A 144,179-nucleotide genomic window follows, 5' to 3' on the forward strand; every position below is an offset into this window, starting at 1 on the left:
GTGTCTTTGGTTGGGCCTTTTTCTGCCCAACCAGGTGGTTAGGCAGACTGTTTCTCACGCCTGAACCCCTGTTTCACTTTGACCAAGGTCTGCAGAATAGCAGAGAGAGCTTACAACATGGTGCAGTTTGGACTAACACCGAGAGACCAGACTTCAGTGTACAATGAAGGTGTGTTCAGAGAACAAAGAGAGGAGTCGGGCTTTATAGCAAAATTTGCTGCCCAGGCTCCCCATCAGGTTCATTTGCATATGAACCCAGGTTCCTTTGCATTGGCTTTCTTCGGATGCAGCTGAGCCCTGATTAACCCAGCAGATGAGCTCCGATTGATTGGTTTCCAAGCCCTAAACTGGGAGTCTCTGTCAGACTGTTGCTAGCTGGTGGTGGGAGGGGCCCAGCAGCAGTTTGTCCCGGGAACAACAGCAGGCGCCGGTTTGGCTTGATTGCGAAAAGAGGGGTCCTGTGATGCTCTTCCATCTTTCTGAGAACAGAGTACGTGACCGCTCCCACACCTGGCTGTAGCCACTGGGTTTCTGTTTTAAATGTGAGTACCTCAGTGAGTCATAGGGAGTCCATTTGGTCTATGGGCTGTGGATATACTTTAATATTCCCAATCCTGTTCTCTCTTGACAAACCACTTTATCTCTGCCCAAATACAGATACTGGAGTGTGTGTCTTTCCTCCCCTCAAAGACAGGACCTCTTGGGCTTACTTTTATTAGCCCCACCTAGGAGAGAGCCCGGCACATGTTAGGTCTTAATCAGCACTGAGCAAATGAATGACTGCGTTCTACGAGACATTTCATTTACCCTTCCCGGCTCCATGCCTGGGAAGAATGAGCTACCTCTGAAGATGGGTAACGTCTTGAGATTTTCACAAAAGAATATAAAGCTAGCAAGTTGAAGACAGTGTGATACTCCTCTGTTTTTAGTTTTTTTTTTTTTCCTGAAAGGAACACAGCACATTAGGAGTTGAGATGATGGTATTGACTGTCCTTGTGGTTTGTGTGCAATTTTTAACCAGGATTCACGGCTGGGGAAACAAAAGCATTTCTTTGCCTGTATAACTTTGTTCCCGTCCTTTATTACTTCCAATAGGCAAGATGTGGTTTGCATTCATTTCACTGCTAATGTTGTTCAGATATTGCTCTCAGAGATCACTAAAGATCTCCTCTCCCCTTACACATTCCACTCATTTGTAACCCAGATCCTCAGTGCGGCTAATGGAGGGCCCCTCAGTCCCGTAACTTCTGTGCATAAAGCAGTAGGTAGTGGGTCCAGTTATGTTAAACAGTAGGTAATATCGGTATCTTTTAACCTTACTATGAGAATCTTCAAGACAGAAGCATTATCCTCTGCTTATGATTGCTGTAGACAAGAATGTGCACCAACGCTCTCAAGAGTATAGAGATCATCACCATCACCACTGTAAGGTGACAGCTCTTTACAGTTCTCATACCTTTTTCCTGGTTATTCTCCCTCTTAATCACTGCAAAAGTCTTAGGAGATAGGTGTGAATCTTTCTAGGGCACAGCTGAAAAAGTTAAATGTCTCCTCCTAGAGCACACAGCTCAGCAGCACCAAGGATGAAATGTTAAATCTGGTATTTTTCCCTCTATGCTGTAGTGAAGCTCCACTAGAGATTTACCAAAGTCCTTGATATTTTCACCTAGCTATCAACTTCGGCCCAGAGAAAATCTTCCAAAAGTAGATTCCAAAAGTATATTCATCCATCAACCATAACCTTAAATCTGAAGCCAGGAACTGAAAAGAAATTCTCAAGTTAACGCAATTGTCATGAAGGCTCACTTCCAGGACCAATTATAATCTGGATTTTTTGTCTTCATCCTCCCAGATGTCTCCGATCCCACTGTAACCAAACCCTGAATCCTAGGGCATTTCTTCTGCTTATTTCGCTCTTTCTGTACACATTTTCCAGGCACTTCCACCACTCATCACCCTCCCAAAGGAGCTGATCCCTAAGCTTGTGCAGTGATTCATGATTTTCATGTCTTTTTCATATGCCTGCAGTTATGCTACAACATCTCTCGGCAAAGGACTAGCCAAGTATGCCTAATATCCACATTTGTGTGATTTAACAAACTGGTTTCTACCACTTTCGGCCTGAAGTGACAGTGCTTTTTTTTTTTTTTTTTTTTTTGAGACGGAGTCTCACTCTGTCGCCCAAGCTGGAGTGCAGTGGCCGGATCTCAGCTCACTGCAAGCTCCGCCTCCCGGGTTCACGCCATTCTCCTGCCTCAGCCTCCCGAGTAGCTGGGACTACAGGCGCCCGCCACCTCGCCCGGCTAGTTTTTTGTACTTTTTAGTAGAGACGGGGTTTCACTGTGTTAGCCAGGATGGTCTCCATCTCCTGACCTTGTGATCCGCCGCCTCGGCCTCCCAAAGTGCTGGGATTACAGGCTTGAGCCACCGCGCCCGGCCGACAGTGCTTTTTAATGTTGGTTGCAGGCAGGGGGCTGTTGCCCCCTCCCAAGCGCTTCGGTTTCCTTGCATGGCCTCTCCTTGGCTTCTGTCTGTCCCTGCCAGCAGCTCTTCATGGGACCCATCCTGATCCTCAAAGAAAGCAGAAAAGGGGGTTCCTGATGCAAAAAGTAAGGAGCTTTCATCTGAGGAAGGTGAGTCCTTTTTAAACTATGAGGCCTAAAGAGACGTTAAAATGAGATCACACCTTACTGCCCGCTTTGAGTTATCTATGCATCTCTTAAAACTGCTTGCTATTGCCACAAGTAGCTATCAGTTACTTTTAATTTAGGGTAATTATTATAGTGTCTCACCAGAAGTATAAGCCACATCCTATAACTTAACAATAACCAATTGCTCATCAATTTTATTTCTGTAATCCAAAGAGAGTTTCTGATCAACAGTTTTGTACCGGCCCACTCTCTCGGTCCCAGTCTTTTGTCTTGAAAAACCTGCTGGTAACAAAGGCACTAGGAAGCTCACAGCCAAGAGTACTTGGGTCTGAGTCTTCCAGGCAGCTGTCCTCACTTTGGCTCAAGTAAACTCTTTAGATTCTAATCTGTGTCTCAGCCTCTTCCTTTTGGGTCAACACTGAGGGGAGTAAATGAAGGCCCCTGCTCCTTCTCTGTCTGAAGCTTGGACTTCTCCTGAGAGGACTTCTTATTCCAAGATCAGAGGGAGTCTCACTCAGGAGAAGAAGGAGCTCCTGCTTCCGAGGACACAGTTCAATTCAATGAGGTCAGCAGGGCTGTTGGCAGCTTCTGTTAATTCTGTTGGGGCAGGCACGTGGCAAGTGGCAGTTATTTGAGCTGAGGATGCTGGGATGGATTTTTACATGAGCAGTTGGCCCTTAGATCATGAGACCAGCCTAAGTGTCCAAGGAAATGGAACAGCAGGGAGGGGGACATCACACCCACCACCAAAACTTTTGTTAGTCTCTGGCTTCCACATCCTTCCCCAAAACTTCAGCCCGATTCACAGCCTCATTTTTCCATCTCTTCTCCATTCCTCCATGGGAGAGCTTTCTGTTGGTACAGGAATAGCTGCAAAGTGGGAAAGTCAAGGGTAGTAAGAGCTGCCCCAGATAATCTACAGAAAGCTTTGCTGGAATTGGGTTGTGCATCTTTGAACCTGAGCTAGATCTGTTGGGTCAGGGACCATATTTATTTACTGACCCAAGAATTAAAAGAGGAGGTGTCTAAGAAATGCTTGTTGGATGAATAAATAAACAGCTCAGTGAGTGTTTATATGGGCCTGAAAACTGTCTGCACCAGCACAAAAGTAAAGCTCTGACATCCTCAGGTCACATCTACTAGAAAAATATATGTCAACCCCAGAAAAATGTGGGTGACATGAAGCAAGTCTGGAGCAACACAGGAAACTGCCCTCCTCTTCTGTCCTCTCTTCCGCTGTGATGCTAAAAATCTCATTCAGGCTGGTCATCTAACCAGGATGTAAGAGGGTCATTCTCTGTGGCCATTCCAGTTTCCTGGAAACTTGGCTTTCTCATGACCATTGCCCCATGAGTGTGGTGCTGACAAGCTTAAGCTCTGACATCAGAAAGTCCCCAGTTTGAAACCTCTAGCTTCTTACTCGCTAGCTATGAGACTCTGGGCAAATTAATCTCTCTCAACCTCAATTTCTCAATCTGTAAAATGTTCGAGGTCAAGCAACTCACTTTTCCACATTGTAATTGATGAAACTAAAATTCAGACTCAGATCTGCTTCACTCCACAGTATATGCTTTTTCCTTCCCACTCATCTTTTTCTCTTTCTATTAAAAATTTCGTAACACGTTTGAGATTCTGTCTCAACTCATATCACTAAGATCATCTGTCACGTCTGATGATCAAATAGAAGCCAGACTAAGATTCAGTCACAAATGTTATGCCTAAACCTTTCTGAGGCAGGAGAATGGCGTAAACCCGGGAGGCGGAGCGTGCAGTGAGCTGAGATCCGGCCACTGCACTCCAGCCCGGGCAACAGAGCGAGACTCCGTCTCAAAAAAAAAAAAAAAAATGCCTAAACCTTTCTTATTATTTCTTCTTAATGTTTTTCATTTATACAATAAAACTTGCATCTATATATTATATAATAAAAGAATAACTAAATTTCATGTGGTCACATAAAGATATGTTTATACAGCAGAAAACTGGTATTTATGAAAAGATTGGCATAATATAGAGATAAGTTTTCTTAATTATCATGAACAGAAAAGTATGATGGCCGTCATGAAAAATATTCATTAAAAATTAGAGGAAAATAAATTATCTCTCTGTGTGTCTATCTATCTTTCTATCTATATTCTGAGATTCTATTTTATAACTGAAGTTTGGACTCTGTGACCCTCCCCTAAAAGTCTGTTCATCTCTTTTTTAGTCAAGACTGTTGACCACTTTTTCACAACAGCCAGTAGACATCAGTGACCATTAACCACTTTTCTCATACATTCTATTTTCCGTATTTCCAAAATACTTTCCCTTAAGCTGAATACAACTTCTCCCTCTGCATCTGTTTTCCATGAGCATATCTGGATTTACTGGTATATCTATGACTTCCATGTCCTTTTCAGGATTGGTGAACCGGGTCATCATTTCCTGCTCCTTGCAGAAGCTTGTTCTCAGTCCCTGGTTTTGGGCCTGTGTATCTGTCTCTCTCTTCTGTTTTTATTTTAGGTTCAGGGGCACAAGTGTATGTTTGTTAGACAGGTAAACTCATGTCACAGGGGTTTCTTGTACCTATTATTTTGTCTTCCAGGCTCTAAACCTACTACCCAATAGTTATTTTTTCTGGTCTCCTCTCTCCTTCGACCTTCTACTCTCAAGTGGCCCCCAGTGTCTGTTGTTCCCCTTATTGTCTCCGTGTGTTCTCATCATTTAGCTCCCACTTATAAATTAGAACATTTGGTATTTGGTTTTCTGTTCCTTTGTAAGTTTGCTAAGGATAATGGCTTCTAACTCCATCCATGTCCCTGCAAAAGACATGATCTAGTTCTTTTTTGTGACTGCAGAGTAGTCCATGGTGCATAGGTACCACATTTTTTTTCTTAAATCTGGTCTGCCATGGATAAACATTTAGGTTGATTCCATGTCTTTGCTGTTGTGAATGGTGCTGCAGTGAACATGTGTGTATGTATATCTTTATGGTAGAACAATAAATCACAATGTTAATGGCAGTTGGTAGAATTAATTTTAGGTAATTTCTTAGGCTTTTCTTTATATTTTTCAAATATTCTACAATGACAATACACTGCTTCTCTAGTAATATGAATGTAAGCATATAAACAATTAAAGTTACCTGGTTAATCTCACTTGTTGTCTCTGAACTTTGTGTCTCCCTGCAAAGGCAAATCTCCCAAACAAATGCTTACTCAGCACGTGCATCCACTTGGAATCGAACATCTGAAATAGTTACTGTTTGTGGTGCACTGACCGTAACTTCAAACTTGGGCAGAACTGGAAGCAAAGAAATATACTTCAGTCCCCATAAACACTGGTGAGCAAAACTTATTGCAATCATATAGCTTAAGGTGCTTCCTGGCACCAGCTTTCACTGTATGTCCATCTGGGCAAATCATGTTCTGTTGCCCCAGATTCCGTGTGGCACCAGTCTGCATGATGGTGTCTCACTAGTCATTAACTCTTTCTCTTTCTTTTCTCTGTCTTCAGAATTTCAAGTTTTTTCCATTGTAATCTCTTAGATCTCAGCTGGCAGATTGGGCTCTAGAAAATGTATATTTTCTAGGGGAAAAAAAAAGGCAGAAATTAGAATAAGGATACTGGGGGAGGAGTGAGGAGCAGGAAAATGCTGATGATGAAGCCAACCAGGCCAAGGAAGGGAGATGAGAAAAACCAGATCAAGCTTCACGTACTTCTGCCTACGTCTAACATCCAAGGTGTTTTGTTCCATCCTTTGAATCCTTTATCTACATAGGAAAACTACAAATAGCAATTGGTTACCCTACCCCTTGACAGTAAATTGGTGTGTCAGTGTCTTTCCTGATTTTCTTTTCACAACAATTGAGTAACCTCCAAACACTGTTTCTGAAATGAACGGGAATGAGAGGAATCGTACAGTATGGACTGTTTCGTGACTGGCTTCCTTCTTTCCACATTATGTCTGTGAAATTCATCCATCTTGTGGCAGACAGGAGGAACTCACTGCCTTTCACTGTCTTGTAATCTTCCATGGTCTGAGCACCCCACACTGTACCCATTCTATTCCTTCCACTTTTTGGTGATGATGAATGAAGCTCCTCTGAATATTTTTGTGTATGACTTTTGGTGAACATAAATGCTCACTTCAGTTGGTAGATACCTAAGAAATTGAATTGCTAGGTCATAGTTTTTTCTTACATGTAGCTTTAGTAGATACTGAAAATTTCTTGTGGTTCAAGTTACATGACCACCAAGTGCAGACAAAAGCACTAGTAGCTCCACACTCTTGCCAACACGTGGTATTGTCAGTCCTTTTCATTCTAGTGCATCTGGGGAATGCAGTGCTATATAACCTGCATTTTCTTTTCTTTTCTTTTTTCTTCTTCTTTTTCTTTTTTTTTTTTTTTTTTTTGTGGTTGAGACATGGTCTTACTCTGTTGCTAAGGCTGGAGAACAATGGTGTGATCATAGCTCACTACAGCCTCCACCTCTTGGGCTCAAGGAATTGTCCCTCCTTAGCCTCTGGAGTAGCTGGGACCACAGGCATGCACAGAATGCTCAGCTTAATTTGTATTTTCTTGATGGTTAATGAAGTTGAACAGTTTTTCCATACACTTAATGGCTGTGTGAATGGCCTCTTTTGTGAAATACTTGTTTAAACATTTGGCCCTTTTAAAAAGATTTTTATTGTCTGTCATTTGTTATTAATCTGTGGGATTTCTTGATATATTCTGGATAAGATTTGCTTTGAAAGACATATTATGATAATCTTCTGCTCTGTGGCGTGTCTTTTCACTCACATAATGATATTTTTTGATGAACCATATGTTTTTTATTTTAATGAAGTTCAATGTATTAATCTGTTTTTACTATATTTTATTTTTAACAACCTTGTCAATATATTATTATTTTTTTGTTTATTATTTTTGTAGTTAGTGATTTTTTGTATAAAAAATATTTGCCTATCCCTTTGTTATAAAAATAATCTTATTTTTTTAAAAAAAATTCTAGACCCTTTTTTCTTCAACATACCATGCTTAACACAGATTGACTTTTTTTACCCTTTATGGTTTGGTCTAGGATCCATCTCAGATTTGTTTACATCAAGACTGAGGTGGAGAGTCATGGTTTCTATTTTTCTATATGGATGTGTGGTTAGCCCAAGGTCATTTATTGAAAGATCACCCTCTCCCCACTTAACTGTGCTGTCTCTCCTGTGTCATCTATCAGGTGTTACTGCATTTTCACCTCTGTGCACTCTTGTTTGCGCCATTGGTCTTAGAAATATATCCTTGTGCCAGCACTTCAGCATCTTAGCTACTGCAGCTTTAAAAGAAGTGTTGTTGTCTAGCAGTTAAATCCTCCCGCTTTGTTCTTCTTTTTCAGGGCTGCCTTGGCTGTTCTTGATTCTTTGATTTTCCACGTATACTGCAGAATCATCTTCAATGTATACCAAAAAAAATGCTGAGATTAATTGGCATTCCACTGAATCCGTACATCAAATTAGAAAGATTTGGCATCTGAAAATATTGAGTCTTCCAATCCATGAACATGATATAATCCTCCATTAATTAGATATTTCTTTAATTTTTTTCTCAGCAATGTTTTGTGTTTCATAGTTTTCAGTGTAAAGGTCTTGCCTGCCTTAGTTTGATTCCTAGGAAATTTTTGGTTTTGGTGCTATTGTAAATGCTCCTTTCAAAAGTGTATTTTCCAATTGTTTATTGCCAGTATATGGAATGCAATTGATTTGGGGGGTTATTTATTTTAATTGTGATATGATATATGTAACATAAAATTTACCATTTTAACCATTTTTAATTGTACAGTACAGTGGCATTAAGAATACTCACATTGTTGTACAACAGTTCAATTGATTTTTAATATCAGCTTTGTTGAGGTGTGGTTGACATATGTTAAAATTTGCCAGCTTTAGGTGTGCAGCTCAGTGAGTTCTGATAAATGCATGCAGCCACGTGGTCGTCACAATGAAGACACAGACCATTTCCAGCATCCTTCAGGGTTCCCATGTGCCTGTTAGGGCTCCTCCCCAGCAGCCTCTCTCCTCGCCCTCATATCCACAGATCTGCTTTCTCACACTGTCATTTTGCCTTTTCTAGAATTTCACGTAAAAGAATCCTACAGCAGGTATCTTTTGTGTCTGGCTCTTTTCACTTCATGTAAAACTCTTGAGAGGTATCCATGTTAGATGTGTATGAGTAAGTTGCCCCGCTTTATTACTGAATATATTCCACTGTATGGGCATACCACAGTTATTTTTATCCATTTATCAGCTGAAAGCCCCTTGAGCTACTCTCAGTTTCTGGGGAGCAGGAGGAAGCTGCTGGAACATTCTTGTGCAGATTGTTGTGTGGAAATCTGCATTCATTTGTCTTGGATAAACACTTAGAGGAAGGATCGCTGGGTCCTATGTTTGACTTTATAAGGAACCGCTAAACTGTTTTCCAGAGCAGCTGTGCCGTCTTGCATGTCCGTCAGCACCGTGTGAGTTCCCCTGTGCTGCAGCCTTGCCAACATGGATGTGTCTTTCGATTTCACCTATTCTAGTGCGGATGCCATTGTGGTTTCAGGCTGCATTTCCCTAATGAATCATGACGTTCTGAATCTTTTCAGGCATTTTTTTTTTTTTTTTTTTTTTGCCATTTTGTATACTTCTCTGGTGAAGTGCCTGGTCAAGACTTTTACCCATTTAAAAAAATTAAACTGTTTTCTTATTGATTTATAAGATATAAGCCAGGCATAGTTGCATTTGCCTGTAGTCTTAACTACTTGGAAGCCCAAAGCAGGATGATCACTTGAACCCAGGTGTCTGAGGTCAGCCTGGGCAACATGGTGAGACCCTGTCACTAAAAAATAAACAAAAATTAAAGATATATGTATATCTCACCATGCTAGGCTGAATGATGGCCTCCCAAAGATGTTCACAACCTAATCTGTAAAAACTGTGAGTTTCTTACCTTACCTGGCGAAAGGGACTTTGCAGATATGATTCAACTAAGGACGCTGAGATGGGGAGATCCTCCTGGATTACCTGGCAGTGTCTGATGTAATCACAGGAGTCCTCATGAGAGGGAAGCAGAAAGGCCAAAGTCAGAGATGGAGAAGTGGCCATAGAAGCCGAGGTCCATGTGCTGTGGGACCATGAGCCAAGAAACCCATGCCGCCTCTGGGAGCTGGGAAAGGCAAGGGAGCAACATCTCCCTGGAGCTCCAGAGTGAGCCAGCCCTGATGACACCGTGACTTCAGCCCTCAGAGACTGACTGTGGACATCGGATCTCTGGGACTGTAAGATCCTAAGTTGATGTTTATTTGTGGGATTATGAACTCTCTCTTCAGTGGAGGACTTGAAGCTAGCTCTTCTGTCTTTAAGGCCGTGTTGATTTGTTCCTACCATTGTTTGGGGTGGAAGGGAGCAGGATATCTCAGGTGGTGGGAACAGTGCGAGGAAGCCCCCAGGCAACCATAAGCGCTGCTGCCTGGGGAGCAGGCACCTCTCAGATAAAGCAGCATGTGCTGGGACAGTGGGAGGTGAGGTCCATCCGGTGGATCCACTAGGCTTTGGAAGCAGAGAGTCTGGACTGGAGATGGTGAGAAGCCATATAGTGGTTGAAGTGCTTGGGGGTTTGTCAGAAGGGTCAGGGCTGCTGGCCCAGGCAGGAGCAGGTGCTGGGGAGATAGCACTTGCCTGCCTCCCTCCCTGGGCTCTGAGGAGGCATTCCGTGTGTGCTGTTCATTATTATTCCAGAACAGCGCTGCCCAGTTCCGTGCACCAAGCTGCTTCTGTGAGTGAATGGTAGGGAATCCAGGAGAGTAAGGCCATCTCATTTCTCAGGGACCCTCTGGCTCACTGGATGGCCTCATCCCTTAATCTTCTTCAAACGGGTGCTGGCCTCGCTGAAGACATTCTGAGCTGGCACCGTCAGCCTGAGCAGCACTTCACTCCAGTCCACCCGCACTTCACTCTGGAGTGCACCCTGAAAAGACATGGATTTTGTTTGAGGGTGAAGTCATGTATGCCTCTGTCTGGGAGCTGGAATGTATGCAGTGGTCATCTTTGCTGCTTCTGCCCTGGTGCCACGCTCTGAAGAGTGAGAACATAGACAGAGTGGTCGATGGCTTCACACTCCTGTCTCCCCACCAGGATCTCTGGCTGAGACTCAGGGTCGGAGAACCCAGGGTGCCTCCAGACCACAGAACAATGAATTTTCTGTTCTCTTTTAAACTTCTTCCCAGCCTAGGGCAGTTCCAAGTCAGCTTCTTTCAGGAAGCCTGCCCTGAGAGTGCCACCTAACTACAAACACTTATTTTCTGTGCTGCGTATTTTCAGTGCTAAGTGATCGTGCGTTCAACCTTTCATGACACGTGGTCTCCTGTGGTTCCCTAGTCCTTCTGGAGAAGCAAGTGCAAGATGGATGCGTCATCCGGTGAGGTTACAGACCTTCTGAGGACGGGGAGCAATCTTTCTTCATTTGTACCGTGTCTCACCAAATAGATGATAAACCACTGGAGGACAGGTACTGTTTGACATGGAAATAAAGTTTATGGTGCCCTCCTGATCATTGTTCAGTAAACTCTTCAGGGAAAGAAGTGGAGAGATCATTAGTTAATTCGAAAAGATATTTCTTGTCTAGTGGGGTGGATTCCTAAATTTAGGGCAAAATGTGTCATGCAGCTCTAATTTTCTACACCATGAGAAGGTGGTTCCTTTTACTTCTTTCATGTACAATCCATGCATTTGTTCCACAGACATCTGATGTTTACTGCATGCCCTGTGCAATAGAGATTGAGGATTCAAACGTGAACAACAGGTGATCTTTCTCTGCAGGTGGCTATCTCTATGCACATCACTCACAAATGCCCATCTACGGTCCCAAGCTCCTTCCCCTAATCCACGTCTTCTGTTAGGTGTTGGGCAAACTTTCCAGATGTCAAGATGCAGACAATTAGACCTGCAGCCCCAAGAGGAGCTGAGATAATGCTACTCCTTTCGGAGTCAAGAGACCGCTTCCTGAATCCCGGTCCTAAGCCTGCTAGCCTTTGCTTGGCACCAAAAGCGGCTCTGTTGATACCGAATGAGATTCAGATGCCTGAATCTGACCTTCTACACACGTGGCCCTGCCACGTGGATCATTCCAGCCTCAGTTTCCACCTCTCCCCACATGCCTACTAAATGTGTCAGCCAAACCAGACTCCTTCCCATTCTGCACACATACTTTCTCCACCTTGGTGGCTGAATCCTTTGGAGCCTGCCTCTCACATTCAGCTCCCTGTTCTTGGTTATTTGGGCTCCTGTCTCATGTGCTCTATCAGGTTCTAGGCTTTGTAGCAGTGAGTTCTATGTCTCCACTCATTTCTATGTGCCTCGTAGGGCTGACTCTTGGGAAGGTCTTCATGGTGACTGAGGCATGGATCCTTAGCCCTGTAGCTTGAATTCACTTGGCACTCAAATACTCATCCTGAAATGATGCTTCCAGTCAATGAAGGGTCCACTGTATGATGGATTCCCAGCACCCAATGCTGGCACATAAGAAATGAATGAAACATAGTGAATGAATGAGTCAATGATCTCCAGTATGCCTACAAGGCGAGAGGAAAGTGATCCTACTTACTAGGCATGCTAGGGAGGCATTTGGGACTGCTGGCTCTGCTGTTGCACAATAGGCCTGGGACTCTGAAGGCTGGCATTTCCTCTTCCTAAACCTCAAATTTCAATAAATTACCTCCAAGTGGACAAAGGTCCATGGGCCAGGGTTCTTGGTATAAATAAGCCACCTCTTTTGGGTGTGGTTAATGGACAGGGACTAAACGAAATTAAAAACAATGTTTGAGTGCTGACTACCTGTCAGCCATGGTGATGAAGCACTGTATACATGCCCTTATTCAATGCTCACTACAAACCCATGAAGCAGATTTTTAGAAAAACTTTGTATCTGGAGTACTTTGTACAAGAGGATAGTGTAATGAGCTTTCACCTCCTCATCAGCAGATTTAAATATTTGTTAACTCATGGCCAATCTTGTTTCCTGTATACTCCCACCCACTTCTCCTCCTCTTTTGTTATTTTAAAGCAAATCCCGGACATCATATAATTTCATCCATGGATATCTTAGTATGTATCTGTAAAAGAAAAGGACTAAATTTGTTGTTGTTGTTGTTGTTTTTGAAACAGGGTCTCTGTTGTCCAGGTTGGAGTGCTATGGCACTCCAACATTCATCACATTGATGAATTCCTTCCTGTTTCTAGTTTGTTGAGAATTTTTTTTTCCATGCATGGGTAGATAATTTTACTCTCATTTACAGAAAAGGAAATGGTTATTTAAGCACCCTGCTTCCAGACAAAGCCCTGGATTATGGTGCTCTCTACAGCACTCTCTTCCATTTAATTTTTCCTCTGTGCCTCCTCTAAAATTGTCTTTCAGCTCACTGGGGAATGTTGGTGTTCTCCAGGATTCTCAGCACTTTGCTTGGGTGCTTCTCTGCTGAAGTGGGAGAATGGATTCAGCCATCTCCTGCAAGCCGATGACTGCACATTCCCTATCTTCTGCCCTGAGCTCGGTGAATCCTCATGCTCCCAAGCCTTTTCCACTTGGATACATCAGGAAATCTCAAACCCATCCTGTCTTAGAATGCCCCGTTATCCCTCTCCACTCAAGTGGGCTTCTCTGCCTCTATGTTCAACATTGTATGCTGCTGCCATTTGCCCTGTTCGAGCCTGAAACCTGGGCGTGATCCAGCACTTTTTCCTCTCCTTGACCCCTCCTCTCACCTTTTCTAATCAGTGGCCAAGTTTGACGTATTTTTACTCCTCACCTCCACTGCTACTGAAACAGGAGGTAGAAAGACATTATTTAGGCAGATAGTGAGAGGAACAGAGTCCTTGGCAGCGCTTCCCTTCCAACAAAAAGCAGCCCAACAAATTATCTTTTTCTAACAAAGAGCAGCCTGAAAAATCAAGCTGCAAATGTAGTTAAGCAAGCTGGAAGCTTGCACGGGGGAATGCTGGCAGTTGTGCCAATAGAAAAGGGCTACCTGGGGGCCGGGCATGTCCAACATGGTGGGTCCATTTTCCCTTTTCTGTCACCACGTGTGCAGTAATAGAGAAATGGGTAACATGGCACAGCTCAGGCAGAGAACCCGCCTGCATAATACAAGATTCGGGAGGGGCGACCAGGATTTTGCACCCTATGCAAACGGCATACCGGGTCTAAGCAGTTTTTCATGCCCTATGCAAATGGCATGCCTGGTCTGACTAGTCTTTCACGTCCTTTGTAAATCAGACACCACCTCCTCACCAGCTCATCTATAAAACCCTCTGCGTTTTGCCATGGACCGGCGATCCATGTCTCTGTGACCCCTCGCTGCAGCAGAAAGCTTTTCTTTTTCTTTCGCCTATTAAACTTCCGCTCTTAACCTCACACTTTGTGAGTCCACATCCTTGTTCTCCATGGCTGTGAGATCACAAACCTCAGGTGATACTCCAGACAATGAGGCCGTTTCATTCCTGCCTTGCTCCTGCCTCCAGTCTCATTCCCCTCAAATTCACCCTCCACGTTACCCACAGAGCAATTTCTCTGAATTACAGATCCTCTCACACTTAGCCTTTTAACGGTTCCCTATTCCCACAGCACAGCAATTAAGGCCTGTCCTCATCTGTTCATCTCATGCACTAGGAACTTGCACTAAAGACTGAAGTCACTACATGCACTTTCTGATGTCAATTTTAATAGCCTCCTCCTGCTTTCATCATTTGATGTTAGAAATAACGTTACCCATTTGACTCTGCTTTCTTCTGCATGCTGTGTTTTCTCTGCCTTAATGCTTCTTGTGTACTCTGTCGTCTTTTTAAAATATTAATAGAGACAGGGGTCTCACTATGTTGCCCAGGCTGGTCTCGAACTCCTGGGCTCAAGTGATCCCCTGAGCTCGACCTCCCAAAGTGGTGAGCTTACAGGCACGAGCCACCACTACTGGTCCTGTTGTCTTTTTTTGAAAAGTTCTTTCTCCTCCCATGCCATTCCCTCTATTCCTTTATATCCGGAAAAGCCCTCTTCTTTGACCCTTCTCCTAGCTGGTGCGTGGTTCATTATGCCCCTCTGTATTATTTCAGAACACTGTGTATGCCTATAATATCACATATGTTATCCTATAAGTATTTGTCTTGTTTTCACTCTAGATTTATACTAGATTTATCTTAAATACTCTTATAATTGCCTGCATATTGAAAGTGCTTAAAGAATATTTGTTGAATTCACCTGAATTAGGATTTGCCTATAAGCCTCCTTGCTTTTATTTTTATTTTTTATTTTTTTATTTTTATTTTTATTTTTTTGAGATGGAGTCTCGCTCTGTCACCCAGGCTGGAGTGCAGTGGCCGGATCTCAGCTCACTGCAAGCTCCACCTCCCGGGTTTAAGCCATTCTCCTGCCTCAGCCTCCCGAGTAGCTGGGACTACAGGCGCCCGTCACCTCGCCCGGCTAGTTTTTTGTATTTTTTAGTAGAGACGGGGTTTCACCGTGTTAGCCAGGATGGTCTTGATCTCCTGACCTCGTGATCCGCCCGTCTCGGCCTCCCAAAGTGCAGGGATTACAGGCTTGAGCCACCGCGCCCGGCCCCCTCCTTGCTTTTAATAAACAATTTTCTAATTTGTCAAACAGTTTAAATGCGTTTTGAAGAGAACATACTTTAAAAATAACATTTTAAATGTGACAAAGTAACATGTTTATTTTAGACTATACAGAACATATTGAAAAGACCTACCAAGAAAAGAAAAATGATTTTTAAATCTACGATCTGGATACTGTTAGTCCAGACTGCACCATTTCGTAAGCCCCCTGCCATTTCACAGACCTTGGTCAGAGTAAAACATTCCGTGGGGGTTCCACTGTGAGAAACGTCCTGCCCCACCACCTGACCACAAGGCACAGGAACGTCCCTATCATACCCTGCTGGGAGCAGGCCCAACCGAAGGAACATCTTTGTCAAGCAGCAAGCCATGCCACCCAGACCCTTCCCGCCCATACCTGTAAGTACCCCAGCCTGTAAGCGGTGGTGGGCTCTGGTGTTAAGCTGGTCCCCCACCTCAGCAGGTTGCTCTGGCAATGAACTTGTGTTGCTGTCGAGCTATCAGCTCTCCCTCTGTCTTTTTTTAACCCTTGCCTTCCCTTCAAAAACTAACAGATATGTTACCATTTTGATATACGTCCTTTCAGTTTTATCTGTGCACTCATATGTGCATTCATATATGAGGATTAACCTGGCATTTATTATATAAAAATCACTTGGCTGCTTTTCTTTAAAATTCTTATTTTGAAATGACTAGATTCACAGGGAGTCGCAAAAGTAGTAGAGAGTCCCTTGGATGCTTTTCCTGGCTTCCCCTAACAGTGCTATCTTACAGAATAGCAGGGCACCGTCAAAACCAGGGCATGGGCATGGGTTGGCTATTGTTAGACTACAGACCTGATGCAGTTTTCGCAGTGTTTGCATGTACTCCTTTGTCTGTGTGTGTGCTATGCAAGATGGTCTCATATGTATGTCTTGTAAATACTTGCACCAGTGTCCTTGCCAAAGAACTGTTTCATCACTGAGAGGAACTCACTTGTGCTACCTCTTTTTAGTCATATCCTCGTACCTTGTCCCTGTCTCCTGGCAACCACCAATCTGTTCTCCATCTCTATAGTTTTGTTACTTGGAGTGGAACAGGAATGAAAAGAAATTAAAGAATGTGTAAGCAAAAACTCATCTGTATGTAAGAAAACCCAGTTCCCCCTGAGGAAGAGAAACAGCTGGAGTCTTTAACAATTAACTGCCTGTTTTTCTGTGACTAGTGAGACATATCTCTCCCTTTCCCAGGCATTACGAAGACCCGTTTCTCTAGCTGTGCAGTTGCAAGGTCACTAGACAGATAAACTCAAGCCGCAAAACATGTTTTTCCTTGAAAAGTAAGAAATAATGTAATGCAAGTCTCAATTGAATAACTGTCTTTGTTTCTTGATTCTGTAATATGCTTCCCCCTGCACAGAACTCCCCCCGTCCCACAAAATGCTTAAAAGGTAACTTGACTCTTCGTTCGGGGCTCCGACTGGACTGGTGCACCTAAATAATAAATATCCTCCTCAACCCCTCAGTCTCTCTGATTCCTAAATTATCCTGCAATAGGAGAATGTTTTATACATGGAATCTTATAAATGTAAAACCTTTTAGAAGATTGGCTTTTTTCACAAGGGAAAGTTTTTTTCTTTCTTCAACAAAAGCCAAAACCCAATCTTCAACAAAAGATTGGCTTTTTTCACCAAGTTTCATGCTCTAACAAAACTTCCAAGTTGTTGCCTGTATCAATAATTTCTTGCTTTTTATTCCTGGGTAGTATTCTCTTATATGGATATAATAGAATTTGTTGAGTCTTTCACCATTGAAAGATATTTGGGTGGTTTCCAGTTTGAGGCTATTTTGAATAAAACTTTTAAGAACATTCATGTACAGGTTTTTGTGAACCTGTTTTCATTCTTCTGGTTAAATCCTGAAGAGTGAAATTGCTGAGTCACATAGGACATGTACCTTTGGTTTTATAAGAAACTGCCAAACTCTTTTCCAGCGTGTCTATATCTTGTTCAAGTGATGCCAGTGATGTGTGGGTTATCTGGTTTCTAAGCAATCTTGCCGGCATTTGGTGTCATCATTGACCTTATCCATTCTAACAGAGATAGTGATACCTCATTGTTTTAGTTTGCATTTCTCTAATGGTTACTGATGCTGATCATATTCACTTGTGCTTCTTTGCCGTTCGTGTTCTTTCTTTGACAAAATGTCTTTTCATGTCTTTTGCCCACTTTTTCATAGGATTTTTTTTTCTTTTAAGTGATGAATTTTTAAGTGATGAAGTGAAGAATTTCACAGATTCTACATACAAGTCCTTTGTCCGCTATATGGTTTGTGCTATGTTTTCACTCAGTCTGTAGCATGTCTTTTTGTCCTCTTAATAAGATCCTTCACAGAGCAAATGTCCTAAATATTGAGGAAGTTCATTTTATCAGTATTTTCTTCTATGAATTGTTAGTTGGTGTCATGTCTGACAACTTAGTCTTGAATATTTCTCCTACGGTTTCTTCTAAAAGTTTCATAGTGTTAAATATTTTTTATTTAAATCTGCGCTCCATTTGAATTAATGTTTATATCAAGTAGGAGCTTTAGGTTGAGGTTCAATTTTTTGCATATGAAAGTTGAGTTGTTTCAGTAGCATTTGTTGAAAGATTGTCCTTTCTCTATTGAGTTGTCTTTGCAGCTTTGTTAGAAATCAATTTTCCATGTCTGTGTAGATCTATTCCTGGACACAGTCTGTCCCATTGATCTCTGTGTCTATCCCTTTGCTGGATTCACACTGTCTTGACTACTTTAGAATTGGAGCAGAACTTTAAAATTGTGTAGCATCACTTTTCCAATGTCATTCTTTTTTCTACCTTTTAATCTTTGCATGTTTTTTTAAATCAGATCACCTGATACACAACATATCCTTTGGTAGGATTTTGATGGAGCTGTATTAAAAGTATAGATCAATTTGGGAAGAATTGAAATCTTTACTATATTGAGTATTGCAATCCATGAATCCATATATTTCTTCATTGATTTAGGTCTTCTGTGATTTCATTTACAGGATTTTGTACATTTTCAGCATACAGATCTTATAGAGACTTAATCATTTCATTTTTTTTCAGAGATAGTACAAATGCAATTATTTTAAAATGTCGATTTTCTGTTGGTTATTGTTAGTATATGCAAATTAAATTGAGTTTTGTATTTTGAACTTGTGTTACTTCTGGAGTGTGTGTATGTGTGTCTGTGTTTGTGTGTGTGTTTATGTAGTCCTTGGAATACACCAGAACTAAGTGGGTTTTTCCTGGGAATGCAAGCCTGCTTCAATACTTGAAGATCAATCAATGTAATCTGCCATAGTAATAATCTAACAAGAAAATCAACATGATCACACCAATTGATATAGAAAAAAATTTTACAGAATTCAACATATTTTCCTATTATAGATTTTCTGCAAACTAAGAATAGAAGCAAGCTTCTTAACCTGATGTATGGCACCTTCAAAAAGCCTACAGCAAACATCTTACTTAGTGATGAAAAACTTACTGCCTTCTCCATAAGATTGAGAATGAGGCAAGGATGTTTACTCTCATCGCTCCTATTCAACATGGTATTGGAAGTCCTAGCCAATACAATAAGGCATGAAAATAACATAAAATAAAAGTAGTAAGATTAGAAAGAAAGAAATTGTATTCACAAACAAGGTGATTTCTTTTTCTTTTTTTTTTTTTAGACAGGTTCTTTGTCACCCAGGCTTAAGTGCGATCATGGCCCATTGTATCCTCAAACTCCTGGGCACACACAAACAATCCTCCTGCCTCAGCCTCCCAAGTAGCTAGGGCTACAGGTGCATGCTGCCAAGCCCAGATAATTTTTTTTTTTTTTTTTTTGGAAAGACAGGTAGTCTCATTCTGGTTTCAGCTCTGGAAGGGGTGAAGAACAACTCCCCAGAGCCTGTCCTGTCTGTTGTGGATGACATACTGAGGGCTCAGGAAGATGCTCCCTCTCAACCCGTCCTGGTTTCCAGGCTGAGCCACCTGAGCAGCTGCTTCGGAAAGCCTCTTGTGCCACAGCCATGCTTAGGAAAAGGCATATCTTCCATTCTGTCCACCAAGAAACAACTGGATACAAAGAATAAAAAAACCCCGCCACACTGGCAGGGCAGGTGGGTGAAAATTGTGCCCCTTCCAAAGGTAATGTCTATAAAAGGACAACCGGGGCCAGCACCAAAGTCCACCTACAGAAGGCGGGTCTGTCTCAATCCCAGCTGCCAGTCACTGTGAACCTTTAGAACTGGGGCTGACGCTTCTTCCAGTCGCTTGCCCGGATGTCAGTGAGACCACTCCACAGCAGATAAGGGGAGCTGTGTGTCAGGAAAGTCCCAGCCACTGGGACAAACTGGACCCCAGGCAGATGTTTCTGCTCTTGGGCAAAGAACAGAGCAATCCATTCAAGTTCACAGGGGCAGGTGACACTTGAAAATGTCAGGGTCAACTCGCAGGGCAGAAGTTAGCAGGGATGTCTTCCTGGGGTAGTGGGAGAGCCCGGCAGAATTTAGGAGGAGGGAGGGGCGATATTGGGGCAATCCTCTGAGTCCCTCTTTCCTCTTCAGGCAACGTTCAGGAAGACCCTGCAATCTCTCTGCAGGCTCATGGGAGCTCCCAGAACTGAGACAACACACAGATCCAGGCCTGCTTTGAAGTCAGTGGGATGAGGCCCTTGAAAGTCAGTATTGGGTTCCTAGGGCTCACATAAAAACATGCCACACCTGGCTGGTTTTAAACAACAAGAGTTTATTCCATCAGTTCCAAAGGCTAGAAATGCAAAGTCAAGGTAGTGGCAGGACGAGTTCCTACTAGAGGCTGTGAGGCAGATCAACTCCATGGCTCTCTCTTGGCTTCTGCTGGTTTCTGGCAACTGTCCATGTCCCGTGCCTTGTAGACACATCACTCTAAGCTCTGCCTCCATTTTCACAGGCACATTCTTGTGTATGTGTGTGTGTGTGTGTGTGTGTGTGTTCTCTTAAGGACAGGAATCATTAGACTAGGTGGGGCCCACTCTAATCCACTGTGAGCTCCTCTTACTTTGGTAACATCTGCAAAGACCCTATTTCCAAACAAGGTCACATTCCATGTTCTAGGACTGTCTTCTGAGAGATGTCTCCCCAAGGATTTGTCCAAGTGGAAGGATGCCCTTTGATCTGCAAAGCCAGCCAGAAAACCAGGATCAGGGCAGCACAAGGGGATGCTAGTCTGTGATGGCTCCCACCCAGGTGGGGGTGTGAGGAGCGGTGCCTGTGGGCTGGGACACGCCAACTTGCTCCCATCACCTCATCTGAGATGGATTGTACAGTGTATGTCCAGGGCCCATCCTGGCATACTCTGCCTTTGCAATGCTGTCTCTGCACTTTGGAAATTTGCCGAGCCCACTGCGTGGGGTGGTCTGAGGCAGGCCACAATCATTTCTCAACCATCCCTGAGTACCTGACCAGTATCCCTCGGGGGTGACGACTGGCCACATCTGGAGTGTGAGGGGTGTGTTTACCTAGTGAGTAAGGATGCAAGCAAAGGATGTGCTGGCCTATCCTCTGCATAAGCAATGCCTTTGCTCCAACGGGATGGGCAACGTTGGATTAGGCCTAAGGAGGCAGATTTGATCTTGGAAGATACATTCGAGTCTATGTTGTGTGTGTTTATTTTTGTTTCCTTGAATTAACATGGAGTCCATTTCAACTTTCACTTAGTCTGCTTCTTTCTCTTCCCCTACTTCTTTCTCTCTCTCTCTCTTTGGATATGGAAGAATTCTAACTCTGTATTCCATAATGTCTAAACATTTGAATTTAGAGTTGACAGCAATACGGCAAATTATTCAAGTTGCTGTCAAAAAACCCCTGCGTTTTCTAGGATTAAAACTGTGAATAAAGTACTGGAAGGAAAAAAAAAGTCATAGACTCAGTTGCAAAATGACAACATTTAATGGGATGACAAGGAAATAAAACCTGATAAGAAGCCAGAGCAGATTGTGGACTGTTCAGGATGCCAGATGGTTCATGAAATTTTTCCAGGTTTGATACAGAAGAATCAGTTTGTTAAAAGAAATGCTTTTCCACCTGGTATTTAAAACATTGTTTAAACAATAAACACATGTTTGTATGTATATATAAATATTTAGATATAAAAACATGCATATATAGGCACATAGACATGTCTCATACGTATACATGCATATGTACAAATACATGTGCCTAAATTTTTACTGACCTGTCAACTTACAAAACAAAAATGAGAGATTTATAAAAGGTACGTATATAGCTGTGAATTCTGTAAAGCTATTTTTAAAGAAATTAATACAATCTTAACGAATATTCATGTAGTACACAGTTACACAACTCTAATGAAGTACCAAACACTTGTCTTTCTTCAACCATTGTTCTATCTTATTTAGGTTTTCATTTTCTTCTTAGATGTGTTTTCAATGGTTTATGATGTAATAAAATTTCTTTACCTCTTCCAGTAATTGCTTTGTCTCACTCGGAAACTGAACTACTGTCGATGTTGTAAAAAGCAAGGGCATATTCTTCTGAAAAAATAAAGGGAACATGTATTTTTATTAAGTAGATGATATAAGCACATTCGATCTAATCTTTCCAATAATTTTGAAATAGAGACAATTACTTTCCCATTTTATACATCCAGAAATATGCTAATAATATTTAAGACACTTGATGAAATACATTCTATTAGTAAGTAACAGAGACAGAATTCAAATACTCGACAAACTTCACACAGCATTCGACAAGAAACAAATAGCACCAACCTTCCAGGGAACAGTTATATGATCTCTACGACATCTTAGTAATCGTTTTACAAATTAATCAATCAAATTTTTAAAATAGCATTTCAGAATATTCCCCACTCCCCTTTTTAAGTCAAAGTCCTTAGAGGTAGCTTGGAATGGTCAGTCTTAGCATGAACAACAATGACAACAACAAAAAGACCTGGAAGCTTCATGTGTCTTGTATTTCAAGTTCAAGTGGAGCCCTGTCAGATTATATTAAAAGGATTCTGCTGTTGAAAAACTCTGGTAACTGGAAAATGGGTTCAGTTAGAAGACGCATCATGGAAGAAAGAAACCAGTATACAAAGTAATGCCGTCTATTGCTTACTCTGTGAAGACAGAGGTTGATTTTGGAAAGTTTAGTAGCTCGGGAATGTTAGATATAAATACCACGTTCAATAGCCTTAGGGCATGGCTGTTGCTTGCCTACCTTTTTCATAATAATCGTAGACCATGACCGGGGCTGGCTGAATGTTGAACACAAGGTTGCTCTGCTCAACAGAAAAAGTGAAACTGTAGGCTGTACCAAAAACCTGTAATGACACAAATTATAATTACATTGTAGCAAGTCTGAGAAAAGATAATCACTGAGAAAATTATCCCCAGAAGTTTATGATCTACATAATTAAATAGATCTAGGGTATGATTAACTTACATATTGGCAAAATAATGAGTTGCTAACCTTAAATCATATACAATTTTCAGTTCCTTTGCTTACATTGAGGTGAGAGGAATTTAGCTGGAAGTCTTAGAGGAATGTAGGCATTTATGTGAGTGGTAACGATACACATAGAAAAGATGTCTCTAAACTGCAAGCCACAGTTTGGCTTTTCCTGGGAAAAATAAAAATAGAACTATCCTATGATCCAGCAATCCCATTTCTGGGTGTGCATCCAAAGAAAATGAGATTAATATCTTGAAGAGACAGCTGCAATCCCACGCTCATTCTTTCATTATGATAGCCAACATAAGGAACCAACCTAAATGTTCAAAACAGATGAATGAATAATGAAACTGAGGCATATATACACACACATATATATATACATACATACATATATATACACATATATATATACATACATACATATATATACACACATATATATATATACACACACACAAATTATTCAGCCTTAAATAAAAAGAATTTCTGCCATTTGCAACAACATTGACAAACTTGGAGGAAACTATTTGGAGTGAAATAAACCAGACACACACAGAAAACACTGCAGGATCTCACCTGTAAGTTAAATCTAAAGTTGAATTCATAGATGCAGAGAGAATGGTAGTTATCAGGAAAGGGAAAATGGGGAGATGCTGGTCAAAGGATAGAAAGCTTTACCTGTGCAGAATGAATACATTCTACAAATCTCAGATACTGCAGTAGCCTACAGTTGACAATGCTATACTGTATATATAATATTCCCTAAGGGAGTAGATCTTAAGTGCTTCATCATGAAAAAAGAAGAGGTAACTGTGTGAAGAGAGGGATGTTTTAGTCAGCTGTTTCACAATTAATCACACTAGATGATAACAATCAGCTCACTACATCAAAACATCACACCACACACCTTCAATATACAATTGTAATTAAAAAAATTATGGCAAACTTTGTGAGAGTTTAATCAAATTGTAAAATAATTACACATGTACTCTGTGACCAGACTGTGTTTGATAGGGAGAGGAAAGCTATCTAGTCACATAGCCAGGGCATATATGAAATAGCCTTAGAACTAGCAAGGAGAAGATAGACGATCAGTGGGATAGAACACTGGTCATCCTTAATGTTACTTATTTTTTTCCTTTTACAATCCTATCATATCTATAAGAAATGGAAGCATCCAATTGCCCTTAGAAGGAAAAAAGAAAACCTTTAAAGAAAAAAATTATTGCTAAACTTACATTTTCCAAATAGAAAAGAACATGGCCATTCTTGACTTCAGTCTTCATCACTTGGCCCTTGTTTTCAAGCTTTGAAGAAATTGTTAGGGAAGGATAGAGAATAGATATTAGAACAAATGACAGCACCACTGCAGAACTGAATGTCCATGCTTTTCCATGTCAGGTTCTGTTTTATGGAACATTCCTTGGTGCCATGATGTTTTCATAAGCACGGATAGCAACTAAAGAAAAATATATGACGAACCATGGGAAATATTGACTGCTAATTTGTACGAATTAAATATACCAGCTCTCCAGTGTTAGCGTAAAAATATAAAGGTGAATGTTGAAGAATTCTATAGTTTTGTTTTGCTAAACAACTGCTAAACAAGTATTTATTTTATTTTTATACTCTATGGAGCTGTCTTTGTGCTGACAGATTAGGCTTCTATTACTTACCTCTTCAATGGAAGACATGGCTGGAGTAAATCCTGATAGCATTTTTACATCTGTAACCACAATACTGGATTTATTGTGAATTCCAGTATATCTGAAAAGTTTAAGAAAACACTAGTTTAGATATCAATTTTAAAAAGTGACTTATCTCATAATGAGAGTGCCAGGTGGATAAATACTAATTGGCTAGAAGTCTGGAGGACAGGTAAAAGCCGAAGAGAAAATTTGAAGAAAGTCATTTTCAAGCATCTGTGAATAGGCATGATCAGAATGATAATGAAAGAGATGATACATAGCAACAGACATTGGAGCAAATAATGAATTATCTGACATGAAATCTCCCCCACATCCTGGTCTTAAGCTTACCTTCAGTCTCAAAGTTTGAACTGATAAACAAAGCTTCTAAATCTATATTACATATACTTAGGTTAGTGTTAGATTTGCATGACACTTAGAGGACATCTTTGCTTACAAGGTGGTATATTAGCAGAATTATGGAGTAGACATGTCTCCAAGAGCTCTTCTAGCTCAGTTTCCTGCTTCTGGATAAGACTATTGGGGTGTGAAGTTAAGAGTTCCATAGTTCATCAGGGCGCGGTTGCTCACACCTGTAATCCCAGCACTTTTGGAGGCCAAGGTGGGTGGATCACTTGAGGGTCAGAGTTCAAGATCAGCCTGGGCAACATGGCAAAACCCTGACCCTACTAAAAAGAGAAAAATTAGCCAGATGCGGTGATGTACGCCGGTAATCCCAGCTACTCGGGAGGCTGAGCCATAAGAATCCCTTGAACCCAGGAGGTGGAAGTTGCAGTGAGCTGAGATTGTGCCCCTGTGCCACTGCACTGCAGCCTGGGTGACAAAGTGAGATTCTGTCTCAAAAAAAAAAAAAAAAAGAGTTCCCCAGTTCATTGAGTTCTTAGCCCTGGAGCTCAAGAGATTTTTATTTAGAAATTCTAAAGAATATCTGCCAAAGTAATTTTACTCAATGCTTTCCACATATTAACTAAGGCTAACATCCTTTAGCATCTATAAATCATGCTTGAAATCAAGAGGATCATTTTGTTTTTCTATTCTGAAAAGCAAAAATCTAAAATTTTACTCTTTACAGTTATAAAATAAACATTTGTGGGCTTGCTACTATATGACCATGCATGCTTGTCTTGAGAAAGAAATATAGAATCTGTTTTTCAAAACTAGGAGTACTTCCATACAACAGAATAGAAAGTGTCATTGGAATATCAGTGCAGTGAAAGCTTTCAAATCATGCTCACGTAGACTGCATGTTATACTTGCCTCATTTTAGCTCTGATTTAGCTGAAGATGTACTAAATTGTGGTGTCTGGACAGAGGGCTAAAAAGTGACTGTGCTGTAGAATTGTCACCACCAACATGAGAACTCATCATATTACCCATGATTTATATTTTGTGATTTCACTACTGCTCAAACTTTTTAAATATTTTACCATCTTGCTCACATGGGAGTTACTATCAGAATATGACACTTACTTGAGGGTCACTGTGAGGTCAAAAATAGTCTGGAAGATATCCGAAGAGTTCTTTACTATTTCCAAGGAAAGAGAAAATCCAGATGCCTTCTTAGGTAGGAGAACATTGTACTTAAGCGTGGCCTGGAAAGGATAGCAAATTATAAGAAAACCCATCCTGTATTAAGAATTATACAGGCTGACTATAGTCAGTAGTAATTTTACATTTTAAAATAACTAAGAGTATATTTCCATCATTTCTAACACAAAGGATAAATGCTTGAAGTGATGCATACCCCACTTGCCCCGACGTGATTCTTACACATTGTATGCCTGTATCATGCTCCCTGTAAATATTTACACCTACTATACACCCATAAAAATTAAAAATAAAACATTTTTTAAAAGAAAGAACCTATTGCTTATTTCTATTATTAATGCAGTTTACATCTTTATCATCAGGGAATCGGGTTAAATTCTTTAGCTTTCAGAATAATGTAATTTAATGAAGATAGAATACTTTCTAATAGCAATATTCCTCAAGAAACTTCGACAACTGAGTATCTTTTCATAAAATAACTTGCATTTTCGGCTATTGATAGTGTAAATACACAAAACGGTCAGATAACACTTCACGTAGAACTGAACAGTCTGACTCTTTTACTGGCAAACACTCATCACCCTCTCAGGCAGATTTCTGTTACCTGGATAAATGTACAACCGTGTCCTTCCACATCTACTGTGTATTCTCCAGGTGCCTTTGTTAGTTCTGAATGTTGGACCAGTAGGCGGTTATCACTGTTAACCTGGAAAGTCTTACTGGATCCTTCACTGCTAAACGTAACGGTGTTTTGATTCTTAGAGAAGGTTAACTTCATGTAACAGGTTATGGCAAGAAGACAAACTGGAGTTGCCTGCACAGAAGAGCACAAGCAATGATCCAAGCTCAGTTATGACACAATATTGGTCATCATTTGACCACGGACTTCGTATCAATCCTTAGAAATGTTCCTAAAACAGGTCAGCAAAATACCAAGAAGCAATATCCTGAATGATAGGAAAATATACTTGCTTGTGCAAATTGTTTCCACTTAAATTCGTTTTCTTCAACAAATCTTGTGTTTTTACTTCCTAAAAATTTTTCATAAAATATAGTCTCTTTGGTTAAAAATGGTGTCAAAGCTTTTCTAAAAGTTAAGGCATTACATAATTCAGCGGCCCCTGTGGCTGCCATGGATAATTCTTTTTTTTCTGCTTATCTTGAAAGAAGGGAAGTCAGAATCAGGAAAAGATCTTTGGAAATTTATTAGTATATGGTTTTACTCAGAAACTAAGACCAAACACAAAGAGAAATGCAGATTTTTCTCATGGAAATAAAACTTTTTTTTTTTTTTTTTTTTTTTTTGCATTTTCAATTTGTTTCCAAGTAAGGAAAAACATGTCCTTGTTTCTCATAGCCCCCATTTCTCCTGTTTTCTTTCTTTTCATTTGCTTTTCCCAGTGTATAGCCCACAGAACTAGAGAGAAAACTTTCTTTTTGGTCCATATATAATTTGAACATAGTATCATCAGGTGTCTAATGTACCACCAAGAGTGGTGCTTATGACAAAAATATCCTCTAGACTTATTCTGTGTTTGCTGTGTGAATGAAGATACAAATGGTGATAAATTCCTGGAACAGGGGGCCTCATTTCATTCACTTCTACTTAGAGGCTTCCTAGTAGAGTGCCCGATACACAATAACTGGCCAACAAATAATTGTTGAGGAAATAAAATGGGATTAATAATATCCACGATTCTTCTTCTCAGAAAGGATTTGTTGTGATATCTTTACTATTAATATCTCACTCGTCATAGAGTTACAGCTTCTGCATTCAACAAGCTGCTATTAATATCAGGCCTACATTAATCACCTGGGTGGAAGAAAAGCCTCCATGGGAATTCATCTGTTGGGCAAGCCACTGCACGATCTTAGTGGCATAAGTGAGGTCAGGAATTTTCCGGGAAATGACAGCCAACAGCACATAGCAAGTCTTCTCAGTCTCAGCAGAAGGTGCCCAGGGAGTAAAGGATGGAAATTCTTCTGTCTGGGGTTTCCTTTCTCTTTCCCAGTAGATGACATTATCTGAGAAAAAGGAAGAATTTTCACATAGTCTGTATAAAAGTCATGGGTTACACATAAAGAAGGATGCAAATTCCATTCCCGACCTCTGTTTGTGCTGAATTGTTCCCCTCAAATTTATATGTTGAAACCCCAACTCCAAGTACCTCAAAATGTGGCTGTATTTGGAGATAAGACCTTTTTTTTTTTTTTTTTTTTTTTTTGAGATGGAGTCTTGCTCTGTCACCCAGGTTGGAGTGCAGTGGCCAGATCTCAGCTCACTGCAAGCTCCGCCTCCTGGGTTCAGGCCATTCTCCTGCCTCAGCCTCACGAGTAGCTGGGACTACAGGCGCCCGCCACCTCGCCCAGCTAGTTTTTTGTATTTTTTAGTAGAGACGGGGTTTCACCGTGTTCGCCATGATGGTCTTGATCTGCTGACCTCGTGATCCGCCCGTCTCGGCCTCCCAAAGTGCTGGGATTACAGGCTTGAGCCACCGCACCTGGCCGAGATAAGACTTTTTAAAGAGGTGACTAAGTTAAAATGAAGCTTACGGGCCACAGTCCAATCTGACTGGTGCCCTTATGAGAAGAAAAATTTTGGACACACAAAAGGGAGAGCAGGGCTGTGCACACACAAAAGACCTTGTGAAGATGAAGGGAGAATGTGGTCACCTGCAGGTGAAGAAACCACACTTCCAATACCTTGAACTTAGACTTCTAGCCTCCAGAAGGGTGAGAAAATAAACTTTTGTTGCTTAAGTCATCCAGTATGTGGTATTTGATGACAGCTATAGCAAATTACTACAGCCTTAAATAGCAACTTTCTAAGTAGCAGGTGATTAAGCTTCCCCAGTAGTTATAATAGTCTATGGCTTGGTCACCAGGCTTGACTCCCCTCACATCACTCATTTGAGAGGAAGCTAGCATAAAGCAAAAGAGGCAAGTCTAGAATATGCAGTGTTCTTGAAAGGTATAAAGGCCACTGATAAATTCCATAAGAGAAATAGAAACACACTGGTGAAGAGGGAGCTCCTATGTGACTGCTTAGAACGCTTCCTCACCCCCACTAGCAACAGTGAATAACAACGCTTACTTATTTTTGTGGCAGATTGATCCAGGGTCTGGAGTAAAGATTCCACTTTCTGCTCTTCTCCAGCTAAGGCAAAAGTGTAAGCTAGAATTGCATGATTGTAGCCATTAGTGACACCACTGTCCAATGCCTCTTCAAGGCAAAAGAGTGCGCTTCGTAAAGCAGGGAACTGTTGGTCAGGAAGAAGAATTATACATTGTAAACTGATAACTGAGCATTCCATGAGCTTGCTGAACATTTAAACTAATCATTGTTTATAATATATATATATAATATATCCTCAAAGTATATTTTACATACAAATCCATTTATATATACACATATATTTTATCCTTCAAAAATAACATTAAAATAAATTCATAATGTCATTATTAGTACCTAAGCAATAATTTTTGTTTTTTAGATAGAGTCTCGCTCTGTTACCCAGGCTGGAGTGCAGTGGCATGATCTCAGCTCACTGCAACCTCCACCTCCCAAGTTCAAGCGATTCTCCTGCCTCCGTCCCCCAAGTAGCTGGGATCACAGGCATGCACCACCAAGCCCAGCTAATTTTTGTATTTTTAGTAGAGACAGGGTTTCACCATGTTGGCCAGGCTGGTCTTGAACTTCTGACCTCAGGTCATCCACCTGCCTCAGCCTCCCAAAGTGCTTGGATTATAGACATGAACCACCATGCTCAGCCCAATAAAATTTAGTAAGAAAATGGTAGTTTTTATATCTGATCAGTGATATTTTAGTTATGAATGTCTTCTATGTGGCAAAGCCTCCAAATTTATCATAGGCCCAAGAGGCTTACATTTCTGAAGATAATTTTCAAGGTATACGAATGACCCTGACAATTCCTAGCATCTTAGTTCAGGAATAGATTTTGGAAATCTAACCTATGGATTGGGAGGTGGCGAGGGTGAGCCACACTTGAGTTGAAAATGTTTACTCACTGTTGAGAGAGAAACAGAATACTAGGCTATGGCTTTACTTAGAGCAGGGGTTCTCAATCTGAAATTCATGGCTGAACTTCAGGAGAGATGTGAATGCCTGCAGCTGTGTGAATAAGTCGTTTTTGTGTGCATATGCGTATTCTCCCTAGGGAGAAACTCAATCCTGTTTTTCAAAGTTGTCTATGAATGAAAAACAGTTTGAACAGCATGAATTTAAAGGGTGGTAGTAAACTAAATGTTATCTCGGGGTTTCATCCAGTCTTAGAATCTCAAGTGACTCTGACTCTACAGTCTATTTAATATGCATTCAGCTGACTGAAATCAGAAGATGATGGGGATCCATACAGTGAAATTGAGCCCAGCTTCAAAGAACATCCCAACAACATATGCAGTGAGTGAAATGTCCTCTTCATCTCCACCCTGAAAACAAAGGAACAATGAGTCATTTGGGACAGCAGAGCACAAAATAACAAGTATTCTTTTGAAGTAAAACTAGGTAAGAAAAAAATACTAGAACAAATACCATTATTCATAAAAACACCCAAACATGTGTAGTTTTTAAATTAGATGGTTAATAATCATACTATCTGAGCAAGAATCATTCAGACTCTATGCAATAATTAAATCATAATTATTAAGTTGTTATTACTATAACAGTTAATTTCAAAAATAGTAAATAACATATGTAATCGTATTTATGCTGCCTGATGTTAAACTTGCATTTTAAGGAATTCAGAGGACTCTATTTGTCTCCACTTGGTATAAATCTGAAAAAAGCCAAAAAAGAATCTCTAATGAGGTGAAGCAGAAAGTTGCTGTGAAGATTCCTGGAAATTCCTGGAAAAGCACACTAGAAGGTCACCAGAGTCAAGTCTCAGATTCTTACAGTGTAAAATGAGAAACTCATTTATAAATCATGTGGTTTGCAAACTGACTGTGCATAAAAGTCCTCTGGGGTACTTAAATCAACCAGCATCTATACAGAGATTCTCATTCAAAAAACTCAGGAATAAGACAGTGAAATGCATTTTAACGGGCACTCTAGTGATTCTGATGGAAATGGTATTCAGAATGGCATTTGGGATCTACTGATCTTGTACAAGCTTTCCGTTTTATCTATTTAAGCAAAGGACAATCCCTCCTTTCTTCGGAAAAGAAATATTTCTGATAAACCAAGTGTTTAAGACGCAAATAACAGCATATGGTAGGCAATAACATGAGGTACGAGGACTCACAGTACATCTAAATTACAGCAAGTGGTATCGCCATTCCTCTGCAGTGTAAGCTTTTACTTTTCCCTTGCATTTTTATTTCTCTCAACTCATAACACACACAGACACCCACCCACTCACCCCCTCAACAGATATTTAATTATAGAGAAAATACTGGGGAAGATCAGACAAACTGAAGCAGTAATCAGCAATGATTCGCCAGTAATGAATCCAATAAGAAGAAAGACGGGATGTGAAGATGTTTTAGAAGAGAACGTGGGAAAGTTTTTGATTTTTCTCCCAAGGAGCAAGAGCTCTTCTCCATCATGGCCCCCCTGTTGTAAGGAATAAGTTTGGAATAAATTAAAAATACCACAAAACAATTTGAATACAACTTGCATGCAAATTAAATATCATAGAGTGTCTGTTCTCATTCATATTTTGATGTGGATTAGATATGTATTCTGTGTTTCAAGAATAGGAGTGATGATTAAGAGGAAGGATGCTGAAGAAAAGCTCAGGGTATTTCAGGGGCCATCGGAGCACGCTAAAACGCCATGATAGGAGATTTTGAGCATCCAGAGGGAAAAATAGGATGGGAAAAGAGACAGAAGATGGGCTGGAGGTGGACAGCTATCTGCAAAGAAAGGAAGTTGGAAGGGAGGGATTTACCTAAATACGGACAGGAAAAGGGTTGGACTCTGCCAAGGATATACTTCACCTCATTTGTACTTTGGCCCCAGGGCAAGCTTGGCCTTTGAATTTTTCCTTGAGAGGGTCTTAGAAAAACTTGCTTCACTGAAACAATGTGAACTACTAGATATTCTCCCCAGAACTTTCTTGCCATCTATGGACAGGAATAAACTTTCCTTCCTCATATACTCACAGTCCCCTCCCTTTATACATTGACTGTCTCCAAATTTATGAAAGTTTCTTTTCTAGGTTCGCTTTCTCTCTCCTTCCTTCTATTTCTAGTTTACTTTCTGAAGAGGACTGATACTCAGGAAGGACTAGAGGCTGAGTAAGGCAGAAGAGAGACTCAGAAGGAGTCACATCCAGGCTGTGGTTAAACATGCATGCAGCGGGAATGGTGCTGCTGACCAACCCACCACAGGCCCAGGACTGCAGTGGCTCAGAAGGCTTCATATTCACAGGAAGAATATTCATATTCCAGATCAGGAAAGCCAGAGGCAGGGCAAGGCAGGCAACGCCCAGGAGCAAGGAAAGCCTGGTGCTGCTCCTCTCTCACCTCCCAGGCATGGTTGAAAAGCTGGCCATCATTCTTAAAGCAGCCGTTCATTTTCTGCTGGCTTGAAAGCCAGATTAAGGTCTGTTTCTGAACATTTTCATCAATGAATACATAATTTTTCATTCTCTCCAATGTCTTAAAAGTAAGAGCACTGAGCCTGTAGTACAAATCACCAAAGCAAAAGTTAGACAAAGAGGAAATGGCGTTGTTAGCAATTCCACGTGTTCATCGCCATCGTTCTCTTTGGGTAAGGGACGCATTCAACTCATCTGCTGTAAACCATCTTTATTGATAGTGGCTCTTTCCTTTGGGTCAGGAAAATATGACTAGCAATAAGTGGAAATTAGAGTAGGTAATTTTCAGCATGTTTGCACCCAAAGGTCTTGCTGTGTAGCCCATTAGATTACCTATACATGGAGAGAGAACTGATGTATTTAGGCATTTTGGGTTCTTCTAATTTCACTTTCCTGAATCTATAGGGGACTCTGAGAAACACAGAGTAAGACGTGCCCTCTTCAGTGGAGTTAGCCAGTTGTGCCTGTAAATGGGCTGTCATGAGAGGATCAGACTGCTGAGCAAATCATCATGAGACTGAAGGTATATTGTTGTATTAGAATTGGAATCACTAAATCTTTAGTTTTATCTATTTCACCTCTGTAAATTGACTTTGAAACCCACTTTGCTTCTAAATCCCCACTGAACTCTATCCTCCTTCACCTCCTTGCAAGCCCTCCTCAGGTAATTTCTATATGATATACAATAAAATTTTTATGTCTCACCATATGCTTCCTTTTTGATTCTGCTGCCAAAACACACTATATGAACCATCAGAGTTCTTGAAAGATAACTGCCTTTGATAACCTAAAATGGAACATTGTAGGAAATTATTTTTTAACCTAAGAAAGTCAGAAGAGAAAGAATGGTGCAGTGCAAGCCCGAGGTTTTGGTGTTAGACAGACACAAATCACTAGGATGATCATTTCCATTTGAACTTCTGAAACTCAGTTTCTATATTCATAAGGGAGAAAACATAACTCTTACTTTATAGGATTTTGATGACAAGATAATACAGATGGATATGTCTGGTTCAGTAATTGCCTCATCATTGGTACCTACTAATTATTCAGTGTATTTCCCCTAAGGTCCTTTTACTTCAGTGTTACCTTTCTGAGAAGAAAAACCAAAGAAGATTATTTTATGCTCTTGGACTTTTCCTTAACCTCACATTTTACAACATTAGCCCTCTTTCTGTATACAAAGCCAAGGTCACTTCATTGCAACAGACCACAGCTGAGCAAACACAGACGTTGATAGATGAACCACTGACAACAACTCTTAACAAAAACAACAGCGATCATAACAACAAACAAGGTAGCTTGCAAAATACCAGGCATTAAAAAAAATTAAGTGCATAGCTTGAAAACTCTGCAGTTGCAAATGATGAAGCTAGCTGACCACACAGATTTTGAAGTCAAACAGAAAACAGAGCTAGGACTGAGAGTTCCTAGGTTCAGGTTCACTTTTCTTTCACCAGACTACTGCAAAAAACCAGCTTATGACATCTTTGTATGAGTAACAATTGATTTCAACCATTATGGGCAGAAATTACTTAAATCTTCTCACCGTTAGACAAGAGAAAGAAAGCCTTAGATTGAACTTCCTCTGTCAGTTGCTCAGTAGATTTCAGATAGTCAAGAACGTAAGTATCAGATGCCAGCAGGGCAGCATTCTGCTCTCCACTTCCATAGGGCATTTGCAGAACAACCAGATTCTGCATGGCAAGTCCTAAAATATCCCCTAAAAACAGGAAAAGCGGAAAGCTGTGTTGTTTATAGTTGCCATCACAGCATTAATAACTATAGACAAAAGAGGCCTAGTGGAATAGGTAACATTTAAAATTGAGTCTAAATGGTGGAAACAAAGTTTTATGAAGCAATTTGAAAGAGGAGATAGCCATGAAGGGTGAAGTTAAAGTGCTATGGAAAATATTTCTGAAAATCTCATTACCAGAGAGAGGAGGAAGTTAGGAGAACGTGTTTGCTTGTTTGCTAGTTTTTTTTTTCTTTTTTAAATAAACCAATCCTATGAATTACAAAGTGTAATCCATCCCTTCCAAGAGATGTACATGTTAATAACAGACAAAGAAGCTTGCCTTTTGTAGCAACAACAAAAAATTCTCCTTGTACTGAGAAAACTCCCAACATCATTAACAGGCAAAGTTAATTCTGATTCTCCAAGAGGTGAATTTCATATTTCAGATTAATGATTATAAAGAACCTCTTGCTTTCTGAATGCTAGTTACTATCTACACAAGCTAGGGTTTCCTGAGAACATAGGTCTGGAAACGGTACTGTAATCCCTTCAGATCCCACCAGGAAACATAGAGGGTGATCTGAACAATAATTCCCTCCAATTGATAGCTTAGGAAAACCTCTCTATTCTGTTATTTTAAGGATTGTTTGAAGACCACCTCAACCAAGATTTTCAAACCATTGTGAAACAAAACATTTAATCAACTTACCCACAACAGTGAAAAAGCCTCTGGCTGAACCTTCTACTACATCGTTTGGCAAGTCCAAAACTCCCTGCTTGGAGGCTTTGGCACCTGGAATGAAAATATTGATTTAAAAAATGTGATGGCTTCTTTATATCAGCAGATTTGGGGGATAAACGTATTGGAGGTAAGATTCCATTACTTATTTTTATTTCACAAGTTGTTTATTAGAGGAGATGAAATTGGAGTTCTGACCTAGTTTAGGATAACAGTACATTCAGAAAATGGCATATAAATCTGTGCATTAGATCATGGCCCCCATTCTTCACTGGTTTAGTGCCTGAACTATTTATGTATGAAAAACAATGTAAAAACTACACTGACTGTAACACACAAAACAACACACGCAAAAGGTAAAGCTTGAAGGCTCTGATGAGGGAGTATAATCAGATCACCATCAACTGGGTAAAATAATACCCCTCATGGCCATGAAACCAGAGACTGAGGGGCAGGGGCAGTGACGTATCTACGGGTTATTTTATCCTAAGAGTACAAAAGCAAAGATTATATTATGTGCTACTGGGCCTCAATCCTGATGTCCCATTGTCCAATGTTGTGTGACAATCATAGCATAAGAGGAGCTAAGAACACATATAATGAAAAAAATAATAGGTCGGGGTAGACCAACATCAAAAAGTGAACTAAAAACCACCTTCTGAATATGCTTCTCAATGGCTAAAATTATATCATGAAGATAAAGCATGAAACACAAGAATCCTCCATGAGATATTTAAAGTGAAATCACAGGGCACATGGACTCATGTGGAAGGAGAGGACATAAACTGATTCTTCTGGTGAATTTTATTTAGGACTAATTTGACTTCCTAAAAGATCCTCTTACCTTCTGTACAGATAAGGAAACTCTGGGTCCTTTCCTTTTCAATACCTTCAGGCTGTCAAAGAGTAACACAAACAAGCACAGAAGAATGAGTCTAAGTCCTCTGTCCATGAAGGAAAAGTGATTAAGCACCAGCTCACTTAAGAATGGCTGGTGCAAGCTTATCCCTGAGAGAAGATCCAACTCATGGTCCCCTTCTGTTCATATCTGGAAGGCATGGGACGTCACCAGCACCCATTTTAGCCTCTGAGTTCTGTAGCTTGGACAGGCATAACCTTGATGTCATTGTGGGACACTCTCAGCTCCTCTGATCCTATATAGCATCTCCAGTAAACAACTAAAAGTGCTTTGTGGAGCAGGGATGTGCCGAGAGGCAAATCAAGAGTGTTCCTCTGACAAGTGCTGATTCTTGTTGAGGATGACGGGAACTGCACAGGAGTGTAGGACAAGTAGATTTGTCTCTTGAATATGAGAATCGGAAAAATAGAAGGAAGAGAAATAGGTGTACAAGAAACATCTTGACTCAGAAACAAACAAAAACTTGTCAAGTCTGTTTCAAGTGTTAAGCTTTACTATCCTGGGTGAGGTATTGATTAGAGAAAGGATGAACTTTATGCTGTTTTCATTCATTTAAAATGGCATGTCTTGTGTCAAAAGTAAATGTTGTCAACTAAGTGTCTTCAAGGAGAATGTCTTTTAATACAGAGCCTCTTAGATGTCTGTTTCTTTTCAGGAAAAGCTTGACAGTTTGCATATCCATACCTCTACCAAGAAGCTTTTGACCACAGTGTCTTTCCAGTTTAGCTTTTGCCGCTCCATTCCTTCATTTGGGCAAGCATTGCTTTGTTTGGACTCAGCAACTACAGTGATATTCACTTTACCTGCAAGAGATTCCAAAATATAAATTAAATTGATCATTGGTCCCTTCTATAATGAGAAATGGCTAGAGTCTGTGAACCATGTCTTGAATTGGATGAACCAAATTCTATCGTTAATTTGATGCTTAGAACAAAATAACTTGTTTCTTCTCCTTCCTAGATACAATGTGGTATCTTCCATTTCACCTGTTCCTTGATTTTCATGATTCCTTATATTAAGTAAATGATAAATTTACTTAATTAAAACTTAAGAAATTTTAGGAAAAGTAACATTCTACAAAGTCATCTGAGTCAATTCCTTGATATTGATTGTTTATAAAGATTACTTATGACAATATAGGCAAATAATGTCAGCTAATTAGGGCTCCTAACTTTTCCCAAGATCAAACAAACAAAAATAGTAAAATATTATATAGTAGACAGGCACTGGGATTGAAATACTGTCCTAGCAAGGAATTCATTGTCTTTAAACTTCCTGATTTCACATTACACAATTAGAGCTGATCTCGTTTCCTTGCTTGTAAAAATTAGAGGATTGAAAACAATCATTCTTTAAAGTTATTATTATTTACATGACTGTACATCAGTATATACAACCAATATATTGTTCTTATTTTTTGGTGTGTTTGATTTGTTTCTCTGTCTCAGAAAGCTTGTTATTTCACTCTTAACACTGTGTCTTCAATTTAATGTCATAAAACTATACAAATTGGTACAGTATTCTATCTCAATTGCCAAGGTAGGATTTTGAAGATCTTGTGCAGTAGAAATACTGAGAAACTTCAAATGTAATAGAAAAATAGTCTGAGAACAGCATCACAACTGAACTAAAACAATCTCATCGATGTATTATTTGCTGTTAAAATAATACAACAAACATAGGACATTAAACAAAGAAAATTTGAATGACTATTTTTTAAAAGTAGTGATTAAAAGCATCACACATATCACATCTAGCATTCCTTGTTTACTAGAGTTTTAAACTTTTTCCATTCCGTGTATTTTCAATATTTCAATAGGAGACAAGTTTATTTTTCCATCTTGCAGATAGCATAGGCACTAAATATCCTCAGTTTTTGATCTCATTACAATCATTTAGTGATTTTGGTATCCCCGTGGCACATGTAGTAAATTTACAAACCTGACAATTACCTAACTGATCATTGTGATGGAGTAGCAAGTTTTGTGAAGGTGGCCTGGGTTCATGATGGTAGGCGAAGGAGCCAGTGAGAAGTCAAATAATTAAGGTGGCATTAATGACAACATGGCCTTTATTTGGGATATGGCATATTCCAAACATATAGTCCATGATAGGTCATGCAAATTAGCATTTATATTGTATTTTAATTGCATTATGCTCTTGTAAAAATGAATGGTGGTTTTGCACTACACAACATTAACAACCAGAAATTAGATTACTATAGATTAGAATTTCTAGTGGAGAATTTACAACAAGAATTTTAAAAATGAAAAAGAGAAAATCATGTTTGTATAGACAATTTAAGGAAAATAAATGGATACAATTAATATGCGCTGGTTTTCCATGAGCAACTGGTGTAGACAGATAGCTGCTTACCCAATTTCTTAGGTATAATAGTCCAGACATTTGTTTTCCTCCTTCCAGTTTGGATAATCTCACTGCCATTGATTTTCAGGGTGTTAATATTTGCTTCATAATTCTGAGACTCCTCCACTTGAACAGAAATCTAGGAAAACAATCATGGCAATGAGGATGGCACTGGAACACACATCACTATGAAACACCATGCTCAATACACTGTTTAAACCGTCACTGTGAATGAAAGCAATTATATTTGTTTGAAGAATATGAACCTAAGTCTCATACCTTTATAGTAGCATTTTGCATTTGAGAATAAAGAGAATATGGAAATATTAAGAAATATTTTGGCTTTGTTAAATTTTTGCCTCCAGATCAAAGAGAACAACTCACCTCTACACATGTATCCAGGTAGTTGAAGACATTGACAATCAAATCAAATTGTTCATTTTGAACAACCGAAAAGGGTGAGGCAATTTCAATAAAGAAAGGTTGGGAGACCTCTAGAGTGGTTGTAGAGGAAACCCCAAATCCAACGTCGCCATTCACACAAAAGCCACTTGCCTCCCATTGGGTTATCGTATCAGGAATGAGGAACGAAAGATTGGCAGAGCCTGAGGAACTGGAAGAAGAGGTTATCTGTAAAACATATCCTTTGTCTGAACCAAGAACTTAAAATTAAGTGCGAAGCAAGCAGGAAAGTATTGACTGAAGCTCAAAAGTGAGTTATATTGTTTAGATGGGGCATTAGATAAAAATAAAGAGAGCTGGATTTTTATAAAATTTGAGTATAGAGAGGTCATGTTTCTTTAAACACCGCATTATGTTTTTGTTTTTGTTTTTTTGAGACAAAGTCTCTCTCTTCACCCAGGTGGGAGTGCAGTGGCACGATCTCAGCTCACTGCAACCTCTGCCTCCCGGGTTCAAGCAATTCTTCTGCCTCAGCCTCCCGAGTAGCTGGGATTATAGGTGCCCACCACCACACCCGGCTATTTTTTTGTATTTTTAGTAGAGACGGGGTTTCACCATGTTGACTGGGCTGGTTTCGAACTCCTGACCTCAGGTGATCCACCTGCCTCAGCCTCCCAAAGTGCTGGGATTACAGACATGAGCCACCACGCCCGGCCCACATTATGTTTTTTAATTGGGGCAGTTTAAATCTGTCTGCATAAAACGAATAGAAGAGAAACTCTTGGTGAAGGGAAAACAATGCTAAAGATAAAATAAAATGTGTGATCAGTGCATGCAAATCGATGATATATATTTTACAAATATGGTACTGTTTTATATACCCAGGAATAAAAGTGAAGAAAGAAAAAGAAAATAGAAATAAAGACACATAGGAGAGAAAATGGTTAAAACTCACTCGACACTGACGAGGTCCCATATCCATGTCTCTGGGAAGTTTGTTCTTACTGTTTGAATTATAGCCTGTTCTACATAGTCAGCATTCTCCTCTCTGATTTCACCAGCTAAAAAAAAGAAAAAGGAAGAAGTACCTTATTCAGACCTTGGACTCTGCAAATTATGGTCTATGTATTATCAGGGTGTAAGGTCCCCATAAAACACCTCACTTTCCTGTATCACAGTCACTTACTATGACTGTTTTCGTGTATCACCATACATTGCCTGTTCCTATACACAGTCAGTTACCACATAATGACATTGTGATCAATGACAGACCACTTAGACTACAGAGGTCCTGTAAGGTTATAATGGAGCTGAAAAATCCCTACCACCTATTGTCATCAAAGCCATCATAACATTGTAGTGCAATGCATTGGTCATGGGTTTGTGATGATGCTGGTATAAACAAACCTATTGCACTGCCAGTCCTATAAAAATAGAGCAGAGAAATTCTGTATCGTGCATAATACTTGATAATGATAATAAATGACTATGTTACTGGTTTTTGTGCTTACAGTAAACAGTATACTGTTTACTGTTTAAAATGTACTCTTTTTACTTATCAAAAAAAAAAATTAACTGCAAAACAGCTTCAGGCAGGTCCTTCAGGAGGTGTTACAGAAGAAGGCATTCCGTCACAGGATAGGACAACTCTATGTGTGTTATTACCTCTGAAGACCCTTTCAGTGGTACAGGATGTGGAGGTAGAAGACAGTGATGTTGATGATCCTGACCTTGTATAGGCCTAGACTAATGTGTGTGCTTGCGTTTTCGTTTTTAACAAAAAAGTATAAAAGTTACAAAAATGGAAAAATAGGAAAAAGCTTATAGAATAAGGATGTAAAGAAAGAAAATATATTTGTACCCTGACTCACTCAGAGTAACTTTTAACCTTGCAAGCTCCATTTATGGGAAGTGCCGTATATAAAAGTACAACTTTTTAAATCCTGTATACCACATTTTCACTGTGCCTTTTCCATGTTTAGCAATGTTTAGATACACAAATAGTTACCATTGTGTTACAACTGCCTACAGTATTCAGTATAGCCACATGCTGTGGAGGTTTGTAGCCTAGAAAAATAGACTGTATCACATAGCCTAGGTGTGTTGTAGGCTACAGCATCTAGGCTTGTCTAAGTACACTGTATGATGTTCACACAGCAATATCACCTATCAATGCATTTTTCAGAACAAATTCTCCATCACTAAGTGAAGCATGATTGTATTTCTGACATTGTATTTCATCAATAAAAGTAAACTACATCTCACCTCTGAAGCTAATTTCTTGTTAGAGCCAAAAGCATTTCTAATCTGTTTTATTCTGCTTTATCCAACTATAGGATGTCTAACTGTAGCCAAAAACATGGCATAATTCACATATAAAATTCCAAAATTGTATAGTTTGTCTCAAATACACTAAATTCCACAAATCGCTTTGGTCATCCCCCAACAAAAAAGTTTAAGATTACCTACATGCAATTCTAGATGGAGCGCTAAGCATCAGACCATAATTTTCTGTTCCTACATAAAGCGGCTTAGAGAGTGAACGCCCTCTCTCCATCACACATACTTCTGGTTTTCGGTAATGGAGATTGGTAAAGACTTTCAGACCCATGTTCTTTAAAGAAACAAACAACAAAAATATTGTTCATTCTTTTCATGCAAGAACTATAAAAGGCCTGTTATTTATATTGTAAAGATAAATGGATCGTCAGTATCCATATTTTCTGTCTTAACAAAGGCCTGAGAAGTTACAAGTCAACTTACCTCTATTTGACTTATGGAAAAGCCCTATTTCAGAGAAAAAATGGTAATTACTATGATTTAGCACTTATTATGTGCTAGCATTTTTCTAAGTATTTTCCATCATTCTCTATTTCATCCTAAGTGAAAAATACTGATGAGATCAGCGCTATCATTACCCTAATTAACATCAAACACACACACATGCGTGCGCGCACACACACACACGGCACACTCAGTAAATTGAAGAGCTGATAAAGTCTGTCTGATTCAACGCCCCTTTTCTTATACACTTGTGACGTTAATTATGAAGATTATGTCATGGAAGACTCAGCATATTTCATTAATGGCCTAGGGATATCTGGAGTCCACACTCTCTTAGCCTCTTGATTTGACTATCTTTGCATAAGATTTATTGTATTAATTGGAGACTGTCTTTTTCTTTAAATGAGGTTTTGTAATTATAGCTACACGATTTATTTTCAGCAGAAAATTTAAAAATCAACAAAATTAATATCTCCTTTTTATAAGACAGTTTCTCTGTACTCTATTGGCAGATTACAGACACAAATCTCAAAGTATAGGAAGAAAAATACATAATTAAGAAAACATCAATATGCATTATGAATACTAAAAATTGAGATGAAATATTTTCCAAAATCCTTAGTGATCTTACCATGACAATATTATAGATGTCTCCATCCCCATAGTTGCTTACAGGCGTGTAATATAAACCATTGTAGAACACATCTCTCTGAGGAATGCAAGGGTCTTCCTTGCTATCATCAAGATGGAGGCCACGGTAGAAATAACCATACAGCTCTATACTTGGAACCATGTTATACACCTATGAGAAAAAACATTTCCCAATAATTTTAAGCACTTCTTTTAAAATTACAAAATTGGCAAATTGTGTACTGTACCATTTATTCTTGTTCTTTTCTTTAAGAGCATGGCCATCATATTTAATCCAGTATTTTCACTTAAGTTCTTCCTTTCAAAAGAGCAAACCAGTTTTGTTTTAGGCCACTGATACCATGTTCACAGAATTTCTCAGCTTAGGCACAGGATTTAAGAGAGAATATAAGAAAGCAATGCCTGATTATTGATTAACCCAAGGCCCATTGTACAGACAATCAATTATAATGCTAGAACTTCTAAGTCTGGAGAATAATATTAGCTGGCTGATTTTAAATCTTCTTACTTAATCTTCCAAAGAAAACATAAAATCAACAAAGAGAACAAGTAATGATACTCATGACTAATATCTTTAACATTACTGTGACACAGAGAATACCGTGATCTTCAAATTATTCCTTAGTAGAGAAACAAACACCAAATTCCAAGAGAGCTTCTACTGCTGTTGCAGAGGGAAGGCTTAAGAGACTGCAGAGAAAAAGCAGAATGGCATGGAAAAATGAGAAGAAACACGCACCAAGTCAACGCCAAGGAAAAGAAAGTCTGGCATTGTTAAAAATACAAATCATAGTTTCCAGACTCAACAGTTCCCAGTACTGCACACAGGGAAAGGGCTTGGAATGAATGGGCCTGGTAGTGGAAGCTTCCAAAAAACATGGCTAATGGGAAATAATCAGATCACAAGAAGAGGTGTGCAGACCCTTGGAGACAGGGCATTTAAAGAAGGAAAGGATGTCAAAGGATAAAATAACTCCCTTCACCCTCATTTTCATCACCAATATTTTTTAAATAATGCATTTTTCTAAAACAAAGAAAGGGCACTCTTCACCTATGAACACTGTGCACAAAATAGCAAGAACTAGAAAAAATCAACTCCATACAAAGCTGCTGTAAGAGAAAATAGGAAATGTAAACCAAAACAGTTCAGTTAATGAAACTTCTCCACTAAAGTCCCTAAGTAAATAAATAAGTAAACGAAGAAAAGCCATACCAAAATAATTTAACATAAGTGAAATATTCTCAAGCATGTATTTTGGGTATTTAAAAGGCAGCATGAGTCAGAAATTCAATTAAGAGAAGAGAGAAATGGAAAAAAAATCAAGAAGAAATAAAATGAGGCTTTATTGAACTCAGAAAAATTAGACAAAATTATATCATAAATAAACCCTAAAGTATAAGGACATCAAGATAAAACAGTTCAGAGAAAACTTTAAAGGCAACGTAGAGGAAAAACAAAAGAATAAAACGGAGAGAGAATGAATTAAAACAGGTCACAGACAAAGTGATTGAACTGGAAAGCAGGCAAGGAAGATCCAACACATGTACAGAGATTTTTTTTAGAACAAAAAAAAGGGAAAGACTAATATTTACAATTATAATTCAGGAGAAATATCTGAAAGTAAAAAAGATTTGAGTTTACATATTGCATGAGTCCACTGCATATCTGGCAAAACTTCTACAGAATAATACATTCTTACTGAAACTATTAGATTAAAGTATAAGCAGGAAAAACATCCAAGGCCTTCAGACATAAAGATAAAGCAGCCCACAGTGGAAAATGAATTTAAACTAATGTCAGCACTATTAAAAGCCATTTTCAAAGCAAGTCAATAGTAGGGTACATTTCAAAGAAATTTTAAAATGTATAAACCAAAGATTTAATATACAAATACCTGTCCTTCATTTATTAAGGCTTTAGAAAAAATAATTTTGAATATGAAAATGTCAGAGAATTCTACACTCATGTGATATCCTGAGGACTTTAGTAGAGAATTCATGTTTTAAAAATTTTTATTTATTTATTTTTGAGACAGGGTCTCATTCCCTTGCCCAGGCTGAAGTGCAGTGGTACAATAATGGCTCACAGCAGCCTCGATCTCCCAGGCTCAAGCAATCTTCTCACCCCAGCCTCCTGGAGAATGAGCTTTATGTAGCCAAAAGGTGACTCAGGAAATTAGTAAAACTTGATGAATAAGAGAAACAATAAAGAATGTAAACATTATATATCCTGACAAAAAATGAAAGATACCACAATCAAATGAGAGAAGAGGGAGAGAAAAGTGGAAACTAGAGATGACTGACTGTTGTGTAGGTAGCAGTTAAGACTCAAAGATTAAAAATAATAGACTAGATATTAACGTTAAGCAAGAAAAAAATGAGATTAGGATATTATAAAATATGTAAATATAAAAATAATCACTAAAATAAAAATTCAACCTGGCCTGAATACTCAAAGAAGCTTTAAGCAAGGTAACAAAAAGCAAACAAACAAAAAAGCTAAAGAAATAAAGTAGTTTTAGGCCAGGCGCGGTGGCTCAAGCCTGTAATCCCAGCACTTTGGGAGGCCGAGACGGGCAGATCACGAGGTCAGGAGATCGAGACCATCCTGGCTAACACGGTGAAACCCCGTCTCTACTAAAAAATACAAAAAACTAGCCGGGCGAGGTGGCGGGCGCCTGTAGTCCCAGCTACTCGGGAGGCTGAGGCAGGAGAATGGCGTAAACCCGGGAGGAGGAGCTTGCAGTGAGCTGAGATCCAGCCACTGCACTCCAGCCTGGGCAACAGAGCAAGACTCCGTCTCAAAAAAAAAATAAAAATAAAAATAAAAATAAAGTAGTTTTAAATAAAATATAGAATCATAAGAAAAATAGTTGATAGAGCTGAGGCCTAACACATACATCATATCGATAGAGTGAATAGACTTTATTCTCCTTTAAAAGACAAAGATATGTATATTTAAAACAAAACCCAATGCTGTACTTGATACGAAAGACAAGTGGAGTGTGTATTTCAAAATGTGAAATCCAAAGGGCAGGTAAAGGAAAATAATAAGAATGCAAAGGCTGCAATCCTCCTGTTATTGGAAATAGTAGAAGTAAGGCCAAAAGACATCAAACAAGACAGAGAAGAATACTTACTGCTAAAAGCTACAATTCATAATAAAGCCATAACAGTTATGATTACCTGTGCAGAAACTACAGAAGACGCAAGAAGAAACAGAGTGCTATTAGTCGGGTATTTTAACATATCACTCAGCAGAAGAAGGTTAAATAAATTTTACAAAATAAGTAAGAATACAGAGGATCAAAATAATCCAACCTCGTGGATGGAAAACAAACTGACAATAGAAACTATATCTTCTCAGCACATGAGATATATTCGCAAAACCTCATTCTATATTTGGGCACAAAAATATATCGGTGGAAATATTGCTGACCATGAAGATATAGAACTTGAAATTTAAAAGAAAACTCTAAAATAAATTCCTTTTTACATGAAAATTATAAAATACTCCAGTAAGCAAATTTTCAGTGAAAGGGTTAATACAAACAGAAATTACAGAATTTCTGAAAAATAAAAATGGTGCAATTGCTATGTATCAGGATCTATGAGATACTTCAAAAGTAGAAATCATAGAAAAATTTATAGGCTTAAAAACACCGAACCCAATAAAATAAATTCATGAAAATGAAGTAAATTTCTAAGTGAAAAAGCTAAAAATAATGACAAAATAAAGCACCAGTAAGGAAATAATAAAGATAAAAATAGAAATTAATGTGGTGGAGTAGCAAAAAACCTCATATTATATGACATCACGTTAATAAATTAAAATTAAATGTTTTTGGAAAACTCGGCAAAATAGGTAAACCACTAACTAATCTAACAAGGAAGAAAATTAGCTATCTGCTTAGGAACAAAAGAAAAACAACTTCTTCCATGACTCAGTTTTCAGCCTCATTTTTTGTCCTTTTAGCATCGTGAATTGGGGTCTTGAGTTGTTCGTATTTTCCTTTCACAATAGACTGATGTATGTAACCTAGTCTCAAATGATTCAGAAAAAATTGAAATGCCATAAACTCTGTGTGTGTGTGTGTGTGTGTATAGGGGTGGAGAGAGTGAGAAAGAGAAAACAAGTATGGCAAAATGTTCACAAACTGGTGAATCAGGTCAATGGTATATGGGAGTTCTCTGTGCTATTCTTGCACTTTAAAAAATTATTTAAAACTAAAAGCTAAGCTTACATAACATAATATAAAAAATAACAAACATATAGAATATAAATTGGAATTCACTCATTTATAGAACTTCACTTGATTTATATTATTGATATAGCGATCAATAATAAATGAGGGCAACCTCTTTTGGTTCTGACATATTCTGAGACCCCTGAAAATGCCTCTAGAATTTTCTTTTTGAGGTCCCTTGATGGTCATTCCTTGAGACAGTTTTCCTAAGATATTGCCACCTCCAACTGTAGGAAGAATGAGCAGAAGCTATTTACTCTGAATCCATGAAACTCTCAAGGTAAAAAAAAAAGTGTGTGTGTGTGTGTGTCCCTTTTTTTCTTTGAGACAGGATCTCGCTTTGTCACCCAGGATGGAGTGTAGTGGCACGATCTTGGCTCACTGCAACTTCCGCCCCCGCCAGGGCTCAAGCAATCCTCCCATGTCAATCTCTCAAGTTTCTGAGATCACAGGTGCACACCACTGTGCCCTGCTCGTTTTTCATATTTTTGGAAGAGACAGAGTCTCATCATGTTGTGCAGGCTGGTCTCGACCTCGTGAGCTCAAACGATCTGCCCACCTTGGCCTCCCAAAGTGCTGGGATTACAGGCGTGAGCACAGCACACGACCATATTCCATATTTATAGATAAATTTATCCTTTATTTGTTTGATGCCTCCTCAGATCCTGAAAGCTTCTAACTAAAAGCATTTTTGCTCCCTGTAATAGAAAACTTACATGTATTTATGTTTTGCATTGAGAAAAATATATGGTTTCTATCATGATTCACAGTTATTCAGTTATCATTACTGAATTCTATAATTTTATATTTAAAACTGGATTTACTATAGAATGTTGAAAACAAAATACAGAATTGTATTTTTTGGTGAGATCTCAAGTTTGTAAAATATATATGCCTTCAGAAAAGAGATTTTTAAAAATTACAGCAAAACTATAAAGATGCCTAAGTGTTAGGATTATAAATGATTTTTAAAATTTCCTTCTTTATGTCTTTGTATACTTTGCACATTTTCTATATTATACAGGTATAATATTAATCAGAAAAAATTAAATTATTAAATTAGATTTAAACATGATCATAAATTTCAATAGTTATTTATATGTAATTGTGTTGGAAATAAACACAAAATATCCAACAATTGTTAGCCGAAATAAATTTGATGTGAAATTCTGGAATTCCAGGTCTGGAAATATTTAAGAAAATAAAAGATGCATTTATAGAAAATAACTTTACACTGAATCCAAGCAGATCCTTGAAAACAGAGATTTCATTTTATTCCAGGTTTCCACATCTATGATTACACCTACGATTTTAAAAAATCACAGTTGTAAAATTCCTAAACTGTTATAATTATCTATCAAATTCTCTATTGTTATAAGCATGTTCTTAGGATAGCCAAGAAACATAAGTATATAATCCATGAAGGAACAAAGGAAGAAAACATTCAATATTTTCAAGATGTTCAAAACATCATCTGAAGGCTAAGACTTCTGGGAGTCCAGAGAAACATGAAAAACAAGGAAGTCAGAGAACTTACACTTTCAGCTGACAGCTGTTGTTCCGATTTCAGTAGAAGGACGCTCCTATCCACAGCCCGGAGGGCACAGAATGAGTCAGGGGCCGCTTGAAGATAGAGGCTAGCATTGGAGCCTGGTAGGCCCTGCTCTTCAGAGAACTTTATGCTAACCTAGAGTAGAGAAAATAAATAAATAAGAGTAGAAACCATTTTATGTAAAGATGATCTGAACACACTTAATCTCTCCTGAATAAATCCTTATAGATTTCTGTACTGTATTTCCCCTGCCCACTCTCACCCTCAGCTCTCCTTGCAGAAGACCCCCTTCACCACCCTGCTGCCGTCTCAGGATTGGCACTGCTGCCGAGGATCATGCATGGTGTTTGGTGATTCTCGCATCCCCTAAGAATTCAATTATGCCAGCACTGAGTGTGAGTTTCCCACTTGACGGTGATAGTAGTCAGAAGAGAAGACAGCAGGGAGCAAACTCTTCGCACTTCTCAAGCCAGAAATAAGAGAAACATCACCTTGTGTTTAAAGCACTTGTCAATCTGGAATCTGACACTGTCAGCCACAATTTCCCCACTGGGGTGAAGGGTGTAGACAAACAGGACAGCCACAGGAGCCAGATCAGCACTGATGTTGATTGCAAATGAGAAGTTTCCATTCCAGGCTGTGTAAATAGGAGACGAACAGATAAAATGCCGAGAGTTTCCTGGATCACTGGTACACTTAGATAAAAGAGAATGGCTCATGGACAGAAAGAGTAAATTTGGCCCTGTTTTCAAGACAAATAAATCAAATAATAGGAAGTACATACACAAATAAAGAAGACTGCATAATTTAGATAATAACAATACTGGAATTTTGTACACCACTTTTCTAATGTGCTCAATGACGTGCCAATAAAAGAAACAGGTAGAACTCTCCTTCGTGAAGACGTTTAGTAGCTTACCTCAGGCTGTGCCAACTATTCCCTTCATCCACAAATTGAAATAAGTGCTCGTTCTAACTTCTTTTCACTGTGTATATATATATACACACACACATATATATACACACACACACATATACACACACACACATATACACACACACATATATACACACACACATATATATACACACACACACATATATACACACACACACATATACACACACACATATATATACACACACACACATATATATACACACACACACATGTTTGACTACATATAAATGTATTTTCTTAATATATATAATTGCCATATATATAATATCTATATTTCCTTAACAAGAAAAAAATGAAGTTTGAGTACACAGTTTAAAATGAATATATTATATATACCTTTGGTTCTGATTTCCTTTTGTCCACTGAGTAAGATAGCACCTTTTACCATCATCTGTGCAGAATAAAGAAAACATAACATGCAATATATTATCTAATGTCATCATATTCTCACATTGTGATTAGGTAATTTATTACTTAACGGTAATTCTGTTCCATAAGATAGGGTAGTTTCCACAAGCAAATATTCAAAATAGACTTTGCATAAGTTGGAAAAGAGCAGAGAAAAGGACTAAAATTGATTGAGGTTCTATTATGTATTGGAAACTTTGTGAACTATGTGCAATGCACTGTGCAAAGTGGCACATAAAGCTCTGAAATTGTCAGGGCTGTCTGGTTTCAAATACACCTTCACCTGCTCATTAACTTTGTGACTTAAGGCATGATGTTTTACCTGTTTGCCTCTGTTCCTTTATCTGTAAAATGGAGATACCTATAAGGCTAATTAAATGAGTTAACACATATGCAATCCTTATAACAGTGCCTGACACAGAACACTTACCCTAAGAGGTAAGTCTTATAATCTCCAATTACACTGTATACCTGAGGAAGCCAAGGGTTAAATAGTTCAAATGATCTGTCCAAGAGGCACTAACTTGCATGCTTACTAGGAGAGGGTCGGGGATTCAAGTTAATGTCTTAATTTCCAGGTCTTCAATTTTCACTCTTCAACAAGCTTTAGAGCAGAAGTCCCCAGTCCCCAGGCTGTGTACTGGTAGGTACCTGTCCATGGCCTGTTAGGTACTGCGCCACACAGCAGGAGGTGAGCAGTATAGTGAGCAAGCATTACCACCTGAGCTCCTGTCAGATCAGCAGTGGTATTAGATTCTCATAGGAGCACAAGCCCTGCTGTGAACTGCACATGTGAAGGATATAGGCTGTGTGCTCCTTAAGAGAATCTAATGCCTGATAACCTGTCACTGTCTCCCATCACCACCAGACAGCACCATCTAGCTGCAGGAAAACAAACACAGGGTTCTTACTGATTCCACACTATGATGAGTATGTAATAATAATAGAAATAAAGTGAACAATAAATGTAATATGCTTGAATCATCCTGAAGCCATCCCACCATCCCCACCCCATCTGTGGGAAAATTGTCTTCCATGAAGCCAGTCCCCGGTGCCAAAAAGGTTGGAGGCTCCTCCTTAGAAAGACAAAATGGACAGAACCAAGAGAACGAAGTCCGTTTACTGCTTATCAAAATAAGTTTTCCACCTTACTTTCTGGCATCTGCCCAATATTTTACTATTACAGAGGGTCATACATACTTGATATGAGTTACATTTGAATGCTTAAACAAGCAGACGCTGAACAGCAAGTTCTTCAACCTTTGGGAAATTTAAATTGCCTTAGATCATTTTATGTGTTTGTTGTTAATGGATGGAATAGTATTCACCAGCAAAGTGAGAAGGCTGCCCTTACTCTGGTCACCATGGTATGACTGATGCTTGGTTTCTAAGCTGTGCAGGGCTAAGCAGACGTAAAATTGAATAGGATTCCAGGAACCCACTGACTGAGACTCACCAAATAGAAGAACTTTACATTGGAATCATCCTCATATGCTTCACTGTTTAGGGAGTAAAGCACAGTAACAACCTTCTGCTGATTACATTCAAGCTGCTTTGGTTCAGGAACAATCTTCAGGAAGCTGTTGGTTCGGGAGTAAAAGCGCGAGACTAAGAAGCTGGCATCCGAGTACTGAGGCGTCAACCAGCTGGGAAGATAGCAGCTCTTAGGTCGAACATATGTGGCCTGAGATGACAAAAGAAAGTGAAGGGTCTTGGTATCATGACATCCGAAGACAGGTGTTACTGAGAATGGAGGCTTCTGAACTCTCCAGAGTAGGGAGGAATCTCAGCTTGTGGCTGACATTTTAATGTGAAGTTATTGGAATCAAAATAATAATAGCACTCTGCTCTTTGTATACAAAACGTGACCATGAAAGATTGTGTAAATATTTCATTAGACTGATGGTGAATTGTTGTGTTTTTTACTCTTTAATTGAAGCCACAGAACTGGGCTTCCGGTCTGTTTCTTTCAGCTTCATGTGAACACTGACAAATTGTTTAACTGCGAAATTCTGTTTAAGCAGCAGAAAATAAAGAGAAAGCATAGGATCTCCCCTATCTATGTGTGAAATGATCTGAGGAAGAAAGTCAAATCATCCTCATGAACTACTTCTTATTTCCTAGAGGAAAATATTAGTTGTTAGCAAATTTATAACAATCATTAATAGACTTTTAGCTTCTTATCCTCTTGAACAAGTATTCTCATATATTATTTAGTGAACAAGCAAATTATATAAAATAAGATACATTTTAAATTTTCTTTAAAATCTATTCTGTATACAAGTTATCTTTTAAGATATTCCTAATGTTTAACATTTCTGATACCCAAATCCTTTGTGGGATGTCTAACGGTCTTCTTCTGTTCTTTGATGTCTTACTTTTAGGTTGAACTCTGGGTCAAATATGTCTGAAGTGTCAATGGAAAATTGAGCTTCGCCATTCTCATCTGTAGTGTAATTTCCTATAAATTCATCATTCAGCTCCAGTTGCAACAACTTGTTCACCATAGGTACATTATCAGGACCCGAAAATTTCAGCTGTACAAGAAAAGAATAATTAATATGACTTAAAACACAAAATGTTTACATTTTTACAGAGAAATAGTTTTCTGCTCATAAATGTGATCCCTTGTCATTTTCCTAAATTCGAACAGACAGAAAGATGCTCTATTAAATACATGGATATATAATATAAAGTATGGAAACAACTGTAATGTTATCTATTTTGCTTCTTTCCATCTAGGACATTTTCTAGCACCTCAGACACAGTAATGCTTAAAATGTATTATAAAAGTAGGAAAAAAGTGACCAGAAATTTTCGAAGGGCAATCTATGATCCAAGAAAATGAAATGGAAGCATGTCTTCTTTAGTCAAACCTACAGTTCCAAAATAAGAAATCCCTCTTCTGTAGAAAGTATCCATGTTCTCAAAGTTTACAGTTCCCAGCAATTGAGTGATAAAAACTGAAGTCTTCTCACCGATCTGTACACCTGTAAGGAATGATGAACACAGCAGAGTGAAACATGTCTAGCTAAGCTACCATCCACAGCAATATAAACGTGACCAGCTTGCCCAGTGTGAACAGCATCAAGGTATTGATCAAGTATGCGTATATAGAGCACTTTACAATGGCATAATCACAATTCCTTTTTAAATAACAAGAAATAATTAGTAGTTACATCTGATTTTCCCACTCCAGATGAATTAATTTCTTCCTTCTTTCCTTTTCTTTTCTTTCCCCTCCCTCCTTCCCTCCGTTCCTTCCTTCCTTCCTTTCTCTTTCTTTCTCTCTCTCTCCTTCTTTCTCTCTTTCTCTCTTTTTCTCTTTCTTTCCTTTCTTCCTCCCGCCCTTCCTTCCTCCCTCCCTCCCTCTCTCTCTCTCTCTCTTTCTTTTCTTTTCTTTTTTCTTTTCTTTCCACTGACTCTTGGTCTGTCACCCAGACTGAAGGCTGAAGTGCAATGGCATGATCTCAGCTCACTGCAGTCTCCGCCTCCTAGGTTCAAGCGATTCTCTCCTGCCTCAGCCTCCTGAGTAGCTGGGATTACAGGCACTCGCCACCATGCCTGGCTAATTTTTTGTATTTTTGTAGAGATGGGGTTTCACCATGCTGGCCAGGCTGATTTTTGAACTCCTGACCTCAGGTGATCCACATGCCTCAGCCTCCCAAAGTGCTGGGATTACAGGTGTGAGCTACCACGCCTGGTCTCTTCTTTCATTCTTTTCACAGATACTTATTGAACACTTACTACGAGCAATCTTGTGAATTTTTCAGTAATAATTTTTGCACTTGCAACTATTCCCAGATGTATTAAATTAGAAATAATTAATCTGAATTTGTACTTAGTGCTAACTCAACAAGCTTCTCCCAGTAAGTTGCCATATATCCTCAGGTCGTCCAAAAATACAGTCATTACCTGTTCCAAATTCTGTAACAATTACAGCAACGTGAAATGTCATGAATAATCCAGAACGGTAGAGTTGGAAGACTTTTGTGTTTACAATTTGAGAAACACAACCATTTTCCAACTGAAAAATAAAGAGAAGGTATAATTAAAATGTTAGGGATCTAAGAGGTTTTTTTTTAAGTGTCTTTTAAAAATAGGGTTTTTGCACAAATATATTAACAATCCCTATCCCATGCCATGGCTCTACCTCATAAACGTGTTGAAATGGCCAAAGAATTAAAGGAGGAGAAGGAGGAGTGAATATTTACATCAGCATTTTAAATAAGGTAAGGAGGTAATCTGTGTTTTACAGATTTCAAGGAAATTCTCCTGGAAACATTGTAGATGGGAAAAGGTTAAAGGATGGAAAGGAAGCTGAGCAGTATTGTGAAAGGAAAGTAAATCTCAGGACCCCCCAGCATTACTAAGTCAAAGGGAAAGGGCGAGCTGGGAACTCCTGGGCATATCTGTCTCCCATTTTATTCCCAAATAAGGTAGCTACAAAGTTAAAAACTAGATACCTCCCTCACGATTTTTCCCTAAAACAGAACATTTCCCGAAAAGAGTTCTTTGGAAATTCACCCTGGCAATATAAATTCATAGTTTATCTTCACAGGCGTGAGACAAAGAACAGAACTCAAAGTCATCCCTCTGCTTACCTGAGACAAATGCATATCTGATTTATCCTATTGCTTCCTCTGCCCAATAGTTTACGTAAAAATGCAGATTTACTGAGCCAGACTAAGGCATAAGTGACTATTCCTCTATCCTCCTCTCACATGTAAATTGTGTATTCAGTGAAAGGCTGATCAAAGACAAAGATTTATTCTTTTTTTTTTTTTTTGAGATAGTCTTGCTCTGTCACTCCGGCTGAGGTGCAACAGCACAATCTTGGCTCACTGCAACCTCCGCCTCCCAGGTTCAAGCGATTCTCCTGCATCAGTCTCCCAAGTACCTGGGATTACAGGCACCTGCCATCATGCCTGGCTAATTTATTTATTTATTTTATTATTATTATTATTTTTGAGACAGAGTCTCGCTCTGTCGCCCAGGCTGGAGAGCAGTGGTGCGATCTCCGCTCACTGCAAGCTCCGCCCCCCGGGTTCGCGCCATTCTCCTGCCTCAGCCCGGAGTAGCTGGGACTACAGGCGCCCACCACCTCGCCTGCCTAGTTTTTTGTATTTTTTAGTATAGACGGGGTTTCAGTCTCGATCTCCTGACCCCCTGATCCTCCTGTCTACGGCCTCCCAAAGTACTGGGGTTACAGGCGTGAGCCACCACGCCGGCTCAATTTTTGTGTTTTTAGTAGAGATGGGCTTTCTCCATGTTGGTCAGGCTGGTCTGATCTCCTGACCTCACGTGATCCGCTCGCCTCCGCCTCCCAAAGTGCTGGGTTTACAACCGTGAACCACTGAGCCTGGCCTCAAAGACTTGTTCTTCATACAACTGTTTGCCTCTTATCTACCTATGACCTGGAAGCCCCCTTGCTTTGGATTGTCCTGCCTTTCCGGACTGAAACAAGGTACATCTTACACGTATTTGTTGATGTCTCATGTCTCCCTGAAATGCATAAAAGCAAGCTGTACCCCAACCACCTTGGGCGCATGTTGGTAGGACCTCTTGAGGCTGTTATGGGCACATCCTTAACCTTGGCAAAATAAGCTTTCTAAATTGATTGAGATCTGTCTCAGATACTTTTGGTTCACAGCGTTTTAAGAGGAAGAAATTATAATCATGGAGAAAGGCACTAAAACAGATGGAACAGAAGCACTCAGCAAGTGTGTAACAACAAAACAAACACTTTTAAAGGAAATTGCTTATTTAAAATAGCAAAAAAAATCTATAGTTAATCTATCATCAGTAATGTCAATAATTAGAGAAATATAAATTTAATTATATTTTACAATACAGTGTTTACTAATTCCAGATTTAAAATGTTATAAGGATATATCAGTTTATTTGGTACTCAAAACTATCACATGAGCTAGGTACTGTTATCTTATTATATAGATGAATAAACTATAAAAGGTACATCATGTAACCTGTCCAAGACCTCACAGCTAAAAGATGGTGGAGCTAAGTAGCTGCTCTGGCTCCAGAGTGTGTGCGTCTCAATTTTAAATTAACAGCTATGACATCAACAACAAAAGCAATTTTACTTTGTCTAATTATAATATAGTGAAATTAAAATGAAATAACAGAAAGTGACCAGAAGAACCTTAATTATTTTGAAAATTAAGAGAAAAGCTTTTTTTTTCAGGAATCCTTGAATCAAAGAAAAAATATAAAGTAAACCAATAAGAACCCAGATATTACAGTAATGAAAAAATGCTTTGCATCAAAATCAATGGTGTTCAACTGTAGTTAAGAAGAAATGTAAAACATTGAATGTGCTTATTACTAAAAGAAACAGCTAGTATATTTTTTAAACCCCAACAAAATCAACTACAAATATTAAAAAAAATGAATAAGATGAAAGAGAAAATAAATTATTTAGGAACACAAAATAATGTAAGAAAGAAAATAGTAAAAATAAGAACCAATAAAATAGGTGAAACTTTTGTGGGCATGATTTAAAACAAAGAGTGAGACAGAACAAAATTGGGAGATAGGTGCTAACACAACACAGCCCACATCTGGAAGAAAAATTCCCATTTTTGAATATCATTGGAAATGAACTTTATGTCTATTAAAAAAGTGTTAACAATCTTAAGAGCATACTTAGATAGCCACATGTACAACACAGGGCCGGTGAGATTTTTTTTCTAAGACTGGAAACCCAGGAACGTAAGGAAGGTGGGTATGTCAAAAACAGGACAAAGTAAATGAGTTGGCTGTTTAAATAACAGGCTTGAAAAAAAAAATGCTTGGAGGATGGAAGGCAGTACTTACAATGAAAGTTTCCATTTCACATGAACAGAAAAACCCAGGTAATTAAGAGTTCTCAAATCCAAATTGATAACAAAAATATGAAAAGTTGCTCAAACTTAATAGAAATTAGATAACACAGGTTAAAACAAGCTAAATTTGTGTCTATCAAAATGACAAAAACTTTTAAAACTTCTAAATATATTGCTGAAAGTAATTTGGAAAATTATAGTATTCTCATATATTTCAGACAGGAATTGGAATGCCTAAAATCTTTTAGGAGAGCAATATGCTAATATTTATTAAAATTAAAATGATCTGTCTGTGAACATTATCTGTATTTCCTTTGACTCAGGAAACTCATTCTAAGAAATTTATTTCAAATAAATAAAATCTCTCATATATAAAGATAGTTCCACCAGACAGATTTTTTTTTTTTTTTTTTTTTTTTTTGAGGCAGGTCTTGCTCTATTGCCCAGGCTGGAGTATAGTGGTGCAAACACAATTTATTGCAGCCTTGACCTCCTGGGCTCCAGTAATTCTCTTGCCTCAGTCTCCCTGTAGCTGGGACCACAGAGGTGCACCACTATGCCTGGCTCATTTTTGTAGAGAAGGGGCTCACTAAGTTGCCCAGGCTGGTTTTGATCTCCTGGAGTCAAATGATCCTCCCGCCTCAGCCTTCCAAAATGCTCAGATTAGAGGTGTGAGCCACTGCTCCTAGCCTCTACCAGATTGTTTATTGATATTTTTTTCACATGGGGGAAAAAAATAAACCATTAGGTGAGGGAACAGCCATCATTGTGTAAAACGGTTGACTGAACTCTATCAGAACCACCCAATGGAAGAATGTACTGCTGACGTGGAAAAATTCCACCCTACTTTTCTTTGCCTGCATTTCCTATATAAAGGTAGGGTTCTGCTTGTCTTTGTCAATTATTGATATTTACCTAGAGGATGTTCACTAAATTTGATGAGTAACTTTAGGACAACTGGACTTAAAATATGAACGATGTGGCATACACAGGCTTCACTTCGGGGAGTCAAAAGACAGTTTGGAAGAGATAGGAAGAGTTGTTCACTTAAGGTTAGGATGCTGCAGATGGAGAGAGTGAATGGTGACTTCGGATATGAACTGCGAGTCTAAAGTAATATACTGGGGGTACTCTGGATTGCAGCTGATTGCAAATAAGCTGTTTCCATTAAAAAAAATCCAGGTGGCATGGAGAGTAATATCACAGACTCATTTAAAAAATGATTAACAATTCTCCATAGGAAAATCAGGGAGGCTACCTAGGCAGTATATAAAACAACAAAGCCCATGATACCTTTCGGATTCTAAAAATCCCATGAATCTAGAGGTGAATAACAATTTATGTGGCCTATGGAATAAAAGACTACTTTAAGCCCTGTATTTTCTTCTCTTTCTTCACTTTATTTAGCTGCAAATTCCATGATCAATAAAATGAAAACAGTACTGTTAAGCCCCTCTTATAAATGAAATCAAAGAAAGAATAAGAATGAAAAATGAGTGAGAACTTTTATTTTGGAGTAAAGATTGTGGTCTTTACCTGTGCAATAAATTGCTCACATATTTCATTGTCGTTTTTCTCACAATTGCTTGAAGAAAAATACTCTCTGCACACCCGGATTTGGGTTTTCCCTTGCACAGGTTGGCCAAAGGTGTACCTAATAGGGGAAGGTGTAGTTATGATTACAGATAACCAATATCATAGCAATATTTTGTGATCTTCTTCAGAAATTATGTAGGAAGTCTCTAAACTATGAGTAACCCAGGCTAACCAAATTGAATTAGGAATCCTCGCCTACTGGTGAGGTTTTAGGTTCCCCACAGAATTCAGGTTAAACTGGGCATTTGATCTTTTAAGAGGATTTGGCTGCTTTTTAAAAAATCAAATTCAGGGTAAGGCAGAATCTAAAATAATCTAAAATCTCATTGAATATGATTTAATGCTTAAACTAAGTTTTTAAAAAAATATTTTAATCTGATAGAAACATCATAACATTATAGCACTTTCCCTTCTATCAGAAAAATATATATATGTCAAACTTGGATGATTCAGAATCTTGAAATATTTCCACATCAGTATTTTAAGCATGAGTTTTTATTTATCACTCAATAAATATAAAGGCTGTGGGACTTGGCATGAACTGGTTATGCTTTGACCAAAAATATAATACCTTATGGGGTGGGTTTGAGTATCTCATTTTCTCCTAAAACACAAAACTACAACACAAGATTTGTAAAGGTTCAACCAAAGGCAAATCTAGTTAATTGGAGTTTTCGTTTTGTTAATAGATAACAAATGTAAAACTAGCATATAATAAAAGTGAATATTATTTTCACAGATTAGAATACTTTTTTCTAATTGTTGGACACTGATATATATCATTTATTTTTCCCAGTGACCCTGATTTGTAAAATGAGGTCAAGTAACTTACTTCTCCACATTGTAATTGATGAAACTAAAATTCGAACTCAGATCTGCCTCACTCCATGGCCTTTTCTTTCCACTCACCTTTTTCTCTTTCTATTTAAACATTCCTAACACTTCTGAGATTCTGGGTCAATTCACATCAATAAAATCATGTGTCAGGTTTCATGATTATATAAAGGCCAGACTTAGATCTGGCCACACATATTTCTTCTTATGTCTGAACATTTCTTCTTATTTCTACTTAATGTCTTTTATTTATAAAATAAAACTCTTACTGTAGTGTTATCTGTAAGCTAACATATGCTCATAAGACAGGTAGCTTAAATGTTTAAAACAAGACACAATAAACATTCTCCCTTTGTTTGTGATTTGAAAAGCTTTTCATGAATGCTAATGCAGTGTGTTAAAATCTCTTTGCCTATAGGTAAATTTTCTTCCCTCTTAAAAGCCTAAGTCATCTCTGAGATTGTTTGCTAAAATAATCCAATTTTTTCTTGTATTCTCTAGCCATTCTAAGCTAAATCCCAGAAAGGACTAAAGAAACACAGACACAGTATCATACAATTTGAGATGAACCAATTTGGTGTGAACTTTCTAGAAGCAGTGCTCTCACAATCTGCCCAGAAATAACTTTGTAGCAAGCACAGCTCCAGTCTAGCTGCCTGGCCTCTTGGCAGGATATTATTATTGCTGATACTGATTTACTCCTTAATGTAACTCTATCCAGAATACAGTATTAAAGAAATTTCAAGAAATCAGGTTTGCAAGTCTTTTCCAAAGGCCATGCTTGGGAAACATTTTTTCTCTCCCAATGTGTTGTAGTTTTTTTTAGTATACTATTGTGCAGATAAATAAATGAGATGTTAATGCCATTGAAAGCTCTGGTTTTGTGTATGGCCTTTCTAGTGAAACCAGTTTAGGACTCCGGATTTCTTCCAGCTTATATTTAACACCTTATCATTTTCAACATCAATGATCTACAGTCTCTCATCTATTACGTATATTAAATTCTGGTATTTTCAACTACTCTTCATTAAAACTCAGAAAAAAATTTATAATCGTTTCCTAAAGTCAAAACAAGATTTGAAATGCTGCTGAACACTGGTTTCCAAGATTCAGGATTCTCTGGGGCATCAAAGGCATCTTAAGAACCACCCTTGCATGTTCATTAGACAGCCCTTTAACCAATGTATCTTTGCTAGACTGCTGAAAATACTCAAAGGCAAGTAATTTTCATGTCATAAGTTAAAGTGTTTAACAAATATGACAAACATTAATATTGTTAACTGTTTTTATAAAGTATATGACAGTTATTGATTAGGAGAGTAGCTTTGAAACTGAGCAACCTAGGTCTAAATCCTAGTTCTGCCATCAACAAGCTCCATTACTGTTGATAAGTTATTTTAATTCTCTGTGTCTTATTATCTTTCTTCATAAAATAGAGATGACAATAGCTCCTATATCATAGCACTGTGGTAATAATATACGCAGAGCTTAACAAACTAGTTGACATTCAAAAATGTTAGCTGTTTTGTTTCTTTGTTTTTTCTGAGACGGAGTTTCACTCAGTTGCCCAGGCTGGAGTGAGGCGGCATGATCTCGGCTCACTGCAACCTCCACTTCCTGGGTGCAAGCAATTCTCCTGCCTCAGCCTCCCGAGTAGCTGAGATTACAGGTGCCTGCCACCACGCCCATCTAATTTTTTGTATTTTTAGTAGAGACGGGATTTCACTATGTTGGCCAGGCTGGTTTCGAACTCCTGACTTCGGGTGATCCCCCTACCTTGGCCTCCCAAAGTGCTGGAATTACAGGCGTGAGCCACCGTACCTGGCCGATTGTTTATAAATTATTATTAGAAATTTGAGAAAAGACATTAAAAAAGGGGAAAAAATTAAAAATAATTTTCCAAAAACAAAATACAAATTTCTGAAATCATGTATTTTTTTACATTAAGAGAATTCAAATAATTCAGATTAAATTGATATGATGCCTTATTTTCACTTTGCCATTTCAATAGCTCATATTCTTATTTTAATGAAAATATGCCATGATAGTGAAGATTCAATGAGACAATTTCATACCAGCTGCTAGAATTCTACATTGGCACAACATGTTTAGTGAGGAGTATAGCAATCAGAAGACTAAAAGAATGGTACAGATTTTGTCTTGGTAATTCCTTTTCTGGAAATCTTTCTTAAGTAAAGAATTTTTAATTCAAAAGCTACCTATTATATGTTATACACAAAGACATATACTGCAAAATTATTAATTACCAGGAAAACAAAATGAAACAGCCAACATGTTATATAATAAAATAATTAAATTTGGTACAGTCACATATAATTATGTTTGTGCAACAGAAAATTGGAATTAATGAAAAGATTGGCATAATATGAAGACATGTTTTCTTAATTATAATAAATAGAAAAGTATGATTGTAGTCATGGAAAATATTCATTAAAATTAGAGGAAACTTACAATGTTAGTGACATTACAATGGTAATGGCAGTTGGTCAAATTAATAATAGGTAATGTCTTGTATTTTTCTCCATATTTTTTCAAATATTCTATAATGAGGATTCATTGCTTCTCTAATAACATTAATGTAAGCATATAAATAATTAAAGTTTCATGGTTAATCTCACATCTCATTCTCTCTGAGCTTTGTTTTCTTGTGAAGGTAAATCTCCTGAATAAATACTTACTTAGCACAAACATCCACTTGGAATTCATCATCTGAAATAGTTACTGTTTGTGGTGCACTGACCGTAACTTCAAACTTGGGCAACACTGGAAACAAAGAGAGATATACTTTAGTCTGCACAATCACAGGAAATTGTAGTCTTATAGCTTACTGTGATTCCTGGTACCTTCCATCTGTACGAGCTATGTATCATTTGCCCCAAATTGCGTGGCACTATTCTACATGGTGGTGTCTCACTAATGATTAATTCTTCCTCTTTCTTTTCTTTTCCCTATCCTCAGAATTTCACATTTTGTTTCTTTTTGCTTGTTTGAGACGGAGTCTCACTCTGTTGCCCAGGCTGGAGTGTAGTGGTACAATCTCGGCTCACTGCAACCTCTGCCTACAGGGTTCAAGCCATTCTCATTCTCCTGCCTCAGCCTCCTGAGTAGCTGGGATTACAGGCATGCATGACCATGCTAGGCTAATTTTTATATTTTTAGTAGAGACTGGCTTTCACCATGTTGGCCAGGCTAGTCCTGAACTCCTGACCTCATGATCCACCTGCCTCAGTCTCTCAAAGTGCTGGGATTACAGGTGTGAGCCACCAAACCCAGCCTCACATTTTGTTTCTATTGCAATCTCTTAGATCTCTCCTAGAAGACTGTGGGGATTCTAGGAAAAAATGTGTATTTTTCTAGGGGGAAAAAGAAGGCAGGAATCAGAATAAGGATACTGGGGAAGGAATGAGGAGCAGCAAAGTGCTGATGACGAAGCCAACCAGGTCAAGGAAGGGAGATCAGGGAGATAAAGAAAATCAGATCAAGCTTCACCTACTCCTGCCTAAGTGTAACATAAATGTTGTTTTGTTCCATCCTTTGAACCCTTCATCTACATAGGACAACTACAAATAGCAACTGGTTACCATATCTTTTAACAGCAAATTGGTGTGTCACTGTCTTCCCTGAGTTTTTTTTCACAACAATCCAGTAATCTCCAAACATTGGTTCCGAAATCAATTGGAATGAGAGTTGGGTAATATTTCGGAAAGAAGTCACATTTTGCCATTGAACAATCCGATTGTTTTGAGGATCCTAGAAAATAATGAAAAAAAAATAAACAATCAGAGTTTGCATGAGAGTATCACCCTTTGCTGATATATTTTGGATCGTTTCTATAGTTGTTGGAAGTAAAGAAAATGCAACCATTTTATTGCACTAATTATCTCAAATTGTAGAAGCAACATAACTTCCTCAATGCATTCAATTCCAATCTTAACGTATATCTCACTTAAACCCAAAATGACTAAAAAATATTGTATGTAATGCTTTTGCTTTTGATCCTTCTAAACCAGAGTTCCATAGTTAAAGAATTAGAAACTTGTTTTGCTTGCTTCGGAGTGGTGCTGTCCAAAGCGATGGACTCTCACCAAAAGGGTCACAAAGAAACACATGCTAACAAATGCTTATAAAAATTGCCACGGGTTTTTATTTAGTCTCTACATAAGTTGGTCATGAATTGCACACTTTGTGTGCAAGAACTGCTAAGTGGAAGTTGTATGACAAGAGAGGATTGATGATGCCAATATAAATAAATTTATTAACTTATTAATAAATTCTAGAAACAATGTATATTTTCTAGGGGGAAAAAGAAAATAAATGTATTGATATCATTCAGCTGTGATTAAAGAAATCCTGACTAAAAAGATCTTCATAAAAAGACAAAAACATACTTCACCACTCACTACAATTTTTTTTTCTTTCCTCTACTGTAAAGTCTAGAAAGCTAGAGGCCAGGCACAGCGATTCATATCTATGTTCCCAGCAGTTTGGGAGACTGAAGTTGGAGGATTGCTTGAGCCCATGAGTACATGACCAGCCCAGGCAACAAAGTGAGAACATGTCTCTACAAAAAAATTAAAAATTAAAAAATAGTAAAGCATGGTGGCTATTTTTTTTTTTCCTGTGTAGCTCTGGCCCCAGCTACACAACAGGTTGAGGCAGGAGGATTGCTTGAGCTCAGGAGATTGAGACCGCAGTAAGCCGTGTTCACATCATTGCACTCCATTCTACACAACAGAGCAAGACCTTGACTCAAAAAAAAATACAAAAAAAGTCTTAAGGCTGAATTAATATCTCAGACTTCCTTTCAGTAAGAGTTGTACAAGTGACAAAGTGTTGGTTGATTAAGTGTAAGGGGAAGTTACTGGTTAGAAATTCTCTAAAAGAATCAGGCCTAGTTGGCAGTGAAAATAAAACAATACATTGAGGGTAGCAGAGAGGTTAAGCAGAAAAAACCTGGATCCTTGGCAGCACTGTGTTGTTGCTAAGTGTCTACACTCAGACTTAGTGGTTTGTGAAAACAAAGAATCTTTACTCGTTTAAGTCAACTTTAGTTAAGTTTTCTGTTACTTTCAATGGAATGCAATGTTAGCTGAATCAGGATGTGATGAAAATACTATTTATAGATTACTGATAATCCAGACAACATGAAAATGACTGACATAATAATTATTCTACTATAAGAATGAGCTTAGCATAGGATACACCTCTGTAACAAAGTCAAAGCCATCTAAATTATACAAAGACTATTTGATGCACATATTTACATACATAATTACTAGTGCTAAGCCTGGATCTCAGTGTACCCATCTTCAGACATAGCTAGCAATACTGTTGCACGTTGTATGTAACAGATTAAAATACATATGTTGGAGTTGGTTGATACAATTTTTTACTGATAAGCATATGACTTCAAATAAGTTTGAAGACCCCGCTATTCTAGAGATTAGAACAGTTAGGAGGAGCCTCTCTTAATTATTTTCTGAAAACAGAGTCAGTTTTATAATAATATCACCTTCTAGCATATTTCAAAATTTTTAGATGTTTGTGTTTTCTATTTCCTTAAAACAAGAAGTGGGTAAATTAAGATTGAAAACGGCCAGCAGCCAAAATTGAGCAATTTCAGGCAAGGATACCGCTTAGAAAAATCTCAATGCTTTATTCTCCATAAAAACCAAGATAATGCATTTGCCACACGGCTTACAACAAAAGCAGCAGTACTTGATTTAGACCTTCATCTGATGCCTTACATTGTGTATGCACATAAAGACTTTCACTTCCCCTTATTTTAGTCATCTTAATTTCTATTTATGAATTATAAAAACCAAAACAAATCACCTTTATCTAAATATTTTAAAAGAATGAATGTAAAAAGCAGGTATCTTACCTGAACTATGATTAAAGGATACTGAAAGAGGAAAAAACAATACAGATTAATACTGTAATAGCACATGATTTTTTGCCAAATATTGCATTACAAAGTTCTAAATATGTCTTAATTTAAGTATTGAAACCTAGCCCTTACTTCCCCAGAGGACAACGTTTCTATGGCTAAAGATGCCAAGAAAATCACAAATGCAAAATAAATCCAAAACATCTTCTGGAAAGTAGAAAGCAGGTTCCATACAAGCTATGTTTACTTTACATAATGAAAAGGCCTAAAAAATATACATCAACTCACTACAAATGAAAGTTTTCCATTTAAACATGAGGTTAGCATTGAAGCTATACCCATAAAATACTCTATGTTGGAACCTCATTTCCACACATATAGAAAGCTTCCTGAAGAAGCTTTATGTAGCAATGGATTTGTCTAATTTGTGTACATTTTATTGTACCACTAGAAATTATTGAACTCACCAAATCTTCAACAGCCTTGAACTTGGTATCCAGGGTCACAATGCGAAACTGAACTAAAAGAGATAGAGACAGAGGGAGAGGAGGTGGATGATTCTTTGTTGGTGTTGTTTTTATTTTCCCTCTAGGTATGATTGCTTGTAAACAGAGAAATTAATTGCCTTGCAATCATGGAATACTATGCTCCCTTCTTCCCTTGCTCTGACTTGACCCTTTCAGATTGGGGTTCCATTGAGAAAGATCTCTTATTGCACATTGATAATTCTTCTGTTCAGGATGCTCTGCTGTGACCAAGGCTGACACTAGCAGCTACTACCGCTGGGAACTTTTGCCCTTACAGCCCAGTGAGATCTTCAGCATTGGTGACAGAATTAGTCATAGAGGGATAAATCTGAAATACATACGGCAGGAGATAAACATAATTTTCCTGAAAAAATGTACTGATGCTAGCAAACGTTAATTTTAGCAGAATTCTAGAAAAACTATCTTAGCTAACTTTGTATACATAATTTTCATCATAGCATTTTAGTGAGTCCAAAAGAGAAAATATAATTTAGCAAAAATCTCACTATAAGAATTCTGAGTTTAGTTCTATTTATTTTCAATAAATGATATATAATAATAACCAGAATTAAATGCAGAGATGCTTTCTTCCAACTCTTTAATTTTACGAATGAGAAAACTAAGTGCTAAGTAACAGAATTTACTTTGCAAAAGCCAATTATTTATTAACAGATCCAAGACTAAAACTAAACCCTCTGAATCTTGATTTGGTGTTCTTTCTGCTACCTTCTACTTACAACAACAATAAAGAAAATAGACGGGCTTTACCTAGGTTATCAGATTCATTATTACTTCTACTAGTATGAATAACAGTGATAATAATATTAGTTAGAGGTCTTTACTGAATGTTAGGCACTATTTTACATTGACTATCTTATTTTACTCTAACAATATTTCTACAAGTGAAACACTTTTATTTCCATTTTGCAGGTGAAATAACTGAGCCTTAAATAGAGAATTAATTATCTTGCCCAATCGGTAAGTTATGGAGCAAAGATTCAAACCAAACAATTGTCCTCCAAATCCTATACTTGTAGCCATTACATTATATAGGCCTATCGCTAGAATTTGTAAACACTGAAAATGGTATTGAAAATTTTATGAAGCAAAGCATTCAATTACTGATGTTGGAGGGTACTCTTTCATAACTGACCCAGGCAACCAATAAGAATTCCAGAAATTCACAATTCCGTGATGTTAAGAATCAATTTAAGACTAAAATTCAAGTTTGAATTGCTCTTAATTTGGTGAATGCATTTCTGAAGCCAATGATACTAAGGAAACACAAATATTTACTTACCTTTCTCTCCCGATTTATAGATGGGTTTATCTGTCTGTATAAAGGTTGCCTTCTCCTCTGAAATGACTGCTACAGATCTTCTCTCAGAGATTTGATGAGTAGCTCCCTTAGCCAGCAAGGTAATAAAAGCCAACTGTTCAGATGACTTCTGAGAGACCTTTTTATGTGGAAGAGCAGAGAATGAAGAAATTATTTTTGGATGTTAAGATGGTGAACAATGTCTTAATTTGGTTTCTTAGAATAAGAGATACTTGTAAACCTACGTTTTACTAATGAGAGACAGTGATTCCATGTTATAATTCCTTTATTTAGCATGAGGACACTTTCTAAGAAGCTTGTTTCTTATATCTTCTTGCCTTTTGTTTATGGTTTTTGTTGCCCTGAGTCCCAACCCTTCTCTTCTTTACTTACATTCTCTTTCCTCAAACTGTGGAACAATTTTACTACCTAAAAAAAGTTTTTACTGTTACCTCATTACATCTTTTTATAATAGAAGTATGACAGTATTTCCCAAGTTTTGTTGCATGTGAAAATTTTCTCTATTTCTTGACTTACAGGTAGTATCCAATTTTCTTTCCTACCTTTTACAATTCATCCCCAACCAAGATTTGTTACCTCCCTAAAAATAATTTTTAAAAAATAATTTCATCTTTCCATCTGAAGTCCCAAACTGTGAAATTCAATGCCTGACCTTGAAATCTGCACAAGCATAGAAGTTATCTTCTTCCACAAACTGGTCAAAAATAGTGGTATTGGATCCATCATATTCTAAGACGACACTCAAGGATACAGATTCATTAAGTCTTAAGAGGTGGAGACAAGCTTTTCCTGCAGAATCACTCTGAATCACAGAGGAGACCCATAGGATATATTGCCTATGCAAAGAAAGTAACTAACACTGTAAACACGTGCAGGAGAAATGGAGAACATCCACAGAAAGCATCTTTACCTTGCTGAAATATTCCTGAAATATGTACCTTTTTCACAGATGGTATTACAGTAAACTTAGGCACAGAGAAGTATCTTAAGAAAAATATGTCAATTGTCTTTATATTTGCTTAAAATTTATAGAACAAACAAACCGGCACTCAGTCTCAGAAGGTGAAATGGTAAAAGTGTAATTAAATTTTAACATGAAACATATTTAATGAGGTCATTTTGTTAGTACTTTGCTGTAAATAGTGCAATATTTCCTTACGGTTCTGAAGCCACAGCAGCAGTAAAATGAAGCAAAAAGGTGCTCAGGAGAAAAGTAGCCACCATTTTATCCAGATGCCTGAGTAATAAAGATTTCAAGAGAAATTTTCTCACTGTCTCTTTCTCACTCTCATTAGAAATTAGCTACCTCAACTCTCCACTTTCCTTACTTCCTTCTGCTCTGCCTCTCTCTGTATATTGTTGCTTTTATAGTCCATACACAATGGAAGATCAATTACTTTTTGGAGCAAGTACCATGGAATCCACCAATCACATTTAGATCATCTCTCCTGTTACTTCTCCGAAAGGTGTCACTTTATATGCAACTTCCTGCTTAAGTTCACTGGACCTTGCTCTGTTTTTAGAATCAGCAGCACAAGTTGTACAGGAAGAAAGAGAAGAACAAAGAAAATAGTTGTGTGACAGGAGTTCATTAGTTTATTTCAGCATCACACTCACAGGGTTGACCACAGTATCAAAAGCATTACTACCTAGGAATTAGCAGTTGGAAGAAAAATCCCTCTCCAAAGAGCTGGGACCATACCAATTCCCAAAAAGTAAATTTTCCAGGCTTCTGAGAGAAGTAGCATTACTGATTTTGCCAAAACATTAATACAAACAGATATTCAACGTAAGCTTATTTTACAGATAATTGAAACTGTTAAGTTACTCTTTTATAATTTCATAATACACAATTCAGCATTAAAAATGTTGGTCTGTGTTTAACATTTAATGTGACTATCTTAGTGAGGTCTTCTTACAATGTTCCATGTCCTTTTCTACCTGCAATATAATGAGAAAAAAATGAAAGAAAAGGTGAAACACACACACACACACACACACATATTTCTTGGCCACAAAAAAAAAAAAAAGAAGAAGAAAATAAATTCTTTACCATTATTTTGATTGCAGAACATTTTTTACAAAGCACATGAACCAGCGTTAGGATTCCAAGGCTTTTATGACAAAGGTGATAGTACTTTTATTTATTGCTTTAGTGCAGCATTTAAACAGACAGTGTACTGTAAGGTAAATAACGAGTTTTAGGATAAAGAGTACAATTTCCAGTTTTAAAAGTAAAGATTTGAAAGCATTAGTTTGGGGACTTAAAATCCATAAAAAATTTATGATTTAGTCTAAATTGAAGAAAAACAAAAATAAAACTCAAAAACAACTAGCAAAAACTATAGTTTTTGGAATATAATTTTTCTGTCTCCAGTCCTTATTTATTTTAAAAACAAATCATGATACGACTGATTTGTTTGCAAAATAAACTTTAATTTTATTATAGATGGTCCGATTATTTGTATAAAGTACAGCAAGAATAACTTTTTTTTACATAGATTTTTTAAGTTGACTTTAACTTAGAGCTTGATTTTGAAAGGTTTCTTAAGTACCAAAGGTTTAAAATACTGTATATTACAAAATAAAATCTTATATTACCATAAGTCATTCATTTAGCCAAAATGATAACTTACACATTTTAAAAAAGGAAAAGCCATTATTCTTATAGGAGACTCAGCTTTCCAAACAAGACTCAATGAAGATAGCATGACACCAACTGAGTGTCTCCTTTCTCTCAGGAGATTTCAGTGGGAGGATTGTTTAAGTCCAGGAGTTCAAGACCAGCTTGGGCAACATAACAAAAACTTGTCTCTACTAAATTTACACAAAAGAGTTAGCTAAGCATGGTGGTACAGTGCCTGTACTCCCAGCTACTCAGCAGACTGAGGCAAGAGAATCCCTTGAACCCAGGAGGTCAAGGCTGCAGTGAGCCGTGATCATGCCACTACACTCCAATCTGGGAAATAGAGTGAGATCCTGACTTAAAAACAAAAATTTGCTCAAAGATTATCCTAGCTTACAGAGGTAAGTCTTTTACAATGGCAATATCTCTTCAAAAGACATATTTTCATTCCAATTCTCAGAACTTCAGGTTGTTTGGTATGGGGTTGATAGTATGGGGTTGAAGAAGAGGGAGAGGGTGGGTTGCCACCAATGGTGAATGGTGTTAAAGTTAGACAAGACAGGAAAGACAAAACAAATATGTAAATGAAGTGATGATTAAAGTTTGATATATATTAAGTATGAGGTACTGCTGTACAACAAAGAGGTGATATCAAGTTGAGGGTTGAAATAAATTTCACACTCTGGAAAAGAGAGATTTAGCTATAGATTTGGGAATTATTGTGATATATAGATAATATTTAATATTAAGGACATTATAAAATTACACAGGGAAACCATTTGTAATGGGAAAGAAGGTAGCCAATTATAGGAAAGACTGGTGAAGATCTGACTACTCTGCTACTTGAGCTGAATGATAACTACAGGCATGGGGCAATGTTAGTTAATTTCCTTAGTGCCACTGAGTTGAATGTAAGACAATGCCTTGAAAAGTTGCTTTGATATTATATGCTTTACAAATTTTTACACAACAGAAAACCATTTCGTTGATTTTCCCAGCTGCACAATTAGTCATAGTACATTTTAAGCATCAAAAATATAGAATCTATTTCAGTTCTTGAGAACATCTTGAACTTCTGGTTCACCTTTATGAAGTGTTTTCACCAACACTACAAATAAAAGTATTGCCCAAGTCCAGTAATGTGTAGGCAGTTAATCATGCTGGAATACAAATAAAACTGTTCCATTCTTGATATTGCAATCCATTGAAAGGAAATCACTTTTTCCTCATAAAGAAATAAGCTGCTTGACAAGTGAAATTGCTCCTCTTGAAGTCAGATGTTTATCTCTAGCATCAAAGATTAATTGTCATAGTTGCCAAGAAATTTCTAGTTACAACACCCACCTGTGGATGAGTGATCAAAAAAGTAATGGGGGAGAGGCAAGTGGATAGTGAAGAGCCAGGCATGTATGATGTGACTGGGTTTGGAGAGTCATATTTTTTCAGCTCTGCAAATTTCAACAGTGTCAAAGATGCAATTTTATCCAAGGTCATTTAGGATCAGTTTTTATCGTTTCATTTGCCTAAGAGTCTTCTAATCCTGAATGATATCACACTACCCAAGCAAACAGACTGTCAGACATGTAAATAAACAGACAAATGTCAAACAGAGTCTTACTAAATGCTACCATCGTTATGGTAGTTCAAACATCTTTAATTCTTTTTTTGCGTTAATGAAATGCAACCGTTATCAGTTATATATATTGAGGTTACATAAGATTGGATTCAGGGGGAAATGGTTTCACTGTTAACAAATGCTTAAGAACCACTGATAATATAAATACGAGAACTCTGGACTTGAAAAATGAAGACTTTGTTTCATACCCATAATGCACCAGTGCCTAGCTCAGTGATCTTGAGCAAATTACTTAAAAGTTTTGGTCTTCAGTTTAAATCTATGACACAAGAGAGAATTGTGTTAGCATTTTTTTTTTAAATCAGGAAAACAAATAAAAATAACCTATATGAGTAATACTGTTTGAATTTATGTCCGTGCCCCTTGCTGGGGGATGGATTTCTCCTTTGCTGTTCTCATGATAGTGAGTGAGTTCTCATGAGACCTGGTTGTTTAAAAGTGTATAGCACCTTCCTCTTTGCTCTCTTCCTCCTTCGGGCATGTAAGACATGCCTGCTTCCCTTTCCCCTTCCACCATGACTGTAAGTTTCTCTTAGGCCTCCTCAGCCTGTAGAACCATGAGTCAATTAATTCTCTTTTCTTTATAAATTACCCAGTCTCAGGTATGTCTTTATAGCCATGTGAGAATGGACTATTACAATGAGGATTAAAAATCTCAAGAGATATCTGAATATTTAAAAAGAAGCTGGTTGGTGCAAAAAAAAAAAAAAAAAAAACTCTAGTAGGTGACAAATGTGGAAAAATGATCTTTTTCTCAGATTCGTCTTAACTCATTCATCTCATCTCATTTGTCTCATCTAATCTCAGCTACATAACACTCCCTTGCACTTTCTTTACTTTAGCTAGTGACCCTACTTATCATGATGCTCAGAAAAATATAAAGGCCAGTATAGAGAATTCATAAATACCCAAGGGCACCATTGTAAGGTGTATTCTATGCCTACTCTTGAAGACTTTGAGGTTGACTTTCACTAGATGTGCAACATACTTGATGAGATTCTCACACCCTGAACTTGCCTGATCTCATCAGACATCTTTAATCCTACAACTCTTTTCTTTACTAGAGAACATAGTAAAAGCTGGAGGTGGTGTATAGATGAGGTGGTGGAAGAATGCCAAATAATGATTTAAAAACATAGCATTTATAATTATGAAATTCACTACTAAAACCACTCTCCCTCTGAAAATTTTGCTACCTTACTTGCAGAAACATGGCCTTAGCAAAACAGCTGTGATAATATTATGCATTCAATGTAGAGACTTATTCATTGACTCAAGAAATATTTACCAGTATGTATTTTAGGTGTTGTGACTGAATGGAAACTAAGAAAATGATATATGATTTCTTTTCCTCAAGCATATAGTGATATGCTTAGTGAGATAAACACACAAAAAAACCCATTCCAGCTCATGTAAGACAATGGAGAAACAGACAATTTAGGAAATCCACCTTGAGGAGGGTAGGATCAAACGTGATTCCACAAAAGGGGTGCCACTTGAAAATCTTCCCACTTCAGCCTCTTGAGCAGCTTGATCCACAAGAATGCACCATCATACCTGGCTAAGCTTTGTATTTTTTTTTTTGTAGAGACAGGGTTCTGCCATATTGCCCAAGCTGGTCTCAAACTCCTGGGCTCAAGCAATCCTTTTGCGTTGGCTTCCCAAAGTGCTGGGATTACATATGTGAGCCACCATGCCTGGACAACATTTATTTTTATCTAAAAATCAGAGATCTTAATCTGATGTTGTATTTCATAACCAGGACTTTAACTCAAATAAGCTAGATAAATCAGCAGTAAAGAAAACACAGAAGTTGGATTATGAAACTTTAGAGCCACAGAAAAATTTGAATTTAGATAGTGGATGTTAGTTAGGCTTGAAAATACGATATTTTTTCTTTCCTCCTTATAATAAAAGGAGAGAAAACTTAGCTAACCTGGCATTCTGGGTTCCTCTGAACTGGTGGAACTCTTCCTTCTTCAATCATTAATTCCTAGAATGATAAAACGAATTAAAGTAGCACTCCTTTGAAGAAAAGGAGAGGGACTGGGAAGTTGAATCTTTATTTTCTTTGTATCTTTTTTCCTTTTCTTGCTATAACGAAACAATAAAATAAAGTAAACCAACATTAGCTAAGTAGGTCTGACCTAGCGCACTGTGATTCTGGGCAATCTTCAAACTACCTTGAGTAATATTTCTGGCCTGGACACCTAGCTCACCAGGATTACTGTGGTGATAATATTATTTATATATGACTCTCATTACATATTTCACAGAATTTTACACATCAGTCATTCTATCACTTTCTAGTATCATAGTGATACAGTAATGACACATTTAATGGAAATAAGTTATATTACTCTAGCCAGAATAGTATTTACAAAAGTCCTTCGTCACATCCTATTTGCCCTAAGGTAGTCCAAATTTCCTTCTGACTCTGACGTGCCTCCAATGGTAAATATCAAGCCTATTAAGTTGAATTGTTATTATGACACTCATGGAACAAGATACGACATAATTCAATAATTTGGCACAATTACTACTCTACAATCAGAGTTTTTAAGGATAGCTCCAGGTAGATTACCAGGTTGCTAACTGTGCATGACACACAAGAGTTCATCATTTCCGCCTTTTCTTTGGAGTCTTGTCAATGTCTGTAACCAAAGTGTTAATAGAAAAGGCAGTGAACTGGGCAGTGAAATAAAATACAGGATAAAGTTTGCAAAATAATTACTGAATATTTACTATGTTCCAAGCATAGAAAAAGGTACTGGGAATTCAACAATTAAATAACAAACATACATGACTCCCACTCTCAGAGGTTTTACAACCAAATGGGAGAGACATTTTAAAAACTGGTCTTGTACAATGTGACAAGTGCCCTGAGAGGAGCAGTATCAGGTGCAAGAGGAACCTGTAAGAGTGGTGTCTACCCTGGACCTGCAGAAGAAGAGGCTGCCTTCTAGATGTAACTGGAGGTCATTGTCTTAAGTGGGATAACTCAGAAACAGAAAATCAAACACCATATGTTCTCACTCATAAGTGAGAACTAAATAATATGTACAGATAAACAGAGAGTAGAATAATAGACGTTGGAGACTTGGAAAGGGTGGAGGTTTAGAAGGGAATGAAGGATGAGAAATCACTTAATGGGGACAGTGTACACTATTTGGGTGATGGTTACACTAAAATCCCAGACTTTACCACTATGAAATATATCCATGTAAAAACACTGTACTTGTACCCTCTAAATCTATTAAAAAGGAAGAAGAAAAAAAAAGTATGATATCTCATGTGAAAAATAGGTATACATTTATAATGGAAAGATATATCTGTTGTTAGAAAAAATAGTTGGTACCTGCTATGGTTTGAATGTGTTCCCCAAGAAGCATGTGTTGGAAACTTAAGCCCCTGATGCTACAGTTTTGGGACATGGAGTCTAATGGGAAGTGTTTAGATCATGAGCTTCAACCTCATCAATTGATCAACGTCAATTATAAAAGGGCTTGATGCTGCATGTTTGATCTCTTGCTCTCTCTCATCCACTCTTTGTTCTTCTGCCATGACATGACACAGCAAGAAGACCCTTGTCTGATGCCAGCCCTTGTATCTTTTACTTCCCAACTTCCAGAAATGCAAGTCAGTAAAGTTCTGTTCATTACAAATTTACTCAGTCGTAGGCCTTCTGTTGTAGCAGCACAAAACAGACTAAGACAGTCCCTGATGAAGGTAAAAAGTATGCCACAACTTGTAAGTAAGACAGAGTCTGTCAAGTACAAGGATTTAGAGTGGCCAAAGTGGCTAGAATACCAAAAGACAGGGTAGGATGCAGTGAGACTTGGGATAACAAGAAAATTGAGGTGCCAAATTATAAGGTCATTTTGCTCTGTGTCCAAATGGCAGCTGGAATCTATTTAAATGTTTTAGGTATGGAGTGACAGAAACAACTTTTTGGCTAGGAACTGGGTTAAAGAAAACTCCTAAACTAATAATATTTATTCAAATTAGCTGATTAAATTTTTTAGAAAATCTAGAACAAAAATGCTGTTTTACATCTGTCAATTCAATCAGCATCTCTTCAGCATGTAAGAGCACGCTTTTTCCTTTTGGGGGGAATGTTCGGTGAATTGTTTAATATACCTTATTAAGCTCAGTGATGGATTTATACTTGGAGAACATATTTGACAAACAAAAGACTTAGAAGCAAAAATAAGAATTAGTGAACATTTATTACATGCTAGACTCTACTGGGTACTTTCATGTGAATTTTCTCATGCAAAGTTAGACAGGGACAAGGGAGCAAATGAGGAATGCATAAGTGACAACTAACTCTGCTGCATATGGCTTCTGATATGGCTTAAAGTCACTAACTACAGTCATAAAACAGGAAATGAGGCAGTGATGTTCCTCTAGGAAGACTTGCCCTGTAGTTTTACAGACCCACCGTCTTGACACAGGAATATCTTTAATTCTTTAGTCTCCAAAAGCAGGTTTTCTCAGTCCTTCCACTATTGGGCTTCATATATGGCTCACCCTCCACACATAGATCCTGATACTTCCATCCCAGGAAGCAACAAGGAAAGGAATAATTGGAAGGGAAGATAGGAAGGGAAAATTAGAAAGGGACAGTGGGAAGGTTATATATTTTATTATTTATTTTAGTCAGGAGTTTCGTGAATTACTTTTGTGAAGTCAATCTTTTTCTTTGCTCTCTTTTTTTCTTTGTAAAAGATATCCATGGTTGTCTTGTAAGCTTGTTTGGGTTAGAGGGCTAGTTATGCGTAAAGAAACATCAAATGTTGAACCCTTGCAGGATGAAGGTGAGGAAGTGTGGCCTGTATTGTAGAAGTCAATGAAGGCTGCAGGAGAAGAAAACAGAACTGAGGCTTGACCTATGAGGGCCTGTAAAGCTGGATACTGCCTACTTCTGTATCCTCAACTGCCTGGAGGAGAATTATGCAACAATTAATGCTTCATTCAGGTAACTTGCCTCTCAGCCTCCAGGTTAGAAGAGTAAAGGAGCTTTATTCCTCCCCTTCTGCTTACTACTTGGGTGAGAACACTTCCCATCAGATGCCTGGAAGTCTTCTCACATTCCCTAACCCAATCCATGGGAACTCCGGTCCTTTCTCTTTCAGAAACCCATGCATCTGTTGGCAACCCATCCATCTTCATCCCCCCAAACTGTCAAGAACGATGAAGAATCTAAGATGTTTATCCTACTTGCAAGCTAATAAGTTAGCCTGTGGGTTTCATGAATTCTGACAAAAGACCTGAACCTCCTGAGTCAGAGAAAAAGGATCCTTGTGATTCATACATAGCCAGAAGAGTAAGTTGTACTTTTGCTTTAGTTCCCCTTGTCCATTCAAAGTCTGAATATTCATTTCATATATCATTATCTGTGTACAAACATTTCAAAGTATCCTTCTGAATTTTCCAGCTACACAATAATATTACCTTCAAAGAATGACAGTTTCTTACACATATATTCCGCTTTTATTTAGGGAGAAAATTCTCCAGATTATAATTATGAAAGAGGAAATTCAGATTCTAGTTATGGGCATAGATTTTTCCTTTCTACTTATTGATTAACTCATCACATTTACTGGGTGTGTTCTGTGTATAAGAGTCTGGGAATCCTTATCCCAAAAAGTAAAGAAAAGGAAGAGGTTGGGGTTTTGTTCGTGTCTCAGGAAAAAAATGCATTATTTGTTTGTAAATTAAGATTTATTGATATTTACTCTGCTGCATATGGCTGATATTCTGATTTACTGATCAGAAAAGGAAAAAGGTTTGGTAGTATTTGATTTGCAAATAAGCATTTGTTGTTTATTTTTGAGGTATACTATATTAAGTGAATTTAGTGTTGAACTGCTTGCTACATTTCATAAAAAGGTCAATGATGAGAACAGACATGCAAAAGCAATTCACCACTGTCTAAACGGATAAATACAATTCTATTATACTAGATTAAATAAATATAATATAGTTTAAATTATATTGTTAATAGTAAAGAATAAGAGATGTAAAACATGACTACTATATTCATATAATAGTAAAAAAATTTCTGTACAGTTTTACCATTTGAACACTTTGATTGGGTAACACTGCTAGATATAAAGTATTAGAGAGATGGAATATATTGTATTTAAACTGTAGACTCTGAAGTCTGATAAGGTTCAAATCTAGGCTTTTTTACTGACAAACTGATTGACATTGAGCATGTTGACATCTCTTGGGAATCGAATTTGTTCATCTATAAAATGAGAAAAATAATAATGCCAACTTTATAAGGTTTTCATAAGGATTAAATGAGTTACTGAAGACAAAGTGCTTAGAACAGTGCTTGGCACATAGTAAACGTTCAGTACATGTTAGGACATATAAGGTGAGAGATGAGAAATTGAATTTGAGCAAAGAAGCAAAGTAAAAGTCTTTGACCTGGCCTCATTTCTGCTTTTGTAGAATGTGGCCATTGTACAATCTCTATGATTATACATTGTGCAATCTCTATGATTCCATCTAAGTTTATACAGCCTATTTCTGTGGTTAGATTATTCAAACTTCCAGCCAGAGACAGGATCAACTGTTAGAAAAGCAAATGGTCGCTTGCTTGTTGCCAGGGCAATGATTTGCATTGTTCCAGGAAGAAGGAAGGAACATAAATGTTTTGCTATGAACTGGACTCTGCCTAATTGATCTGGCATTGTGTAAACTACTGAAACAATATTTGCTTAATTTAGTCCAACACAAACGTGGAGATATGCTTCTTCACCTACTCCTTCCTCCAAGATTCAAAAAAACAAAACAAAACAAAAAATTCAAGTGCTACTGAGCTCTTATAAAAGCGAGGTATTTCTTTTGTGAACTAAAGATCGTGTAACTATGAAAGGCATTATTGGGGATTAGAATATATTTTAGAATTCATCTAACACTAACATCTTTGTTAAAACCTTCTAAAGATGTGAATTGTGTGTATTTCCTTTTGTCTATTGACCAGTTATATCTTAAAGTATTATAAAGAAGAGAGGACGTTCAAAGAAAGAAAGAAAAAAAAGAAATGGAGCACCTTTTTTTTTTTTCTGATAAAATCTTTATTATTTAAGATAACTCTGACCAAGAGTAATATGCTCTTATTTTTACTCATGGCCCAGTAGTGAAGAAATAAGATTCTAAGTAAGCAAAGTGGATCCTTTTGGTGTTGTGGAGAACTGGTGCTCTTTCTTTGTAAGGATTTCATTTACACAGCTTTCTAGCAATACAAATTTTCTATTTATAACTTTCTTTCATGTTTCAAACCCTAATATACAATTTAAAAAGTCTGAACTCAAGAAACTCTGTAACAAAACCAAATGGTTTAAAAAAAATTTTGCCCCACTTCAGGTTGGGTGCAGTGGCTCACGCCTGTAATCCCAGCACTTAGGGAGGCTGCAGCAGGTGGATCACTTGAGACCAGGAGTTCAAGACCAGCCTGGCCACCATAGTGAAACCCCGTCTTTATTAAAAAACCAAAAAATTAACTGGGTGTGGAGGCACACGCCTGTAATCACAGCTACTTGGGAGGCTGAGGCACAAGAATTGCTTGAACCTGGGAGGCAGAGGTTGCAGTTAGCTGAGATTGTATCACTGCACCCCAGCCTGTGCGTCAGAGACAGATCCTGTCTCCAAAAAATAAATAAATAAATAAATAAATAAATAAAACTTTGCCCCACTTCAGACCTAGTGACTTCTTCCAACCCTCAAATACCAACGGCTTTCTCACCACAAGATTTTTAACTATGCTGTGATCTATGACTAAAATGTTTTTATTCCTCATTTCCTAGGAAATCCCTAAGTGACATATGCTATAAATATTTTGTCACACTGAATCTGAATGGCAGTATAATCCTTCCCCACTGAAACATTTTTTATTTCATGTGGCATCTTTCTTTTTCCCCTTTCTCCTACATACTGCATTGTATTGCTGATTCAGTATTTGTCTTCCCTACTCAAATGTGAACTCAATGAGGGCAGAGAACAAAAAATTATGTGTTCTTTTCTAGTATTTTCACTGCCTGTTACTATATAACAGGGGTTCCTAACCCCTGGACCATGGACACATTATGGTCCATGGCCTGTTAGAAACTGGGTGGAACAACAGGAGGTGGGCGGCTGGTAAGCCAGGGAAACTTCATCTGTATTTACAGTTGCTTCCCACCACTTGCATTACTACCTGAGTTCCACCTCCTGTCAGATCAGCAGTGGCATCAGATTCTCATAGGAGTGCAAATCCTATTGTGAACTGTGCATGAAAAGAATCTAGGTTGCGTGCTCCATATGAAAATCTAATGCCTGATGATCTGTCACTGTCTTCCATCACCCCCAGATGAGACAGTCTAGTTGTAAGAAAACAAGCTCAGGGCTCCCACGATTCTACATTATGGTGAGTTGTAGAATTATTTCATTATCTATGACAATGTATTAATACTAGAAATAAAGTGCACAATAAATTAAATGTGCTTGAATCATCCTGAAACCACCCCTACCCAGGTCCATGGAAAAATTATCTTCCATGAAACCAATCTCTGATTCCAAAAATGTTGGGAACTGCTACCACATAAGATATGGTAGTTAATATATATATTTCAATAAATGAGTTGTTATATTATGTTAGAACTGAAGAGACAGTCATTCAATGAATAACTATAAATCAGATTTAACTTTTTGTATTACTTTATTCCTATATCCTTTCATGAAAATAGGTTTTGGGGTCTGGTGCTGTGGCTCAAGACTGTAATACCCGCACTTTGGGAGGCCGAGGCAGGCAGATCACCTGAGGTCAGAAGTTTGAGACCAGCCTGGCCAACATGAAACCCCATCTCTACTAAAAATGCAAAAATTAGCCAGGTGTGGTGGTGCATGCCTGTAATCCTAGCTACTCGGGAGGCTGAGGCATGAGAATCTCTTGAATGAAGGAGGCTGAAGTGAGCCAAGATCGCACCAGTGTATTATAGCCTGGGCAACACAGGGAAACTCTGCCGAAAAAAAAGAAAATAGGTTTTTGAGAACTAAAAAATGGAAGCAGAGAAACCACTAAATGAGGCTCTGGAAGAGATATACATGAAAGGCTATGGTAACTTTGTACTGACATGGTGCCTGGGGAGATTGAATAGACAATATTTGGAACATGTTATGAAAGTGAAGTCACCTGGATTTGCTATGAAGGATAAAGGAAAGGGAGGAGTAAAAAATTAATCCATTGTTTTTGCTAATGGTACTGAATAAATAATTAATACGAATTTTCTGAGATGGAGCATTAATGAGCAGATAATTAAGAGTTCCACTCTACATACTATATATATATATAATATAAATTTCTTTCAGACATCATGTAGCAAACTCGAATAGGCAACTGGAAAAATTAGTCTGGAGTGCAGGGGAAAGATGGGACCCAAAGATGCAAATTTGTTTTGGGCCTCATTGACATATATAGTTGACCCTGGAACAATGTGGGGTCCAAAGAGCATGGACCCCTGCACAACTGAAAATCCACATGTAACTTTTGACTCCCCCAATCTTAACTACTCTTGTAGACTGGAAGCCTTGCCAAAAACATAAACAATCAAATAACACCTATTTTGTATGTTATATACTGTATTATCACACTAAAGGTAAACCAGAGTGGAGGTGGTCATCATAAAGGTTTTTGCCCTTGTTTTCTTCACATTGAGCAGGCTGAGGAAGAGGAGGAAGAGGAGAGGGAGGGTCTTGCTGTCTCAGGAGGGGCAGAGATGGAAGAAAATCCAGTGTAAGTGGACTCATGAAGTTCAAACCCATGTTGTTCAGGGTCAACTATAGTTCATATCCATATTAAATATTGGCCAAGCTGAGCCAGTTAGATTCTCATCAATTATGAAATCAATAGCTACAGTGCTATTATTTACCTTACAACTACATAGTGTTTATATTATTTTATGTTATCTTTATATTTACATTATATTATAGTGTTTATATTATATATTAATACTTTTAGAGTCAGCAGATTCTCTGCTAGTTTCTCTTAAAGATGTTTGACATGTGATCATGGGTACTTAAACAAAAAGTTCATATGTAATTTCCCCCTAAGCTTTACATACTTTCCCAAGGCATTTGGATTTAAAACATAAATCCTGTTATTTTAGGCCAATATTTTCTCTTAGGAAACAAACAAGTAGCTTTAGAACCCTAATGTCTATAAATCTTAGAGGATTATACACTGTGTTTTGGTCATAAGAACTTGTACTGCCTTTATTCTTTTTCTTTTTTTAAAGCATTGTAATTATACATACTTAAAGGATACAATTTGGCTGGGCGCAGTGGTTCACGCCTGTAATCCTAGAACTTTGGGAGGCCAAGGTGGGCAGATCACTTGAGCCCAGGAGTTCAAGATCAGCCTGGGCAATATTGTGAAATCCCATCTCTACTAAAAATACAAAAATTAGTTGGGTATGTGGTGTGTGCCTGTAATCCCAGCTACTTGGGAGGCTGAGGCAGAAGAATTGCTTCAAAGTGGGAGGTGAAGGTTGCAGTGAACTGAGATCATACCACCGCACTCCAGCCTGGGTGACAGAGTGAGACTTTGTCTCAAAAATAAAAACCAAAGTGGGGGTACAATTTGATGTCTCAATACACACACACCCACACAAACACACACGTCTATATGTATAGTGTAATGATCATATTGGAGCAGTGTTACCAGTACTTCATTCATTAATCTTTTTTTTAGTGGTAAAGACATTAAAAAATCGCTCATCTAGCTATTTTGTAATTTACTAAATCTTACTGTAAACTATTGTCACCCTACTGTGCAATATAACACCAGAACTCATTCCTTCTTCATTCTTTTCAGATTAAATGAAATTTTAAAATACTTGTAGAGTGTCAGATGTGTTCCAAGGACTGAGCCAAATGTTCCAGGCACAAAAATGTATATGACATGATCACAGCCCATATTAGCTTAAAATTTTAAGCCATTGTACTCCTTGTTACTATAGTCATATAATTTTCTTGCATTATTGCTGCAATTCACATTCTCTAATCAGAGTATAGATGTCTAAGTAAAGTGTTGGCTTAATAATTGTTGTTCTAATCAAAGTGAATTACACATTAACAAAACTTACTAAAATTTTCCTTGCATATTTAATTCTATCTCTTCCCAGCCCAAGTCAAAAAAATATGAACCTTGGAAGAATTACATTTAGAAATGACAAGTCCTAGTCTAAATATTTAAATACATAACATGAGGAATTCAGGCCAAAAGTTTATTCTGCTAGGTCTATTTTTCGATGTAGTAATAAAACTGGCCATCTCTGCTATAGTTTTGCTAACACGTTGCAGAAGTAATCTCAAGAAGAAAATAGCCCTATTTGATAATGTTTAGGATGGATAGTTCAATACACATTTTGCCAAAATGTTATATTGAGTTTACACAAATAAACACACACAAGCTGTCATAAGTTCATTTAACAATTGTTTTAGGATAGATTTTTATTCTGGAAGATCCATAATGAATTGTATTTTATATGAAGATAGGGCTACATTTTGCTTCAGTATTTTGATAGTAAAGAGTGCTGGTGCATCAATAAAGTACTTGTCTATTAAACAAATGAAAGATGTTTTGTGAACTAGCTATGCCTTGAAGACTCACAGGGCTTGGGATGTAATACTGTCATTCTCAGAGATAATAAGCTCCAGATTGTTATTTCTGCTGGAGTTGTGAATTGCAAATCCATTCTTATCAGAGTGAAATCAGAACTTCAAACCTAATCAAAAGTGATTGGATGAATTATTGAGTGTTACAAAAGTTATGAGATGAAGGGCCCTCATATTTTTGACGTTCATTTTTATTAGATCCTTCTTATCTGGAGATTAGGTATGTGAGAAGCTCAGAGAAATAATCTTAGAAGAGCCAAGCAGAATTTCTATATCTAAATCCGTGTTATTTACAGAGTATATTGTTCTTTAAATATAAAAATCTATAAATCTGTACAAGATCAACTGATACAAGTGAAAAAAAAAGTCTGATCCTGCTTGAAATAAATTATCAAAGCCATCTACATTTAGAGATGAAATATATTAGCCAGGTCTCTCCTCCTAACTTGAGGAGTAAAGGAATTTATTAAAAAGTTAATAGGATCTTTTTATTCCTATTTATTTATTTATTTTTGTTTATTTATTTTGCTTGCAGTGAAGCCCATAGATCATTAAGATTCTTTACCAGTTGTGTGGTCTTAATTTCACAAATCGAGGAATCTGATCCATTGATGGTCCTACTTGAACGGGGTGGGAGGGTAACATCCTCCTGTTAAATGTAAAGACTGCATTGTGGGACGTGGCGGGGCTCCATGAGATCCATTTAGTTGCCTTCATCCTCCTGTCCCCAAAGTATATCAGTAAATGTATTGTTTCTTAAGAGTTTGGCTGTGTTATCCCAGAGGCCTGGATGTGGGAATTTCCAAATGGCCAGATAATAGTTTCAGCTTCCAATTCAGTGGAACTATTCTTAAGCATGTTAATGAAAATACACTTCTTTCCTGGATCCTAAAATGTCTAAGTGAAAAAAACTCCTATTCCTGAAGATTTAAAACAAGTATTTTGCAAAAGCCACTACCAATCCATACCTTGGTTCCCAGACATATCTCTAGAAGAGACAGAAACAAGCCCTTTCATGTAATTCATTCTTCAACTTCCTTGGAATCCACCCCTTAATATGTCTTGTTCTAAATCCCTGATCATCTTGCCACACGTTTGTTAAGGCTTATAAAATAGTGTACGTCTTTACCTCAGGCCATTTGTAGACTTGTCATTTACTTTGGTAATTTCCCAACATATGTGTTTCCCTTCCAATAAAGAAGTTAAAAGACTCTATTCCCAGATTACCTTGAATCCGGAGGGCAGGTAAATGACAGGCTTGACCAATGAGACGCACTGTTCTGAGACTGGAAATCAGAAGCGAGTGAAATGGCGAGGCCGTGGAAGAGTTTATTTTCAGGGAAGTGTGAGTACAATGGCAACTTCTAGTTCATTGAGGATAAGATAGGCAGAACCTTTTCACATCCACTCCAATGTGTTTATTCCACACATGGAGGAGCCACAGTGGGAATTCTGATCACTGCTAGACATGTCGTATCTTTTTCACCAGTGTATAATAGGGACTGCTGAATTTTCATGCCTTAATATTTATATGATTTTCACTGGAGTCCACTTAAGTTAGGCAGACATTCAGCCCTAACGTCTCCCTCCTATCTTTCTCAAAGATATTCCGCCTCATTATACCTACATATTTGGAAAATGAATAAATAACCAGAAGATGAATCCGGTCTCTGTTAGGCCCGCAATGAAGACAATTTGGCCCCAAATTCTGGTTATTCCTGATAGTCATAATCTTTGCCTCTCACCTCAGATGTTATTAGTGAGGTAATATTCAATAATGTATAGAATATTTAGATATTTCTCTTTCCAGGAGCTCGTGTGCTTTGGTAATGAGGCAGAATATCTTTGAGAAAGACAGGAGGGAGACCTTAGGGATGGGTGTCTGCCTAACTGAAGTGGACTCCAGTGAAAATTATATAAATATTAAGGCATGAAAATTCAGCAGTCCCTATCACACACTGGTGAAAACGATAATCAAATAATCTTCTGTTCACCATTGACAAAGTGCCCATTGACAGCAAGCATTTAGGGATCACAAATTTCCACTGCTATAGAACGATACCAGTTTGATCACTTCTAAAAGTTCTGGAAATATTAAGGAAAAGAAAAACAAGCTAGGAACTCTAAATTAGCCCTTATCATCCAGAGTTCTGTAACAGAATTATCTCTAAATCTCCAGTACAGCCACTGAATGTAACAAATTAACATTATATTTATTGATGCATAAATAGTACCATTCTCTCCTATGTATCCTGAATGGTACCATTTATGTATCAAATGGTCTCTCGAAACATTCTCTGTGGAGTTAAACAATTAAGTAATTTTCTCATATAACGGTTGAGAAAGGTTGCTCTAAATTTTTGGTTGAAGATATACTTTGAAAAGTGAGTACTTTCAATTTGTATGTCAAAACTCTCATTTATCGCAGAGCAGTTCTGTAATCAAAATGCCTCATTATTGTATGTGCTTAGATAGAGGCTGATAATTTACCTGTGAGGGATTTTTTTTTTTTTAAATCGCTGACTGTGATAAAAGGTTGGGAAAGATGTCTTTCAAGATATTTCCTAAAGCAAAGTTCTATAATAATTAAAGTCATTACTTACTGAGCACTTACCACGTTCCAGACACTTCTAAGTGCTTTACATGTGAACCTCAGTTGAAGCTCACTATCAGTCCTAAGTGATAATTCATATTGCTATTGTACCCATTTTACAAATGAGGAAACTGACGCATAGAGGGATTAGTTAAGTTGTTCAAGGTCAGGTAGCTAATAAGTGGCAGATTCAGGATAAGAACTCATCAGATGGGCTTCAGGGATTGTACTTCCTCTTTTTTTTTTTTTTTTTAGACAGAGTCTCGCTCTGTCGCCCAGGCTGGAGTGCGGTGGCACGATCTTGGCTTACTGCAAGCTCCGCCTCCCGGGTTCAGGCCATTCTCCTCCCTCAGCCTCCGGAGTAACTGGGACTACAGGCGTCCGCCACCACGCCCGGCTAATTTTTTTGTATTTTTAGTAGAGACAGGGTTTCACCATGTCAGCCAGAATGGTCTCAATCTCCTGACCTCGTGATCTGCCGGTGTCAGCCTCCCAAAGTGCTGAGATTACAGGCGTGAGCCACCACACCTGGCTGGGACTGTACTTCTTAACCACTAAGAATATTGGTTTCTTAGGTTGTATATGGAATGTGGTTTGCCCTAATATTCAAATATTTGTATTCTAATTCTGAAATTTTCAATACCGCTGTGATTCTCATATATTACTTTACCTCTTAAGCCTATTTTCCTCAGTTGAGTTAGTTGCCAATAGTTAAATTAGTCTCTGGGTTCATTACCAGTTCTGGCTTCTTAGAATTTAATGAAAATAAGAGTCTATTGTTAAAAAGTCAAAAAATAACAGATGCTGGTGAGGTTGCAGAGAAAAGGGAACACTTATACACTGTTGGCAGGAATGTAAATTAGTTCAACCATTGTGGAAAGCAGTATGACGTTTCCTCTAAGAGCTAAAAACAGAGCTACCATTCAAGCCAGCAATCTCATTACTGGGTATATTCCCAGAGGAATATAAATCCTTCTACTATAAAGACACATACACACGAACGTTCATTGCAGCACTATTTACAACAGCACAGACATGAAATTAACCTAAATTTCCATTAATGACAGATGGGGTAAATAAAATGTGGTATATATACACCCTGGAATACTATGCAGCCATAAGGAAGAATGAGCTCGTGTCTTTGTAAGAACGTGGATGGAACTGGAGGCCATTATCCTTAGCAAACTAATGCAGAAGCAGAAAACCAAATACTGCATGTTCTCACCTGTAAGTGGGAGCTAAATGATGAGAACTCATGGACACAAAGGGAACAACAGACACTGGAGCCTCTTTAAGGGTAGAGGTTGGGAGGAAGAAGAGGAACAGGAAAAACAACTATTGAATACCAGGCTTAGAATCTGGGTGACGAAATAATCTGTACAATAAACCCCTGTGACACGAGTTTACTTATATAACAAACCTGCACATGAACCCCTGAACCTAAAATAAAAGTTAAAAACAAAAAAACAAAGGAAAGAAATAGTCTGTGCACATGGTTGAACTCAGGTTGCAAATAGAAAGGGGTTCTTTGGGGTATGAAAAGAAAACTGCATTTCAACTTTTTTTTCTCATAAGCTATTTGTATTGAAATAGATTACAGATAATGAGTGGGCAAGAACTGTGTTATGCATTTTTGTACCTAACTGTGGCCATGCCTTGAAACCCACTGAGTGCCCAATATGCACCTTCTCGATTGTAAATATTTAGTATTAACATGATGATACTAAATAGATGAACTAATCAGTTCATGAAAACTTGCTCTTTGGCCCAAATCACTTAATACTAATGTGAGAAAGGACGTAAAAATAACCTTGCATTCTGTGATTTCTGATTCTTCCAAGATATCACAACCACAGCTCTGTCCTGAGAGAGCAAAGAATGAGGGCTATTTATTTTGTGATGTTGCGGGTCTGCCCACATCAGTGCCCACCACGAAAACTGTTGATATGTTATCAAGAATTTAAAGGTAAGAAACCATATCTATGTAGGTAAATGTTTAGACTTTATTCAGAAGATTATTTGTCTGTAGGGGGTTAGGTTAAGTATTATTATATTTTGTAGATATTGATAATAATTATCTAGATAATCCCTGGAGAATTAAACAAAGCAATGTTGAAGATGTCCTGCTTATATATTGTGTTAAAATTCAGTTTACACTTGGTTTGAAGTGGGAGGGCAAAATTTAGCCTGAAGACATGTATATTTCATTTGAATTGTTCAAACAGGCTTGGGGTTTGTAGGTTTTGATTATGTTTGAATATTGAGTAAACTCAGTAATATAGTATATTTTTTCCATTCAAATCCTGAGAAAATATATTGGCACTGCCAAATGCAGGCATGCTGAATGAGTAATGAAACGAATTTGGTGTTTGTATTGGTCAGGATCCATTTAGAAGACAGAAATCATACCAGCAATCTAACAGGAAAATTTATATAAGGAATTATCAGCATGGTTGAACCTGGGAATTAATATAAATGATTGAACATTTTTGGTTCATTATTTACAAAGAAACATGAATACATATGCAGGATACTAATTAGTATCTGTTAATTAAGGACATCTTAATACTTTGTTAGGATAACAAATTGAATATCATATAGACATTGCTCTATTTAACATACTTACCAGTTAATTATTATCTTTTTAAGGCTTTAGGTAAATTTATCATCTATTTGCACATATATCTTTCTATGTGAAAATGCATGCATAGAAAAATGTTAAATTCCTTACTGGAAATTTTCACATAAATAGTACACATTAGTAAAATTAGATTTGTCCTTTTTTTCTGTAAAATGAGCAAATTTTCTGTGTTCAGATAACAGATACTCATTTTTTTCTAGCAATCTCTTCTTTGCTCTTGATGTATTTTAACAAACAACTTGTCTTTGGGAATGTTAAAAGTCCCTGCTAATCTTTGCCCCTGCTGGTGGTATTGTGTTTATATCTTGTTTCTTTTTTTTTTTTTTTTTTTTGAGACGGAGTCTCGCTGTCACCCAGGCTGGAGTACAGTGGTCAGATCTCAGCTCACTGCAAGCTCCGCCTCCCGGGTTCACGCCATTCTCCTGCCTCCGCCTCCCGAGTAGCTGGGACTACAGGCGCCGACCACCATGCCCGGCTAGTTTTTGTATTTTTTTTAGTAGAGACGGGGTTTCACCGTGTTAGCCAGGATGGTCTCGATCTCCTGGCCTCGTGATCCGCCCGTCTCGGGCTCCCAAAGTGCTGGGATTACAGGCTTGAGCCACCGCGCCCGGCCTATATCTTGTTTCTTTTGACCATACTCAATTTTGCCTTTTTGAAATTTCGGCCCCAAATTAGAAAGAATAGAATGGTTGTGAAGTCTTTTTATATATAATCAATTTTTTAGGTTTCTTGGAAAGGCCCCCAAGTAACATATTTGTTCCTTTGTTTGTAACTATGTTACAATGATTGTTTACTTTTCAAATTAAAAGAAGTATACTCATATTTAAGCATATACTGGTATAATTGTTTACAAAATATTTTGCTTTTTAGAGCCTAGATTTATTAAACTCTTGTCAATTAGTGGCATTCTTTTTTTTCTTTTGAGACTGAGTCACTCCTGTCACCCAGTCTGGAGTGCAATGATGCAATCTCGGCTCACTGCAACCTCCGCCTCCTGGGTGCAAGTGATTCTCCTCCCTCAGCCTCCCCAGTAGCTGGGATTACAGGCGCCTGCCACCAAACCTGGCTAATTTTTTATTTTTATTTTTTGTATTTTTAGTAGAGATGGGGTTTCGCCATGTTGGCCAGGCTGGTCTCGAACTCCTGACCTCAGATGATCCACCTGCATCGGCCGCCTAAAGTGCTGGGATTACAGGTGTGAGCCACTGTGCCCAGTTGGGGTACTCTTCTTATACCTTATGAAATAAATCAATAAACTTGCCGTTAAAGTTCCCATACTATTTCTCTCGTCTTCACCTATCAGTATCCATCACCGTAACATGCCGACTCCAGGACTCCTTCCTCTACTAAGGAAAAAAAAAAAAAAACCTCTCAATGATTTAATCGGTATGAAAATATTTTCTAGGCTTTACATAGGCTTAATGTAGATGTCCTTGAACAATCCTGATTTCATTTTGTTTTATAATGGCTTGCATTTAAAAACAAAAACTTGAAATTATCAAGCAGGCTATCCAATTACAGATTCAAATTCAATCTTGGAACATGAGACTCTCCTGGAATTTATATTGGTTCATATAACTGAGTTCGTTGTCCTCGTCTGAGCCTCCCAGGTGAAAAAAAACAAAGATCAACATTTACACAAATAATAGGCACGTTGTAGTATGCTCGGTCATTGCTTATTTTGAGGACTGCCTTTCACTGAGAATGTTATTAAATACCTTGGGAAGGCTTTACTTTCTACTCAAAAACTTCCTTGTTCCTATCTACAATCTTTATAGATTGCAATCTTTATAGAGATAACAAATGTAATTCAAAACCAAAAATTGGCAACACGCTCAGAGACTTTAGAACTTCCAAGTCCTAAGATATTGCCATAAGCCTTGATGACATACGTAGATTCTTTCTTAGGGCTTAATGCCAGGCCATCCCAGGAATTTAGGATACTTCCCTATGGTAAATGGATATGACTAGATATCACCAGTCTTATCATTAAACAGGCACAAAAATCATTTCTAAGATAACTACTCATGATCTGGAACATGGAAATGTAGTCTTCTTAAAGGAACCTCATAAAAAAAATCCACCCTTACCCTTCTATGGAAAGGACCTTACCAGGTATGGTAACAACCAGCACAGCAGTAAAATTCCAAGAAGTTGATCCTTGGATTCATGTTTCTTAAAAAGACAAACATCATTTTCGTTTGACCGCTACATATCATCTTCTTTTAATTGCTGAGAGTCTGTTGAATTAGGGGATTTTCAGTTGAGGATTCTTAACTGTCTTCTAATATCAGAAAGCTCTAGGGAGTAGAAAACTGCCATCCAGCATGAACAAACAAAATCAATTTTGTGATTCTTCTTCATCCTATTCCTTTCTGTTCGCTCTTCTTTAACCTTGCCTACTATTGTACTGTAGCATACCATATTGACAAGAGACCAATTTCTCAATATGCTTCCTCTCCATCTTTTTACTTTGGGCACCTGTGGTCTTCGGTTGCTCAAAGAGAAACAAAATTCTCTTGTGCATTTTCTTCAGACCATTTCTATCACTTTGAATTAACTGATTGTTGACTCTGTCATCCTCCATCCAACCCTGCTGTTATGGATTTAACAGCTGTCTCTTTAAAACATTCATTCTCAACAGGAGTGGTATTACCCTCACAGAGGCAAAAATCTGTTCTTATGAATTAAAAACGTCTTATCCTTTTTATGTATAATCATGGTTCTACACATGGTACGTGAACAGGTATGCATCTCTATGGTATTAAAATTTCTTGGGTATGGCAATTAGAAACAAAATGTCCAAAAAGGCTCTTTCAAAAATAATATTTAAAAAAATTGACAAACATTACTTAAGTATTTCAGAAGGTCAATTATCTTTCAGAGGTCTTGTCTGTACTTAAATTGCCCTTACATTATTAACTCCAACCTTTAATCTTGTAAAAACTGGATCCTAACCCTACTCAATGAAATGCTTCCATTGAGGTCATTATATCCTCATCAGCTAGACGTAGCTCATCAGACGCAGGTACTAATTTCAAGGCTATCATTACTATAGTAGTCTTCTGTTCTTTCAAAAACACTCCAGCCTGCTTTGCAGAAATTATTTCGCTCTACTTAGAAAATCTGAGCAACTTAAGGTACCAATGATTGATTCACTTCTGTTCAAATGAAGGCTACTTATATTACCAATGGGGCTGTGCTCTTCTAGGATACTGTTTCTTATGTGAACATCACTTCTGCTCTGAAGACTCAACAAACCATTTAAAATCCATCAGCCAAGTTTGGTATAGTTCTTGATTCCCTTTTAAGGAATTCCCAAGCAAGTGCTTATGCTATAGCAAAATGGTTCTTTCTGCACCTCTTAAATACAGTCAAGTAAATAGCCATGACTAAGCTAAAAGAAAAAGCCATCCAGCTCTTTGAAACAGACCCAGCAATATATTGGGATGTTTTAATGGTCTGGGTTTAGTTCTGGGTCCCTGGTTTTGTGGTCTGTTCCAAGGACTAAAACAATTGTGCTGGGAGTCGTCTGTGTTGCAGTTAGCTGTTTACATCCTATCCAAAATTTTAGTTGCTGTTTGCACAGCCATTATCACATTACATGATTGAACAACTTACCTCATAACAAAAGCAGCAGGAAGGATTCACTTTAATCCAACTTCAAACAACATTTTTCTGGAAAATCTCCTGATTCACAGAATTTCAGCCATGTATTTTATTGATTGAAATTTCCCTCCTTCATCCCTTCTAGTTTTTGTGGGTGAAATCATAGAATTGTTGAATCCTAATGTTGGAAAACACCTTTAAGGCTATATAGTACCAACACCCCAATTAATATCAGAAACTTCTCCACTAATACTTTGTGAAGTCTGGTATAAAAAGAAATAATTTTAAAGGTTATATGTCATTTGAGTTAAAAATTAGCATGAGTTCTGCTTCTCTACACCTCCCTTGCACCTATGCCCTGTGTAATGTGACTTCACACCTCCTCTCATCAGGACGAGAAGTCTATTTCTCCCACCCCTTGAATCTGAGCTGGCCTTTTCACTTGATTTGTCTAAGAGGATGTGGGGGGTGATAGTGTTTAGTTGCAAGTGAAGGCCCCTCTACCTCTTTGAACTCTGCCCAGCCACCATGTGAACAGCCTGGGCTAATCTGATGGAGAATTAGAAACACATGGATCTAGCAACCAAGTGGACAGTAAACTAACTGTCCCAGATGTAACTGAGGTTATCCTAGACCAGCCAGCCCTCAGCTGGCCAGTCAGCTGCCCTTAGATGCATGAGTGAGCCCAGAATAAATCAGACGAGCAAAGACCAGATCAGTAGAAAGTTTCAGCTAACCTGTAATCTCCAGAGCAAAACTAAAGCCTTTTGTTTTAAGCCACTCAACTTTGGAGTAATTTGTCACGTAGAAATCCTTACTGACATAGGCAGCAAACTACAATTGTAATTATATGTATTTATTCTATTAGAACCCTATTTTAGCATTATATAATTCTGTTAATTATATTTGAAATGATTTTGAGTAATTTGTTTGCTCTGATTTGATTGGTTAATTTTTTTTTTCTTAGAAAGTATTCCTTTGGGTTGTTTTTGTCTGTGTTTAGCTGATAACTGCAGTAAATCCTAATTTAGGAAAGAATATAGAGAAACCAGAAAGGTGGACATTCAAGAGATCTATGATAATAAATACTTCTCTTTTTCAACTTTAACTTCAAAGTTAAAAGGTATAACTTATTTTCTGTCAGAATAACTAAAGATTTAATTACATATTTTCTATAGCTTGTGTGTGTGAGCCGTGGGTAGAAGAAGATGTGGAAGAAAATGATGTAATAATAAAATTAAAATGGGAAGAACTATGGAATGGCAGGAAGAGTTAAGGTCCCTTTCCAAACTCCTTTAATTATGTGTTTCTGATGTCAGAGTTAAAAGAATGGAATTTAATCAATGTTCTGCCACAATTCAATTGGGTAGTGGTTTAAAACATGATAGACTATGATAGATGCACAGGGATTTAGCAATTATTTACTAAAACTTTCCTGGAGATGAGCCATGACATGGAAGGGATCAATGAAGGCCGCACATACACATCAGGATTAGAATCTAATTCTCTTCAGCTGGTCTGGGGTTCTTCCCATTGAAGGGGAGCCAGAGATCACTTCCAAAGACCCTTTTAAGCTCGTAGTGGGCTCTTCTATTGGATCTAGAAACTAAATTGGCACCAGGCAGATGAACAAAATGAAAGTATACACATTTTATTCATTTTGCATGTACATGACGAACTCACAAGAGAGTGAAATCCAAAGAAGTGGCCTAAGCAAGATGCTTTTATGCTTTTTAGACCAAGAATGATAAATGTGAAAAGAAATGACAGGATGAAGAAAAGCTGGCTGAGGCAATACACTTTCTAGAGGAGTCACTAGGAGATATATTAGTTGTGGGGGGCTGTCAAATAGGCGAAAGATAAGTGTTTATTAAGTATCTTTATTCAGGTTCATTGCAGCATCCAATTCAGGGTCTCTGTCGGTAAGAGCTATTTTCTTGCCCTTGCATGACTAGGGTAGCCCTCCCAGAAGAATCTTTGTGGCTTGCCACATGTGGGAAGTGACAGGTCAGCGCTCCCTTTCTGAATCTACAATTTCTCCACTGTTTTAAACACAAAACAATCAATATACCAATTTGGCATATTCAGGGACATCCTTCACTCCTTCACCTTCACTTTATCACTGTTTCTTTAAAATGATACATGTTTTCTCTATGTCTCTGTTTCCTCATTTTGTAGAATGAATATGATAAACATGAACTTCCATAAGATTCATACCAGTTGAACAATTCTCAGAATTTGTTCACTTTGTGCCACTGAATATATATTAGGTCGTACCAATAGTATGTGCAGTTAAAAGTACAGAGATCAGTAATGGGAAGCAAAGAAATTGAGACGGGATTCATAGCCAAGAGTCAGGAGACACTTTATTTCTCACAGGTGTTAGTTCTTTTTGGCAGATCCATTTGATTTCTGTACTACAGTGCTCAGAATACACAGATGTATGTGAGATGTAAACACAGCTGTTTTCGTTAGCATCACCTGTAATTTTTAAGCTGGAGAGGAAAAGAAAAGTCTGTCTTAGTGCTTAGGATGTTCTCATTCCTATTCTCACTTAGCCATTATTTCCTAGGACTCTCAGGAAGCAGTAGAAAGATAAACTGTTAAACAAAGAAGGTACACAGTCACAAATATCATGGTATGAACTTTTAAGATAGAGCTAATGGAAACCTCTGGAACTTTCAAGTTCATCTTCATTGGAAACAATCCCTCTAACAAGAAACTTCACAACTATATTTTAAAAAGAAAGAAACTTTGGAAACTGGGGATTCAGTCTTCTTATTGGTCTACTAACAAATCACGTTAAAAATGTTTCTTTACTGAGCCACAGGTTTCTTAAATATTTAGGCTATAGCCACCTAATATTTAGGGGAGGCATGGAGATGAAATATGAAAATGTGACAATACTTCAAAAATATTTGCTCAGTAAATATGATAGATATCTGGAGGCATGATGGATGTTCAGGGTCTATAGAATTTGAAAGTAGTGAGAAAAAGTGGCTCAGTTCATGGTTATGCAGTCAGAGGTTCCTTTCATTCTCATTCCAAACAGAGGTGAATGGGTGTCTGCAGCAATATAATATTAGTTTCAAACAAGCATGAGTCCCGTGGCTCACTGCAGGTAGGAGGTGGCGATATAATTCAAACAATGGGACAGGCTGTATTAGGGTTGAGTTGCAAAGATGATGTGAGTTCAAGACTCTCCTATTTGTCTCAAACGGATGAGGTGGTGGCGGCGTGCAGGGCTCCATCACAGCTTTTCTTTAGTCCTTTGTTCCATTTTTTTTCGTGTAGCCTTTTGGGGCTGCTTGTCTGATTTCTTCCTACTGCCCAACCTTCTAGTCAAACCAAGAACTTCTTTCAACTGGGCTATTGCAAAAGTTCCCTGTATTTTATCTCTTCCACCCTTTTAATTCTTTCTTAAATTATCACGGTAATTTTTTAAATGCCAATCTGGCCAAGTCAACAATTTCTTTTCCAAAAGGCCGTCAGTGGTTTTCCAGGCCTTCCTTGATGAGACATCTTGTACACTGTCTCCTGCAGCCCCCAAAACAATCCTGTAAAAAATATTATGATTCTTTCCTTTCTTTCCTTGCCTTGCAGATAAAAACAGAGTCTAACTGGTGCTATAACATGATACCTTCCAGGTTTACCTGATCACTCCTATCTTAAAGCATCATCTTTCTCCTCAGAATAAAATGAGACGTTCAACTGAATTTACTCCATCCACTTTATACATATTTATGTTCACATTTCAATGTTTTCCAATTTTATTTTTTACTGTGAACCACAATAAAATAAACATTTTGCATTATGACCCCATTAAGAAACACACACAAACTATATTTAATAAATGCTAATGCACCAATACCATGTATGAAAAGAGAAAAATAAATTAATAGCAAATATACTTTCATTTATTTGTAAATAAGATATAGAAAATAACCCCCAGAAAGCAATATAAAAACCAAGACAGTTGTTTTTAAATATAATGTGTATGTTTGGCTTTTCATACATTTATTCTAGTCCAGAACATTTATTCTTAAATCATCTTTATTTTAAAATCTTACACTTTATAATTTTTTTTAGAATGTGAGTCATATAATGTTAAAACTTTGCCGACTGAGCCAACATTTATTTCTTTCAGTGTTTAATACTTTCCATACTTAATAAATTATTAGTATACTTTAGACAAACACTCTCCTGTGTTTTAAATTTTGACCTCTTGTTTTTTGAGTGACAGAAAATACATTTTAAATGTAAATTCTGCCAATTTGACTAAATCATTTACAGACTTATTAAATATAACTCTTTATATTATCTCTTTTGAAAAACTCATTAAAAGTTCTTTACAGAAATGTGATTGAAGGCCTACACATTTTTGCTTGTGAGGGAAGAAAATACCCTACCCTTTTCTGCAAAATGATCCACGAATTCTGCTAAAATATGAAATTTGCCTGTGTTGCATCAACCCTCATAGTACGTTGATGGTAATTTTGACCATCTTACACAAGATAAAAGCACGTAACACTGAAGAGAAAACAGCAAATAGCTCTTTTGTGGCTTATACAGGTTTTCATCACATCCTCTCATGTACCTCTGCCTTTCACACCAGTGGTTCAAATATACTGCAATTTTTGTCACAACGTGGGTGTCTGGGTTCCACGCTCTGATATTTACTATTTTTTCTCTTCTTTTAATGCCAGCTGTGACCCACTAAATTGGTCTCATTACCTGCTAATGTATATTTTCCCACAGTTTGAAATATACAATGTAAGACATTTTGTGTACCAGTGGTCTCCAGATAATCACTATTTTTAATTTAATGTGCCCCTTCCAAATAAGTTAGTCTATTTCCTGTCCCCTAAAACTCCATTGCAGATAAATATATATTTTCTTATAAAGAGCTGATATATTTTCATATAGAGAACTTTCCAACCAGCTTTGAAATCATCCATCTTCTTAGCGTATTCTGAACCTCTGGAGAGTTTTTAAACCAAATTAAAACTACAAAACTCAATCTTCAGTGTTACCATTTTGCAGTGTAAACCTGATATAAATTGAATATTAAAATTAGCTCATCTAATACTCACTCATTAGAACTTAAAAAAGAGCCATTTATCCACTTCCAGTTCTTCTCTGATAACGAAAAATTTAATCCAATCCAAAATGCAATTGCTTTGTCATGTATCAGGTTCTGTGTGCGTGTCTATAAATGGAACAGAAGAATATTAAATCTGCTTATCTATTCTTGGTTTGATCCCCTAAAACCTAGTTCAAGCATCACCTCATCTCTGAAGTCTTTCCTAACTCCTTGTCAGCATTAATTATTCCTTCTTTGTGATATTTCTCTCTATGTTTTTATTTCTCTTATTGTATTCATCACCTTATATTTAATTATTTTTTTACATATCCACTTAGTCATTCAAATTGTGAAGTCAAAGTCATCACTTCCATTACATGAAACCCCTGGGCTAATGCACAGACGTATTGGTATGGTTTAAAGAAAGTGTTAAGTTTTATTAAGGTATTTTATTTAATGATTTACCAATTCATCCTTATCTTGAATAAGCAGCAAACTGGATTCTTTGGTGGAACAATCAGCTAGACTGTTATTCCAACGGTTGACAGTGCGAGAAAATAGCAAGCATTTCTCTTGGACTTGCTGCCAATATATTGGGCAGTTTAAGAGATCCGGTCTTTCTAAAGTGAAAAACGGAAATAAGAAATAAATGTTTTATTTCTAACCTATCCCTGACACACCACAACCAATCACACACACATATCATTATAAATGTTCAAAGTTTTTATTATCACTGTGAGAAAAATGAATTTGTTATAAAGTTGAGGTTTTCAAGACCTACTGTTCATTCTGGTACCAAGAATTGGGAATTAGTGACCAGTTATCTTGAGCATAAATGGAATCATAAAATATTAAAGTAGGAAAATACCATCAGAATAATTTAAACTGCCACATCTTACATTTTAAGACAGTGAGAGACAGAATAACTTGTTTAAGTTCAGCCAGTCAGATGAAATATTTCTGTTTCTCAGTTTCCTTAAATTCATCACCAGTGCCTATTCCACTACACAGGCAACAATATAAAGCTCATGTAAAAAGTGCTGATTTTAAATGATGCACAAAATGCATAGCAAATAATTATTTTCACTAAATTAATGAGAAATACCATGGAGAAAAAAGTATAAGAAAATTTCTAATTGCTGAATGAGGTATTTACCTACTTAATGTGATCTATTGGATAGAATTTGCCAGAGGGACTTTCAGGTTTTCTTAAAACTCCCATTCTGTGAGAATGTGAACACAGATCATACTCCACTACAGTCACTCAACAACAGTCACCTTTTTTTATTAACACACGCTGGAACAAGACTAATGTGGCTGCATGGTGAGGAAATATAATAAATAGTAAAGAATTCGTTCTATGTTTAAGTTCTATCAATTATCTTCAGGCCAAACTTGACAACTCACTAAGATAATCAAATATTTCACATATTTTCCTATCAACGATGGAGTATCCTAGCAGAGGCTTCTCATGAGGCAGCATGCTTTGCTGGTTAAAACCTTAGGTTCAGAAGTCAGACCACGTACGTATAATTCCCAGCCTCCTCACTTGATGCTTATGTGACCCTCAGCAAGTTGTTGAATCCTTTTGTGCCTCAGTTTTCTAATTCAGAAAAGCAGAATGATAAGAATATCTTAACATATGGATTGCTATGAATTGTACCAAAAGTAACACATGAAATCTACCAAATATTAATTGTTATTCTTAGGAAATTCAAGCCACACAATTACCTGTTGTTTTAGTCCTGTTCTGTTGGATGTCCACACTGCATTTTCCTATTGATGATTTCTGTAGTAAGAATATCACTAGTACATAACGAAAAACAATTAAGAGTATTAAATGCTGAAATGTGTGGTGGAGTGGGTATATTACATTTGTTACTTCAGGAAACTAAGTAATTTCAACAAGCTTGAATATGGACAGAAGATAAAAGTATTAGCAATGTGGTAAAAAAAACAAAAAACAAAAAAAAAGGGTCTCACCTACAGGAAGCATACAGAAAAAAGTAAGAAAAAACAAAACAGGTGGACTCACACAGGCATTAGGTTGCCTGTGTCTACTAGATAAGTCAATCTTATAAGTAATGCTGTTGGCATTACTTAACTCTTAAATTGCCTACAGTCTCACCCGAACTTTATCATCTTCAAAATGAGTCTAATTGTGCCTGTTCCAAGGGAGAGATTGTCTGCTGCAATCTGGAATTTTAGTAGGTACATAGTAAAGCATAAATAACTGGAAATGTTTCTTATCTTTGTTATCATCTTTGTGGCACAATTGTGATCTTTTTCAAAAGTTCTTGGGCCACATATATAATAACCCGTGATGACTCTCAGGGCAATTGGGAAGACAAATATGAAAGGCTGGTATCCAAAGTGGATATGGACTGACTGTTAGAAGCTTTGCTTCATGACTTTTTATTCATTGATCTTTCACTAAGATTGGGGTGGCCAAATTATGTTGAGATGCTCTAAGACACATGATGGAAGTAGAGTTAAGTATTATGCAACAAATGATGTTGCCTCACTTACCTGAAAGACTCAGCCCAGTAACAACCAAGACAAGGAGAATAATCCCAGCACAGCTAAGTTTCAGGGCAAATTGATGCCAAGGTGAACCCTGACAGACATCTGAGAAGTTAAGAAGAAAAAAACAAAAACAAACAAACAAAAAAACCCAAAAAACCTCAGTTGACTCAGTGGAGTACATCTGGCACAAAAATGTACTTGGGGTAACATAGGGACAATTAGATTCAGCTTAGGGGATGGGGGCAGGGAACAACCTGTATCCATCATTCTAAAAGAGGAGTCCTGCAAGATGGGTTCTCAGATCGACCAGAGTTTGCTCATGGATAAAATACAAACACTTATGTATGTGTGTATACAAAGGATTGGTATAAGAATCAAATGAGATAGGTAGAAAGATGTTTTGAAAATTACCAAGTGCTATACAAAAATGAAGTGCATGTCTTAATGTAGGTAGTAAGTCAAAGCATTTCGTCCAAGAAGGAAGACCTTCATTTAGTCAAGATATTTTTTGAGGCTCTATTTTGTGCCAACCACCATGTTAGGTCCTGGTAATATACAGAAATTCTGTTTTTGGACATGGAATCCTGTGCTTTGCTGTTGCCTAGAACAAACATCTCCAAGTTAGATCAAATGTATGGCCATCAAAGGAGAAGGAGAAGGTTTTGTGACTGTATATCATTTTCAATATTATCACTAGTATAAGACAACATGCGCTTATGTCTACAACATTGCATTGTCTAAACCGAGTGTCAGATGTCTCTGCTTTTCTCTGTGATCATTTCAATTACTATATAATGAGTCCCCCATGTTCTTCAGAAGTTATGATTATATTGATGAAATGTTATAAATTCATCACAACTTTTTCAATATATTTTGCTCTATATCTTTGAAAACATGAATTAATAGAAAAAAATAATAAAGAGAGACTTACTTATAAAAATATTCTGGAGAAACATGGGGACATAGCTTCCAAAATTAAATCAACTCTGATAAGGAATTATTCTGGTAGTATATGCCTCAGTTACACTGCTAGAAGTTGTACCTAAATAGCTCCCATATCTCTGATTTAATTGTAAGACTCCCTCTGCTCTCATTTGGTTTTTAACATATTAGATCTATTATAATTATAAATTACTTTATAAATTCTATTATTAGAGCCAGAAGCTTTTATAAGTAAAGGTTTTCTAATTTATTTGAAGCTATGGATTTATTTGTATTATCCATTCTTTTTTATTTTTTCTAGTATTACTCCATGTAAGTGATTCCTTGCTGTGAGTTACATGTTAAAAAATTTAGCATCAGATATACTATAATATTATCCTTTATTCTCATTATATGTTTCAGAATGGCCATGAAGCCATTTCTACTTTTCATGGTCCATTATCCTTGAGGATTAAGTCGTGCAGTCCATTTGCAGACCTGATAATCTCTCACATTAACATGCTCACACTGATGTAAGTGAATTAACTCTCTCTAAAACAGCCCTGAGGAGACAGAATTTAGTAGCGTTAGAGGTGATCAGAGATTATGGGAGGAAACATAATACATTGGAGTCAGGGTTGTAACATATGGATTATCATCTGGAACTATTTAGGACATGCTGTATCAGTGGAGGGGGCCAGGGAGGAGTAGATACCTAGAGGAGACTCCAAGGCCCCAGGGATACCTCTGAATGTGAGGAAACCAAGCTGGGTTATATTGGCCTAGAACTTCTAAGGAGAGCTATGTGATAGAGGAATGGCTACATGCAGTCAGTGAGCCCAAGACAGCACTGGGATGGCTTTCCTTCCAGTTTTATGGACATCCATTATTTCATCTTTCTCTCTCTTCTCTCCCCCACCCTTCTCTTCCTTGAAACTCTACGTTTGTTTGTCAAGTGGAGAAAGCTCTGTAAAGTCACTATTTTAATTGCTAAATGACTTAATTCTATTTATTTATTTATTTATTTATTTATTTATTTTTGAGACGGAGTTTCACTCTTGTTGCCCAGACTGGTGTGCAATGGTGCCATCTCGGCTCACCATAACCTCCGCCTCCCGGGTTCAAGCGACTCTCCTGCCTCAATCTCTCGAGTAGTTAGGATTACAAGCATGCACCACCAGGCCCGGCTAATTTTGTATTTATTTTTATTTTTATTTTTTTTATTAAAGACGAGGTTTCTCCATGTTGGTCAGGCTGGTCTCAAAAGTGCTGGGATTACAGACGTGAGCCACCATGCCCAGCCCAATTCTGTTACTAACATGAATTTAGTAATTTTTCATTACTAAAGTCTAACATTGATTAAGAACAGTCTTTCCAATCTAGCAAATCTGAGCGTGAACATGCTATTTTGGAAAATACGTTCAACCTTCATAACCCACACATTTCCTCATCTGTGAAATGTGGAATAATATCTATGTCATCATATTTTGGAGAGGATTATATGAAACAATTCTTCTAAATGCTGGGCACAGTGTCTGGCACATGGTAACTGTTCAATGAACAGCAGTTCTTTTTCCTAAAAGGTTTTTTTTCTTAACTATAGGTAAAAGGCAACTTGGTGACTTTTAAAAACTGTTATTCGTTCATGCTAAAATATAAGGAATTGAGTGGAGTGTACTGTGTCTGGGAGGAATGTACTCCTGTACTGTGTTTCTGTGGCACCACATGACATTAGAATTAATGGAGTTACAACAAATCACTACAGAGGTCAGGCAGACGTTAGTTATCTGGAAATACCTACCTATGGCTGTTCTCCATTTGAGTTTAAAAAGTATGTGAAATCATCTCATTTCATTGTTCTAAACCTTCCAATGGCTTTTCATCAGGCAAATCTGAGTCTGTAGAATGGCTCGTATGTCCCTGTTTAAGCTGGGCCCCTCACTTCTATTGGATGTTATCACTCACGTCTCTCTCTCTGGTTTCGTTGACTGCCTTAGATACAATCACCATGCTACAGAGTGACCACAGCCTCACCAGTTTAGCCAGAGTCCAGTAGTGGTTTTACATTTTGCCCTCACCCCGTCTGGCCTCCACACGCACACTCTGCATGCAGACACCTCCTACAATATCACAGGCATGTTTTCATTTTGAGGTTTTTGCACTTGTTGGTCACCTTCATAGAAGGCTCCTTTCTCAGGGTCTTATGTCTTTGTCCCTCATTTCTGTCAGGTTTTGACTCAATGTCATCTTCTCAGGGAGGCCTTCCTTGATTATTCTGTTTGATATGCCACCCTCCCCGAAAGCTAAATCCTATTTTCAAATTTTTCTTAATAACACTAACACCATCTCATCTTTTATACTGACTTGGTTATTTGTTTATTTGATTGATTGTGTGCCTTCATTGTTTTTTTTTAATTTTTATTTTTTATTATACTTTAAGTTCTAGGGTACATGTGTACAACGTGCAGATTTGTTATATATGTATACATGTGCCATGTTGGTTTGTTGCACCTGTTAACTCATCATTTACATTAGTTGTTTCTCCTAATGTTATCCCTTCCCCCTTCCCCCACTTCACGACAGGCCCCAGTGTGTGATGTTCCCCTTCCTGTGTAGTGTTCTCATTGTTCAATTCCCACCTATGAGTGAGAACATGCGGTGTTAGGTTTTCTGTCCTTGTGATAGTTTGCTCAGAATGATGGTTTCCAGCTTCATCCATGTCCCTGCAAAGGACATGAACTCGTCCTTTTTTATGGCTACATAGTATTACATGGTGTATATGTGCCACATTTTCTTGATCCAGTCTCTCAATGATGGACATTTGGGTTGGTTCCAAGTCTTTGCTATTGCAAATGCTGCCACAGTAAAGATACTTGTGCATGTGTCTTTATAGTAGCATGATTTATAATCCTTTGGGTATATACCTAGTAATGGGATCACTGGATCAAATGATATTTCTAGCTCTAGATCCTTGAGGAATAGCCACACTGTCTTCCACAAGTGTGCTTCCATTTTACTATAAACTCTATGAAGGAAAATAATTTTCTCTATTTTGTTCACTGCTGTATTCACAGCATGCCTGGCACAGAGTAGGAGTTTATTTTTGAATAAATGAATAAACTCTAGAGGCATTTTTGCAAACACCTTATCCACTTTTCTAACAGACCAAACCCTTGGCCATTTGACCATAAGCAAGATAGGTTATCACTCACATCTCTCTTTCTGGTTTTGTTGACTTCCTTAGGTACAATCACCATGCTACAGAGTGACCACAGCCTCAACAGTTTAGCCAGAGTCCAATAGTGGTTTTACAATTATTTAATATCAGACCAGTGTTCTATAGTCACATACTTTGCTCTGGCTTTATTCTACTCTTGTTTTTTCTTTCAAGTTTACTCTCAGAATGACATTTTATAGGATAATTATTGCAATCCAAGTAGAAAAAAATTTCCACATCCTTTTGGATCATAGCAACATTTGGAAAGAGTCTCACTATCTCTATATTCATTTTCTGACAATGCCCATTTTCTAGCTTTTGCTGGATATGAACAGAGGAAAAGAAAGGCTTACTCTTTAAAAAAAACCTCTTGCTCAACCAAATCCTCCCTATAGTTATTAGAATCCTCTAATTTTCTCTACTCTTATATGAAAATTGTAGTGAAACTTAACTGACGGCTCTAAGATTTTCTTCTTGACTTAAAACTTTGAGAATTCAATAGTTTAAAACTTAAACAGTCTTGAAATAGCACAAGTCAAATGCTCGGCATGATATGGAATGAGTATCAGAATGGTAAACAATTGTAATATTATCGATGATAGTAAATCCAGTGAGATATCAGAAAATAATTATGTGTCATAATAATTTCATACTGATTTTCTGCCTCAGTTTCTAGTTTCTTCCCATCCATCCACAGGCCATGCAGTCCATCACGCATTACCTCACATTAGTGTTCCCCACTTCTTTCACTCAGAATCTTAACTCTTCAGAGACACAGGAAAGTGCCAGTTTCAACAAATGGTAAGAAGGTTCATTACTGATATGCTTGAGTATTTTGTGGCTTGTCTCTTTCTAAGCTGTGATACTTTTCAAACTAGAAACTATCAGATAGTAATGATATTCAAATCTTTGATCTTGAATTTTTGTTTTCCGGTAAGTTTTCTGCTCTCTTGAGAGAGTGAGTATGTTACTAATTAAGCCTATATTTTATATATATATTTATATATAATATATAATATATGTAAGATATATGTATAAAATATATATATATTTTTTTGAGATAGAATCTCGCTGTGTCACCCAGGCTGGAGTACGGTGGCACAATTACAGCTCACTGAAGACTTGATCTCTTGGGCTCAATCAATCCTTTCACCTCAGCCTCCCGAGTAGCTAGGACCACAGGCGTGTGCCACCACACTTGGCTATTTTTTTGTATTGTTTGCAGAGATGAAGTTTTGCCACATTACCCAGGCTGGTCTTGAACTCCTGGACTCAAGCAAACCACCCACCTCAGCCTACCAAAGTGCTGGGATTATAGAAATGAGCCACTGCAACTGGCCTACATGTTGCATTTTGAAAGGAATATTATGGATGAAAATGCACTGGGACCTAATCATAGTATTGATATTTTGTAGAGGAATTTGGAATAACGTAGGTTGTTATTACAGCAAGTTTGCAATGTGTGTCTTAAATATTCCTTAGTTCATACATGCAAAATATTTTTCCTTCCTTCCTTCTTCCTTTACTTCCTTCCTTCCTTCCTCCTCCTCTTTCTTTCTCTCTCTCTTCCTTTTTCTCTCCTCTTTCTTTCTTTCCTTCTTTCTCTCTCTCTCTCTCTCTCTCTTTCTCTCTCTCTCTTTCCTTGTGGAGCAGGGGTAACCCATAGGCAGTGTGCCCAGTGTAGCCTAAAGTGTTGTTTCTTCAGAGTCTTTTAACCAAGGCTCAGTAAGACAGGTGATGTCTGCTTTTCATGCTAACTGGATTGAAAAAAAGAAATGTATGAGGTTGAAAATTTTTGTCCAAAGTTGTGATTACCTACAGGCAAGCCATCCAACACCCATTAAACATTAATATAAAACTACTGCTCATCTTTAAAGCAATGATTTAAAGCCATACATGTAACAGGAAGATCTAATTCTGGAAGATATACAAATGCCGAAAGGAATATTAAAGCCACTTACCCCGAGGAAGAGATGAAGGTGAAGAACTTTCTGGGCCTGAGTCCTTGGGTAAGGTTAACTCAGCATACATCGTTTGTTGGTCCATTGCAGACAGAGGAAGGTGGCATTAAACTTGCGTATAAGAAAAAACTCTCAATTCTGTGAGGTAAAATCAGCAAAAGGAAGCGTTCTGCCTGAAGTACTTTGTTGTCTCTCTTTTGTCCCCACCCACCTACACTTCTTGTTGGTGGTTTTCTCCATAAATTGCTGAGACAATCCACTCACCGCATGTTCATTATACCTAGCTATGTAATATCTACTTTCCTTAATTAACTGGCCTGTTGTTTGGCAAAATTCTGGGAGGCTCGTTTGTTCTTGTTTTTCTAATCATTCTTTTTCTGTTCCTCTCTCAGGGCCAGTACCAGAGTGAAGCAGATAAGGCATAGCCTGGGGTTCCAATTTAAGGGGCCCCCACAAAACTCAGTAATTAACAGAAATAATATTTAGCACAATTTTGTAAAAGTAAAAATTAATGTAAAAAAGTCCATAATGCTATTCAAAGACTCTAAAATCTTCCTGAAATATCTGTGCTCCAAAGAAAGTTGTGAAATGTGAAAAATGGGAACATAAATGTGAGAAAGCCCAATGAATAACACAACAGAAAAAGCAATGTGCTAAAGATCAACAGCCTACTGTTAGCTTAGCTCTAAAGGCACTGCTGGATATGATAGCATTTTCACATAAGTAAAAGTATTTGGAAGCCATCAGAATTGTAGGAAGTGGAGCATGTGGAATTTTTTATCTCTTTCAAAGATTTTCTTTTCCTTTCAAGGTGATTATAGAATGTGTGTACTTTTTTTCCTTTTTCTTTTTTTATTATACTTTAAGTATAATAAAGTATATATACTATATATACTTTATAGTATATATAATAAAGTATAACCTGTACATTGTGCACAACATACAGGTTTGTTACATATGTATACACGTGCCATGTTGCTGTGCTGCACCGGTTTACTCATCATTTACATTAGGTATGTCTCTTAATGCTATCCCTCCACACTCCTCACACCCCATGACAGACTCCACTGTGTGGTGTTCCCCACCCTGTGTCCAAGTGTTCTCATTGTTCATTTCCCACCTATGAGCGAGAACATGCACAGTTTGGTTTTCTGTTGTTGTGATAGTTTGCTCAGAATGATGGTTTCCAGCTTCATCCATGTCCCTAACAAAGGACATGAACTCATCCTTTTTTATGGCTGCATAGTATTCCATGGTGTATATGTGCCACATTTTCTTAATCTAGTCTATCATTAATGGACATTTGGGTTGGTTCCAAGTCTTTGCTATTGTGAATAGTACCACAATAAACATACGTGTGCATGTGTCTCTATAGCAGCATGATTTATCATCCTTTGGATATATGCTCAGTAATGGGATGGCTGGGTCAAATGGTATTTCTAGCTCTAGATCCTTGAGGAATCACCACACTGTCTTCCACAATAGTTGAACTAGTTTACAGTCCCACCAACAGTATAAAAGCATTCCTATTTCTCCACATCGTCTCCAGCACATGTTGTTTCCTGACTTTTTAATGATCGCCATTCTAACTGGCGTGACATGGTATCTCATTGTGGTTTTGATTTGCATTTCTCTGATGGCCAACTATGATGAGCATTTTTTCATGTTGGCTGTTGGCTGCATAAATGTCTTCTTTTGTGAAGTGTCTGTTCATATCCTTTGCCCACTTTTGGATGGGGTTGTTTGATTTTTTCTTATAAATTTGTTTAAGTTCTTTGTAGATTCTGGATATTAGCCCCTTGTCAGATGGGTAGATCGTAAACATTTTCTCCCATTCTCTAGGTTGCCTGTTCACTCTGGTGGTAGTTTCTTTTGCTGTGCAGAAGCTCATTAGTTTAGATCCCATTTGTCAATTTTGACTTTTGTTGCCATTGCTTTTGGTGTTTTGGTCATGAAGTCCTTGCCCATGCCTATGTCCTGAATGGTATTGCTTAGGTTTTCTTCTAGGGTTTTTATGGTTTTAGGTCTAACATTTAAGTCTTTAATCCATCTTGAATTAATTTCTGTATAAGGTGTAAGGAAGGGATTCCAGTTTCAGCTTTTTACATATGGCTAGCCAGTTTTCCCAGCACCATTTATTAAATAGGGAATCCTTTCCCCATTTCTTGTTTCTGTCAGGTTTGTCAAAGATCAGATGGTTGTAGATGTGTGGTATTATTTCTGAGGGCTCTGTTCAGTTCTATTGGTCTATATCTCTGTTTTGGTACCAGTACCATGTTGTTTTGGTTACTGTAGCCTTGTAGTATAGTTTGAAGTCAGGTAGTGTGATGTCTCCAGCTTTGTTCTTTTTGCTTAGGATTGTCTTGGCAATGTGGGCTCTTTTTAGTTTGATATGAACTTTAAGGTAGTTATTTCCAATTCTGTGAAGAAAGTCATTGGTAGCTTGATGGGGATGGCATTGAATCTGTAAATTACCTTGGGCAGTATGGCCATTTTCACAATATTGATTCTTCCTATCCATGAGCGTGGAATGTTCTTCCATTTGTTTTTGTCCTCTTTTATTTCATTAAGCAATGTTTTGTAGTTCTCCTTGAAGAGGTCCTTCACCTCTTTCAAAGATTTTCAGGCATAGAACCTTAGAGCAAGACCTTAGGTGGACTGGGTTCCAAGATGGCTGAATCGGAACAGCTCCAGTCTACAGCTCCCAGTGTGAGTGACACAGAAGAGGGTGATATCTGCATTTCCAACTGAGGTACTGGGTTCGTCTCACTGGGGCTTGTCAGACAGTGGGTGCAGTCCATGGAGCAGGCTGGGGCATCACGTCACTAAGGAAGCATAAGGGGTCAGAGAATTCCCTTTCCTAGCCAAGGGAAGCTGTGACAGATGGTACCTGGAAAACTGGGACACATCCACCCTAATTCAGCACTTTTCCAACAGTCTTAGCAAATGGCACACCAGGAGATTATATCCTGCACTTGGCTCAGAGGGTCCCACACCCATGGAGCCTCACTCACTGCTAGCACAGCAGCCTGAGATCAAACTGCAAGGTGGCAGTGAGGGTGCTCGGGAAGGAGAGTCCTCCATTGCTGAGGTTGAGTAGGTAAACAAAGCTGCCGGGAAGCTTGAACTGGGTGGAGGCCACTGCAGCTCAAGGAGGCCTGTCTGGCTCTATAGATTCCACCTCTAGGGGCAGGGCATAGCTGAAGAAAATTCAGCAGAAACTTCTGTAGATTTAAACGTCCCTGTTTGATAGCTTTGGATAGAGTAGTGGTTCTCCCAGCATGGAGTTTGAGATCTGAGAACAGACCGACTGCCTCCTCTCGTGGGTCCCTGACCCCTGAGTAGCCTAACTGAGAGACACCTCCTAGAAGGAGCCAACTGACACCTCATACAGGCAGGTGCCCCTCTGAGATGAAACCTCCAGAGGAAGGATCAGGCAGCAACATTTGCTGTTCTGCAGCCTCCACTGGTGATACCCAGGCAAACAGGGTCTGGAGTGGACCTCCAGCAAACTCCAACAGACCTGCAGCTGTGAGTCCTGAATGTTAGAAGGAAAACTAACAAACTGAAAGGATATCCACACCAAAACCCCATCTGTATGTCACCATGATCAAAGACCAAAAGTAGATAAAACCACAAAGAGGGGGAGAAACCAGAGCAGAAAAGCTGAAAATTCTAAAAATGAGAGTGCCTCTTCTTCTCCAAAGGAATGCAGCTCCTTGCCAGCAATGGAACAAAGCTGGATGGAGAATGACTTTGATAAGTTGAGAGAAGATGGCTTCAGGCAATCGGTAATAACAAACTTCTCTGAGCTAAAGGAGGATTTTAAAACCCATCAGAAAAGAAGCTAAAACCCTTGAAAAAATATGAGATGAATGGCAAACTAGAGTACAGAGCATAGAGAAGACCTTAAATGACCTGATGGAGCTGAAAACTGTGGCATGAGAACTACGTGACAAGTATACAAGCTTCAGTAGCCGACTTGATCAAGTGGAAGAAAGGGTATCAGTGATTGAAGATCAAATGAATGAAATGTAGTGAGAAGAGAAGTTTAGAGAAAAAAGAGTAAAAAGAAATAAACAAAGCCTCCAAGAAATGTGGGACTATGTGAAAAGACCAAATCTATGTCTGATTGGTATAACTGAAAGTGACGGGGAGAATGGAACCAAGTTTGAAAACACTCTTCAGGATATTATCCAGGAGAACTTCCCCAACCTAGCAAGGCAGGCCAACATTCAAATTCAGGAAATACAGAGAACGCCACAAAGATATTCCTCAAGAAGAGCAACTCTAAGACACATAATTATCTGATTCACCAAAGCTGAAATGAAGAAAAAAATGTTAAGGGCAGCAAGAAAGAAAGGTCGGGTTACCCACAAAGGGAAGCACATCAGACTAACAGCGAATTTCTCTGTAGAAACTCTACAAGCCAGAAGAGAGTGGAGGCCAATATTCAACATTCTTAATGAAAAGAATTTCATATCAACCCAGAATTTCATATCCAGCCAAATTAAGCTTTATAAATGAAGGAGACATAAAATCCTTTACAGACAAGCAAATGCTGAGAGATTTTGTCACCACCAGGCCTGCCTTACAAGAGCTTCTGAAGGAAACACTAAACGTGGAAAGGAATAACTGGTACCAGTCACTGCAAAAACATGCCAAATTGTAAAGACCATTGATGCTAGGAAGAAACTGCATCAACTGACGAGCAAAATAACCAGCTAACAGTATAATGACAGGATCAAATTCACACATAACAATATTAACCTTAAATGTAAATGGGCTAAGTCCTCCAATTAAAAGACACAGACTGGCAAATTGGACAGAGTCAAGGCCCATCAGTGTGCTGTATTCAGGAGACCCATGTCACATGCAGACACACATAGACTCAAAATAAAGGGATGGAGGAAGATATACCTAGCAAATGGAAAACAAAAAAAAGCAGAGCTTGCACTCCTAGTCTCTGATAAAACAGACTTTAAACCAACAAAAATCAATAGAGACAAAGAAGACCATTATATAATGGTAAAGGGATCAATTCAACAAGAAGAGTTAACTATCCTAAATATATATGCACCCAATACAAGAGCACCCAGATTCATAAAGCAAGCCCTTAGAGATCTACAAAGAGACTTAGACTCCCACACAATAATAATGGGAGACTTTAACACCCTGCTGTCAACATTAGACAAATCAATGAGACAGAAAGTTAACAAGGACATCCAGGAATTGAACTCAGCTCTGCACCAAGGAGACCTAATAGACATCTACAGAACTCTCCACCCCAAATCAACAGAATATACATTCTTCTCAACACCACATCTTATTCCAAGACTGACCACATAGTTGGAAGTAAAGCACTCTTCAGCAAATGTGAAAGAACAGAAATTATAACAAACTGTCTCTCAGACCACAGTGCAATCAAACTAGAACTCAGGATTAAGAAACTCACTCAAAACCACTCAACTACATGGAAACTGAACAACCTGCTCCTGAATGACTACTGGATACATCATGAAATGAAGGCAGAAAAAAAGATGTTCTTTGAATCCAATGAGAACAAAGACACAACATACCAGAATCTCTGGGACACATGCAAAGCAGTGTGTAGAGGGAAATTTATGCACTAAATGCCCACAAGAGAAAGCAGGAAAGATCTAAAATTGACACTCTAACATCACAATGGAAAGAACCAGAGAAGCAAGAGCAAACACATTCAAAAGCTAACAGAAGGCAAGAAATAACTAAGATGAGAGCACAGTTGAAGGAGATAGAGACACAAAATGTCTTTAAAAAAATCAATGAATCTAGGAGCTGTTTTTTTGAAAAGATCAACAAAATTGATAGACAGCTAGCAAGACTAATAAAGAAGAAAAGAGAGAAGAATCAAATAGACGCAATAAAAAATGATAAAAGGAAAATCACCACTGATCCCACAGAAATACAAACTACCATAAGAGAATACAATAAACACCTCTACGCAAATAAACTAGAAAATCTAGAAGAAATGGATAAATTCCTGGACATATACACCCTCCCAAGACTAAACCAGGAAGAAGTTGAATCCCTGAATAGACCAATAACAGGCTCTGAAATTGAGGCAATAATTAATAGTCTACCAATGAAAAAAAGTCCAGGACCAGATGGATTCACAGCCACATTCTACCAGAGTTCCAAATAGGAGCTGGTACCATTCCTTCTGAAACTATTTCAATCAATAGAAAAAGAGGGAATCCCCCCTAACTCATTTTAGGAGGCCAGCATCATCCTGATACCAAACCCTGGCAGAGACACAACAAAAAAAGAGAATTTTAGACCAATATCCTTGATGAACATCAATGCAAAAATCCTCAATAAAATACTGGCAAACTGAATCCAGCAGCACATCAAAAAGCTTAGCCACCATGATCAAGTAGGCTTCATCCCTGGGATGCAAGGCTGGTTCAACATATGCAAATCAATAAACACAATCCATCACATAAATAGAACCAATGACAAAAAAACACACTATTATCTCCATGGATGCAGAAAAGGCCTTTGACAAAATTCAACAGCTCTTCATGCTAAAAACTCTCAATGAACTAGGTTTTGATGGTACATATCTCAAAATAATAAGAGCTGTTTACGACAAACCCACAGCCAATATCATACTGAATGGGCAAAAACTGGAAGCCATTCCCTTTGAAAACTGGCACAAGACAGGGATGCCCTCTCTCACCACTCTTATTCAACATAGTGTTGGAAGTTCTGGCCAGGGCAATCAGGCAGGAGAAAGAAATAAAGGGTATTCAATTAGGAAAAGAGGAAGTCAAATTGTATTGGTTTGCAGATGACATGATTGTATATTTAGAAAACCCCATCATCTTAGCTGAGAATCTTCTTAGGCCGATAAGCAACTTCAGCAAAGTCTCAGGATACAAAATCAATGTGCAAAAATCACAAGCATTCCTCTACACCAATAACAGACAAACAGAGAGCCAAATGTTGAGTGAACTCCATTCACAATTGCTTCAAAGAGAATAAAATACCTAGGAATCCAACTTACAAGGAATGTAAAGGACCTCTTCAAGGAGAATGAGAATACACTGCTCAATGAAATAAAAGAGGATGCAAACAAATGGAAGAACATTCCAGGCTCATGGATAGGAAGAATCAATGTCATGAAAATGGCCATACTGCCCAAGGTAATTTATAGATTCAATGCCATCCCCATCAAGCTACCAACGACTTTCTTCACAGAATTGGAAAAAACTGCTTTAAAGTTCATGTGGAACCAAAAAAGGAACCCTCATTGCCAAGACAATCCTAAGCCAAAAGAACAAAGCTGGAGGCATCATGCTACCTGACTTCAAACTATACTACAAGGGTACAGTAACCAAAACAGCGTGGTACTGGTACTGAAACAGAGATATAGACCAATGGAACAGTACAGAGCCCTCAGAAATAATACCACACATCTACAACCATCTGATCTTTGACAAACCTGACAGAAACAAGAAATGGGGAAAGGATTCCCTATTTAATAAATGGTGCTGGGAAAACTGGCTAGCCATATGTAGAAAGCTGAAACTGGATCCCTTCCTTACACGTTATACAAAAATTAATTCAAGATGGATTAAAGATTTAAATGTTAGACCTAAAACCATAAAAACCCTAGAAGGAAACCTAGGCAATACCATTCAGGACATAGGCATGGGCAAGGACTTCATGACCAAAGCACCAAAAGCAATGGCAACAAAAGCCAAAATTGACAAATGGGATCTAATTAAACTAACGAGCTTCTGCACAGCAAAAGAAACTACCACCAGAGTGAACAGACAACCTACAGAATGGGAGAAAATGTTTACAACCTACCCATCTGACAAAGGGCTAATATCCAGAATCTACAAAGAACTTAAACAAATTTATAAGAAAAAATCAAACAACCCCATCCAAAAGTGGGCAAAGGATATGAACAGACACTTCTCAAAAGAAGACATTTATGTAGCCAACAGACACATGAAAAAATGCTCATCACTGCTGGCCATCAGAGAAATGCAAATCAAAACCACAATGAGATACCATGTCACGCCAGTTAGAATGGCGATCATTAAAAAGTCAGGAAACAACACGTGCTGGAGACGATGTGGAGAAATAGGAATGCTTTTACACTGTTGGTGGGACTGTAAACTAGTTCAACTATTGTGGAAGACAGTGTGGTGATTCCTCAAGGATCTAGAACTAGAAATACCATTTGACCCAGCTATCCCGTTACTGGGTATATACTCAAAGGATGATAAATCATGCTGCTATAAAGACACATGCACACATATGTTTATTGTGGTACTATTCACAATAGCAAAGACTTGGAACCAACCCAAATGTCCATTAATGATAGACTGGATTAAGAAAATGTGGCACATATACACCATGGAATACTACGCAGCCACAAAAAGGATGAGTTCCTGTCCTTTGTAGGGACATGGATGAAGCTGGAAACCATCATTTTGAGCAAACTATCGCTTTGGTTTAGAAAACCAAATAGCGGGTGTTCTCATTCATAGGTGGGAATTGAACAATGAGAACCCTTGGACACAGGGTAGGGAACATCACACACTAGGGCCTGTGGTGAGGTAGGGGTATGGGGAAGGGATAGCATGAGGAGATATACCTAATGTAAATGACAAGTTAACAGGTGCAGCACACCTACATGACACATGTATACTGTCATGTGTGTCCGTGTGAAGAGACCACCAAACAGGCTTTGTGTGAGCAATAAAGCTTTTTAATCACCTGGGTGCCGGCGGGCTGAGTCCGAAAAGAGAGTCAGTGAAGGGAGATAAGGGTGGGGCCGTTTTATAAGATTTGGGTAGGTAAAGGAAAATTACAGCCAAAGGAGGGTTGTTCTCTGGCAGCCAGGAGTGGGGGTCACAAGGTGCTCAGTGCGGGAGTTTTTGAGCCAGGATGAACCAGGAAAGGGAATTTCACAAGGTAATGTCATCGCTTAAGGCAAGGACTGGCCATTTTCCCTTCTTTTGTGGTGGAATGTCATCAGTTAAGGCAGGGGCAGGGCATTTTCACTTCTTTTGTGATTCTTCAGTTACTTCAGGCCATGTGGAAGTATACGTGCAAGTCAAAGGGGATGAGATGGCTTAGCTTCAGCTCAGAGGCCGGATATATACATTTGTAACAAACCTGCACGTTATGCACACGTACCCTAAAACTTAAAGTGTAATAATAATAAAAAATAATAAATTAACAAATAAAAGATTAGGGAGGAGGCGGACAGCTTCTTCACGCACTATGTACACATAGTCCTAACCAGTTTTTCTCTCAGTATGTAAATGGCACACCTGGTGGGACAAATCTTTCCTGCTCTATGTAGATCAGACACTACCCCCTCAAGCTCATCTATAAAACCTTCTGCATTTCACTGCTGAAGTGGCAATCCATTTCTTCCGCACCCCCTCTCTCTGCAGCAGAGAGAACTCTACTCTTTCTTCTGCCTATTAAACTTCTTTTAGCCTCACTCTGGTGTGTCTGTTTTTTGTGGCCATGAGACAACAAATCTTGGGTATTTACCCAAGACAGTGATGTCACTTCACTGGTAAGCCGGAGTGCTGATCCTTTGGGTCAGAGATAAAATCACAGGGAGCTGAAGCTGTCTTCTTGTGCTGAGTCACTTCCTGAGTGGAGGCCACAAGATCAAATGAACCATTTTATCTATCTGGGTGGTTCCAGGTGATCCTTCAAGTGTAGGGTCTGCAAAATATCTCAAGCACTTATCTCAGGTTTTACAATAATGATTTTTATCCCCAGGAGCTAGTTGGGCAGGATCAGATTTTTGTAGCCCCCCCTAGCTGCATGACTCTTAAACCCTAATTTCTAACCTTGTGGCTAATTTGTTAGTTCTACAAAGGCAGTCTAGTCCCCAGGAAAGAAGGAGGTTTCTTTTGGGAAAGGACTGCTATTATCTTTGTTTTAAACTATGAACTAAGTTTCTCCTAAAGTTAGTTCAGCCTATACCCGGGAATGAACAAGGACAGCTTGGAGGATAGAAGCAAAATAGAGTTGGTTAAGTCATATCTCTTACACTGTGTCAGCTATGATTTGGTAAAAATGGTTTTAAGAAAATTATGACACTGAAAGAGATCTGACCTAACCAACTCCGTCGTTCCTTTAACCTCCAGCTGCCCTTGGTCATTTCTGGGTATGGGCCAAGCTAATTTTGGGAGAAATTTAGTTTATAGTTTAAATGATAGTAGCCCTTCCCCCAAAACTAAACTGCCTTTGTAAAGCTAATGAAAGTCCACCAGGCTAAGAGAATGAGAGGAAACTGAATTCTGTCAAGGTGTAGACATAAATGATTACTGTCCATTATTCCAGAGGTCCAAGATTGGCAACTTCCCCAGTTACTCCTGTAGATAACATCACTGTGGTAGAACCTACGACTGGCCTTTTGAAATGTCTTTTCAGGTTTCTGCATTTCTGATGACTGATGACTCCACCCATACCCGCCAGGTGGTCCTGTGGCCCCACCCAGAAGCTAACTCAATGCTCACAAGAACCATTTTCCATACCTTAGGATCGCATCTCCAACCAATGAGCCACACCTTTTTCCTAGCCACCCCCTCCTCTCAAAACTCTTTTTGAAAAACTCTAACCTCCAAATTTTGGAGAAGGCTGATTTGAGCACTAATAAAACTATGTTCTCCTGTTTATCCAGGTTTACATGTAAAACTCTTTATGGCTATTTTCCTGTCTTGATAAATCAGCTCTATCTGGGCAGTTGGCAAGAAGAACCCACTGGGCAGTTACAGGACGGTCCAGAAAACTTGCAGTCCTGGCATACAGACAGAAACATTCACTGCTAGAGTGGTAAAACGGACAGTTCCTACAGTCCTTAGGAGAGTCAGCTCTCAGCACAGGAGAGAGTAAGGGGATAAGCAGATGTTTGCAAAGTGTAAGGAAACGGGTACAGCACAGCACAAAGAGGTAACCCACCCCCAGGAATAGGGGGTTTATGCTTTTGGGTCTCATCACCCTCCCCAACCCCCATGCCCTGGAGCTTGTGACTATGCAACAATCAGGCCTGAAAAGGGTTTGGGCACGATGGCTCACTTCTATAATCCCAGCACTGTGAGGGGCTGAGGCGGGTGGATCACCTCAAGTCAGGAATTCAAAACCACCCTGGCCAACACAGTAGAAACCCCATCTCTACTAAAATACAAAAATTAGCCAGGCGTGGAGGCAGGTGCCTGTAATCCCAGCTACTTAGGAGGCTGAGGTAGGAGAATTGTTTGAACCTAGGAGGCAGAGGTTGCAATGAGCCAAGATTGTGCCATTGAACTCCAACCTGGGTGACGGAGCAAGGCTCCATTTGGAAAGATTTTTTAGGAAGGTGAGTGAGGAGAGGAGAGATGGTTAGCTGTTCTGGGTACTTCCTTCCTGCCTCTGGTGCAGCTGGGAGGTGGATAAAGGAAAATTCTCTTCAAAAGTAGGTGGAAGAAATTAGGGGTTCAGGGAAGCATTCAGTAGATGGTGTCTCCAGGGAGCAGGTTATAGGAGAAGGTAGGAGTTTTAGTTGCCAGAATAATATGTCTATTATACTACCTGCTTCTACATCATACAGACAAAAATCAAACTGTCCACAACTCAGACCAGACCTTATTCCCTGTGATGAGCTTTAGTGTTTCTGGTTCAAAACTGAAAATGAGAACCCCTTCCAGGTCAAAAATCTTACCTTTGGAATAATGACTTTCCACCCTACTTCACAAATTACTTAAATGATACTTTTTGAATGACTGAAGTTTGCCAAATATACTTTGTACATATAAATTGTTTTCATTTTATAGTTACTGTCCAAGGTAGACAGTATAGTCAACACATATTGAGCCTTCCAGGGACTACCCTACAATGGGCCCAAGCTCTTTCTTTCTTTTTTGGGGAGAGGGGGTGGCAGGAGAGACAATGTTTTGTTCTGCTGTCCAGGCTGGAGTGCGGTGGCGGAATCAGAAGCTCTGTTAACCCTGAAACATATATTGTCTCAGTCAGTCTCCACAGAGCACTGTTATCTCCAGATTATTCTGATTAATAAAAAAAATTTGAGAGTTTAAATATCTTGTCCAAAATAACAGAATATGTAAGTGGAAAAGCTCATACGTGAATCCATGCAGTCTGATTCTAGAGTCCATGGAAACTGATAGGTGGAGGACCAAATATGATGCAACTACTAAGTGACAGGTACAATTTGTAGGGGCGGAAAGGTGTGGTACATTGTGTCACCCGTCATGTGGGTTATAGCTACACTCTTGTAACAAAAGACAGGTTAACAAGAGAAAAGCATAACACATTTACTTAATCAAAGTTTTCTATGATGTGGGAAATTTCAGAAATGAAGACCCAAAGACTCGAGGAAAACTCTCCACTTTTGTACTTCGATTTTATGGAGAATGTGATTGGAACAAAGAGTGTCATCTAAAGGCACAGACTGAGGGAGGAAACCCCGCAAGACCTGTTTGTTCCGGTCTTGGCCTCTGTGTGCAGCATTCCTTCCTCTGAGTAGAGGGCAAGACCCATTCTAGAATGAGGCAACATAGCAAGATCCTGTCTCAAAACAACCCCAAAAGTTAAAAGATAATACTACTAAAATAATTATTTAAAAGTTAAGAGCTACACAATATGAATAGATATGAATTGTGACAACTATTTCAAACAGGAAATTCTGCAATATGGAACGACTTGGATGAACCTGTAGGATATTATGCGAAATGAAATAAGCCAGACACAGAAAGACAAATGTTGCATTATTTCACCTATATGAGGTATCTAAAATAGTCAAATTCATAGAATTAAAGCATGTAAGGGTGGTTGCCAGGGAATGTAGAGAAGGAAAATGAGTTACTAGTGAAGGTACATAAAGCTACAGTCAAGTAAGATGAATAAGCTCTAGAGATCTGCTATACAACATTATACCTGTAGTCAAAAATACTGTATTGTACTTAAAAGTATATTAACAGGATAGCCTCATATTGTGCTCTTAACCACAATAAAATAATTAGAGAAGAAAATAATTGGCACTGCTATTCATAATTGTTATGAGATTAAATTGACGCAAAATTTCTGGAAAGTAGTTGACAAGATGTTAAGAATCTTAAAAATGATCAGACCTTTAAAACCAAAGACAATGTGAAAAGAGTTCCACTTCACCTTATTTGTTTCCTAAATACCACACAGATTGTATTATTTATGTGGTTAAAAATGCTATTCATTGAGCATACATTCTGAAATAGTAATGTAGCATGTCCCTCTGGATTCTGGAATGCTTTGCAAGAGTGTTAGTAGCATAAGTGTTCAAAAATACATTTTGATTTTCCTTTTTTCAAGAGCATGATAGGATTACACTTCTCTACCTTCTTAAATGTAGGTATGGCCCTATGAGTAGTTGTAGTCAATTAAATGTCAGTATGTTTTACTTTTGGAAGTTTTAAGAACCAAAGTGTAATTTGTCAAGTTCTCTTCCCCCTACCACAGCAGACAAGATTCCCAGTGGTATCTTTTGTGTGCTCTGGGTCCTGTAGTGAGGTAGATACAACGCAGAGCCTTCAGTTAACTTTCTTAAAAAAAAAAAAATAGGTAGGGTCTCACTCTGTCATCCAGACTTGAGTGCGTAATCTCAGCTCACTGAAGCCTCAACCTCCCAGGCTCAAACAATCCTCCTAATTCAGATATGTGTTACAGGTACACTTCACCACACCTGGCTGATTTTTTTGATTTCTTTACAGAGATGGGGTCTCGCTATGTTGCCCAGAATAGTTTTGAACTCCTGGACTCAAGCAATCCTCCTGCCTTGGCCTCTCAAAGTGCTGGGATTATAAGCATTAGCCACTGCACCTGGCCTAGTTAACTTTCTTTCTTTTTCCTTTTTTCTTTCTTTCTTTCTTTCTTTCTTTCTTTCTTTCTTTCTTTCTTTCTTCTTTCTCTTTCTTTCTTTCTTTCTTTCTTTCTTTCTTCCTTCCTTCCTTCCTTCCTTCTTTCTTTCTCTCCTTCTCTCCGTCTTCCTTCCTTCCTTCCTTCCTTCCTTCCTTCCTTCCTTCCTTCTCTCTCTCTCTCTCTCTTTCTTGAATGGAGTCTCACTCTGTCACCCAAGCTGGAGTGCACTGGTGCTCTCTTGTCTCACTGCAACTTCCGCCTCCCAGGTTCAAGTGATTCTCCTGCTTCAGCCTCCCGAGTAGCTGGGATTACAGGTATGCACTCTACGCCCAGCTAATTTTTGTATTTTAGTAGAGACAAGTTTTCACCATGTTGGCCAGGCTCCTGGCCAACTCCTGGCCTCAAGTGATTCTGCCCACCTCGGCCTCCCAAAGGGCTGGAATTATAGGCATGACCAACCGTGCCAGGCCCTGGCCTAGTTAGCTATCAACATATGTGAAGCATGGGGAAAAATTTTGGAATTTGAGGGTTATTAGTCATGACCAGATTTAACCATTAAAAAGCATCTCTTGCTTACTTGTCCATGAGATAAACATCTCAACTCAGAACACCTCTTTTTCATTGTCTGAGAATATCTGAAGTGGTTTTAAGATGTGTGAAAAAGTTTTAACACTTTATATCGATGACATACTTTCATGATACCTGCGGTGTGAACAAAATATTTAAATTTCACATGACTCTTAGCTCTAAGGAACCAGACTTGCAGCATAATTTAGTCTGTCCTTACTGATAAAGGGAGTTTTTAGGTCAATATTGAAGAGTATACTGATTATCAAAGTGGTTAAATATTTAAGTTTGCAAATTCAATTGTGATTAGTTAGCAAACATCAAAACATCATTGACTATACAGTACATACACCATCCATGGTTTTAGGATATGCTGAATGTATAGTTGAATAAACCTGATTCCTAACCTCAGTAATTTAATGGAAGATATGGACATGTGCTCTCTAAGATAGTCTGGAATGGTCCCAGCCTCCTTTGTGTAATTCCTTCCCCTTGACTGTGGGCAAAAATAATGGGTGTCACTTCTGCAATTAGATTAAAAGAACCTCTCTGTCTCTTTCTCTCCCCACCTCTTTCTTCCTCTATCTCTCCATTACCACAGCTGCCATAAAAAATTAACGTAAACTGAATGGCCTAAAACAAACAAACAAAAATATCCTCTCACAGTTTTGGAGGCTGGAAGTTGGAAATCAGAGCGTGGACATAATCATGCCTTCTTGAAGCCTCAAAGGAAAATCTGATGGATGCCTTTCTCTTGCATTCTGGTATCACTAATCATCCTTAGCACTTCTTGGCTTATACCTGCCTAACTCCAGTCTCTGTCTTCACCATCACATGGCATTCTTCCCTCTCTGTCAGTGTTCAAATGGCTCTCCTCTTATAGGAGGAGAGTCATACTGAATTAAGGGTTCATCTCACACTACTATAACCTCATCTTAACTAATTACATCTGCAACAGTGCTACTCCTGAATAAGATCATATTTTGAGGTACTAGGGGTTAGGACTTCATTTGGAGGTACACAATTCAACTGATGACATTCTAGAAGTCCTAATTCTGAAAGAGGCGAGCTGCCATGTTGTGAATAGCCCTTTCATGGCAAGAAAAGGATCTCTTTGGCTACCATAGGCCTACCAGTTTCCATGTGAGATGACTTCAGCCCTGTCCAGCACCTTACTTGAAGATTTGTGAGAAACCTTGAGTCACAGCACCCATCTAAGTTACACCCAGATTTCTGACCTACAGAGACTGTGACATAACAAGTGTTTATTGTGTTAAGCTGCTAAGTCTGGGATAAATTTGTTAAGCAGCAATACAAAACCAATATATCAGTCAAAAATGAATCAACCAATAGAAATAACATGTCGGGTGTGGTTAGGAGAGGATTAAATGTAGCCAGTATGGAGCTAGTTTGCTAAAGTTTCCAAATTAGAATAGTATTATTATTAATACTTAAAGTACTTTTCTAATAAGTGACACATTAAGCATTAAATAATTTATTCAGGAATCTGGAGGTGAAGACTATATGAATGCCATCATAAAAGTATTTTCTGAAAAGGAGCTGACTTTAAAGAGTTCTGCAAGGGTGTTTAGAGATAGATGATGGATTTTTCTTCTCATTGGTTGTTTAAAAAATGGTATCATATTAATTTATATTGTTTCTTTTTCAATACTTTACCCACATTCTATTTGCATTGTTCTTAATGTTCGTATATGTAGTCTATCTACCTCTTAAAATCCTGTGGTGATTTCATATCACACCTGGTGTGAAATTGAAAACCTGCGGTTCATTTATCTGACTCTACCCATCCCTCTCCAAACTATCTTTGAACAAACTGCTGGCCTGGATAGCTGTTTCTACGCACAATGCAGAATTTACACAAATAGCTTACAGGGGACATAGGTATAAGCACTGACCTCACATTGCTTTATCCCCACCAAAGTTAGGGGAAAACAAAACCAAAAGCAGATGAATGACTTGTATTAGCACAAATAATTTGGAGAAATAAGATAATTTCATAAAAAATACTCCTTCATACTCTAAGAAATTACAGACAACTTAGACTGATGAAAGAACTCCTAAAACATGAAATTAAAATAGCAAGACAGGCTAGGCAGAGTTTTAAAAATGAGCTGGTAGCACTCAGCAGAGAAATGGAAGGTGACAAAGATTAAAGAAAGAGAAACTATATCAGAAATACTACGATGTGCTGGGCGCGGTGGCTCACGTCTGTAATCTCAGCACTTCAGGAAGTCGAGGCGGGCAGATCACGAAGTCAGGAGATCGAGACCATCCTGACTAACGCGGTGAAACACCGTCTCTACTAAAAATATAAAAAATTAGCCGGTCGTGGTGGCGGGCGCCTTTAGTCCCAGCTACTCGGGAGGCTGAGGCAGGAAAACGTGAACCCGGGAGGCTGAGCTTGCAGAGAGGGGAGATCACGCCACTGCACTCCAGCCTGGGCGAAAGAACCTTTTTTGAGACCCTGTCTCAAAAAAAGAAAAAAAGAAAGAAAGACAGCGATGTAAGCTTGACTCTGACAAACAAGTAAAAGCAATTAAAAAGGTGATTGTTGAGGAAGAAGAAATAAGTAGATCTGATGTGTATAAAATTGGTATTCCTCAAGATTAGACCAGAAGTAAAATTAAGCATTAATAGAAAAAAAAAGCTTTACTGAAATAGCAGGGCAACTAAATCTGAGCAATCCGGGAACGGGTGGGGGGAAGTACATCTTGGTGACGTTCCTTATTTTCAGTATAAAGAAAAAATATGTTGCTTACAATGGGAAACAGCCTTGCCTCAGTCTTTGTCACGGCCAGATCAATGGCTGGAAATAAGAGAGTAATCTCTATAGTGTCTGAGGAAAACTGAGTGAGCCAAGTTGTTACACCCATCCAGTTCTCAGACAAACGTAAAATCAAAACTTAATGTAAGGAAACTTTTGAATACAATAAAACTGGATACTTCCTGTCACTAAACTATTTAATGAAGAAATCCAGTGATCCAGTGGATATTTGAAAGTACACGTTACAGGAAAGGAAAAGACATTGTATCAAATAACTAGAACTACATATTCTCCACTAGGGTTAGTGATTGTCCTTGACAGTGAAATTTAAACTAAGTAGCACACAACTAATATTACACTGTCTCCAATGGAGCACAGAACTAAGGCTAAGCCCCTTTTGAAATTTTCGTTACCTTAAATAAGACATAATTGGCCTTGTGCAGTCTCTAGGGCAGTGACTGGGGTCTGTAATCCCAGCACTTTGGGAGGCAGAGGTGAGTGGATCACCTGAAGTGAGGAGTTCAAGACTAGCTAGGTCAACACGGTGAAACTGTCTCTACTAAAAATGCAAAAATTAGCTGGACACAGTGCTGGGCACCTGTAGTCCCAGATACTCAGGAGGCCAAGGCAGGAGAATCACTTGAACCTGAGAGGCAGAGGTTGCAGTGAGCTGAGATTGTGCTACTGAACTCCAGTCTGGGTGACAGAGCAAGACTCCATCTCAAAAAAAAAAAAAAAGAAAAAGAAAAAAAAGAAATGTAAATGTGGCTAAGTTCTTTCTCTAACAAAGATAATTCATCTGATAGACATGTTGATCACCCAAAAAATATAAGAGTAAGTATATTAATTTAAGTTATAAAAGTTACCACTAAAAGACTTTAACAAGATTACAAAATTTTATGTATTTCAAAAAAAAAAAAAAAGATGTGGACCTACACACTATGCATGCAAAGAAAACAAAGATCAGATTTTTAAAAATAACTAAACACACACACCAAACAAGGTGCTAAAATTATGGTTAACTTGTCACATTGACAAAAGTATAAAATCATATATTGATTGAAATTCATGCTTGTATCAAACAAAAACCACTTATACCAAAATTCATATAAGCAAAATGACTAAAGATATTGAAAATATAATTGTGAACAAGTACATACTTCAAACTTAAAGAAAACAAAACTATGGATGGATAAGTGGTTTTACTATCACTTTTGTCCCCCTTTTCTCTATATCAGGTTAAAAAATGAACAAATAAAATTTACAGACACAACTAATGGCATTTTTCCCTTTACTTTTCGCCAGAGGTAGCATCTAATCTGAAGTTGGTACAGAGTATTTGCAGGCATGTTCTCTCTGCTTTTATTATAAATATTTTATTGCTAGATGAGAACTATTTCATGTAATTTTTTTCTTTTCATGGCATTCAAAATCCAAGCCTCTTGACCACTTGTTTTAGGATGTTACTTGCTTCAGAGAAACTCTCTTACCTTTACCACCATTAGGAGCACCACAGCCATCTTTGCAAAATCAGCCGGAACTTACCACTTCCTTTTTTTCTGAAGACACAGCTTGTATTTTACATTTGTTGTTGCTAGGTTTCTATTACGCATTTGTATTTTATATTTAACATTTTGGTATAACCCTCCCAACAAATAATGTGGAGTGTAACATAGTAGATGCTTTCTGAGCAGTAATTGAAAGACTGAATTGGAGTCTCACATGAATCTCGTAATAAGGGGATCATGTTACTTTATACTTTGAGAATTTGACTTCCGGCAGCTGCTTTATCCCCCATCCATAACCTTTGTATTTGTATTTGATAACACAAAAATGAGAGAACTGTGTTATTCTAAAAATAAACACAATTCTTAGATTTCAAAAGTGAGCTTTAACAATATGTATCCCCATCTTAGTGAATGGACTTCAGGCTCATGCTTATAGCTCCACTGATAGCTGACATGCTGATTGATGATAGCTTATAAAAATATCTTTCTGTGGAGACTTTTGTGGTAAATATTTCCTGTGCAACTGACCTCATTGTGTTTGCAGTGGAGATTTCTGAAACTTGAACATCAAAAACTTTCATACAGTATCTTTTTTCATCATGATTTTGACAACGTTCTGAATACTGGTATAATGTATTATTGAACAGGTTATAGAAAGCACGTGTATTATTGGAAAGAGTTTGTATTTCAAGTCTTGATCAAGTAGGTTCAGTTGCTACTTAAAATCATATATTTTGCTGTATGATTTTCTTACATTAATAACGGTGAATTCAGTTATAATGCCCAATCACAGACACACAAAATTATCTTTGGAGGACAAATATAACCATTCACCTAGATTAAATGTGGAAAATTTGTTAGGAGGTGTTATGGGCTGAATTGTGTTCCTACTCTTTGCCCCAGAATTCATATGTTGACCTGTTAGCCCTTAGAAGATGGAGTCTTTTTCTTTTCTTTTCTTTTTTTTTGAGACGGAGTCTCACTCTGTCGCCCAGGCTGGAGTGCAGTGGCCGAATCTCAGCTCACTGCAAGCTCCGCCTCCCGGGTTCACGCCATTCTCCTGCCTCAGCCTCCCTAGTAGCTGGGACTACAGGCGCCCGCCACCTCGCCCGGCTAGTTTTTTGTATTTTTTTAGTAGAGACGGGGTTTCACCGTGTTAGCCAGGATGGTCTCGATCTCCTGACCTCATGATCCGCCCGTCTCGGCCTCCCAAAGTGCTGGGATTACAGGCTTGAGCCACCGCGCCCGGCCAAGATGGAGTCTTTAAAGAGGTAAATAAATTAAAGGTGAGCCCTAATCCAGTATGACTGGACTTCTCCTAAGAAGAGATTAAGACACAGATCCTTACAGAGGTAAGACCAGGTGAAGACAAAGAGAGAAGATGACCATCTATAAGCCAAAGAGAGAGACCTTAAAAGAAATCAACTCGTGGCTCATGCCTGTAATCCCAGCACATTGGGAGGCCGAGGCGGGCGGATCACGAGGTTGGGAGTCTGAGACCAGCCTGGCCAATATGGTGAAACCTCGTCTCTACCAAAAATGAAAAATTAGCCGGGCGTGATGGCGCATGCCTGTATAGTCCCAGCTACTGGGGAGGCTGAGGCAGAGTCACTTGAACCTGTGAGGCAGAGGTTGCTGTGATTGTGCGACTGCACTCCAGCACAGACAACAGAGCAAGACCCCGTCAAAAAAAAAAAAAAAAGAAAGAAAGAAAAAAGAGAAGAAATTAACTCCACCAACACCCTGATCTCAGATTTCTAGACTCTAGAACTCTGAAAAAAATTATTTTTTATTTAAGCCACCCAGTCTGTGGCATTTCATTATGGAAGCCCTAGAAAACAAATATAGGAGGTTTTCCAGAGCTACACTCCAGTACAAATAGGAAGCATAGAATAAGCTCAATAAATACACCACATATCCATTCTTCCTTCAATATACATTTGTGTTGTTGCTCTCTGGCATTACAAAAACAGTCACAGTTCAAGGGAAAATTTTCATTTCCTAGCAAAAATAGACATCTGTTTATATTACCACATTGCAAATACATTATAAATGTATTTATATGTAAAATCCATAGGAACACAGAAAAAAGAAAGAAGAACTGAGACTTAAAACAGGAGAAACTTAACTGGTACATCTGCACTCTGATGAGTGAGAAGTCCAAACAAATAGAAAAGTCACATCCAAACGGTGAGTTCCTTCTATGGTTAGAACACATCTGTCTTAATTCAGAAATCACGCCTAATCTTGTTAATAGCTTACATTTTTCTTAGGCGTCAATAAGCACTTTTTAACTGTTTAAATTTTGCAAGAAACATTTTGTTTGTAACTCTGAATTTCAATGGGCTAATTATGGTGCACACAGGCGGTAAATAACAGATGAGGTAGAAGATAAATGGAGTGATGGTGCCACACAGTCTTTAATCCTCAGAGGCTTTCACTCACTCCCCATCTTCATTGTCTTACTGCACTCTTCTGATATGATTGATCATCTTCCAGTTCTGTGGATGGAGAAAGAGAAGACATTTCATTGAAAACACTGTCCTTACATTCTCAATCTTCTCAGAGCATATGCTTCTCTTCTTTTATTTGTCATCACTGAACACTGGAGCTCCCCCAATGACACAACTTTTCTTGTGTATATTTTTACTATGGTTAAAAAAAACACATAACATAAAATGTGCCAGCATAACCGTTCCTAAGAGTAGAGTTCGCTAATGTTAAGTTACTGACATTGTTATAATACAGATCTTCAGAATTTTTTTCATCTTACAAAACTGAGTCAGTGTACCCTTTAAACAATAACCCCTCATTTATTGCTCCTCTCAGCTCCCGGAAATCACCATTTTACTTTTTTTCTCTATGAATTTGACTTCTCTAGGTACTTCATGTAAGTGGAATCATACATTGTCTTTTTTTTTTTTTTCTCCGAGACGGAGTCTCGCTCTGTTGCCCAGGCTGGAGTGCAATGGTGCAATCTAGGCTCACTGCAACCTCTGCCTCCCGGGTTCAAGCGATTCTCCTGCCTCAGCCTCCCAAGTAGCTGGGATTACAGGTGCCACCATTACGCCTAGCTAATTTTCATATTTTTAGTAGAGATAGGGTTTCACCATGTTAGTCAGGCTGGTCTCGAACTCCTGACCTCAGGTAATCTGCCTAACTCGGCCTCCCAAAGTGCTGGGATTACAGGCGTGAGCCACGGCGCCCAGCCCATTATCTGTCTCTTTTATAACTGGCTTATTTCACTTGGGATAACATTCTCAAGGTTCATCCATGTTGCAACATGTGTCAGAATTTCCTTCCTTTTTAAGGCTGAGTAATATTCCACTGTATGAATATACCATATCTTAGACTCTCACCTGCTAGTGGACACTTGACATGCTTCTACTTTCTGGCTCCTGTAACTAGTACTGCTATGAACATGGGTGTAAAAATATCTCCATGAGCAAGGTGCTGGCACTTGCTGTTTGGCAAGCATTCTTGCTGCATCCTCACATGGTGGAGGGAGTGAAAAATGCAAAAAGCATGAATGCTGTGTCTTCACATGGCAAAAGGCAGAAGAGCAAAAGGGTCTAAAGCTAGTTCCCTCCATCCCTTATAAAAGGCACTAATCCATTTATGAGACTGGAGCCCTCATAACTCAAACATTCCCCAAAGACTTCACCTCTTAATATCACTGCAATGCAGATAGTTTTAACATAAATTTGGAAGGGACACATTCAAACCCTAGCAGAGACCCTGCTTGCTTTCTCTCTTTCTTTCTTTCTTTCTTTCTTTCTCTTTCTTTCTTTCTTTGTGTCTCTCCTTTCTTTCTTTCTTTCTTTCTTTGTTTCTTTCTTCTTTCCTTCCTTCCTTCCTTCCTTCCTTCCTTTCTCCTTCTTCCTTCCTTCTTTCTTTCTTTCTTCCTTCCTTCCTTCTTCTTTCTTTCTTTCTTCCTTCCTTCTTTCTTTCTTTCTCTCTCTCTCTCTCTCTCTCTCTCTCTCTCTCTCTGTCTCCCTCTCTCTCTCTTTCTTTCTTATATATACCTAGAAGGGGGATTACTGGGTCATATGGTAATTCTATTTTTAGTTTTTTGAGGAATCATCACACTATTTTTCATAGTAGTGGCACCATTTTAATTCCACCAATAATGTATAAGGTTTCCAATTTCTCCACATCCTTACCAACACTTATTTTCTGTTTTATTTCATTTTGTTTAATAGTAGCCATCCTGATAGGTTTGAAGTGACACCTTATCTTGTTTTTAATTCTAACATCCCTTCTATGTCTGGTTGTGATGCTTGCTCTGTCCTTTCATTTATTTTTTGCCTTTTAAAATGGCTTTTTCCCCCCCTTGATAGCCTGATAATATACCAAGAAAAAAGGAACTGCTGCAATTTGATCTTTAGTTTGTGGTGAGGTGTGGGGAGAGGGAAGTAAGATTAGATCTCAGATTTGTAGTGAGGCCTCTGGACTATAAGCTTCACAAATGTTTCTATTTGGTTTTTTTTTTCCATCCCACTTAGATGAGAGAGGATGGCTAGAGTGGTCTGAATTGGATATTTCTCTTCTCCCATGTGGAAGGCTAGAGCTGACTAGAGTTGTATAATGCTTCTTCTAGGTCAGTTAGACTCTTAATAATGCCCCAGCAATTTAGGTCCTGGTTTACTATTTTCTTCTGAGGGCAGAACCTTTTTAAGAAGAACACAGTGTACAATAAGAAAAAAGAAGAGGAAGAAGAACACAGTGCTCTGGCATATTTTAAAATTATTCCTTTCTTTCTCGCCCTATTGGAAGCATGAGAGGGTTTTTCTCTAGTATTTTCTGTGAGAACCTGGTCAAGTTCCTGGAAGTAAATCACAAAATTGTGGGATCCTCATATGACTGGGTCCCCCTGGAGTTTTTAACTCTCAAAGTTGCCTGTACTGGGCCTCCAGCACCTCATCAATTACAGTCTGACTTTTCCTCTCCCAGCTCTGGCTCTCATGATAGTTTCTCTTCCTGAATTCCTGTATTTTCCCGTCTGCCTCTTCAAACCAGGATGCAGCCATTTGCTGTTTCTTCACTGCTCTTGCATATCCTAGAAGAGTTGTTGATTTGTCAGTCTGTTCAACTTGTTCTTGTATTTAATCTGAAGTGGCAACTTCCAAGCACCTTATAGGCAGAACTGGAAACTGAAAGTTTTTTCTCATTATGGTTTTGACTTAAATTTTCCAGATATTAGTGAAGTTGAGCAACTTTTTATATTCTTGTTGGCCACTTACATGTTATCTTTCAAGAAATGTCTATTCAATTTCTTTGCCCATTTTTTAATCAGGCTATTTGATTTTTGCTTATGAGTTATAAGAGTTCTTTGTATATTCTGGATATTAATCTCTTATCAAATTTTAGAAATGAAAATCTTTTCTTCTATTCCACAGATTGCCTTTTCACTCTGTTTTTTTAGACGGAGTCTCACCCTGTCACTCGGGTTGGAGTGCAATGGTGCCATCTTGGCTCACTGCAACCTCTGCTTCCCATATGCAAGCGATTCTCCTGCCTCAGCCTCGCAAGTAGCTGGGATTACAAGCACATGTCACCACACCTGGCTAATTTTTTGTATCTTTAGTAAAGATGGGGTTTCACCATGTTGGCCAGGCTGGTCTCGAGCTCCTGACTTCAGGTGAGCCGCCCGCCTTGGCCTCCCAATGTGCTGGGATTACAGGCATGAGCCACCGCATCTGGCCTCTTTTCACTCTGTTGATTGTGTCCTTTGTTGCACAAAAGTTTTTAAGATTCATGTAGTCTCATTTATCTATTTTTGCTTTTATTGCCTGTGTTTTCAGTATCATACCCAATAAATCATTGTCAAGTCCAGTGTCATGAAGCTTTCCCTATATGTTTTCTTATAGGAATTTTATAAATTTAAGTTTTATGTTTAGGTCATTAATATATTTTGAGTTAATGGTGTAAAATAAAGGCCCAACTTCATTCTTTTGCATGTAGAGATCCAGTTTTTTCAATACCAGTTGTTGAAGACACTGTTTTTTCCACTGAGTGGTCTTGGTATCCTTGTCAAAGATCATTTGGCCACATGCATGAAAATTTAATTTATAGGCTGTGTATTCTATTCAACTGGTCTATTTGTCTGTTTTTATGCCAGTACCACACTACTTTGATTATCATAGATTTGTAATACGTTTTGAAATCAGGAAAATTCTAATGTCCTCCAACTTGGTTCTTTTTCAAAATTGTTTTGACTATTCAGAGTGCTTTGATATACAAAATGAATTTCAGGATTTATTTTTTTATTTCTCCAAAAGATCCCGTAAGGATTTTGATAAGGATTGCATTGACTCTGTAGGTCACTTTGGACATTAGAACAATGTAACAATCTTAAATTATCTAATCCATGAACACAGGATATCTTTCATTTATTAGTATCTGCTTTAATTTCATTCAGCAACGTTTTATGGTTTTCGGTGTACAAGCTTCTCATCTCCTTGGTTAGGTTTATTCTTAAGCTTTTTATTGTTTTGATTGAAATTGTTTGTTTTCTTAATTTCCTTTTTGGATTGTTCATTATTCGTGTATAGAAATGCAACTGATTTCTGTGTGTTGGTTTTGTACCTTGCAACTTTGCTTAATTCATTTATTAGTTCTAACAGATTTTATTGTGTATGGAATCGTTAGAGTTTTCTATGTATATGATTTTGTCCTCTGTAAACAGAGATTATTTATTTCTTTTCCAATATGGATGCCTTTTATTTGTTTTTCTTGCTTAATTGTTCTGGGTATAAATTTTAGTTCCATGTTAAATAGAAGTAGTAAGAGTGGGCATCTTTGCCTTGTTTCTGATATTAGAGAAAAAGCTTTTAGTCTTTTATCCTTGTGTATGATGTTATCTGTGGGCTCTTTATAAATGCTCTTAATTGTGTTCATGGAGTGGCCTTCTCTTCCCATTTTATTAAGTGTTTTAGCAGGAAAGAGTGTTTAATATTGTCACATGATATTTCTCCATTGATTGGGATAATCATGGTTTTTGTCCTTTATTCTGTTAATGTGTTATATATGTTACATTGTTTTGTTCTTTTCTTCTTTCTCTCTCTTTCTTTCTTCTCTCTCTCTCTCTTCTCTCTCTTCTCTCTCTTCTTTCTTTCTTTCTTTCTTTCTTGAAAGGGTCTCACTCTGTCACCCAGGCTGGAGTGGAATGGTGCTATCTTGACTCACTGCAGCCTCAATCTCCTGAGCTCAAGCAATCCTCTCACCTCAGGCTCCCAAGTAGCTGGGACTACAATATGTGCCACCACGCCTGGCTAGTTTTTATATCTTTTTGTACAGGTGGGGTTTTGCCATGTTGCCCAGGCTGGTCTTGAACTCTTGAGTTCAAGCGATCCACCCACCTCCACCTCGCAAAGGGCTGGGGTTACAGGCATGAGTCATTGCACCCATAGATTGATTTTCGTATGCTAAACTATCCTTGAATTCCTGGAGTAAATCCCATTTGGTTGTCATATATGATTCACTTAATATACTATTGAATTTGGTTTGCTAGTATTTTGTTGAGGATTTTTGCATTCACATTCATCAGAGATATTGGTCTGTAGTTTTCTTTTTTTGCAGTGTCTTTGCCTAGCTTTGGTATTAGGGCAATTTTGGCCTGATACAAGGAACTTAGAAGCACTCTCTCCTCTTGAATTCTCTGAAGGAGTTTCAGGAACATTGGTGTTAATTCTTTTGTAAATGTTTAGTAGAATTCTCCAGTGAAGCCATCTGGGATTTCTTTTTAGGGGGATTTTTGATTACTAATTCAATCTTCATACAAGTTATTGATCTTTTCAGATTTTTTATATCTACATGATTCAGTCTTGCTAGGTTGTATGTTTCTAGGAATTTGTACGTTTCTTTTAGGTTATCCAATTTGTTGGCATGCAATCGCTCACAGTATTCTCATGATCCTTTTTATTTCTGTGGTATCAATTGTAATATCTCTTTTTTCATTTCTGATTTTATTTATTTGCATCTTCTCTTTTTTTAATCTAGCTAAGGATTTATCAGTTTTGATGGTTTTTTGTCCATTATTTTTAGTTTTTATTTTGTTTATCACTGCTCTAATCTTTATTATTTTCCTGCTGCTAAATTTGAGTTTAGTTTGTTCTTATTTTTTGGTTTCCTAAGGTGCAAAGTTAGATCATTGATTGAAATCTTTCTTCTTTTTTAGCTTACACATTTACAACTATAAAATTTCTTTATCATTGCTTTTGCTGCATCCCACAAGTTTTGGTATGTTGTGTTTCCACTCTCATTTGTCTCAATGTATTTCCTAATTTCCATTGTGACTTGTTTTGTGACCCCATTGTTCATTTAAGAGTTTTTTTTTTTTTTTTTTTTTGAGACGGAGTCTCACTCTGTCGCCCGGGCTGGAGTGCAGTGGCTGGATCTCAGCTCACTGCAAGCTCCGCCTCCCGGGTTCACGCCATTCTCCTGCCTCAGCCTCCCGAGTAGCTGGGACTACAGGCGCCGCCACCTCGCCCAGCTATTTTTTTGTATTTTTAGTAGAGACGGGGTTTCACCGTGTTAGCCAGGATGGTCTTGATCTCCTGACCTTGTGATCCGCCCGTCTCGGCCTCCCAAAGTGCTGGGATTACAGGCTTGAGCCACCGCACCCGGCCTTGTTCATTTAAGAGTTGTTTAATTTCTAAGTATTTGTAGATTTTTCAGTTTCTCTTGTGTTAGTGATTTCTAGTTCACTATATGGTGATTGGCAAAGATACTTTCTATGATTTCAGTGTTTTCGAATTTGTTAAGATGTGTTTTGTGACCTAACATGTGATGTATCCTGGAAAATGTTCCATGTGCACTCAAAATGAATGTATACCCTGGTGCTGTTGGTTGGAATGTTCTGTATGTGTCTGTTGGGTCCAGTTGGTTTATAGTGTTGTTCAAGTCTTCTATTTCCTTATTAATCTTCGGTCTGGTTCTTCTGTCAACTATTAAATGTAACTTATTGAAGTCTACTACAATTGTTGTTTCTGTGTTTTTCTCCCTTCAATTCTTTCAAAGCTTGATTTATATATTTAGGAGCTATTAGGTTTGGTGCATAAGTATTCATAATTGTAAGATATTCATGGTGAATTGAACGTTCTTCGTTATAGGATGTCCTTCTTTGTCTCCTGTAAGTTTTTCATTTAAAGTCTATTTGTCTGATATTATGTAGCCACTCTTGCTCTATTTTGGTTATTATTTGCCCAGAATCTGATTTTTTCCATTTTTTCACTTTTAGCCTACATATGTCCTGATATTAAGACTTACTTTGTAATTTTCTTAATTGCTTTTTGTTAAAAATAAAACACTTCACAAATTTGCATGTCATCGTTGCTCAAGGACCACACAAATCTTCTCTGTCTTGTTCCAACTTTAGTTTGTGTACTGCTGAAGCAAGCACTGTCAATTTTTTTGCATGTCTTGTGACTTTTTTATCTCTCATTTTCTCTACCTTCCTTTGTATTACATTGATTTTTTGGAGTGACATACTTTTATTCTTTTTGCATTTTCCTTTTTCCTGTATTCTATAGATATTTTCTTTTTGGTCACCATGGTAATTATGAAAAGCATCTTAAAGTTATAGTAGTCTATTTTAAACTGTTAACAACTTCAATCATATACAAACATTGTACTACACTGCAGCTTTGCACCCCCAACACTTTATATTATTGATGTCACAAGTTACATATTTATATACTGTATACCAGTTAACATACAATTGTACTTATTTGTCATACAGTTTTATTATTTAAAATCTATGCACCAAAATTAAGATAATACAGGTTACTCTACTTGCCCATGAATTTACCTTTGATTCTTCTTTTTGATCAAGTCTGCCATTGAACCCCTCTAATAAGCTTTTTAGTTCAGTTATTGTATTTTTCACTCCATAATTTCCATTTGGTTCTTTGTTATAGTATTTTGTATATTTGTTAATAACCTCATCGTGTTGATGCACCATTTTTCTTGTCTCCTTTAGTGGCATATCTGTCCCCTTGTTTAGCTTATTGAGTGTATTTATGACAATTTAAAAAATTCTTTGTCAAGCAGCTCTTAAGTCTGTGGTGCTTTCGTTTTAGGACAGGTTTTATTTTGGTCCTTTGGACCAATCTGTTTCTCTGTTTCTTTGTATGCCTTGTGAGATATAGATATCTATATCTATATATATAGATATTATATCTATATATATATACACACACACACACACACACACACACATACTGTTTTTCTGGGTTTTGGGCTTTTGGAAAAACAGCCACCTCTCCTAGCTTTACCAATCAACTCAGTTTGAGGTTCTGGGACCTTTGAAACCTTTTCTCAGGTCTAACTTTTCTTGGTGTTGTCCCATAAAACTGCAACTCTAACATGCTGCTTGCCTTTGCTTTCAGTGCCTTCCACACTCTACTACCCGTCCCACCAGCACTGTGAGTCAGGGGAGAGAGAAACCAGCTCCTCAGGCAGCCCTCAGACAAGTCCCAGCATTGGATGCATGGTCCACTTTCCGTTTCCATCAGGAGAGAGAATCCCTTGTACGGGGTGGTTCCTCCCAGTTGCTTCACAGTATAATGCATAAAGGCGGGACATGAATGGGCGTGTCAAATGTCACAAATGTTTTCTATCCTTTTTTTGGGGGGAATCCTTTCTTGGTTTTATAATGGGCTGGTGCTTCAGCTTCTCTAGTAGTCTCTAGTGTTGCCACAGCAATGGGCCTGTGGGAAGGCAGTCCCGTAATTTCCTATTCTGCTGTCTTGCTAATGTCATCCCTTCCTTTTATCAGTTTTAAGCCTAAAGTAGATTCTTTTAGCTCATGATGAACACTTGCTCACTTTTGTATCTTTACCTTCTTGCACAAAAGTATCCTCTTTTTTTTTTTTTGAGGTGGAGTCTCGCTCTGTCGCCCGGACTGGAGTGCAGTGGCCGGATCTCAGCTCACTGCAAGCTCCGCCTCCCGGGTTTACGCCATTCTCCTGCCTCAGCCTCCCGAGTAGCTGGGACTACAGGCGCCCGCCACCTCGCCCGGCTAGTTTTTGTATTTTTAGTAGAGACGGGGTTTCACTGTGTTAGCCAGGATGGTCTGGATCTCCTGACCTCGTGATGCGCCCGTCTCGGCCTCCCAAAGTGCTGGGATTACAGGCTTGAGCCACCGCGCCCGGCCCAAAAGTATCCTCTTAATGACTTCTTTTTGTGGTCACCTTCTGGCCTCTATTGTGGCTCTTCACTTTCAACAGTTACATTGTTGTATTTTACTGTATTTTCCTGTCCACCCCAATGCCCACTGCTAAACTGGCAAAGTTCAATGTCAAAAATAGGTAATCTAGTCAACAACTTGTCTTTATTGTTCCTTGAGCTGCTCAATTATTACCTCTACTATTACTACATTGTAAATCTTAGGATTACATATAATCATTAATTCTTTGAATTTTTTAGGTTTCATATTATATTGTGTGTATGTGTGTGTGTGTTTTGTCAGTTCTCTCTCTCTCACTATCTATTTATATTTTCTAGTGATAAGATATTCATAAATTCTGATATGCTTTGCAGTAAAGTGTAATTTGCATAATTACATCATCAAATGGATTCACTAGCATAAATAGAAAAAAATTATAGATCTGAATTTTCATGAGAGTTTTATATATGTGTGTATATATATATAGAGAGAGAACATATATGTTTATAGGCACATTATAATAATATATTATATATTACATATGTATATAAAATATATACACACATTAATCATTGTATAACAAGGATCTGTTGTGATAGAAGAAAATTGTGCAGGTGATTGGTTGTGGCTCTTCATACTCTGTAACAAGCGAGATGATCCATCAACATGTTTCATGCCATGTATGGACAAGTGAAGACTCTTCTTTGGTTGATATTTCTAGCTAGTTTATACTTTTGCACCTTATAGGCTTTTGCAAGCATCTGTTTGAAGAGAACAGCTTACCGCAAATCAGTTATTTTTGGTATGGCCATTGTGGATTCCTAGTAGACACAGTCATGCTTCAGAACTTGAAGTTATACTTGAGTGCACTAAAACAGTATCTTAATCCCCTAATTACATCATCAGACTTCTAGTCACTCTATTGACCTTTCTAAGATACTCCCACCCTTTACATTTACTTGATGAATGTTTCTTTAAACGTGGTCCATGAACCACCTGAAATAATTTTTAGCACATTCTCCATTCTAGCTAACTGTACTTTGGGAAGAAAAAGGGGTTTATTGTCGCAAGAATCTGCATTATTAACAAGTTTTCAAGTTATTCTTATATATACTATAGTTTGAGATCTTTATATGCACTAAAGCTTTATATACTAAAGCTTGAGAATAATTCTATAAATATATCGAATTATTCCATGCAGATGACCCAGGATACCCTTTCATAATTGTGGCAGACTCTGTGCACCCTAAAAATTTAGATAAGATGTATGGCAGAACCAAATACCCTAGTACCAATAAAAAGACTGTTAGTTATCAAATAGTCAGATAGTTAAGAACATTTTAACTGAATCACTAAAGAGTGGATTGTGAAAGTCACACACACATCTCACTTCATAATTATCAGTGAGCTTTAAGAAATAAGTGTGTGCTTTCATGATAGACACATAATGAAAATTTTCTTTGATGGATAAACACTTCCTGTCTTCAGGGTTCAAAGCCAGAAGACTGTTTCCACTGTCAAGTAATTTGAGCACCTGGTTTAATTCTGCTCCAATAATAGAAAGCGACTTTTAGGAAATCTCAGATTTTGCTGTTTTTTTAACCTGTAATGTGAAAATGTCAGACTTGGAAACACTTAAAGTCTTTTTAGAAAAATTTTATTTATTTATTTATTTATTTATGTATTATACTTCAAGTTCTAGGGTACATGTGCACAACATGCAGGTTTGTTACGTATGTATATGTGTGGCATGTTGGTGTGCTGCACCCATTAACTCGTCACTTACATTAGGTATATCTCCTAATGCTATCCCTCCCCCATCCCCCCACCCCACGACAGGACCTGGTGGGTGGTGGTCCCCACCCTGTGTCCAAAGTGTTCTCATTGTTCAATTCCCACCTATGAGTGAGAACATGCGCTGTTTGGTTTTCTGTCCTTGCAATAGTTTGCTCAGAATGATGGTTTCCAGCTTCATCCATGTCCCTACAAAGGACATGAACTCATCCTTTTTTATGGCTGCATAGTATTCCATGCTGTATATGTGCCGCATTTTCTTAATCCAGTCTATCACTGATGGACATTTGGGTTGGTTCCAAGTCTTTGCTATTCTGAATAGTGCTGCAATAAACATACATGTGCATGTGACTTTATAGCAGCATGATTTATAATCCTTTGGGTGTATGCCCAGTAATGGGATGGCTGGATCAAATGGTATTTCTAGTTCTAGATCCTTGAGGAATCACCACACTGTCTTCCACAATTGTTGAACTAGTTTACAGTCCCACCAACAGTGTAAAAGCGTTCCTATTTCTCCACATCGTCTCCAGCACCTGTTGTTCCCTGACTTTTTAATGATCACCATTCTAACTGGCGTGACGTGGTATCTCATTGTGGTTTTGATTTGCATTTCTCTGATGGCCTGTGATGATGAGCATTTTTTCATGTGTCTGTTGGCTACATAAATGTCTTCTTTTGAGAAGTGTCTGTTCATATCCTTTGCCCATTTTTCGATGGGGTTGTTAGATTTTTTCTTATAAATTTGTTTAAGTTCTTTGTAGATTCTGGATATTAGCCCTTTGTCAGATGGGTTGTAAAAAGTTTCTCCCATTCTGTGGTTTGCCTGTTCACTCTGCTGGTAGTTTCTTTTGCTGTGCAGAAGCTCTTAAGTTTAATTAGATCCCATTTGTCAATTTTGGCTTTTGTTGCCATTGCTTTTGGTGTTTTAGTCATGAAGTCTTTGCCCATGCCTATGTCCTGAATGGTATTGCCTAGATGTTCTTCTAGGGTGTTTATGGTTTTAGATCTAACATTTATCTAACATTTAAGTCTTTAATTCATCTTGAATTAATTTTTGTGTAAGGTGTAAGGAAGGGATCCAGTTTCAGCTTTCTACATATGGCTAGCCAATTTTCCCAGGACCATTCGTTGAATAAGGAATCCTTTCCCCACTTCTTGTTTTTGTCAGGTTTGCCAAAGATCAGACGGTTGTAGATGTGTGATATTATTCCTGAGGGCTTTGTTCTGTTCCATTGGTCTATATCTCTGTTTTGGTACCAGTACCATGCTGTTTTGGTTACTGTAGCCTTGTAGTATAGTTTGAAGTCAGGTAGTGTGATGTCTCCAGCTTTGTTCTTTTGTCTTAGGATTGTCTTGGCAATGAGGGTTCTTTTTTGGTTCCATATGAACTTTAAAGCAGTTTTTTCCAATTCTGTAAAGAAAGTCATTAGTAGCTTAATGGGGATGGCATTGAATCTATAAATTACCTTGGGCAGTATGGCCATTTTCACAATATTGATTCTTCGAATCCATGAGCATAGAATGTTCTTCCGTTTGTTTGTGTCCTTTTTTATTTCGTTGAGCAGTGGTTTGCATTTCTCCTTGAATAGGTCCTTCACATCCCTTGTAAGCTGGATTCCTAGGTATTTTATTCTCTTTGAAGCAATTGTGAATGGGAGTTCTCTCATGTTTTGGCTCTCCGTTTATCTGTTATTGGTGTAGAGGAATGCTTGTGATTTTTGCACATTGATTTTGTATCCTGAGACTTTGCTGCAGTTGCTTATCAGCTTACAGAGATTTTGGGCTGAGATGATGGGGTTTTCTAAACATACATCTGCAAACCAGTACAATTTGACTTTCTCTTTTCCTAATTGAAAACCCTTTATTTCTTTCTCCTGCCTGATTGCCCTGGCCAGAACTTCCAACACTATGTTGAATAGGAGTGGTGAGAGAGGGCATCCCTGTCTTGTGCCAGTTTTCAAAGGGAATGCTTCCAGTTTTTGCCCATTCAGTATGATACTGGCTGTGGGTCTGTCATAACCAGCTCTTATTATTTTGAGATACGTTCCATCAATACCTAGTTTATTGAGAGTTTCTAGCATGAAGGGCTGTTGAATTTTGTCGAAGGCCTTTTCATCTATTGAGATAATCGTGTGGTTTTTGTCTTTGGTTCTGTTTATATGATGGATTACATTAATTGATTTGCATATGTTGAACCAGCCTTGCATCCCAGGGATGAAGCCCACTTGATCACGGTGAATAAGCTTGTTGATGTGCTGCTCGATTTGATTTGCCAGTATTTTATTGAGGATTTTTACATTGATGTTCATCAGGGATATTGTTCTAAAATTCTCTTTTTTTGTTGTGTCTCTGCCAGGCTTTGGTATCAGGATGATGCTGGCCTCCTAAAATGAGTTAGGGAGGATTCCCTCTTTTTCTGTTGATTGGAACAGTTTCAAAAGGAATGGTACCAGCTCCTATTTGTACCTCTGGTAGAATGTGGCTGTGAATCCGTCTGGTCCTGGACTTTTTTGGTTGGTAGGCTATTAATTATTGCCTCAATTTCAGAGCCGTTATTGGTCTATTCAGGGATTCAACTTCTTCTTGGTTTAGTCTTGGGAGAGTGTATGTGTTAGGGAATGTAACCATTTCTTCTACATTTTCTAGTTAATTTGTGCAGAGGTATTTATAGTATTCTCTGATGGTAGTTTGTATTTCTGTGGGCTCAGTGGTGATATCCTCTTTATTATTTTTTATTGTGTCTATTTGATTCTTCTCTCTTTTCTTCTTTATTAGTCTTGCTAGTGGTCTATCTATTTTGTTGATCTTTTCAAAAACCAGCTCCTTGATTCACTGATTTTTTTGAAGGGTTTTTCGTGTCTCTATCTCCAGTTCTGCTCTGATCTTAGCGTTTCTTGTCCTCTGTTAACTTTTGAATGTGTTTGCTCTTGCTTCTCTGGTTCTTTCAATTGTGATGTTAGGGTGTCAATTTAGATCTTTCCTGCTTTCTCTTGTGGGCATTTAGTGCTATAAAGTTCCCTCTACACACTGCTTTGAATGTGTCCCAGAGATTCTGGTATGTTGTGTCTTTGTTCTCACTGGTTTCAAAGAACATCTTTATTTCTGCCTTCATTTTGTGATGTACCCAGTAGTCACTCAGGAGTAGGTTGTTCAGTTTCCATGTAGTTGAGTGGTTTTGAGTGAGTTTCTTAATCCTGAGTTCTAGTTTAATTGCACTGTGGTCTGAGAGACAGTTTGTTATAATTTCTGTTCTTTTACATTTGCTGAGGAGTACTTTACTTCCAACTATGTGGTCAATTTTGGAAAAAGTGCGATGTGCTGAGCAGAATGTATATTCTGTTGATTTGGGGTGGAGAGTTCTGTAGATGTCTATTAGGTCTGCTTGGTGCAGAGCTGAGTTCAATTGCCGGATATCCCTGTTAACTTTCTGTCTCGTTGGTCTGTCTAATGTTGACAGTGGGGTATTAAAATCTCCAATTATTATTGTATGGGAGTCTAAGGCTCTTTGCAGGTCTCTAAGGGCTTGCTTTATGAATCTGGGTGCTCCTGTATTGGGTGCATATATATTTAGGATAGTTAACTCTTCTTGTTGAATTGATCCTTTACCATTATGTAAATGGCCTTCTTTGTCTCTTTTGATCTTTGTTGGTTTAAAGTCTGTTTTATCAGAGACTAGGATTGCAAGCCCTCCTTTTATGGGTTTTCCATTTCCTTGGTATATCTTCCTCCATCCCTTTATTTTGAGCCTATGTGTGTCTCTGCACGTGAGATGGGTCTTCTGAACATAGCACACTGATGGGTCTTGATTCTTTATCCAATTTGCCAGTCTGTGTCTTTTAATTGGAGCATTTAGCCCATATACATTTAAGGCTAATATTGTTATGCGTGAATTTGATCCTGTCATTATGATGTTAGCTGGTTATTTTGCTCATTAGTTGATGCAGTTTCTTCCTAGCATTGATGGGCTTTACAGTTTGGCATGGTTTTGCAGTGGCTGGTATCGCTTGTTCCTTTCTGTGTTTAGTATTTTCTTCAGGAGCTCTTATAAGGCAGGCCTGGTGGTGACAAAACCTCTCAACATTTGTTTGTCTGTAAAGGATTTTATTTCTCCTTCACTTACGAAACTTAGTTTGGCTGGATATGAAATTCTGGGTTGATATGAAATTCTTTTCATTAAGAATGTTGAATATTGGCCTCCACTCTCTTCTGGCTTGTAGAGTTTTTGCCAAGAGATCTGCTGTTAGTCTGATGGGCTTCCCTTTGTGGGTAACCCGATCTTTCTTTCTTGCTGCCCTTAACATTTTTTCATTCATTTCAGCTTTGGTGAATCAGACAATTACGTGTCTTGGAGTTGCTCTTCTCAAGGAATATCTTTGTGGCATTCTCTGTATTTCCTAAATTTGAATGTTGGCCTGCCTTGCTAGGTTGGAGAAGTTCTCCTGGGTAGTGTCCTGCAGAGTGTTTTCCAACTTAGTTCCATTCTCCCTGTTACTTTCAGGTACACCAATCAGACATAGCTTTGGTCTTTTCACATAGTCCCATATTTCTTGGAGGCTTTGTTCATTTCTTTTTACTCTTTTTTCTCTAAGCTTCTCTTCTGGCTTCATTTCATTCATTTGATCTTCAATCACTGTTACCCTTTCTTCCACTTGATCAAATCGGCTACTGATGCTTGTGCATGCATCGTGTAGTTCTCGTACCATGGTTTTCAGCTCCATCGGGTCATTTAATGTCTTCTCTACACTGTTTATTCTAGTCAGCCATTCGTCTAAACTTTTTTCAAGGTCCTAGCTTCTTTGAGATCGGTTCGAATATCCTCCTTTAACTCAGAGAAGTTTCTTATTACTGATCGTCTGAAGCCCTCTTCTCTCAATTCGTCAAAGTCATTCTCCATCTAGCTTTGTTCCGTTGCTTGTGAGGAGCTGCGTTCCTTTGGAGGAGAAGAGGCACTCTCATTTTTAGAATTTTCAGCTTTTCTGCTCTGGTTTCTCCCCATCTTTGTGGTTTTACCTACCTTTGGTCTTTGATGATGGTGACATACAGATGGGGTTTTGGTGTGGATGTCCTTTCTGCTTGTTATTTTTCCTTCTAACATTCAGGACCCTCTGTTGCAGGTCTGTTGCAGTTTGCTCGGGGTCCACTCCAAACCTCACCAGCTGAGGCTGCAGAACAGCAGGCAAATGTTGCTGCCTAATCCTTCCTCTGGAAGCTTTGTCTCCTAGGGGCACCCGGCTGTATGAGGTGTCAGTCGGCCGCTACTGAGAGATGTCTCCCAGTTAGGCCACTTGGGGGTCAGGGACCCACTAGAGGAGGCAGTCTGTTTGTTCTCAGATCTCATACGCCATGCTGGGAGAATCACTACTCTCTTCAAAGCTGTCAGACAGGGACATTTAAGTCTGCAGAAGTTTCTGCTGCCTGTTGTTCAGCTATGCCCTGCCCCCAGAGGTGGAGTCTACAGAGGCAGGCAGGCCTCCTTGCGCTGCAGTGGGCCCCACGCAGTTCAAATTCCTGGCAGCTTTGTTTACCTCCTCAAGCCTCAGCCATGGCGGACGCCCCTCCCCCAGCCTCACTGCCACCTTGCAGTTTGATCTCAGGCTACTGTGCCAGCAGTCGGCGAGGCTCTGTGGGCATGGGAACCTCTGAGCCAAGTTCAGGATATAATCTCCTGGTGTGCCATTTGCTAAGACCATTGGAAAAGTGCAGTATTAGGGTGGGAGTGTCCTGATTTTCCAGGTACCATCTGTCATGGCTTCCCTTGGCTAGGAAAGGGAATTCCCTGACCCCTTGTGCTTCCTAGGTGAGGCGATGCCCCACCCTGCTCTGTGGGCTGCATCCACTGTCCAACAAGCCCCAGTGAGATGAACCCAGTACCTCAGCTGGAAATGCAGAAATCACCCATCTTCTGCATCACTCACGCTGGGAGCTCTAGACTGGAGCTGTTCTTATTCGGCCATCTTGGAACCTCCCCGCGACTGTCCTCCCTAATCTTTTAGTATGCAGATGGGTTCTCTACCTGGCCTGTGCCTTGTTGCCTGTTCCTTTACTGTACATGTGATGACAAGAAAAGAAGATGGAGCCTCCATGTTGAACATGCCTGGCCCTGAGGTAGCCCTTTTCTATTGTCACAGTGGCTGGCATTCATCTGTACAAGCTTCCAGCTTGCTCATCTATGTCTGCATCTCGATTTCTCAGGCTGCTCTTCATTAGAAAAGATGTTTTCTGCTGCTTTTTGTTAAAATGGAAAATTCTGCCTATGATTCTGTTGTCCTTACTATCTGCCTAAATAATTTCTTTCTATGTCCTGTATCACTGGCTTCCCCCTAACTACCAAGTTGTTGTTAAAAACTGCTCCCTGAATGCTCTAAGAGACTGATTTGAGTTTTGAATAAAACTCTGGACTCCCACACAGCTGGCTCTGCATGAGTTACTCTTTCTCTATTGCAATTTCCCTGTCTTGATAAATTGGCTCTGTCTAAGCATTGGGCAAGGTGAACCTGTTGGGTGGTTACATTCTCACTGTTATAATTTTTCAAAGGTGATTTCAGTCATGCCACCATCAGTGTAGGCCTCACCCTGGGAGATTGTTAGAAACGTAGAATCCTGGACCCAGTGAATATGAATCTGCAGTTTTAAAAGATCTCCAGGTAATTCACAGATGCGTTAAAGTTTTAGAACTACTGCTATAAGTGACATGGCTTCTTGATAAGTTATTTTCTGATTTTCAATCTGAGGTCCCCTGGGCTGCCTACCTGGATGTGTGGATAGGGGTTGAGGAAAGAGATGAACATTGGTGTTTCTCTTCAAGAGTTTGAATTTGATGTTTGTTTGCACATTTCAATGTATTTGTATATTTTTAAAAATGGAGAAGTTATTCCCAGAGTGAAATTTTGTATTCACCTAGAAAATCCATTTCAACTATCTGAGTTAATTTACCAACAGTTCCCAGAAGAGGGCGCTGCAATGCCTTTCTCTTTTTGTCGGTACACCTGTGTACTGATGTCAGAAAGTAATTGGTAAAATATTTAAATCCATCTTATTTCATTGGATGTACCAATACTTGTACTTGCTAAGTAGCTATTCTTTTCTTTACTTTGTAGATGAGTAGAGAGGAAGACTGAACTGTTTCCCAACTCCCAAATTCAGGCTTCTTTCAAAATCTACAGTAACACTGGGGACCGTTATACCAGGACACACGGAGGCGAAGAACTAAAGCAAAACACTGTCTGCTTCACAGTTTTGCCTAAGACTGGGCTTAATTCTTAAAAAGGTAGCTCTGCTCTTAGTTGAGCAGTCTGGCTAAATTCAAGTAGACTAAACCAATGTTTATTGTGTTGCTTTGCTAAGAGCCTTTTAGCTGCTTTCAACACAAAATGTTATCCATATTGCTTAGACTTTGCAAACGTAAATAAAATATTCTGTTATGTGTTTTGCAAGAATTTTGAGGGTGAGCTAATGTCAAGGTACCTCTGAACAATATTTTATACATGTATAGGATGAACAGGACTGCCTTGATGTTCCCCTCAACTTTACTAAACTTTAAGACAGATTTCTTCTGGACTTATTGCT

At 38.1% G+C, this 144,179-nt stretch overlaps 2 protein-coding genes, 2 long non-coding RNA genes and 1 other non-coding gene across 8 annotated transcripts; 1 reads left to right on the plus strand and 4 right to left on the minus strand.

The window, feature by feature from the left end:
* Nucleotides 1-5,968: 5,968 nt before the first annotated feature.
* LOC117090820 lies at nucleotides 5,969-11,940 on the minus strand. Its single transcript, XR_004440138.1, has 2 exons — nucleotides 11,870-11,940; nucleotides 5,969-6,218 (listed from the first exon to the last, which is right to left on the minus strand). It is a non-coding gene; the product is annotated as an uncharacterized LOC117090820 (long non-coding RNA).
* Nucleotides 11,941-21,200: 9,260 nt separating this feature from the next.
* Nucleotides 21,201-54,061, minus strand: LOC117090788 (ovostatin homolog 2-like). 2 transcript variants are annotated; one of them, XM_033223392.1, is made up of 29 exons: nucleotides 53,942-54,061; nucleotides 53,253-53,364; nucleotides 52,218-52,327; nucleotides 51,716-51,874; nucleotides 50,794-51,021; nucleotides 49,266-49,320; nucleotides 48,460-48,605; nucleotides 47,954-48,103; nucleotides 42,150-42,320; nucleotides 41,204-41,348; nucleotides 39,690-39,795; nucleotides 38,717-38,945; nucleotides 38,342-38,471; nucleotides 36,650-36,768; nucleotides 35,891-35,942; nucleotides 35,017-35,100; nucleotides 34,119-34,292; nucleotides 33,275-33,356; nucleotides 32,496-32,652; nucleotides 30,381-30,455; nucleotides 29,101-29,266; nucleotides 27,820-28,031; nucleotides 26,611-26,820; nucleotides 25,929-26,050; nucleotides 24,426-24,516; nucleotides 23,988-24,056; nucleotides 22,513-22,615; nucleotides 21,750-21,824; nucleotides 21,201-21,354 (listed from the first exon to the last, which is right to left on the minus strand). In XM_033223392.1, exons 1-28 carry the CDS (start codon nucleotides 53,954-53,956, stop codon nucleotides 21,772-21,774), a joined length of 3,525 nt encoding a protein of 1,174 aa, XP_033079283.1. In that variant the 5' UTR covers nucleotides 53,957-54,061; the 3' UTR covers nucleotides 21,201-21,354; nucleotides 21,750-21,771. The 2 variants fall into 2 exon arrangements, with proteins under 2 accessions (XP_033079283.1, XP_033079282.1); XM_033223391.1 differs by having other exon boundaries at nucleotides 21,201-21,824.
* Nucleotides 54,062-54,610: 549 nt separating this feature from the next.
* LOC117090819 lies at nucleotides 54,611-80,418 on the plus strand. Of its 2 annotated transcripts, none has more exons than XR_004440136.1 (3): nucleotides 54,611-54,804; nucleotides 65,981-66,028; nucleotides 80,365-80,418. It is a non-coding gene; the product is annotated as an uncharacterized LOC117090819 (long non-coding RNA). The 2 variants fall into 2 exon arrangements; XR_004440137.1 differs by lacking the exon at nucleotides 80,365-80,418 and adding an exon at nucleotides 66,371-66,662.
* A 12,381-nt stretch (nucleotides 80,419-92,799) lies between these two features.
* Nucleotides 92,800-105,054, minus strand: KLRB1 (killer cell lectin like receptor B1). Of its 2 annotated transcripts, none has more exons than XM_033223444.1 (6): nucleotides 104,873-105,049; nucleotides 98,777-98,875; nucleotides 97,979-98,053; nucleotides 96,713-96,867; nucleotides 96,258-96,373; nucleotides 92,800-93,659 (listed from the first exon to the last, which is right to left on the minus strand). In XM_033223444.1, exons 1-6 carry the CDS (start codon nucleotides 104,955-104,957, stop codon nucleotides 93,506-93,508), a joined length of 684 nt encoding a protein of 227 aa, XP_033079335.1. In that variant the 5' UTR covers nucleotides 104,958-105,049; the 3' UTR covers nucleotides 92,800-93,505. The 2 variants fall into 2 exon arrangements, with proteins under 2 accessions (XP_033079335.1, XP_033079336.1); XM_033223445.1 differs by lacking the exon at nucleotides 92,800-93,659 and adding an exon at nucleotides 93,687-94,721 and having other exon boundaries at nucleotides 104,873-105,054.
* A 27,888-nt stretch (nucleotides 105,055-132,942) lies between these two features.
* LOC117091179 lies at nucleotides 132,943-133,049 on the minus strand. The gene has a single exon (XR_004440296.1). It is a non-coding gene; the product is annotated as a U6 spliceosomal RNA (small nuclear RNA).
* Nucleotides 133,050-144,179: the final 11,130 nt, after the last annotated feature.

Source organism: Trachypithecus francoisi, unplaced genomic scaffold, assembly GCF_009764315.1.
Source record: "Trachypithecus francoisi isolate TF-2019V2 unplaced genomic scaffold, Tfra_2.0 Lachesis_group11, whole genome shotgun sequence".
Classification (NCBI taxonomy): Eukaryota; Metazoa; Chordata; class Mammalia; order Primates; family Cercopithecidae; genus Trachypithecus; species Trachypithecus francoisi.

Bases quoted from the DNA above. Each gene is read 5' to 3' on its own strand.
- KLRB1 (XM_033223444.1), bottom strand. From the start codon at position 104,957: ATGGACCAACAAACGATGTATGCTGAGTTAACCTTACCCAAGGACTCA. The intron at 98,876-104,872 runs GTAAGTGGCTTT...TTAACTTCTCAG, and splicing joins ACCTTCATCTCTTCCTCGGG to ATGTCTGTCAGGGTTCACCT. The intron at 93,660-96,257 runs GTGAGTATTAGA...TTTCCTCTCCAG, and splicing joins TCTTTTTTAAGTTCTAATGA to CTTAAAAATTACAGGTGATG.
- LOC117090788 (XM_033223392.1), bottom strand. The intron at 51,875-52,217 runs GTAGGTTTGACT...TTTCTTGTACAG, and splicing joins GGATTTCTTATTTTGGAACT to CTGAAATTTTCGGGTCCTGA. The intron at 36,769-38,341 runs GTAAGCAGCTAT...AATCTCTTGCAG, and splicing joins TATTATACCTAAGAAATTGG to GTAAAGTGAATATCACTGTA.